General features: G+C 39.0%; 3 protein-coding genes and 1 pseudogene across 3 annotated transcripts; 1 reads left to right on the top strand and 3 right to left on the bottom strand.

Annotated features, from left to right (window-relative positions):
* Positions 1 to 46,030: 46,030 nt before the first annotated feature.
* B4GALT6 (beta-1,4-galactosyltransferase 6) lies at positions 46,031 to 69,911 on the top strand. The gene is made up of 9 exons (XM_035553220.2): positions 46,031 to 46,297; positions 57,259 to 57,375; positions 57,732 to 57,845; positions 63,589 to 63,713; positions 64,187 to 64,303; positions 65,605 to 65,792; positions 67,022 to 67,144; positions 68,080 to 68,181; positions 69,454 to 69,911. Exons 1-9 carry the CDS (start codon positions 46,183 to 46,185, stop codon positions 69,599 to 69,601), a joined length of 1,149 nt encoding a protein of 382 aa, XP_035409113.1. The 5' UTR covers positions 46,031 to 46,182; the 3' UTR covers positions 69,602 to 69,911.
* A 4,434-nt stretch (positions 69,912 to 74,345) lies between these two features.
* On the bottom strand, positions 74,346 to 80,808 carry LOC118251276 (transthyretin-like; annotated as a pseudogene).
* Positions 80,809 to 82,754: 1,946 nt separating this feature from the next.
* On the bottom strand, positions 82,755 to 90,530 carry LOC118251274 (transthyretin). The gene is made up of 4 exons (XM_035553250.2): positions 90,433 to 90,530; positions 89,511 to 89,650; positions 85,045 to 85,180; positions 82,755 to 83,146 (listed from the first exon to the last, which is right to left on the bottom strand). Exons 1-4 carry the CDS (start codon positions 90,499 to 90,501, stop codon positions 83,039 to 83,041), a joined length of 453 nt encoding a protein of 150 aa, XP_035409143.1. The 5' UTR covers positions 90,502 to 90,530; the 3' UTR covers positions 82,755 to 83,038.
* A 21,787-nt stretch (positions 90,531 to 112,317) lies between these two features.
* Positions 112,318 to 137,382, bottom strand: DSG2 (desmoglein 2). The gene is made up of 15 exons (XM_035553236.1): positions 137,338 to 137,382; positions 130,537 to 130,572; positions 129,433 to 129,567; positions 127,977 to 128,135; positions 125,279 to 125,423; positions 123,333 to 123,493; positions 122,384 to 122,518; positions 122,055 to 122,240; positions 120,932 to 121,191; positions 119,899 to 120,041; positions 118,845 to 119,072; positions 118,135 to 118,365; positions 116,999 to 117,123; positions 115,512 to 115,892; positions 112,318 to 113,325 (listed from the first exon to the last, which is right to left on the bottom strand). Exons 1-15 carry the CDS (start codon positions 137,380 to 137,382, stop codon positions 112,318 to 112,320), a joined length of 3,378 nt encoding a protein of 1,125 aa, XP_035409129.1.
* Positions 137,383 to 144,179: the final 6,797 nt, after the last annotated feature.

Here is a 144,179-nt window from a genome sequence, read left to right as displayed (position 1 = left end):
CATATAATTAATTTATTTATGAATTTTATGCATGATTATTAAAGTTTCTGATATCTTGTATTGTAATGTCCCTGTAAAAAGGAATCGCATTTTTAGTTTGAAAAATTTATTTTTCCTCCATATATAAACACATACACACAGAAACAGATGTAGATGTATACCCATGCTCCTCTTTTAGTGGAACAAGTTTTAAACATCAGTTGTAATGAGCTTTGAGCAATCTCTTTTCAGATCTGAGAAGACCCATCTGACTTGTTTTCTCCAAACATTAATTACATAGACTAATATATATTTATTTATTTATGTGTCCCTTTTTCCTTGCCATTGTTATGTGCAAGTCTGTTAGTATTTTAGTGCGGAACATGTGGCCTGCACCAACATACTCATGAAAAAGAGCCGGAGACTCATGCAGAAGGTGAACAGAAGGCAAAGAAAGAGAGTTGTCAAATTCTGCCTTTTAAATTTAATCTTCCTGTAAAACTTCTAATTTAGATCCAATTTAATGAAGAAAATTTTTGTTTTCTATGTTTGGAGGCAACAATATGTGTTTTGTGCAGTGTAGAATTCATGCAGCTAGCTCCAAGAGCTTGAGTGTGCTGGAATAACCACACTGTGCAAGACCATATGGATATAATATCACAGGTCCTGAGAGAGGTATATTTAGGCTAATTAACTCATGACTGTACTTGTGCTACAACTGGTGCTATTTGCCTTGTGCTCAGATGGAAAGCAAACACCATCAAGAGGTTGCATCTTATCCAAAGGGTCACAGATGAAAATTATTTAACTATGTTTGTCTTTAGCCAATAGCAAAATATATAATGAGAACAGGGCTCAAACCACAAATCAGTATGTTCTTCAGTTTCATCTAAAGCCAAGGATTAGTCTGAGTCTGCTATTCTGTTATCAATAAGATAAAGGCCTTTTATCCAAAACTCTGTTATGTTAAAATGAACAAATTTATTAAGATTTCAGACAGACCTTATCTAAAGGTCAGTATGACTATTTACATTGATTTCAGTGGACTTTTCACAAAGTCAGCCAAGAAACATTTATCTAATAGTCTTATGAGTCTTCATCTGAAATAGCCTTCTTTTTCCTGCCAGCTTAACTGATCGTTATCAGTAAAATGTCAGACATTGAGCACAATAAAGACAATTGGAGCAGAGCTACATTAATTTCTAAGTAACTTTTTTTTTCTTGCTAACTTTTCATGCAAAATGTTTTCTTTTTAAGATGTTTGTCATTTACAACGCATATTTTATAAACTGCATTAGATGCTGTTGGCTTGCCTTGTAAGAAATCTTATTCAGTTACATAAGGGCAGTGAGGAGGGAGGTAGTTGTAAAAGGGAAATGAAGAGAAGCAGCAGTAGATCCCAGTGATAATAAAATTTGGATATGTGATTGTATAAGTTCCTGTTCCACTATAAACCACAAAATTACAGTCTGTAGTGGTAAACTGAAATTCCCAGAGAGGTTACTGATCTTGTTAGAGACTTCATTCTTTTCCCAGGCTGGGCACTTGGAGTTGGCTTGGATCTGATCCAAGCAAGCATCTTGCCTCTGTGTTTCTGAGTGGTTTATGTCTCTACCCAGTGGTTGTGCTGTGCTATTACATGACGTTATATTAAGCAAGCGACGCATTTCAAAATCTGCATCTTTCAGTGGGCTTTTATAATTTTTACATGCACTTTTTAATATGACAGGATTGTAACTAGCACTCTGTGTGGATGTAAAATAGATTAATCCACAGTAATCTGACAAGCATATTTTAAAAGGATTTTGAGACACTGCATTTTACATACATTATGTTGTATTGAATTGTAATTTGGTGTGGAAAGTGAAGAGAAAACCATTAACTTTCTGCCTTCTCTTATTCACAGTGAAATGCAAGTTAAGAACTGTAGTAGGTTCTCCCAAATTGGTTTAAGAGAACTGAAGAAGTTACTGTTCACCACTCTCAGCTCTTTCTTTGGTTACCACTTGTAACCTGATGTTGCCCTAATGTAATTTAATGCATTCTCTTAACCTGCTGGGATTTTCAGAATTTGTTAGATTGTAGAGGCTTCTGGAATGAGTAGAACAATTATGCAAGTCTCAGATCACTTATACTTTAGAGAAATGCTTGAACTCAGCAGCATATGGCTGAATAGGCATTAGTTTTAATAGACTTTCTATTGACAGAAGGTGATATTAATTCTTTATACTACCATTCTTTCATGAAATTGGCTTCCAAACTGTGGACCATTTCTGTTCTCCTTTTGAGTCTGTACTCCACTCTAATAGACTGAAATGGTCACTACTAACTCTAAAAATTCCCCTGTGCCTCCAAGAACATGAGATCATTTTTCTAAACATGCTTTTAAACTACTACTCAGTTTCTTGTCTCAGTCTTTGTGTATGGCTGCAACACAATCATGTTATGACATCTTATGGCTATATAGGACCAGGTCAGTGCTTGTACACACTGCATTCCTTCTGAATTTAATAAGAATGCTTGCATTACAACTCATCTCAGTGAAGTAATTATGTGTAATTGCATAATTACCTGTTACAGTTGTTTGAATTACTGGAGTTTATGTTAATTAATTTAATGTGATGCACAACTGCAGCTTAATTTAAAACAAGGAAACCATAGAGCACTATCTCTTGTGGGTATGTACGCAGGCAGTGATACTATGGTTGAACAGATAGTGAAATGTTGATCCTACGTTTTTTCTTGGACCTCTTACATAGTTCACTTTTAACAGGTGAAAAGATACAAAATTAGATAATAAACTGTGTAATAATTCTAAACAAAACAAGATCCAAGGCTCTGGAATGAAAATAAACTCTTTTGTTCAAGAACACTTGCCATACTCTGACTAGTTGGAAGTAACATTTCTTGCAGACATATAATCATACATTGATTGCTTACAAATATTTCTCAGTGGTGGCCAAAGCTAAACTTGGATTTTGCCCAGTCCCTGCTTGTATGTTTTATGTTCCTCTAGATTAAAAATCAGTATTTGAGTTTTGCACACAGTCTACAATTCTGATATGCAAAAAACTTTAATCAATTGTATTTTTACTTATACAGTGAACACCCAAATAATGCTGACAGGAATAAGATTCCGAATATGAACTTAAATAAAGAAAACTGAAGGATTAACATAATTAATAGCAAACAGAGTTCTGTCTTTAAATCTGTGTTTTTGGAGACATCCATAATCCTACAATTACTTTCCTGAAAAGAATGCGCTACTTAGATTTGACTTAGAAGAACACAATTTATGTACTTACCTTCTTCATTTGAAATTTGGCCTATGTAATTCTTCAAAGAAAAAAATGTCAAAAGTCATTCCAGTTGCCTTCATTACGTTTTTTCCCTCAGTATTTGCATACTATTGAATTTTATGACTATAAATAGAGGCTTTGGTTGCTGTGATGAATTTTACTCGTAATAGGGATAAGCAGACAGCGAGATGTCTGATGTTCACTCTGAAAATACGCAGAGAACTATTCTGGAAGTCTAAATCTTCATCTAAGTTCTGAGTGAGTTCTTACAAATCTATAGAGTCTGGTGTACATTATCACTTTATAATTGTCAGGGTAGAAGACAGTTCTTTTGAGATACCTGTGCAATAGAAGCAGAAGCACTTGATACTGTGATACTATGATACATAGAAACTCTATGACCTCTAGCAATATTGTCTGTGCTTTACAAGCCACACTTCACTTGAAAATAAGTAAATACATTTTGAAGTTCTTGAGAGTGAAGTCTGTGGCACAGCCACTTATGCAAACTGCGAGTTGCTTGGAGAAGATGCCAGACAGAAAATAGAGGAAAGGTTTTCTATTTTATAATTCTTATGTCTTAGTTTATCTTGATTTATGTTCTTTTATATCTTACAGCTTCTTTGAACAGAGTTAACTGTTAACAACCTGACAGCCTAGTAATCTGTTAAGATATGACAAATTTGCAGCGTTTTTCTCCCAAGATTTTAGATATTTTCCAAATATTCTTTTATGAACAGTCTTTTGGAGACCTCCTGCTGCACATCCAACCCTGGATGACTAGAAGGTTTCAGCGTTCCCTTTTGGTAGCAGAAAGCAAAAATTTTAATAAACCACTTCAATTTGCTGTTTAAAGCTGAGAAGTTGGAAGATGCATACCGATGTCTTTTGACAGCTGGCAAATGCTCTGTTGATAAGACTTTTTATTAACTAAATGCTGAAGGTACTGATTTTTTCTTTTTTTTTTTTTTTTTCAGCTTATTTGAAAAAAATGAATGACAATGGTCCTGATAGAATCATAGTTAATGGTTACCGAGATAGCAAAAAGAGTCAGCACTGCTGACCTCTGAAAAAGAGATCGGTAAATGAGAATAGCAAAAACATTCTACCTTAAGCAACAATAGAAACCAGAGGAACAAGAATCAAAAGTCATTCAATGACTTAAATTTGGATGAGTCTAACATTTTTTAATTTCCTTGATGAGGCATTTAGATATTTGGATATTACGTGTGCTCTGTAAGAGATGTTCTTTGTAGACTGTGAATAGAAAGATGGTTATTAATATAATATTTTTTACTCTGAGTTTCTGCCAAAGAAACTCTCCAGCAAGTTAACCAGTAACTTCAAATTAACCAGAAAATTGTGATTTATTTACCTGGAAGATAAGGGTTCATCTGATAGTAAGCGGGTAAGATAGTTCTAGGTTAGTGCATGGAAATGCCTAAAACTCATTTAGATATTTGCCTAAAACTCATTCAGAATTTTCTCTTCAGATCAAGGTTTTCTACTGCCAAAATAACTGAATTGATTAGATTTGTTTATAAAATTTTGGACTTTGTAAAGTGTTATTTCAAAAACTATTTCATAAGCGTGGTTTTCAAATATCTTGAACTGTTTTTAAACCACCACATCATAGAGCTTTAAAAAAAAATTATAGTATATCTGGAACTCAGATGTTCATCACTGGCAGATTTTCCTTGAAAAGCAATATTTGAACTCTTATTATCCTGACTTTTACAGTGGATAAAGCATACCTTGCCAGCATCATAGTCTGCTGGGGTAATTTAGAAGATGCTCAGGTCTAGTCATGGGATTGCTGGGGAATCTAACCTCACCAAAAGCACAGTACAGATACTTTATAGTAACTGTACAAATCCTCTCCGGACTGCACTGCAGTGTTTCCTCATAGTTGAAGGATGGATCTGTGAAACAACTTATAAGGACCATCTTAAAAAGCCCTCCAGGAACATGACTCTGGCTGCTTCCATACTGGGAAGTCCTCTCTAACTGCAGTTAAATGACCTTCCTGTATTGTGCAGATGACCTCTTTGTCTTGATGATAAGTAGACAGCTCAGAGAGTTCACAACAGGAACAGTCTTGCTCTTCCTGTCAAAAAAAAAAAAAAAAAAAAAAAAAAAAGGGCTTTAAACCTAGAAATTGCTTGAAGATGAAAGGAAGAACTTCAGACAAAGGATGAGGGAGTTTCCCTGGTCAAAGAGATTCTTTTGCTGCAAAGCTGCTCTTACTTCTGGATTTAAACACCACACAAGGCCCTAACCCACTTCTGTACTGATGAGTGGAAATGAAGGAGCCCAGAGAAGACAGTATGTTATGCTTTAAACAGTGTCAGAGGACAAACAATTTCTGTGACTTCAAATCTTGAGTAGGCATAGCTGGATCCCTTTCATCTTCTTGTGCCTGTAAGAGGAAGCACATATTAGCATTTACTGAATGGGTAATGTTTTCTCATATGATTGCAACCAACCTGCAAGTTAGGAACCTATGTCCAAGGAGGAGAGTTCAGCCACTTCCAACCGTAGTGGAAAGGATTATTCTATTTACAGAATATCCTTCTGAAATTTCATCCCAAAGGCATTTGACGACAAGTACTGAATGCTCACCAAAGAAAGGCAATTGGTCTTTTCAGCAAATTAACTCAGAAAATAGCTACGGATTTTGTGTTTGGTATCAAACCTTTTAGGTTACTGTGAGTGACCAGTGTAGGCTGCAGACTTCTACTGCAATGCATAGTGCTTGCTAGGTGGAACAAATGGCTGCATTTGATATTGCTCCTGCTCTCTGCTCAACAAAATACTCTTGAGATGGCAAAGTGTAACCAGAGGGAAGGCACTAGTCACATCTGAGACAAAAATAAATGTTTTTGTCTACAGGAGTATCAAAAGCAGCTAAATTTCCTACCTAACGCAGTAAATTGTCAGGTTATATCTTTGACCAACGGAGTATGTGTCTCTCAATACCTTCATTGATTATTCCAGATTGTCAATATGATTTAATTTTAATCTGGACTTTATTTTAATTCTAACTCAATCTTCAGTGTCTTCCAAATGCTGGGATTTTTATCTGAGCTGACAGGTATGAAAAAAATAAATTGATCGGTATTTGGGAACGGCATTAATCTCATCTTTCCGTGAGATTTCCTCCTGTCTCTTTCACAAAGAGAAATGATGGAAGACCAGAATGCTGCTTAAACTGCCACACAAAGGACAGGTTTAGCCCTTCTGAACAGTGCTTTACTGCTTGTGCTGGAGGGAATAGAGCAATAAAGAACACCAATGGTCAACAAGAGGCATGATCCAGATCCCGAACATGGCTGTAAACCCATAGGTTGGGGAATACTGCATGTCCAGAAAAGTCAGTCATCAACTGGAAAATATGGTGCTCATATAGCAGACAGCCCTCTGGTAGGGAAGGGAAAATTGATTGAAGAATAAGATTGTCATATAGTCTGAGTTGTAACAGTGAATGTTGCATTTCTCTCCGAGGGAAGCTGGCTTGTTTTGTCAGTGGAATTACAGATAGGCACCTAGATTAATGTTATTCATTTATAATATGCTTCTACCAGCTGACCACAGGAGGCGGGGGTGTGTATTATTTACTTGTCCCTTGCTTCATGCAGTCACTAGATGAATATCACAGACTGTAATAAAATGGCATAGATTTGACCTCCTCTTCCTGCTACAGTCATTTTTCGGACAAGGAGTTATTTTAACCAGCTTCTCTCTTCCTTTTTGTTGAAAACTTATGTGCAGGCCACAATCACCACTGTCTGAAGCAGAGGCAGGGGAGCTCTTGGGGAAAATCTGTCACTTGTGAGTCCTTCAGGATCAGTTCTTTAGCTTCCTCTTTTAAGCAACTTTGGGTTGCCTGGTGAAACCCAAAGATCTTGTGATGCTACAGGGAAAGGGAAATTTGTAGGCCAGAGACTTCTCCAGAGACAAGCCCAAAAAAGATCTGCCTTGCCACAGTGTGCAAATCAGACTGTGTTTGAACAGTAGGCAGAGGGTAGGAGAGGAGGGTGTTCTGGGTCTTTTGTCTTTCTCCCTCTGTTTTTTTTTTTTTTGTTTTTTTTTTTTTACCCTCCTTATTCCCATGACTATAGATCCAGAGCAAATTTGGATGAGGACCAGTAACAGCTTACTGATGCTGAAATGCGGATCTTTTGTACAACAAAAAATCCTCTTCATACCCACTCTGAAACTCAGCTGGCCATGTCTTGAACAGACTAAACTCACTGAACTGGAAGAAAACTATTTATTCCTCCCCTTGAAGACAGTTTTCTATCTATCTGTATGTACCCCCTGGTTATATTAGCAGAGATTATCCAATATTTTACCAGTGCACAGAATGCTCTTGGAGCAGTGAAGACAGAGCACAAGGCATGAACTGGCAGCCTGCCAGTGAAAGCATTCAGTGTAATCTGCAGTCCCAATTGCAGGCATGACTTCTGGGTGTCTGCTCCTAGAAAAGCACCCCATCAGTGAGAATGGGGCACATCCTACATGTTACACACATTTCATCTTCTTCCGTCTCCCTCTAACTAATTGATTTTTGTGTAAAAATATATTTTTCAACATTGCAAGGTTTAATTTAGATTTTTTTTTTTTTTGTGGTGGTAACTTATCTATGGTTTGTTACAGTATGAGTGCAAACTACCACCTTAATCCTCAGGGAAATAAATTGGGGAGGAAAAAATGACCTTGATCCTCCTGCTACATCACAGCATTTTGAGCTGGACAGCAAAATAATAAATGGGACTGCTTTGTTGTACCTAGGGCATAGAATAAGGAGGACTTGAAGCTAGTACAAAGAGAGACTGCTTCACAGCAGATCTTCCTCTTCTCACTATGCTAATAGCTGTTCAGGCATTAGGTTCCCTGTGCAAAAATATAACTGTTTTCTTTGGCTATAATCAAGATGAAGGGTTGGTCCCCACAGCTGGGAGGTTTTTGTCTTTCCCTGATAGGATTGTATGGTTTCTTTTCTTCATTATGTGTGGTAGATAAACCAGTTACATTCTTTGGATCTTCCCTCTTCCACCTAATGCAAGTTATATAGATGCAGTTTCAGCTATGCTAACAGGACTAGAGCTACCTGCTAACAGGACTGGAGAAGCACTAGAGTAGCACAGCAGACAGCTGAGTCCCAGACTTCTCCCAGAAAAATGTTTGTTCATCCAGTACATGTAAAAAGAGGAATTACAAAAAAGAGTTGTGCCAGCTCTGGAACTCCCGTATATAAAACTGGCTTTGAGACATTTGCTAACACTCACAAATCTTTCTGTTCTTGCTGCTTCAGGTCTGGATGTAATAGAGTGGTTTAGGGTGTCGGCATTTGCTCAGCAGACCACTATTTGTTCCCTAGGCTGCACTAATTTTTTGCAACAAGGACACAGCAGGAGGATGATAATTTTGGACTAATGTGCCATTGGGACAACTCTTTTCTATCTTTAATCTTCTGAGATTTCCTTATATTTTCCTAATACAGGGGTTGTACACAGCATAAAATAACCTGAATTAGTGGTGGAACTGGAAGCTGGCAGTTGCCTAGGAAGCAGCAATTGCATTTAGTGTGACCAAGCTGAGGTGAATCCATTTAGATAACATGGTGTGAAGCAAGCACTGGGCTGTTTCAGAGGAGTTAATTCATCAAAGCTGATGGAAACTTTTCACAGAATCACAGAATCACAGAATCGTCTAGGTTGGAAGAGACCTCCAAGATCATCTAGTCCAACCTCTGACCTAACACTAACAAGACCTCCACTAAACCATATCACTAAGGACTACCTCTAAACGTCTTTTAAAGACCTCCAGGGATGGCGACTCAACCACTTCCCTGGGCAGCCCATTCCAATGCCTAACAGCCCTTTCAGTAAAGAAGTTCTTCCTAATATCCAACCTAAACCTCCCCCGGCGCAACTTTAGCCCATTCCCCCTCGTCCTGCCACCAGGCACGTGGGAGAACAGACCAACCCCCACCTCTCTACAGCCTCCTTTAAGGTACCTGTAGAGAGCAATGAGGTCTCCCCTGAGCCTCCTCTTCTCCAGGCTAAACAACCCCAGCTCCCTCAGCCGCTCCTCGTAAGACTTGTTCTCCAGACCCCTCACCAGCTTCGTTGCCCTTCTCTGGACTCTCTTGAGCACCTCGATGTCCTTCTTGTAGCGAGGGGCCCAAAACTGAACACAGTACTCGAGGTGCGGCCTCACCAGAGCTGAGTACAGGGGGACAATCACCTCCCTAGACCTGCTGGCCATGCTGCTTCTTATACAGGCCAGGATGCTGTTGGCCTTCTTGGCCACCTGAGCACACTGCTGGCTCATATTCAGCTGCCTATCAACCAGTATTCCCAGGTCCTTCTCAGCCAGGCAGCTTTCCAACCACTCATCTCCCAGCCTGTAGCGCTGCTTGGGGTTGTTGCGCCCCAGGTGCAGGACCCGGCACTTGGCCTTGTTGAACTTCATACAGTTGACCTCAGCCCATCGCTCCAGCCTATCCAGATCCTCCTGCAGAGCCTTCCTTCCCTCGAGCAGATCGACACACGCACCTAACTTGGTGTCATCTGCAAACTTACTGAGGGTGCACTTGATCCCCTCGTCCAGGTCATCGATAAAGATATTAAAGAGGACCGGCCCCAGCACTGAGCCCTGGGGGACTCCACTAGTAACCGGCCTCCAACTGGATTTGGCTCCATTCACCACAACTCTTTGGGCCCGGCCATCCAGCCAGTTTTTAACCCAACAAAGTGTATGCCAGTCCAAGCCGCGAGCAGCCAGTTTCTTGAGGAGAATGTTGTGGGAAACAGTGTCAAAAGCCTTACTGAAGTCAAGGTAGATCACATCCGCAGCCTTCCCCTCATCCACCAGGCGCGTCACTTGGTCATAGAAGGAGATCAGGTTCGTCAAGCAGGACCTACCTTTCATAAACCCATGCTGACTGGGCCTGATCGCCTGGTTGCCCTTCAAGTGTCGCGTGATGACACTCAAGATAATCTGCTCCATGAGCTTCCCTGGCACTGAGGTCAAACTAACAGGCCTATAGTTCCCCGGGTCTACCCTCCGGCCCTTCTTGTAGATGGGCGTCACATTTGCTAGCTGCCAGTTGACTGGGACTTTTCTTCCGTAGTTATCATGGTCACATATTCAAACACAATGTGATTGCAAATTGAGTTATTTTTAAAGTATTACAAATTATTATGAAAACGTGACTTTTTGAATAAGAAAAAATAACTGCAATCTTATTCTTTTTCTGTAGTGAGGGAGTGCAGCAATTAGAACTAAACATGCTTAAAATAAATAGTGAAGAAAAGGGAAATACAAAGTAGCCAATAGAACCAGAAAGTATGGAGTGTAGGAAACTTATTCTTGAATCTAAGAAAAGCAGGGGAGAGACCATGAACTCTTGGGTCAGCATGGATCACATGGGCTTTTTTGTTTGGTGATTTATATATTAAGTATACTAGGAGTAAAAGAAAATCCCGAAATGGTACGTTATCAGCTGAAGAAGGTAAAATGTCTTTTCTCATTATTACTAACTGAGGCACTCAAGTATTTCACTTTCTTTCGGGAAAGGAGCAGGATGATATAACACACAAGACAGGCACTATGGGTTATTGGCAGTTGAGAGAGATATTAAATGTCCTTACGTCAAAAGACAGCTTCAGCATCAAAGAGTCCTCAGATTTGACTTAATACAGTGCAAGAATTATGACAATGTGGACAAAAGTGCTGTAAATACAGCCACATTTATATGCCTATTTATGTGTATACTGGACAGAAGATGCCAAAAATCCAGTCTGTTTTACTTACGGTGAAAGAGATGGGTCAAGACCATTCATGATCTCATCACAATACGCATACAGCAATGAAGAAATCAACCAAAGCAGAATAAGAAAAAACAGAGATTTCAGCCTCACAATGTCTGTGTTCCTCATTTGCTTCCCTCTACACTTGTGTGGCTCTGTCAGGTTCAAGCAGGGAGTCAGTTTTACACAGTTAAGTCCACAGAATAAATCTTTCCCATAATTTATGTCTTTATGTCCTTTTGTGGATTGTACAGCTAACATGGTCAAAACAACACAAAAATGATAGCAAGTCCATCTACTTACATTGTTTTTAATAATAACTATACAGTTTGTTCCATGATACAATATCAAAATATTTTACACAGGTGGGTCATGATTTCATCTAGGCAGTGTGTTGCAATTTGCAGACTACTGTTCAAAGGTCAGTACATTTTTAGTTCTAATTGTTCACTTTCACACAGTTAGGTTTAACCCTACACATTGTGATGAAATAATTAGCATTAAGCAGTCAATTTATTCACATTAAAACCCTTATTACAGCCAGGTATTAGCAACTCATTCTCATGTAAGACAGGAATTTCCTTCTTGTCATTAAATTTCATGTTACTAGTATCCTTTTATATTTTTCCTTAAATGATGTGGAACATAGTTTTAACAGAACTATAATTAGCCATTCTTACATGGCTTGAATTTAGTTATACATACTGAGAATGAATCTGTTCTATGGATGTATAACTGCATAGTTTGACCAACACAGAAATCTATTTTCCTTGAGCAACTAATAGCCACCGACTTTTTAACATCACTTCATACTTTTTTGAGTGTTAGATTTACTTCTCAAAGTGCTTCATTACGAATATAATGTTTAAGCATGAGAATCATTCTATTAAAGTCATCACCTAAATTAGCATGTGCTCAAGTGTTTATCTGAATGACATTTTAATTAGGAGCGTGGTATATACAAGAGTTGGGTGACAGATGTAGTTTTCCTTGCTGCTAGCTCCTTGTTTCTTCCTCATTTCCACACTAACGGCAGGACATTGAATTAGTGTATTGATCTTTAAAAAATCTGACATTGCCTGAGTGAAATAGTGACAACATTGATGCAGAGGGGAGAGGAGGGGAGGGAAGAGGAGGATAGGGAAGGGGAGAATTGGAAGGGACCTACAAAGATCATCTAGTCTAGCTGTCTAGCCACTTCAGGGTTAACCAAAAGTTAAAGCATATCGTTAAAGTAATCATCCAAAAGCCTCTTGAACACTGACAGGCATGAGCATCAACCACCTCTCTAGAAAGCCAGTGTTTGACCACGCTCATGATAAGGATGTTTTCCCTGATCCTCCTCCGGCACAGGTTTGTGCTGTTCCCACATGTCCTGTCATTGCCTACCAGGAGAAGAAGCCGGCACCTCCCTCTCCACTTCTCCTCCTCAGGAAGCTGCAGAGAGCAGTGGAGTCTCCTCTCGACCTTCTTTTCTCCAAACCAGACAACACAAGTGTCCTCAGCCTCTCCTCACAAGACATGCCTTCTGGTCCCTTTTACCAGCTTTGTTGCCCTCCTCTGGACACTCTCAAGGACCTTAGCAACTTTTTTTTTTTTTGTGGAGCCCAGAACTGCACACAATATTCAAGGGGAGGCCACACCAACACTAAATATACCAGAAGAATCACCTCATTTGAGCATCTGGCCATGTTGTGTTTAATGCACCTCAAAACGTGGTTTGCCCTCTTGGCTGCCAGGGGCACTGCTGCCTCGTGCTGAGCCTGCAGCCACCAGCACCCCTAGGGCCCTTTCTGCTGAGCTGCTCCCCAGCCACTCAGCTCCCAGGCTGTACCTGTGTCTGGCATTGCTCTGTCCCAGGTGCAGGACCCAGATTTTTTCTTTGTTGATCTTCATGCCATCAATGATTGTCCAGTTCTCCAAGGTATCTAGATCCCTCTGCAAGACCCTCTGGACTCATGATCCAGAAGAGCACCTCCCAGTATAATATAATCAGTGAACTTGCTAAAGATGCAGTCATCTTCTGCATCCAGATCACTGATAAACATGTTGAACCAAACTGGCTCTAGAATTGAGGCCTGGGGAACCTACTTTTCCTTTTTCAGATGTGAAACTTCACTCATTTCTTGGAAATTAGACACCTTTAAGTGTTGCAGAGTAAATTCTTCTTACATCTATCCCTTCTAGGTTTAACAAGAACCTGAGTATACATATGTATTATCACATTCTGGTCTCCCTACAAGTAGTGGAAGATAGGTTAATGTCTTCAAAGCTGCTACGATCTCACCTGTTCTACATACAGTTCTGTTTAAACAGGAAGATTTCTGTGCTTGAATATTCCAACTATTGAAAACAGATTGCAGTATTAGCACTTTAAAATAAAAAATAATAAATTATTACCTCCATTTTACTCCTCTCTGTAGAAAGAATTCACTTAAAGAATCAGAAAAACATAAGTTTTTATTTTTTAATATTTAATGTCATGTTAATGGGAATAATAAAAATAGATTTCTCCATATTTGCAGATGCCCTCTGAGCATGTGCTTTTCACAAAGGTCTACACTGGTTATGAATTTTTTAGTGGATACATTTTTGTGTGGGACTTAGTCATGAAGTTTTAATGTATTACCAAACATACTTTTCCTCATAAAAATGTCTTCAAGCTCCAGATGTCATGTGTGCCTATTGGCAAGCATTTCTTTTGTTATGCCCACCAACTGTAACAGACACATTTGTGGATTAGCTGTCTCAGCTGTAAAATTAATTCAGGAGCACAGCCTGCTGTTCCAAATGAAATTGCAACAGAAGGAAATGTTGTTTCCCTGAGTTTGTCTTTTGGAGATTTGTGTAATTGGCTAATGTTATTTTGTCTTTTTGTTTTTTGGAGACAATTAATCAATACTTTGTCATGTGTAACTTTTATTTTCTATTTTCAGTACATTGCGGTGTATAAGCAGCAAATTCAGACGATCGTGTCCTCTAGTGCTCATGGAACCAGAGAGCCCTAATTAACTGATCTTATTGTAGTAGCAGTTTTAGCAATTAATTTTGAGCTACAGACCCCTGAACCAAAGCCTTTAGTTTTCAGCTTTCTGGATTTTTAAAAATGCAAATCAGTTTTTACAGAATAAATGTATATTTTCACTCTTCTTCCACTCAGTTAAAGAGAAGACAAATGGCTCAATGTTTAAAGCATGGCATTTGCACGCAGGTACCTTGCTCCAGGCCTAGTTCTTTAATCATCCTTTCCACGTGACTGTAAGGAGACCCCACAAGATTTGGGGAGACAGTTGAGACTTCATTTAGATGTAGCCTCTTAACGCACCACATAAGGCTTTTTGGACATGGGAAGTCTGCCTCTGGCTAGGTATTGCTCTTAGCTGGGAAACTGTAGTCCTTTGGCAAAAGATAGTGTGGAACCATTCAGCCGTATCTGACTGTGTAAGTTCCCTGAGTCAATTTCAGTGCAAAATTTGAGGGATGAGTTTAAAAAACTTTCAGCTGATGTAGCTGAACAATTTGGTGCTCTGTGGACACTAACAGACTGAAAAAAAAATCATTATAGTTGCCGTGTTGATAGCCTGTGCAGCCTGGAAGCCAACGCAGTGAGTTAGGCTGTGTGCATGCAGAGGTTTGCCTTCAGCTGGGTGAGGTCGAGCTGCTCAGCTGTGCCTCAAGGTGTGGAGACAGACAGCAAATCCTCTCCTCCAGCTGCAACAGTGGAAAGCTATGCTTTTAAGATGAACAGGACTGATTTTTGTCTCTGGTGTCAGAGCCGATTTAGTGCTGGGTAAGAGCAACTGAAGTTGTCTTTACATGACCAAAGACTGCCATAGGGTAAACTGCATCCATCCTTTTACTTCTGCCAGTGGACAAACAGGTTCCACGTGGAAGTTTCTAGGAAAATACAAGACAAGTACTTTTCAAAGGAATGTACTTGCACTATAAAGGCTCTTAATTTCTATTTGTTATGACAGGGATATTTTTACATACTCAGAAGCCAAGTGTATGATAATTGGTTTAAAGGGTACCAGCTATCAAGTAATTTTTTCTTTGCCTTCTTAATAAGTGTTGCAATTTTTCCTATGACTCTTCCTCTAGCTTGTACTATGACAGAAGACCCGTACCAGCACGCTCCTGGAGGGAATTTCACCATCTAACCGCTGCCCTGTTGTGATGTGACAAGGTTTTTCCTAACATATTCAGTGTTTAGCTTAAGCCAAAGAACTATCATTTTTGGGAAAAGCTGCTTGCATGTCTAAGCAAACCAGCCTGAAAACTTGTATGTCTGCATAACCTTGCACAGTAACCATAGCTCAGTTAGGAATAATTTATAGTGTTTTTTCCTGATATTACATGAAAAGGAAAAGACACTGCATAGCCATTCTATACTTTATTTCTCTGAGTTGCTACAAATCTCTTGCAAATGAGCAGATGAATTTATAGATTGCCTTCCAGAAACAGCCGGAAACATATGCAAGTAAAGCATGGAACTGTGGAAGGAAGAGTGGGAGACAGGGTATATGGACAGCTTCTGTCTAATGTGTACATGTGTGGAGAATACCCATCAGGTGGAGCTGAGGAGGTGGAGGATTATTAAAGACATGGGACACTCAAAGCTCCTCACATGAGGAATAAATTGAGGTAGGATGCAGGTGAGTGGTGGAAGGATAGGATAAGGGACTTCCAGGAAGGTGCAAAAGAGTGGAATGAACTGCAGGATTTAGTTTTCTATAAATAGAAGAAAAAAAAAAGTGCATGTCTGTTCAGATAGTTCAGGGAAACTAGCAAATTCATGAAAATATCTTAGCGGCCAAGCCAAAGTATGAGCTAAACTTCCTCCCTGTCCTTGGCATTTTGTGCCATCTTGCAATTTCCTCTTAGATGTGTATATTTCAGTCTCCTCATGTTGAATCAGGTTGCCTTTACCACTGTAAATCAATGAAATGAAGACATGCTCAGCGTGGTTCAGGTTCCTGATGCTCAAGCATACCCCAGTCCCTTCGGCTGCAGCAATTATATAATGATTATTATCAACAAGGCTCAAGGTAATTTAGCAACAGAACAAGATACTCTAAGGTGAGCTATTAGAACCAGCTATCTTTTCATGTGCTCATTAATGAGAAGTAGAAATAATTTTGGCAATTATACATGTAACCCAAGAGGCTGACTAGGTCCCTTGTGCATAGGAGGAACCTCAGAAGTCCTAAAGCTTTCATGTACGTGCATTGATACACACTTTATGAAAAAATAAATGAGTTAAAATTGAGTTATAATTTAATGAAATCTCCCTAAAGCCTTGTCCAAGCCTTCAAATCACCTTGCACAAATAAATCTGTCTTTATCTAACACTGATAATTTGGGAAATTCTTGCTTATGTTAAAGGCTGGAAATTTTGTTCTCAGGATGAGGTTTCTGGTGACGCGAATATGTCTGCGTGGAAAGAAAATTCACTTCTTTCTACAGCTCTCAAACTGGGTGGTGTTGGTCTAAAGCTTAGACTGGCTAGCTGGCCAGCAAAATAATGTCATTACCTGCTGTGTTTATAGCAAGGCTGAGCTGCTTATAGACCTCGGGAAGGTAGAAGAGCTAAATGGGTGAAAAATATTTATTTATTTATTTATTTATTTTATTTTCACAATTGCATCTCCCGAACACAATTGTGTCAGTGCAGCTACTCCAGAAGCGTCTCTGTAAAAGGATTTAAGAATGGCTTAGAGCAGAGAAACCTGAACATGTTGAAGAATCCCACGTGTATGCCATAAATTCAGTTAAAACCTTAGTTAGCTTTAACTGTGTGTAGGTGTAACAAGAAAAAATATCTTCTACACTTCTACAATTGCTAGCTGAAGCCCTTAATTACATTAACAGAGAGTTTCTCTTCCACAAAGAATGAAGCTTTTGTCTTCCAGTTGGTCCCGATTATTGCTTAAAATGATGATCGTCTTTTTAAATAGCTCCACACTGGTGTCTTTTGTCAGTTATACGACATGATATTTCTGCAATACTTTTTATAAATTGCTGAGATTGAGGTGTCCAGGGTGTAATCATGTTGCTGCCAACATTAAATTGACAAAGGATGACAGATAAAAATGTAAAATGATGCAACAATTCTACTACCTTTCATAGAAAAATTATGTAATTAATCTCTTTGATTCCTGTTTAGCTCCTGATAACTGCTGTTAGGAGGATAATTTCATCCCAGGAATCTTTCAATAATGCTATCAATGTTTTACAAAAGAAAAGCTATGACTTTAAAAAGAATAATTTAAGATATTTAAATTTGCTGGTTTCAGATTATATTGCTGTGAGTCAACCAGGCTCGGACAATGGCTCTATACTTTCTTACTGAGAGGTGTGAGATAAAAACATTTCACTGTATTTGAAGGACATAGATCTCTTCTTTGTAGTTCTTGCATTCAGGCTTTCTGTTCCTCTGTCCCCTTTACAAACAGCATGAGAAATGTGTTTATGTAAAGGTATGTCACTTCTGTAATTTTGAGGCCCTCTTCCAGCTGCAACCCTGAAATATTTCAGTGGCTCAACTGAGAATATTGCATGCAGCACTGGATGTGGACTATTCCTTGCCAGTTTGCTTTCTGACATGCGCAGCAAAAATCACAATGAAGCTTTTAAGATAATTCTACACTTCCCGCACACAGAAGACTGTTCCACTTTTTCTTTGCCCCTCTCTGGTTTGAGACATTTCTACAAGCTCTAAAAAAGTTGCACATATGAGTCATCTGACATTAAAAAAAAAATTGAAAAAAATCCTATAATACTGTTTTCACAGACTTGAGCTCATTTATCAACACTAAATTTGTACTAATTTCAATTGCAAAAATAATTGAAGTACAAGTAGTGAGTTTCTGTTTGAAATATGAGTAGCTTAGAAGTTCACCTTCCATTTCTGTAACAGAATTTTCCCCTTCCCCACCTTTATTTTGCATATCCTTGTTAACAACATAGTTCTCATTTGGAAAAGGGTGGTAACACAAATTAAGAACTGGATAGAAATGCAAAGCTTTTAGGTTTCTGCTATATCTTCCATTTAAAAATAAATAAATTAATTAAAAGTAACTTGCAGTGTAGAAATTGTCGTACAGCAAACTGACTTCATGGATATTCTAGGCGGCTGTAAGTCTTTGGGTGTCACGCTGTAGATTTGCAATGTTTTACAACAGTGTGTTTACGTGTATATATATGGACCTACCTAAGTTGTCTATTAAAAGTCAGACTGTTTTTGAGATTTTATATAGACCAATATAAGCTTAATTTCCTTTATTAGGCACTCTTTTAAATTGCTGTTGTCATCAATTGGTATGAATTGTGTTCTCTTGTACAACAACGTGCAATGCATTTGGAAATTCATTTTATGGTCATGATCATTTATGGGACTCTATCCACAATTTTCTACCACTCTTTCTTGCCACAGTAGGTCATGAATTGCCAGAAGGAATATTTAATCTTTCATAAGATTGGCCAGAAACTAAATATGAAGGGAAAAGCAAGCGGTCAATATCTGAAAATTTCACTTTGCTTCATTATGTTCACTTTTGGTTTATGTTATGACATTGGGTTTTTCTCTGAAATTGTATTTTATAAACTTTCTTTTTTTTTAACATTAATATTTCCTCTAAAAGTATTTTTTTTTTGCTTCAGATTTGCTATGGTCACCTGTTTCTTTCTTGTTCTATATCAGACAGAGCCTTGACTGCCCTCGGCTGCTCTTCACTTTTCCATGCTCTACTAAGAGCTCCTGGGATTCCAGCCTAGTTCAATCAAAGTCAGCTGGGTGAGCACAGACTTTTTTCATTGGTTGGTTGACTTTAACTAACTGATTTTGATCATTATGGATTGAGGATTCACATGTTTCCTTCTACTGAATGGGGTAATAGGGAACAATTTCCAGTAAGGAGTCAAGAATATACAAGGGTGGGAATTTCTTCAGCAAATTCTCCAGCTACTGTTCTGTAAAGAGAGTATCTAGTTACATGCAGGAGCTTAAGGTAACGTTTCAACAGAAGGAAAATCTCAGGAATTTAATAACTGCATTATTGTATATATCTAACCGGAAAATAGATGTATTATATCATGGACACTTGAAATGGAAATGAATGAAGAATTAATGTATGGGGAAGAAGAAACAGAAAAAAAAAATAAGGGAAAAGATGATAACAGCGGGCTGACTGTTCTTGTCTCTGTCTTTTGGTTCTTGAGTTGGGGTACATGCTGACCTACTAATATTGGGTGGATGTTTTAGGCCATTGTACCCAAATCAAAATATCAGCAAGCACAGGAAGAACCCTAGAGATCAAAATGCACAAGGAGACAGCAAGAAGGGAATCCTCCTCAAGTGAGTTAAAACTCCAGTTTGAGTTAAATTCTCTGGAAATCCCCACTACTATGTTCCTGGCACTGCCTAATCCCCCTCTGTCTGCAGAGGGGTAGCAGCACATAATGGTATTTACTTCCTCTGACAGCATAATTTGAAAAGAGAATGAATTACTTTTTCTACAAAAAAAAAAAAAAAAGATTCTGTAAGAGGGTTGTTTTCTGTGACTACTCTTTACATAATGGTTACCAAAGTTGCGTAATACTGATCCTGTGATTTTCTGGGATGGCTGACATAATAAAATAATAATGAATAATATATGTTTCAGTATGAACTTCCAGACAATATTCAAACGTGCTAGAATTCATGAAATCCTTGAAATTGGAAATGATTTTGTGAACTCACAGTGGCAGAATACTTAATGAGACTCGGCAGACAACTCAATTTAATATATGACTTGCTTTTCCTATTAATCACTCAGCTTCTAAAATTTCATGGTAGAACTATTTTTTTTGTTGTTGTTGTCGGAATATTGGAACACAGAATTAGCGGCAGCTACAATGAATACAGACTGTAGTAGAGTAAGTATTTATATTTAAATGGAAACTCAAACAACAGATGAGTAGTATTTATGGTAGAAAACTGCCTAATTTCAAAGAAAATATTTGGTGTGTTAGAATGACATCTAGTGACTAGTTCAGGTTCTAACACTGAGTTATAATAATAGGGGGAAAAAACAAACAACAGCTGTGAAACAAAAACTTTCTTTCTTCTTTGCTCCCCCTAAATAATGACATAATATAAAGGAAGACATATATGTAAAGAACAGCAAGCCAAATAACAATGAAACTGGAAGGAAAATCACTGAATTAGGGCTAAAGGCAAACATTGCATGAGTGGCAGGGGAAAAAGCAGTAAAATACCTCATGTTTCTGAGACTCTGCAAGTTCAGAATTAGGGTTGTGTCCCTAATTCCTTAATTCTAACTCTTTAATATGGTTTTATTTTTCAGGAAATAACTTATCATTTTTCTTTTATATGGAATATGCCAAAGGAAAAAATGTTAAAAGTCTTTTGAAATAGGTTACTGATCAGAAACTCACCTATGTTGTGAAAACATGGTTTGACTGAGGCACAAAGCTTCACATTTGAATGACAACCAGGGATCCTCTCCTATGCAACATAATCATTATATCGATTCACAGGACAGGGTGCAACAGGGAAAGAGTTCATAAGGTATCTCACATGTTTAACATTAACAGGAAAATATTTGTAGTTTGTTAACAATGTGCAAACACTTTTTTACGTGTCTAATACTGGAGACAGAGCTACAAGCTGTTGAGAATGGAAATTTGAGAGAGAAATAGGATGATACAGAGATAAAAAGTCATTTTTATGTCTGAAAGTAGAAACAAATTTTATTTTAATCCGATTGAAGATTCATATTATTTCCATTAAGTACATATATAATTGAAAAAGTTCTAACTGTGCTTTTCTCACTGAAAACTGCAAGAACTTTCATTGCATTAAATATTTTTTTCCGATCACATTTCTTCCTCTGAACATACACCAGTTCCTAAACAAGAATACTTCCCTTATAGGATAGGATGCCCACACAGAGGTGAAAATGATTCCCCTGAAGCTCAGCTTCATTTCAAAAGAAAATCTAACTCTCTAATTGCAGTGTTTAAATGCACTTGTGAGAATTCAGAGAATATTTAGTCATTACTAGTACATCTGCTTGAATCTGTAGAGACCTAAAACAGTAGTGACAAAGTACAAATGTCAGTCATGATACTTTTGAGATCACTGTTAAACATTTTAGCACTCCTTAATATATGGGGAAAAAGAATCTGTCAGGAAGGTGGCGTTTCCTAATACCTATGCATGGAGTACTTGTGTCAAGGTGAAAATAAAGGATAAATTTAGAGATAAATGTGTAAAGCGTAAGAAAATGAGATTATGAGAGTTAATTTTGTGTTCCCCAAGCAGTGTCTCATAACTTTAGGTGATGCTATACTACCCCTCAAAATTTGAAGCACTCAGCTATACAGCTACACCAGATTATTTCACAGGCCTGAAGACTGAAATGTAAGTGATCTGATGAAATTATGAAAGTTTATGGTTTAGTGCTTTGCTCTGAAATTGGTAATCTCTGGCAAACCTCTGACGTTCAGAATGTAGTTGTGGCATCAAGATTATATATGGTATCTTTCCAAGTAGATAAAATATGTTTTCTGTTTTGGATTTCCAAAGTGTTTTGATAATACATCAAAATATATCTTCTCCTGTGTTAAATCTCACTATTTCCTGTTATTTGTTTAACATGTGGAGATATTAATCACTCACAGTGGCACTGCTACTGGCATTCCTATGGCTTGAGGTCTGGGATGGCTTAGTGATCAAAGACTACCATCACTGTCTGATCTGCTCAGCACTTTCTGGTTAGATTTATCTAGGAACACTTTGTGAAAACCAGTCATATCAAATACTTGGAAAAGTATTCAGATCCTGAATTTCGGGGATATTGAGGATAAATATGTTCAATATGATTCACTTTCATACAGCAAGGTTAGAGAAACAGTATGTTCTTCAGATAGGAGACATTTTGCATAGTCAGTGCACACAAAACATATTTTCATCCTCATTCATTTCCTAAGTGACAGCAATGAACACTGCAATGTACAAGAGACAAAGAATTTACAAATGAATAGGCAGGAACAGAGAAAATGAGATGTGAACTGAAAGTCTGGAAGGAATATATTGGGATTGTCTGTATCTTAATGTTTGGTTTGATTCACTCTGTGTGGGCATTGCTTACAAGAGAACCAGTCACATAAAAGTCAGAAAATGTCGGTGTCAGATAGTATGGGTCCGATCTGACAGGCTTTTGGAGAAAAAATAGTGTTCTGTGTTAAGGGTGAGGGCAGAAAAATCCCTTAAATTTTCATTAAAACATTCTGGGATAAGTTTCTGTTCTGCAGGCCTAAAGCTGAACTTCACTGAAACAGGTATGGAAACGGTTTCCCACGGCATATTAAAACTTGATTATATGCATACTGACAGAGAATCAGAGAATGACAGAGTTTTCTTAAAGCTCTTTCTAATGATTACTACATGCTGATTACCAAACTTTTTTCTCTACTTATACCTAATTTGTCTACACAAATTTTAAAATGCATGTTCAGATGGGTATTTGCATGCACTGGACGACTTCTCTAAGGGGCATTTGGGTAACAAAGCACAAAGAAGTGATGTAGAGTAAGGCTATGAAAACAGAGGCAAACCAACATGGAACTGCAACTGAACATGACATTTTGTTCATTTACCTACCTAACTGCTGGATAGGCTGGCACTTCATTTCATTGCAGTGCTCAGCATTGTGCTGTTAACCAAACTGACATTGTAGTAAACTATTTTACAGTAATAAATATTTTAAGTAAAAGTTAAATTTGGAAATATGTGCAATCTGTGTAATGCCTTTTGAAGAATTAATTTCTGGCTAATTGTCTATGATAAGTGCAGTGACAAAAATGTTTTATGTTGTTACTTTTTCTGGAATAACTCCGTGAGTTTTTCTGGTTCCTTATCTAATTTGTCTGAACTATAGAGAAGAGCATATGAAGAAACTCTCATAAGCATGCAAACCTTATTTCCAAGCCTCCAAATACTTCCAGATTTCTTAACATATTTGTCTCCCAAAATGTAAGCCTCGTCATACTGGCTCATCTTATGTTTTATACCCAATTTGAATCATGTGATGAGGGCATTGAAATGAGAGGAGGAAACATCTGTGGTAGAGGTCGCACTACAGGGATTGTGCATGGTAGTAAGGCCTCTTTGAGTGAAAAACTTTTCTGCAATGCAATGGCTGTGTATATCCTATAGTTACAACAGAGCAATGACCTCTTCACTACAGCAGGCACAATTGTATGGATAGATAACAGATCTGCTGCTGTATTAGGCTTATATGGCAAGGTCTGGGGAGGGGAAGGGCTGCAGGGGTGGCCTCAGTGAGAAGAGTCCAGAAGCTGTCCCATGTTAGGCAACAGCAGGTTCCAGCAGCTCCAAAAGGGAGCCGGCATCTTGCTGTGTGAGAGCAGCAGACGGGAGGCAACCCTGATTTGTGCTTACCCCTTGGTACCCCAGCACAAAGGGGGAAGAGGCAGACGTGGCGGAAAAATGTAAGAATGTAGAGAGACTAGAGAATCTCTCTTTAAATGTGTGAAACCTGACAGGTCTTTGGCACTCAGACAGAAGTGACTCTTGCTCTTTATTTCAGTTATGATCCTGTATTTAGGAAATAATGATGAAATTATTAAATGTTTATAAAAAAAAAAAAAATAAAAAACATTTTTGATACTAGTTACTAGCACACACGAGAATGTAACTCATATTTTAGGAGATAATCTTGCAGGCTATTTTCCTTAATTATTCTGAATCGACCAGTTTTATTTTTATGTTTGTTTATTTGCTTTCCTCAGACTGACACACATCTCTGAGTTACTGAGGTCTGCAGAGAACAGAGTATGTCCAGAAGCTTCATGTTAATAAATACTAACTTGATAGTATAGTGCTGACATGATGGTGGGTCAGTCACTGTTCTTTGCAGTGCCCCACTGAAATCAGCTAGACTGCATGTGAGTGTATAAACATAAAATTACATTTTTTGACTGCTACAAAGAGCAAATGTGTGAGTGGCTTTTTCTGAGTTACTTCTGGGTAGTTGTTGGTGTGTGTTTATTTAATTTATTCAGAATCCAGGGTAAGCCTAATGTCCTATCTGAATACTTTCTGACAGTTCAGGTCAAGAATTGTTTTATTGCGTATTTTGATCTTGCATTTCCAGCTACTTTTTATTAACCTGAAAAGAAATTAATGGCCCGGACCATTTTTATTCACTGGCTGTGGAACATGCTTGTTACAAGAACTTTATGCTATAGTAAAAGATTGCTAATATGCTGTGCTTATCATATATATTAAAAGCATTTACATATTGTTCATCTTTTGAAATTGAGAACATCTTTTTGAAATCGAGATCGGTTCCTTACCACTGCAGTACTGCAAACCTATTCTGCCTGATAGGCAGGCAAACTGCCTAGATGCAGTTGTTTTAAATCATGACTTCCCATCTTCTTAACTCATGTGGGAGCCATCTGAAAAAATTCACAGATATTACAGGATTTTGTTCTCTTGCAAGTATAATGCTGCGGCATTTCTTAACTGAAATACAAATGAAGAACACGTCAATCCCTACGAATAGAGTTCAGTTCTCCATATCAGATTTTTAAGTCAGATTGGTTTTATTGAAAAATAGTGGGGTCCAGAGTGACTGAGAATGAACATGTTGTATTCCAGTATAATGATTAAAAGCAATCCTTGTGCAAAATTGCAACACTCAGATGTAATCAAGATCAGTAAGCCAACTACCTGAAGACAAACATGGGAGCTGGTTGGCTTCTAGTAGTGAATTAGCTTTTGTACTGCCTTTTACTGGGGATGGGGATCAAATGAGTGAACTCAAACTGAGGAGTATTGATTCTCTTGTGTACTATGGATGCAAGAGAGAGAAAGTTAGATCTCTCTGCTCTGGTAATTGGGCTGAACTGTTCTTCATGTGATGCTCCTGCCTTCCCTGACAAAGAGGAGTCTACAGTTACTAAAACAAACTATACCTTGCAAAGATGTATATTTTTAATAGTGTTGTGATTCCTATTTAAACTGAGTAACAATATTGCTGTTATCTCACAACTATCTCACTATGTCAGTCAGAATTAGAAGGTGTTTCCCTAAGAGCCCACAAAACATGAGCAGCTGCACAGCTGCTGCCCACTCTCTGCTCTAATGGAGAGGGAATGAAAGGAGGACGCATACTTCTTTCATTTGAAATTGGGAGTAATTTCACAGAAATTAATGGAGCTCCCCAGCACAAGATGAATGTGAAAGAAAAAGCCTGGCCCACAGGTTATAAATTAAATGTAAATGAAATTTAGAGAGACAGAGAGAAATTTGTGCAGTAAGAAGCTATATAAAAATAAAATGTATTCTACTTGACTGGCTGAGAACAAAAATGAATCAAAATATTAATGAATACTGCAGACTAAGAAATAGCTTCTGCTTCAGTGCTTCTTTCTGTCTCTCCTTCTTCTACTATTTTCACAATGGTAGAGGTTATTGACAAAACTAACTGATATGATCTCCTTCATGCAAGTGATTGAGAGACCCTTCAGTCATATATTATAATATCCCTGAACCTGGAAGGAAAGAATTTACTTAATACTTATTTAAAATAAATTCTGAATCATAAATCTAACTTATGAAAAGGAAACATTGCAACTAAATATCTTTTGTTTGTTTTGTCAAATTCCTAAGGTAATTTCAGGTGATGCTCTGATTGTGTTGTGGTGTATGACAGATGTTGCAGTCAACTAACGACTCAGCACTCATCTCAGCCTTACAGGAATAGGGAAGCATAAAAGGCTGTGAATCAGTGCCTGTAAAAATAGCATAAGCCACTCCTTTCCTTCTTAACAAAAATAAAAAGTTGAAAAGGGTGAGGCTGATGAGAACAAAAGAAGCAGATGAATGGAGAAAAGGGACATTTGTAAAAAAAATACCACTTTTTCTTGAAAGTGGTTCTTTCTTGCCTGCTTCTCTTGTCTGCTTTAAAATAAGTGTACTGGGCTGATTTAATTGCTGGAGCAGTGTTGAGATGGCAAGGGGTTGTATAAACCTCGAAAGATGAAGAAAAATACAGATAATTAGAAAACTTCTTTAGCTGGAACTGAATTTTGCTAAAAATTGTCTCTGACAGTGAACTACTGCTATCCTCCAAAAGTGAGGAGTGGCTCATGTTTCAGTTGGGTATCTGTAGTTGAGGTTCATCTTTTCTCCTGTACACTAATATTGCGAGTTGATTGCTAGAAGATATACTGTTCCTCTGAAATGAGCCGAATGGCTGCTCATAAGAATGGTATGCTCAGGAGACACTGAAATTTCAAATTCCCTATAAACAGATGTGCATATATCATCACTACTAAGAGCTTGTGATATGTGACTCTTTTAAAATATAGGATATAGCCTTTGTCAGGCAAAGACAGCAACAACAACAACCAACCAACCAAACAAACAAACAAAAAAACCACCCCATTTATTTCCTTTTTTTATTTCAAGGTTACAGTTGAATAGTCTTTGACTTGACTTGATTTTCTTCTTCATAATACATGATCATATGCTTGTTCGTATAGTAGTCAGCTTGTGCAATACTTCCACTTCTCTGTGCCTGTGGCTCAGTTGCTCACTGGTTATAAACCTAAGTGAAACACAGTTTTGCACAAGCAGGGTAGCAGAACCTTATTCCCTTTCCAAAGTCAGCTGAAAGGGACTTTGCTGCAGATGTTATATATATCCACTACACGTGGGGGAAGTATTTATTGCTCCTCTGTAGTTCCTTTTGTTGATTTAAATTTGGAAATGAGGAAGGCCCTAAGAAAAGAATAGGAATACATCTTTTAGCAGAGCCTAATTTTATGCCTATTTCAGTAGTTCTGAAAATATATTCAAGCAAACATATTGAACAAAACCTAATTTTCCTGTTATTCCAGTTATGTAACCAGTGCATCGTCATTTATTATGTACAATAACTTTGTCAAAATATTTTGAAATCCTAGCTGACAAGGTCCCTTATGAATAACAATCTTAGTAGACAAAATGATTTTTGTTCTGTATTAATTTCCAGAAAGGGTAACAAAATTAAACTCAACGTGATTAAGAAATGGTCTTTTCAGAGTTTTCATAGATGACTAGAGAAAAGTTAGCTGATCTTTTTGTTTGGGAAATACTCGTCCTATCTTTTCTTTACAGAGATAACCTGGTTTAACTGAGTGAGAAACAGGTCTGTTGACCTCAGAAATCTTATGAACCATTCACATATTTATCCACACTATTGTTTGGAGCAATTTTGTGGAACTTGAATATGGAAGAATTTACTGGATTGTTGGCTCTGGACAAATTCTTCACCATCCATATAAGCAACACACAAAATTATAAACCTGGGGAACACAGGTTGTTTAAATCAGGAGTTTTTCAGTGCCCAATAACAAAGTTATGGACAACACACAAGCAGAATCACAGATAAACTTTCTAGACAAAAACACATTAGCACATTTGACACTATGCCTAAAAAACACAGAGGGATTTCCTTAATTGCTAGAATTGTTCTGTGCCATTGGAACATTAATTGCATCTTCTACTTTCATATAATAACCAGTGTCTGTTCATTAACTTGGCTATCAAAGTTTATGTGCCAATTCCTCTTTATGCAGTCCTCTATTATACCCATTTGGTTATACTTTTCAGAAGTGCTAGGGCTTAGGTTAAGCATTGTTCCCTAACTACCTTTCATAAACTTCATTTAACAAAGTCCACAAAAATATTGCAGTTACCTGGATCATTGTTTTGCTCCATTTCTAGACCCAAGGCAACACTTTAAATATTTCCCCTGAAATAATTTGCCAGTGAACATGTTCAGAGTTTTTCACCAAAAGTTTATTCACTTTTGAATTAACAAATTACCTCTGTACTCTTTGCAGTATAAGTAAACCCATCCTTGTCAAACCCAATCTCACAGCATATTTTTCCAGGAAAAAAGGTCTTCTCTTGAAGAGAAATATAACAAACATGGGAGAAGTAGGGGGTTAATTTTCAATGTTAGTAACTTTACTTTAAGTAACTCAGACACAACGTGGAATAATTAAATCCAGAAATAGATCAACAGATAATCATGTTACCTGCGTTTTGAGAATTTGTTTCAATTTATTTGGAAAAACCAAAACCAAACCCACCACCTTTTAAAATAAATAAATAAATGTGTTTGTATCTGTGTTGAAAACAATCTAATTTGTCAGCAGATAGCACTTATTTAAACTTAAAAATAAAATAAAATAATAATAATAATAACAATAATAATAATAATAATAAAGAAGAACAAATGAACTAACTTATGGTTTTTCTGGTTTTGGAATATTTGTATACTTTTTAATCCTGCTCTGATCTTTCTTTCTGTGAAATAGTGATAATAGTCCTTTGCCTGCTTTTCAGATTTTTACTATTGTATTTTCTTTGTTATGTGACTTTGCTGAAAAAAAAAAAAAGACTTTTTTTCCCTCTGAATGATGTGGAAAAGTTTATCAAAAAAATCAAAAGATAGACATGAGAAAATGCAGTACAATTTTTTTTTTTTTTTTAAGGGTAAAAGGGAGGTCTAGAATATTTGGCATTTGATTCATTCTTTTTTTAGATTTGAAGGCAGCAATAAGGTCCTTCCTATTAAACACACACACACACAAAAAAAACTCAAGTCAAGTTCTATATCCTATATCCCTATGAAAATGACTATTGCAAAGAGATTTCAATTTCTGCTTGATATTTATGTAATGAATACGATAAACCTGAGAAATCTGTCATTTACCTCCTTAACACCATGCAGCAGAAAAAACAACCTTGTAGATTTATGGCTAATCTAGTGAATTTAACTACTTGCTTCCTCCTCAGTATCTCTAGCTACTTGTTATTTACTAAAAGCAAACATACATGTGGATATATGTATGAACATATTTAAACATAATATCTAAATGACAAATCCGTGAAGTGTTCCAAGAGTGTCATACAGACTCATGGAGTTAGGATTGTAAACAGGATTCTAATAAATGCTGATAAGAGTTAATATCTTGCTCAGTTTATGAGAAAATCTACATTATTCCTTTCTAATTCAGTTCAGATAGCCTCTTGTCTTATTGTCTTATTATATTATAATAATTCAAAGGACTCTAGTCTGCTAAATCATGTATGTGAGATTTTTAAAGAAATAATCAGACATAACACACATTTAAAAAAACAAAAAACCTTCCATTTTTAATGATGATGTATCCATGTATCTTTTAATATTTTCATTTTGGGAGTTTTATTTTAATGGGAAAAAAATAGTATAATAAGAAAAGATTATAGATTTGACAGACACCTACAGTAGGTGCTCCAAATTTTCAGGTCAGTTGTCTGTTGTTGAAGTTTATAGGTAATTGTTAGGCTGCTTTATTGCTAAGAAGAATACCTTTCTGGTTCATTTTAAAGAGATGACATTTCTGTTCTTGCAGATGTAATTAAAATGAGTTACCTAGGTTACAAGAGATCATTAATATGTGGAATCTAAATGACATTTTGTATTGGGTCATTAACAACTGGCGCTTGCTGCAAATAACTCCCATAAAGTGCTTTTAGAAGGTCTTTTATGCTTTAGTCACCTTGCAGTCTATTAGAGTATCTTGAGGTTATGAAGTGTGACCTGTGACCATGAATTCAAAGTACTTTCACAGGAAATCTGCAACACAGAAATTAAACGCAACAAAATATATGTAGCAAATAAAATACAGTTACAGAAATTGTAGTGCATTATGCTAATGGCAGGTGAGAAAGGCTGACTTAAAGCAATTGATGTATATGATAAGATCAGATAAAGATGCTGTGATCATCAGGAAGTCCTCATTCTATTGATAGGAATGGCCCCAGAATATGCTTCAGTCAACATATAGTGATCAGATGTACAATATATTTTGGCCTGTTTTCACTTCTCATTCTCATCTCAGTCTTTTCAAAGAGTATGATATTCCCTGGAAATCTATTAGAAAAATCCAAGAATGACATGTATAAATCCTAAACTATCAAGATGGGATTAAGTTGGTAAAATTGTCCAGGCTCTAAAGTGAGTTTAGGAAAAAACAGAAAGACAGAAATAAAGTGTGTATTGCCTGAAGACTGGTTATCTTATTCTAAGTTAGGTGTTTAAGTTATTTCAGGTTTCTAAAACCAGAAATGTGAAATTTCATTGCCTTGCTCCTGAAAGAGGCAAGTCACATACTTATGATTTGAATTTATTCCAGCTGAATGAAAATAATCTTTAAAATAAAGACTTGTCTCAGTGTCTCTGTCCCTCCCGTTGACCTAGATGGCATAAGACAATAGAGTAAAAATGCTGGTTTCACATTGATTATTCAACACTAAATCACTTCTAGCTTTTAGCATTGTGGAGAAATAAAGTGATTTTCTATTTCAGCCATCTCTTCAGCTCTCCAGTAACCAAGCCTTTTTTTTTTTTTTTTTTTTTTTTACTAGTTATACTGCTATTCATGCAATATTTAATATAAGAACTTAGTCTATTTCCATAGATTGAGAGACAGATGTCTTCTTTATCCTAATGCTTTGCAGAAAAACATATTTATCTCTGCTGGAAACTACAACAGTATGTACACAATGATGCTATTTAGGAATCCATTCTCCATTTGCCATACAGCATATATTTTTTCTTCCTAAGTTTGCATATCCTCTCTATCACAGGTGTTTTCTTTCCTGCTGGGAAGCCTTCCAAGATGATCAGTTTTGCTACTTCTCTCTTTTTATTTTTAAAGGCTATTCCCTTCTATTCAGACAATGACATTTTATTGTTTTATAAACTGAGGAAACAGCAAACACTGACCCTTGCTGTGGATATCTGTTTGTCTTCTATAACATACTGACGAGGCTGATCAACCTTTGGCTTACTGGAGTTGTGACTCTTTATAGCAGCTGAGAGAGTCTTGAGTATTTCTGGTATCCTTTCAGAAAAGCTAACACCGTATGTCTAGGAAATGTCCCAAAATACGGTATTTTGCAGAAAGTAACTCAAGACATACTTTTAATTTAGGGAGTAACAGCTAACCATCATCCAATAAAACATTTAGAAATATAAGTTAATAACATGCCTTTCCATTTGAAGATCTCCATTATAGAAGTGCCATGATGTCCATGTTTCAGGCCAGAAGGTGACAGACCCCACCAAAGGAACCACTGAAGGCTTAAGTACTGACCCAAGGATTAATTAATTAATTAGCAATTAATTACAATTAGAGTCTATGGAACATATTTAAAGGTTTATTGGATTATGAATATATGACAGTTGTAACTCAGTTTGATGTGAATTTCCAGAACACTTGCTTATGATGAACACAAGTCCAGATTTATTTATTTTTTTTAGTTTTGGGGAGTGGGGTTATGGTGAAATTAGTAAAAGGAAATCCTTAAGCTTTTATTAGTTTTGCAAGTTTTTATGAATAAGTACTCTGTGCTAACACTAGCTGAAGGTAGTGCCACAGATAAGTTTACATTAAATTCCATTGCTGGAATAAGCAAGTTTATTAGGTAGGATTTAATATATATATATATATATATGGATATGATAGATTAAAATTTGAGATCAATGTTTCATTTTTTTCCCTTCTCACATGTTCCTCTTTGTGACTGGAATATAACTTTACCAGAGAACAACGACAACAAAGAATCTGAGAGACTGTTACAGACATTTCAGCTGTTGTTTGAGACCTAAAGTCTGTCCATTACAAGGGCAATGGCCTAAAAGAACTCTTATTGTCACCTAATTGGTCTTGCAGCAACAAAGATTGTTTTAGGGAGAAAAACAACAACAACAACAACAACAAAAACCTATATCAGGAAAGTAAAGCACAAGCAAGAGAAAATCTGCTCCCCTGTTAGTTCCTACCATCAAAACATCTGAAGCTATCTGTCCTTGCCTGGACAGGCCATCTGGAACAGAGGAAATGAGACTTGAATCACCAGCAAGTCTGACATGCTCAGTTTCCACCCTGATAAGAAAATCTGAATGCGTTGCAAGTGAGACTTGAGAGCTGACAGTTCCAAAATAATAAAAAAGCCTTTATTGTCACTTTGTTTCAATGACAACACTTTTACTTTTCATTTGTCCATTAGTGTAGTGCAAGGCTGATTTAATAGATATGTATAGCAATATATAATAGTTGTTTATAGCAGTCAGTTTTTATGGCAGTAGACACCTGAATAAAGGTTTAGAAACACAGTCATGACTAATGAACAAGCAGAAAGGGGAGTGAAGGGGAAAAGGTGAGGAAAATGCTAGTATGCCAGTGTCTTTCCTTGTCTGTTTCTGGTCTGATATGCTGGTGCAGCTTATCACCTTAGAGCACACTATTCTAACCATAGATCCTAAGAGCAAACAAAAAAAATATTCTCAGAAGGGTCAGTAAATCCTTCTGGAATAGAAAGCAAGTATTTAAAAGCTGTTATTCTATATTGTGCAGCCATCATTTCTGTGCTCAGGTATGGGAAGCTTCTGTCTTATTTCACGAGAGTTTGGAAAAACAATTACAGTAGTGTTTGAAAAGTGTCACGTCAGTTATTTTGCTTTCTCATCTTAAACGATAATTGTAACCTTGTCAGCTTAGCTAAAAAAGGGTCTAAGAACAGAATGGATACTCAGATGCTACGGATACTTGTATCCTATTTCTGTGTGCAGCCTTCAGCAAGGTGGTGGAGCAGGCCTCCAAGCCTAGAGGAAAGAACAACCAGAGTGTGGACCTACTGCCTTCAGCGAATGGATGAGACAAGTCTAAACACCTTTTTCTATAGGAGACAAAAGGAGACAATTGAAAGTGGAGAGGTACAAACTCTTCTGTGATAGGAACTTGAAGGTCTTTCTTCTTCTGATCCCTGTTCTCCAACAAAAGGAGAGGCCACCTTCCTTTCTCCTGTCATCGTCATTTGGGCATACACATTCATGTATACCAATAGACTTGTAGACAGAGCTGCCTACAAGTCTAAGTATACAAGACACAAAGATCACCCAGAAGTAAGGAGAATCTAAGAATGCATGAATCTAAGCTAATAAGATTTCTGAACAACAAAATGACACTGACATTGCTGTTTCTAATCAGCTGCAGAGAACACAGAGCAAGAACAGGCAACTCCAAGTTACTGTGCCTTGGCTTAGCATTCCCTATCATATTGCATTTGCTGGGACTAGGACTGCATATGTATTCAGTTACAGTAAGCCATCCTAATGTCCAGACAGTTACAAATTCAGTAATGTGGATTATAAAGCAGAACTTTAGATCTACATCATCTTTTTAAGCTGTTTTTTAAAAAGTACTCTCATCATTTAAAGTGATTACTTTTTGTATTTTTTTTCCATGTGCATGCCGAACATAATGCTTGGATATGAACTGTAATCTTTAATCACTGTTATATTAAGTAAAGCTATAATAGTTTTGTTTTTCCAGATTTCTGTGGCTCAGCAACTTCTTAATGTGTCTCTTGTATGTGTGAAATAACTCTACTGTGTTAAAAGCAGTAAATAGTTCACAAATTTAGGTCCAGAGTTAAAATGCTGTTTTACGTGTTCCATTAACAGAATGTTTATTTGCTTTATTAACCTGCTGTGATTGTTTATACAGCAAATTTTTTAAATGCCTGTAATGGTTGGGATTCATTTAGCTCATGCTGCTGTCCAAGACTGAAGGACTATTTCAAAAAAAGCATGGCTACGTTTGCTTCTCCATGACACAGAAACCTCTCATCTTCTGGGGTCAGCAGGTTGGCGATTGCTGTAAACAGAAATTCAGACAGCACCATTGAGTCCAACAGTAATTATTAGACTTATCTCCTATGAGTTTGACTCAATTTTTCTTTATACCACATTTGCCCCTATGACCCACTGTGGCAGTGACCTCTGAAATTTAGTTTTGCATTATACGAAAATACACAGTTTTTGTATGCTTCAAACTTGTAACCTGGTCATTTAGTTGGAGGATTCCGTTTCTGTGTTCAGAGGAAAAAAAAATAAAAATAATAATCATTCACTTATTAACTTATTCTAGCTGTCTAATGTTACGGACTGAAGAGTCCTGACCCATTCAGTTTCTCTTGTATGAAAGCCATCCACAGCTCTACCTGTCTTTTTTAACTTAATCCTTTCACCCCTTAAATTATTTTTGGAGGTGCAATGATCAGAACCGCAACCATGAATTTACCCATTAAAAATTAGAAGTTTTTTATACTACACATAAAACTATATATTTCCTACTTAATTCCCAAACTGTCAACTAAACCTGTGCATATGCAAACACCACAAAGTTCACTGTAGGACTGCAAGAGCATATTTTCTGGATGTTTTCATCTCCACCTTTCTGCAAATCCCCTACGCATCTAGTATAATGGGAACAGCCCTGGAAATTTGACAGGGTGTCCCCTCTTAGAGCATTTGGGTCATCTAAACTCTGTCTAAACTTAGCTGAACATAAGGAGCTCTAAAATCATCAGCTAAGGATTTTGAACTAAGCCATTCTGAATACAGAAATAACTAAGATGAAAGCATGATTTTCAGGAAATTAAAGCTAGAAACTATTTTCTGCTTAACCACAAATATTATAAACTATTAATTTTCTGTTGTGTTATGGGATTATTTATTTTCAAATGCCTCTTTTGTTCCCATAAATATTTATTTGCTATCTTTTGTGGTTATTGAAGACAACAGAGGAAAAAGAAACGGAAAATGAAGAAAACAGAACTTGGAAGAAAGTAAGGCAAGACAATTACTGAAAGCACGAGTATCATATCAAGCCCACTGAAAAACATCTAAATAACAAAAAGGAAAAGAAATAACTAGAAATTTTAATTAACGGACCATATGGCTGTTGGGTAACCATTTCAGTATTGGCTGGTTGCTTTGTGGATAGTTTCTCCAAAGTTGTTCCTATGACTTTTTGTGTGCTTTCACCAGAAGTTGCATTTTTTTTTTTTCATTTTGGAATACTTTATTGGATCTTTCTTTGGGGCAGTCATCTGGAAACAACGGGGAGAGTACTCAGTAGTATAAAAAGTGTAGCTGCAGAAAACCTCATGACAAACAGAGAAAGTGCTAACTTCAAAGTAAATCAAATGCCTAAGTTATCCTAAGGAAATATCTCCCGCACCCCGGGAAGAAAAAAAAAAAGGGGGGGAAAAAAAAGGTAGAACAGAAGGGTGTTAGCCTTTCAAAACAGTGTATGATAACTTAATTAGGTAATCCCTGCCTTCTTATAATGTCATGTCTTAATCCCTACCAGCACTAAATCTCAAAATTCTCTTCAAAAAGGTGTGTTAGCCATGTAAACTAGATGATAAATAAACTAGAAAACACATCTACATTCCTATCATGAATGAAAATATCTTCCCTCTGTATAACAAAACATTCCAGATTATATTTGATTGTATGTGTGCTCGGATTTGCAGATCTTGGTGCTATGTCACTAGTTCTCAAATTCAAACAATTTCATCCTCACGCTTTGGTCTGTTTGATTATCTCTAATAATGTTCTGAAATGCAGAACCTTTTTTCCCTTGTACCCTTTCCTTTTCTCTTCTTTGCAGTTTATATTTAAGTTCTTGTAATGTCGTTCTGCCATAAGATCTTAGGAAAAAGAGAATATAGTGGCTCAATAGATGCTCAGATTCAAAAATGTCTCTAAGATACTGTTTAGTTCTTGCTTTATTGTTGTTTTCTTTTAATCTTTATTCCTTAATAAAAAAAAATAACAATTTTAAATACATTTAAGACCTTATTGTTGTTGGTTATATCTGAGAACATAAAAATAACTTCAGTCCATAAAAGACAAAAGTAGGTATTTCTTACTGCTCTTACTACAGGACCTTGGGAAAGTTCATCTCACTAAGCTTTCACTTGTGAAAAAACTCTCTGAACTTCTATAGACAACTACAAAATCTAATCAGCTTTTGGCAGACTGATATGCACAATGGTTTGCGGTTGCTCTTAAGCATATGGAGTTCCATGAACTTCCATTTTATCATTTCATTTCAGATCAAGTTAAATTACTGGCTTTAAGAAGTATATGAAAGATCTATTTTTACAAGTTGTAAATGTGAGTGTGTATGTGGATATGTGTAATGGAAGAACCAGATGCTGAACATAGGACAGGAGTAAATTCCTGATGTTGGGCTTATTTTCATTTTATGTTTATACAGACCACAGGAGAATCCTAGGGTTCTCTTCTGTGACTGAGACTTTCAGGCACCATTGCAAGACCAATAAATAAAGGGAATAGACAGCTCTCTTAAGATTGCCTTAGAGTTGTGTAGGATACTTTTTCTTCTCTGTCTTTGGAATGGGAAGCATACCACATGTAGAAGAATATTGAGGTAAGTCTTAGAGATCCTCAGATAGTAGTAGAGTCCTGGATCAGTTCTCTATTTGCTGCAGGCAATGCCAAAAGCTATTTTAGACTTCTTTAGCCTTATTTCTTTTACTGATACTATGGCCTACAGCCTGGAAAGTTCTCATAGCAGCAGATCTCCACTATTCTATAAGCCATCAGACACACTTAGAAACCAACTGCAAGGAAAGTTGTCTGCAGAGGCAAGGAGTTTTAGCTAACTCTAGCAAAGATATGCCAGAATTGTGGTTCAAAATCTATTCCAAATCTAGATTTAAGTAGGATTAAAAAAAAAAAAAAAAAAAAAAAGGCTCTTCCAGTTTGTTTTTCTTCTGAAAGTGTCTGCAACATTCACTGGAATTTGCAGCTACTTAAGCCACTTGTAGAAGTTCAATGACTGTGTTTGTTTTATCAGGTATAATATATTAAGTATTCTTTCCTCTTAGAATGTCTCATTTCACCAAGGAGTAACTGTAATACTGTTAGAATTGTTGATATTTTTGTGAAGAATATGTTTATGATCAGTTCTTGAAACTCTGAGAGGCTGGCATGCTCTAAGGGTGTAGAATCTTTCTAATTTCACTTGTTCTAAGAAATTGACTGCATTTTTTCAAATGCTTACTATTTGGCAACATTTGGGAAGATGTTCGTGAACAAAACTGAACAAAAAGACAATATAAAACATCACTATTTCTCTTTCAGAATATAGATCGTTTAAATTATGATCAAATGGTGTCTTTGTTTTTCTCTTGGGGAGTGAGAGAGGTGAAGAGCTGAGGGGGGGCTTCTGTCTTTTGCTTCCTAGTTTGTCTGTTGTTTTTTTTTACATAAATAATTTTCACTTTTTTTTTTTTTTTAATTTTGACAGATTAATGGTTACTTAAACTATAAGCAAATAAATGGAGATTTTGTAGTGGGAAGAATAAGCAACAACGATAATGGTCATCATCATCATCTCTATACAACTGTCAATAAGTGACCCTCTATGTAAATGAGACTGTATTAGTAAGAATTCATTTTTAGCACTTCCTTTTTGCATAGTAGAATCAGAAAAGTTGCAAGATGACATTTAAGGAAAACTTTAGACTCTATTATTTAGGTTTGAAGAATACCCAAAAGTTTTTCTGTGGACAAAAGCATTATTTCAGCTCTTAAGAGGGTGCAAACTATTTAAACACTATCCCACAAACTAGATAAAGCTGGTATTAAGAGCTGAAAAAAGCAGTAAAATTGCACCAACTGTAAACTTTGCTAAAGTTATCTGTGACTTGTGCAATTTCTAAATGAGACTGCAATAGAAAGCTTAATCACAAAACATCTGTCTTCTAAGATGTAAGACTCTGTTGTCCCTGAAGTCTGTTTAACAAATTCTGATTGCTTTTTTCCTAATCGCAATGGAAAGAGTGGGACCAGATTGTTTCTATTTATATATGCCAAGGAATTGCATCTCTGAGGATAGGATTTTAGTCATGAAAAACAAAGCAAAGTCCTCAAGTCTTCCACAAAATCTATTATTTCACCACTGCAGTGATTAACAGCCTAACTGCATGATGCAGTTTTGTACTCTGACTTTTAAGACTTAAATGACATCTTTAAAAGTGAGGTTAGGGAAGCAGTCCAAGAGTGTAAGCTTAGCCTGCAATCTGCTCTTGGGATTCCTTAGTCACACACCTTTTTCAAAATATTTCAAGGAACATTACTCCAAAGGTACCCAACCAAAGTTTCAAACTAATTCAGATCTCAGTAATTCAGGCCATTTATAAATTCTAATCTCTGTAAAAATAGATGTTGTTTAGTGGTGATTATGTCTCCTTTTTTATATATATTTTATTTTTATTTTTTATTTATTTTTTATTTTTATTTTTTACCTCAGTAGGTTACGGTGAAATAATTCACAACACCCGAATATCAAGCCTACTCTTTTATCCATCTCTCTTCATAATGTCCTTTTACAGCAATAAAAATAATTTTACTTACACATTACCTATGAAGATTTCAAACAACTATGCATGCACCATCAATACATGATCTAATGCAAGATACTATATTTGCTGCATAAGCAACTTTTTGCATCCATAGCACTGAAAAGTTTATAAATTGCTTAATCTCATGATTATAATCCTTATACTAAGTATTAAATTAACTTTTTAATGTACAATGACAACATTGGTTAAGACAATGAACATTTTGCCAGAGTAATGATTTATTATTTGTGGTTCTGTATATTTCATAGACTGTCATAACAAAACCTAGTTAACTGAGGTTCCTTAAACATATAGTAGCTAGATTATGCACTTCTTTCTCTCTGTGGTTAGGTGAGAAAGCCTAAAATTATATGGTGGAATTATCCCCTTTATATAATTGCACAAGTCTCTAATATCAATAAAGGGCTGCACAAGATTATATGTTCTGTGGCTCCTAGGCCTGTACAGCCACAGAGTTAGCTGATATGTAAAGATATGATAATTACTTATTTGATCATATGCTACCCTGAAATGTCTATCTACTTGTTCCTACTGATTTTGGTAAAAGACTTGTCTGTAAATCCAAAGGCGACAATTAATTCTTTTCTTTACCTTGTCTCCATTTATTTGGCCCTTTCAATACCACAAAAGTTTGTTAGTGATAAAAACTACCAGCTCCAAAAAGACTCTGAGAAATTGAACACAACTACTCTATCATTGGAAAGATAAGACAGGGGAGACTTCCTTATCATCATCAAAATACAAACATTACAAAAGTTAGAGGACACCAAACTTCAGCCCTGCAGAAAAAAGAGTCTGCAAAACACTTCTGTTCTGTAGTGGAATAGATGCACATCCATGCAAACAGATGTATATTCCTGAAATTCTACAACTGCCAAATTGTTGCCAGAAGTTTACTGTTGGACACTCACCTGCAAAATTAGGGAAATAAGAACTGAAATCCTCTGCAATGACATTCTCAACTTCAGACACATTTTCCAATAAAAGTTTACCAAAGCTAGTATGTTCCCATACTTTTCTGTTAATCAGCTGGTCTTGTTGATAGAAAATTCTTTACGAATTCTAAAATAGGAATATTTTAACTTCATTTTTAGCTATTCTTAACTGTTACTGAAATGATTTTAGTTTGGGTTACCAGCAATGTTAAAACAGCATGCGATCCTAGAGTGAACATATTAATGAAAATTAACAGCTGTCATGCCACGTCTGTATGTAGTTGTGTAAGGAGTTGAACAGGTTAGCTCTAGAATGGACAATGCATGTGACCTATAGATGCAAGATTAATAATATTAGAAAAAGTTGCCTTTCATACTCTTTCCTGAACTAGTAACTGAGGCTTTTCATAGGAAATAGCATCTGGATCTACTTCAAACCAAAAAAAAGCAATATTAACCAAAAAAGCTAAATATGAGTGAAATATGAACTTAATTGTTATCTAATACTATAACTGAAGATAAAAGAGGAAGGAATGTTGGAAGTAAAGAATACAAGGCTATACCCGATGTTTCATTTTTTCATTGCATCTGTCAGAGAAAATAGGTTCGTTCATAAGCCCTTCTTGCTGGGTAATACTTTCTTATGGTATCAGCTACAACATACTTAAAATTAATTTTTAAATAGAGAACTCAGAGATGGTAATTAATAAAAAAATAAGTTTTGTGTCCAAAGTTATACTATTAGAAAAAAATCCAACACATTCTCATAGTATTTCCAATTTGACATTTGATTTAATAATGGGATTATAACTGATGTAAAAAGGTTAGGTCACATGACCCCTAATGAGTACATTACTCTAGTTCTCAGTATGTATTGGTGTGAGATTAATGTGTTCGTGTGCCACAAAGGGGTACACTAACTTTCCTTGCTAGGTCACCCTGAAACAATTTGATTTAATCTTTAAAAATCTTAATTACCATAACCTCACACAGCCTGTGAATTTTCTTCAAACTGTCTGACGGGTTCTTGTACTTCTTACTCTGAGCTTTTAACCCAACATATTTTAACTATTTGTTGACCTTGCAATAAGGATTACATATCAATTATTGCACAAGATCTTGAAATACTGCTGCCCTACACATCAAAAATGTTATTAAAAATTCAAGCTTCTAAGTAAATAAAAAAAATAATAAAAATAAAAATAAAAAACGTCATTATGAACAATACTAACAAAGCAACTATTAGTATTAATAATGAAACCATGTTATGCTCCATTTACCAATTTTTATTTTTACCGTTTAGGAAAGCAGAAAAGGCAAGGAATAAAACCAAAGATGTGATGGCAAAAGGTTTAAGAAGCCAAGCCATAGGGAAGATTTAATGGAATTCTCATTGGTGAGGTGATAGCTGACTGTGTGTTTACGCATGTGGATCAAGGGGGTGTTTGGATCTTGTGGCTTGGCAGCAATACATCTGGCTTGTTTGGGGGATCACTGTTGAGTGGGAGAGGAATCTTACAAATGTGTGAGAAAGCACCATTTTTCTTGATGGGTTATTAACTACAACCTAAACAAGTCAGTTGGACTGGCTCAGCTGAAAATGGAGAGAAAGTGTCAGTCACCAGAGAGCAAATAAACATGGTTATTAGAATTTAAAGGTAGGGTATAAAGAAGAGACAATGGTGTTGGTGTTAATGACTAAATTTGCAGAAACAAAGAAGGCAATACAAAAGCTGCAAGATTTATGTAGTACTTTAGTATTCTATTGTTAATAAAAAAGGTTCTTTAAATGGATAAATGACAAGAAAAAAATGTGGCAGAGTCACACGATCTTTCTGTCTCAACAATATACAACATGGAATTGGCCAGGTAAAAAAGAAATTAGCAATGTGTATAGGAGTCGAAAGACAGATTAAAGACAGGATCATTACATTGGAAAATAAAAATAGCTAGTTAATAGCTCATAACAGGACTACAGCTGATTCAAAGACAGATATGAGCAGTAAGAAATAACATAAACATACAGCCGTAAATGACCTGGAGAAAAAAAAAAAAAGAAAAAAAATTAAATTAGCACTGCAGAATGTAAAACTGGATGTTATATGGACAGCACATTTATACATGCATTGTCTGAACCCCCAACTCTAACAAATTATTTAAGCAGAATACTACTTTCTTCCTCCTCAACCAGCAGCGGGTCACTGAGATAAGGCACAGGGCTACGAGGGAAAGCTATTTAAAATAAACCAGCCATACTTTAGGATATAGAGTCTTAGAATCATTTAGGTTGAAGAAGACCTCCAAGATCATCAAGTCCAACTGTTAACGTAGCACTGCCAAATCTATCACTAAACCATGTCCCTAAGAACCACACCTACATGTCATTTGAAGACCTCCAGGGATGGTGACTCAACCAGTTCCCTGGGTAGTCTGTTACGATGCTTCAGAACGCTTTCAGTGAAGAAATGTTTCCTAATATCCAACCTAAACCTCCGCTGGTGCAACTTGAAGCCATTTCCTCTTGTCCTATCGCTTGTTGCTTGGGAGAAGAGGCTGTCCCCCACCCCACTACAATCTCCCTTGAGGAAGTTGTAGAGAGCAATAAGGTCTCCCCTGAGCCTCCTCTTCTCCAGACTAAACAATCCCAGCTCCCTCAGTTGCTCCTCATAAGACTTGTTCTCTAGACCCTTTCCCAGCTTTGTTGCCATCCTCAATGTCCTTCTTGTAGTGAGGGGCCCCAAACTGAACATGTATGACAAATACAGAGCAATCTCCAACCTACACAATGCAATTTCTTGAGTTTGGCCTGGTTTTACTAACCAATTAGAACAAAAAGGTAAAAGGGTTGATAGCTAAAAACAAAACAAACAAACAAACAAACAAACACACAAACAAACAAACAAAAACAGAAAAAGGTGTGAGCCTTAACATGTAATGCAAGTTCTGAGTTGTTATTTTTTGCCATGGTTTTGCACTTGGAATTTGAAAGTACTTTGTATCCTCCTCCATAGGAAAGGGGCTGAAATATTTGACATAAAGGATATTCTTTCCAAGAGAACTGAGCATTGATATCTTTTTTTAATAGTGTGAGTCCATTCTACTGTACATTGGTTAGTTCAGTTTCACTCGTACTTCCTGTGCCATCACTTGTTGGATTGGATAAAATATAAAATATGATCTTTTGGAATGATTGATAGATGTGTTGAGGAGGGCATTGATTATTGTGTCTTTGGTGTTGTTGATGGTATTGCAGTTATTGCCATAGTAAGATCTTGTTTGATTTCATGTTTGCCGATCCGTAGAAAATTCACTTTTAGATTGTTAGATTGAAAACAGGAATGAGGAAGAAGGTTTATTTATGTATTCATTTTGAAATATCTTCTTCCAGAGTAAGCTAAAATTCTTTAAGAACTTTTCTGTGCAGGGTGACATATGGCAAAGACCAATATATATTCAATGGAATTTCTCCTTCTTACTGTAAGTAAATTCCAATATTGTAGCTTATTCAAAGAAGTGGTCAAATTATTGGAGAGTAATTTCTTCAGTGAAGAAATTAAAATTCAAAGAAGATGGAGAGTGTTGTAAGTATTCTTTTCAGAGCTGGTACCTGGGCCTAGCCACCTCCTATGACCATGTATGAGTCATGCTGCTGCTTCTGCAATGTCCTGCTGCTGGAGATTCAATTAAATGTGATACATCCATCTCCTAAACTTCCATTTTGACATTCTTCCACATACGTCTCTACACATTTAAGTTATTATTCCACCAGTTTTCTCAAGCTCATTACACTAGCATTTAAAGTCTTGCAAAATGTTCCTAGTGGTCTAAACAGTTAAAACACTATTAATACTGTTGAGCTGAAGACATGCCACTTGCTTTTAGTTATGCAGAGCCAGTGATTTGTACAGCATCACTTATTGTTCCTCCACACAAAAGTTAGGGCTAATCTTAAAATTTCAAGTAGTATAAAACTCACTCTTGTCTCTGACAAGTTTCGGGATTCTGCAAGTTGTCATTGTACTGATATTCTACTGCCGTTCTCTATGTTTACAGCATATTAAAAAATCTTCTAAAACAATATATATATATAAACACAAATAAAAGTACAATAACAGAGAAGCATGACAATTAATAATGCATCTAAAATAGATTCTACTTTAATGTGAGACAGTAACAAGACATAAAGATACAGTATGTTTTCTCATCATAAAACTAAGTTCATGCCCACAGGGACCCTCTATATTACAGCTAGCTGAAGCTTCAAATTTAAACCATGTATATATAGTCCAGTGTTGTATTTTATACTCTGCTCAATAAAACAATGACATAAATCAATTGCACAGCTGCTACTGGCATTTCAGAAACAATTTAGTGACAAAATGAATCACCCAATCTATCCATCTATCCGATACCCATTGCAATAACATTCATCAGAATATTACCGACAAATCCGTTTCAGGGCTGATGGAGCAGATTTCTCTCTCTCTCTTACGGAAACACTTACTGGGAAATTCCTGTGTCTCTGCTCTGCATCAGAGGGACAATCAGGAAATTCCCCTGTGGCTACAAATAGTTACTGTGTATGCTGTATTTTACTGCACAGAGAAATGTCCCTTTTCAACATCTAGCGATACTGGAGTATAGAGTAGTGTCTTTTGGCTGTATAACAAAGGTGTTTTAAATCAATATTTGGTTTCTTATTACTATCACTTATCTGCATCATTATTTCACTGATTAATCAATAACTCCATATTTCTAGCGGTGATGTTCATATCTTGATCAACTTAGGCTTTTTATACATATGATACAAAAATACTCATATGGAAGCCTGCAAAGTGTTTGGAAGCAGTTTGCTTGTGACTGAAGTGGAGGAAGTGATAAGGTTGTCCCTACAGTCTGAAGGATAAAATCTATCTGGCCATGAGATGTAGTGGGTGAACAAAATAATTGTCTTGATTTCTCTGAAACAAAATGAAGTAAGGCCTATTGCATAAAAACCATAGCGCAAGTACAGTGACTGAGGCAAAATTGTACTTGGAAGGGGGTTAATTCCTTATTTCCATGCTTTTTACCTTACGCTTGAATAAACTGAACATATTTTAACGATACAGAGACGGATTCTCGTGAAACCCGCTGCTGCTGCTGTCTCAGGTACACTCAGGCACGTCCTGGCTGCCTGCCAAGCCCTTGGCACCCAGCTTCCCGTCACCGAGAGTGGGCTGGGGAGGAACAGGGAGATCCCTGGACAGACCCTGAACGGACCCAACTCGTGGTGGCCAGCGTCAGTTGATGCTGCAGGACCCATTACTTGATGTAAGGAATGGTCCAGCAATTCGTGCCACTAAGGGATTTGAAGGGTTAACATTGAGGCCTGGATTTAGGTGATAAGAGAACAAAGGGATTTCTTCAGAGAAAAACTGCTGACTCTGCATGGACGTGCAGTAACTTCTGACATCCAGCCAAGAGACCACCAGATAAGGAGGAAGAATATGAGCCTCCTGTCCGACTACCAGAGACTGATAAGCAGGCACCCCTGGGAGGACTTCGGATTCAGGAAACCAATTATAATAACCCTGCCTCTTTTAGAAGTAGTAATAAATATGTATTAGCCTAGGAGTATAAAAAATCAGCCGTTTTACGTAACGGGTGTGCATCCTGGAGGAGCAGAGACTCCCGGCGCACCCAGCGCCGTTTGCTTGCCTCTATTCGTTTAATAAATTGTAAACTTTGATTGTAATCCTATTTGGGACTCAGTCATTTATAACACTTGACATGGAGCTGGCCTCACACTTTTTAACACACATTTACTATTAAATTGGCTGCACGGTAAGCTGCTCATGTTTTCGGAGTATGAATTATCACATACGACGATACCCCCTACCCCTCAGGCCGAGGCGGAGGGGCAGGGCGGTACCGCCCGCCTCGCCGGGCACCTGGGGACGGAGCCGCCCCCGCCGCCGGCCCCTCACAGCCCCCCCCAAGCCCCAACGGCTTTTCCCGCCGCGCCATCACGTGACGCCGGTGTGTGTGGGAGGGGGTACCCTGGCGGCCCCCGTCCGGCCCCATGCAGGCCGCCCCGCGCCCCGCTCTCTCCCCAGCCAATGGGGAGGGCGGGTTTAGCATCTCCCTGCCTTCCCATTGGGCCGCAGCAAGCAGCAGCAGCGGCGGCGGCGGCAGCAGCAGCAGCATCACGGCGGCACCGCCGGCGCCCTCCCGGCCCCCCTCCGCTGGAGCGCGGGGCGGGCGGGCGCGCGCTTCCCGCCGCCGCAGCTCTGCAGTCTGCTGCCGCCGCCGCGCCGGGGCTCGCGCACGCTCCAACCGCCGCAGTAGCCGTGTCTCGGCGGGGCGGGGCGCGGAGGCGGGGCGGTGCCCGCCCGCAGCGGGGATGCTGCCGCCGCTGCCCGTGAGGGGACAGCGGGCGGCCGCGGCGCCCGGCGGGGTGAGCGGCCCCCGAGGAGCCCCTTGGCAGCGCTAGGGCCGGGCGGGGGGGGTGGGGTGGGCGGCTCCGGCCGCCACCTGCTCGGCAGCGGAGGCGCAGCGCCAAGGCGGGGGCGGCCGGGCCAGCCGCAAAGGGCCGCTGCCCTTCCTCCTCCTCCTCTTCCTCCTCCTCCGGGCCAGGCGCTGGGCACCGGCCCCCGCTGGCGGGGAGGCGGCGGCAGGGAGGGGGAGCGCGGAGCCCCCCCCGCCCCCGTCCTCGCCCGAGCCCCTGCGAGGCGCCGCCGGCATCGCGAAGGGGGCGGCCGGCTCTGCCCCACGGAGGGAGGATGCCCGTGCTCCGCAAGGCGCTGCGGGTCTCCAATCGCTCCATGCTCGCCTTCATCTTCTTCTTCTCCTTCTCCTCCTCCTGCCTCTACTTCATCTATGTGGCCCCCGGCATAGGTGAGTCCGCGGGGCTGGTCCCCTCTGAGGGGACGAGGCAAGGGGCGGGGGGGGGTGGTCCGCGGCCCCTCAGCAGCCCCTGGGCACCCCCGGGCATCCCCAGCCGCCTCCCCCGTCCCTCCCGTGCCCACCCCGCGGCTGTCGGGGCGAAGCGCGGCCCCCTGCGGCTGCTGAGGGGGGCTCCGGGGCGGGGGAAGGCTGCGAGCAGCCAGCGCGGCGCTGCCGGCCGGTGTTAACCTTGCATCTTTGTTCTGTCGGTTTCCAACGCTCTAGAAGATTCAGCTGCCGGCGAGAGGTAGGTTGGTGCTGCTCTTGCCCTCCCCCAGGCCGGAAAAGTGAGGCGTAAAAAAGCTGCTCGCCGTTTCACCGTGTTAGGAATTAATGGCAGAAGCCAGGGAAGAGCTGCAGAATTGCCTGCTGGAGCCGCGTGAATGCGTCTTTTAAGTCATGAGTGACTGTGTTCATAATAAAGCACACGTGAATGGAAATTGGGAATCAATTAGAATACTTGTCATTTTCGTCTGTCAGTGGGATCTCTCTTCACAGGCTTTACAGTTGCTTAGCTTCCACTTCTGAAAGCACTGCTGCAGTGGGGAGACAAGCTGTGTAAGAAATGCTACATAAAATAACTGGAAGTCTGGGTCAGATTTAAAAAAAACCACACATCACAAAGCACTAGTCAATGTGCTGTTTTCTTAGGTCACTCTTATGTTGTTTCTGGGAGGGCATCGGGCTTTTTCTCACTGAATGAGCCTTTCAGAACAAGTTAGTGTTAGCCCTGAGATTATCTCAAGTATTCTGTGTGGTGCTCCATGTTTCACTGTGTTGTGTGTCTGTTGGCTAGGCTGTGTTTCCCCTTTTTCGCAGGGAATGTTGACACTTTCTCATGCACGTCTGACTCCCAAAGTATCTGTATAGCCATCTCACTGTATTTCCTCAGTGCTTAAAACTCCTCTCTGCAGTCACTGCAACGAAATGTCCACACTAATTAGGTGGCTGAATCCCTGCAGTAGTTGTTTCCTGCTGACTGCTGTTTAGCTTCCTCACGTTCATAATCTGTGTAGGTTGTAAACCACTTCAGGGTGCAGCTACTTTACCCATACTTACCTAATTCATTCCTGTGATGGAATGATGCTGCCAGGGTCCATTTAGACATATTAGTTCTCTGAGACACTTGCATAATATCATAATAGACTGTAAATACAAGCACTTGGCTTATGATTTAGAAAGCAAAGTGCCATTTCCACATTTTTGTAATAAAACTATTAACACATAATAGGTGTAGCTGGCGTTTTACTGCAGAATCATTTTAATGTTTCTTCTTCACTGGATATTGTCTTAGCAGCATGTGTACAGTACCTTGTTCAGAATCAGAGCCTCTAATAACAAGACTCTTAACTGACTTCATCTTGCTATTGTATTAGATGTTTATTTAGTTTTCGTTGTACCAGCAGTGAAATGAAATCAACAGAATGCACCAACGGAATTCTTGGGGTCGGATACTTGGGCCTGATCAACATTTAAAAACAAAATACACCATACTCACTTAAAATGGTCTCTCTTGCTCTCTGAGATGTGTATACAGTGGTCAGCCCTTACAAGCTGTAGTTTTACAATACAAAAATCTTCAGTAGTTAGATGCGTTTATGAGATTACAACTCTTTCCAGCTACTGTTCAATGGTGTGCTGCCTTGTGTATGCAGTTGTGTTGTGAACTCATCCAGCTTAAACAAATAAAAACCCTACAACATTTTGTCTCTGATACTTCTCAAGTACAGTTCAGAATGCTGCTGTCCTGAGCTGTTCTTACTGGGGTAGTGGATGTATAAAATGGCAAAGGAAAGGGCAATAGGAAATTCTTACGCTGGTAATCTAAGCGTGTCAGTTTGCAGATGTGATGATTTCCCCGGAATTTGCTCCTTGAAATTGTACAATAGAGGGAAACAACATCAAATACTGTCTTAAAACCAACAGCCATCCTGGCAATATTCTCGGAGGGGAATTGTGTGGGTCAGCAGTGTGCTGGAAAGTGGGAGAAGTATAGGTGGGTTATGGAGCAGAATGGCTTCCTGAAATGACAAAACTGAGTGAAAATTTGAATTCTTACTGGGCTGATGGAGTGGAATTCCCTCCTAGCATGCAGTTCATGGCTTTTCAAAGGGAGAAGATGTCTGCAGAAGGAAGTCCTTAGCACTAGGAGAGTTTTCAAAGAGGCTAGCACATTGTCTCTGTCCTTCATGCTCATTAGAAGATAGTATTGCTGCATTTTATAATGAAACTGCAGGTTTTGTGAATTTGAAATACTGCTAATTTCTTTAGAGGGAAAAATCTCAACTGCTTATTTTAATGTTTTTAATTATTTTAAGTTGTAAATATTTGCACAGTAATTATATATATATATATATTTTTTTTTTTAGATGGTTCGCAGAACATTAGTTCTTTGGGAAATAGAAACGTTTGTTATCCTGTATATTTCAGACTATGGGGCGAGGAAAAGCATTCAAAGTTCAGGTTTTCAGATGCTGTTGTTGGTTTTGAGACTAAGACATATAATATACCACATAATATAATACATGGCTTACATGGTTGAGAAGAATTCATGTGCTATGTTGTTCCTGCACCTTCCTTCCCCTCTTCCCCAAGAACAGAAGATGGGGTGGGGTAGAGATGGCTGCAACCTTATCTCAGCACCGCCTCTCTTGTTTTGGTAGTCAGAGGAGCTTGAACACTAAAGCAGATTGATCTGTGAGTGCTGATTAGAGAAGAAAACTACTTTTTCCGAATGAATGTTTAAAAAAAAAAAGAAGCATTAGATAGCAAAATGAAATGGTAGAAAAAAAATGATTAAAAATTAAAAATTTCATTTTAATGTGTAAATGAGACTTCTGTGTGTTAGTCTCATGTATCTGATGAAAGGAAGCATTGCTTCTCCAGAAGGACCATTTTTCTGACAGTGTTTCATCTGGTACTCCTTCTCCAGTACTTGAAATAGAAGATACAAGCTGAAGAGCTGAAGTCACTGATTTTGAATTAATTAATGAAGATGGCAGGTGATTCTGAAACTTCCTTGGAAGTTCCAATTATCTCTACATATTGCAAGTAGTCTGAGGAACCTAGCTGAGAGCAGGAATCTTTGGCAGCAATCAATTCTTATTCAGTGCTGCAGATACCGGTACTGATAAAAGCATCTTGAATAGTCAATGTGTGGTGCTGACAGCTATTCAAAACACATTTAGCTTCACATTTACATCATGGAATGTCCCCAAAGATGAGGAGAATTGGACAATGTTGGAAGGCCATGGTGAGAGCATTAAGAGAGAGCATTTACTGATCTTATTTCACTGCCAAGGCAATCTGAGAATTCCCAGAGATTTTTTTTTTCTTACTATGCTTTTCAACATTTCTATCAACATCATAACTGAAATCACACTGGACAATATAATTGGTTTCAGAAAATAATCTCTCGTTACTGGGTTGGTTTTTTTCCATCTGACTCCAGCAGAGGACTTTTACCAGCACCTTACAGCTCTCAGTGTTGTAGTGAACTGCAGTTTTGCTTGGCCAAGTGCACACGGTAGTGCGTGTGAGGACTAGTTAGGAAGCAGTGCAGGGATCAGGGAAGATGCAGTCTGGTTTTGGCATCAGTAACCAGAAATCCTGAACAGTAGAATGAGACTGAGGATGAAAAAACAGCTACTGTTTTCTCTTTCTTGGTCTTCTGCTTCTCTTACTGAAACCTTACTCCTTCTCTGGCAATCTTAACCAAGGGGCAGCTGTGCTGGCTAGGTGGAACTTTGAAACATCTCCATCAGTTTCAGCTCACAAATTGATACATTTGATGTCAATTTTTTCTTCTATTCTGTATTAGGAAATCATTTTTCTAGTAGAAAATGTGATATCACTCCTTTTGAACTTAAGCAGAAATGGAGGAAAGCTGAAAATGCTTTCTGCAAGATAATTGGTAGCCAGTGCTTCCAGGTGCACAGCCCATAGATATGGGCACAGCCTCTGTGCTAATGTACTTTTTCCTGGCATCCGTGATTTTTTTTTTTTTTGATGTTTCCGAAGGCTTTCTGTTTGATCATGGAACAATTTAGATCGGCAGGGACCTCTGGAAGTGATCTGATCCAGCCTCCTGCTGAAAGCAGATCCTATTATATCAGGTTGCTCAGGACCACATCCAGTTGAGTTTTGCATATCTCTAGGAATGGAGATTCTGCACTACCTCTGAGCAACTTGTTCCAGTGTTTGACAACTCAGAGAAAATTGTAACACGTAACTGGAATTTCCCATCTTGTATCTTGTGTTCATTGCTTTGTCTCTTTTCTCTGTGTAGCTTCAAGAAGTGTTTAGTTTCATCTTCTGTATGCGTTTCCACCACAGAGCTGAAGACACCAAAAAATTCACCCTCCCCATAGCCATTTCTACTTACGACTGAACAAACCCAGTTCTTTCAGTTTCTACTTGTATATCACGTGCTTTCCTCTGGGCTTGCTCTGGTGTGTTAATGTCTTTCTTTTACTGGAATCCCCAGAGTAGCTGGAATGCCTAAATATGGCTTCACAAGTAGCCGAATAGAGGAGAATTGCTGCTCTTGAACTCGGGGCTATGCTGTTGTTTCTAATACGGGGCAGCACGCTGTTGACTGTGTTTGCTACAATCATTCACAGATGATTCTGACTCTTTTTTTTTAATAGAGCATGTGTCTTCAAGGCAATAAGTTTAATACAGCTCAAGGGCTGCACTGAAACAGGAATAATACAGCTAGTGTGTTTAAAACAGAATAAATCCTTTGTTTGTCTTCTCTGTTTATGCTGTGTGAAAGTGTCATCTGATAAACGGATGATGGGTGTTGCAGGATATGGTAGATGTTCAGATTTCCTTTTCTTTGCTGCTGGCTCCTTTTACTGCTTTCTAGGAAATCCTTCTCATGGGTCTCTTACAAGTTTCTTACAAGTTTCTCTTACAAGTGAGTGAAACTTGTCTATTCCTTTTCTTCATAGTTTCTGCAGGAAAATGTCTGTGCTACAAACCTGATTGTTTGGAAGCTATTTTTGGCTTTATGTAGGTTCATCTGTTATCAAAGGCTTCATTTGGAAGAAATTATTTCAGAATTAGCTATTGAATTATTTTTGACGTGCTGTATAATCGACTAATAGTATCAGATTGAAGAGTAGAACAACGACAGAACAAAGTATCCTGAGTTGGAAGGGAACCACGAGGATCATCGAGTCCAACTCTATAGCAAATATGTTAGAAGTGTTAGAAGTTGTGTTGAAGATTGTATCAGGTGTCACACTTAAAATATTGCTAGAGAAAGCTTAATTATTGTTTGTTCTTCACCCATAAGTGGCAACTTGACCAATGAGATTTCCTCGTACTGGCTCTAATAAGCGGTTAAACTGACAGCTATTCAATCCCTCGCAGCCAGAGGACTCATCCATTAGGCATATTCTTCATGGCAGTGGGCAGTGAGTATACAGACATTGTCTAGAGTATTAAAAAACCACTGCCACTAAAAACAATTTTGAAGTCCCTCTGTTGTAGTTGATACAGATTTGTTCATCTGCACCATCTGAATGATCCCTATTAACCTCCAGAAACATCTGCAGTTGTTCATATTTCCAACAGATTGGGGTGATCTGCACCTTTCTAATACGTGTTCGCTACAAGGAGGTATACATACGCAGACTCAAAAGCAGTCTCCCCATACCCATGAAATAAGTTTGGATGTATTGTTAAACTACAAATAATGCAAAATTCATTTTAAAGATTCAGCAATAAATCAAGTCAAAAATTGGTTTCAAGACATACACATTTTTGCATTTTTCTGATTGTTTCATGTGCTTTAAAAACTTCTGATTAGCAACAAATATGTAACAATAAATAAAATCTTACGAATTATTTAGTCTAAGTTGAACACTTCTATAGAATTTACCTATGCTCTCTGTAGATTTCAGTTTGTGAACAGGAACTAGTTTCCATCAGTCTTAGCTTACTTTGGTTATCCTCCTTTACTGCAAAGTTATTTATTAAATCTGCTTTAAAATCTCTACTTTGTAGTTGTAAAAAATAATCCTAGAACCTAAATTCTTGACTGTGATGTTTTAGAAGCCATCTTAAGTTCAATTCTCCTTACTATATATTTAGATTAGTGTTTAGAATTTAATCTGAACCTTGAGATGAGAAGAGATCCACATGAGACTTGTTCTAGAAAAGTTGCCATGAAATGATTTCCCATTTACTGTTACTAGTTGAGATCTTTCTGTTAACCAGTTTGAATCCATCTCATTTTTTTTTGCAGTGTGTTGAATGTGCTTTTTGGAAGCCCTATGAAAACAGGTGTTGACTAGCAGATGTGTAACTTTGCAGGAAATGGTCATTTGGCAAGATCTGTTTCCCTAAAGCAGTGTTTATAACATTTTAATTTTTGCAGTGTTCCTGGATTCTCTATAAAGTATCCCCATCTGAGCTTATCAGTATTTTTTTTTCTGAAGATCAGGGTATAATGTTGCTGGGTTTGCTCTGATCATCTTGTATCATGAGAAGAACATGATCTTCTTGTATTTTAAGTATTGAGTGTTAACTTTTTTTTTTTCTAATTACTGTGGAATTGTACTTGAAATAAGGCTTTTTTATTATTTTAAATGAATGATCAATTTATGATCAAGTTTATGATTTCAAAATGAAACGTGTAATCTCCAAATCTGTTCATCTTTTCTTCTTTGGTATCTCGAAAGTCATAGTTTGTGGTCTCATTAATGCTTTTCTGACTGTCTTGTTGAAATAATCACAACTCTATCTTCCTCCGTCTCTTCTTCAGAATGTCAGTCATTTGTCCAGAACTTTTGATGACTGACCTGTGAAGGTGCATCACTGATCACTGATGTAGATCTGGATCAATTGTCACTGAAATCTTTATCTGAACTAGGTATGAGTTCATGCTCAGACTGCAGTTGGATTAGGTGGAGCATTTTGTACAGTATTTGTTCCAAGGTATCCTGTATGGGCACTGCACTTCTGCTTACCTTGTACATTATGTGACAGTCTGGATTCTATACATTTCTTGAGTTAGGAGTGCTGTTTCTTGTTTACTATGGACCATGTGCAGTGAAATAAGGAGAATACGAAGAAAACTAGTTGTGAGTGGTTACATTGTGAAGTGTTTTGTTTGATTAAAACTGAGAATTTTACTTCCCGTTTTGTGCATTGTATTTCATTGTAACAGGCGTGGTGATTGGTACAAATGCAACAAGACAATAGCAGAAGGAAATCTTCATGACAGCAAAGGCAGTGTTTCTGGAAGCCTGTGCCAAGCTCAGTGAGATAACCCATATTCAAGTACTACTGGCAATTGAAGAGGATTGCCGTGGAAGTTCTCAAACTGTAGTCCTCGGTATTCTGCTCTCAGTCTTATTCCCTTAACATTCTTGCAGGAAAGACTTATTTTTCTCTGACATTTCTTGCTGTTGCAGTTTATCTGGAATGCTTTGCTGTCACAGCTGGGTGATCTGACATGTAAGCTATGCTCTTTTACGCAGGTCTTTGCTGACAAACCTGTGCTAATAGATCAGATTTATTTTTATGACTAAGTTAATATCTTTGATTTCACATGATGCTCTTAGCTTCTAAAGTAATTAATTGGCAACTCAAGCATCTGCTATCACTTGAGCAGCTGTTGAACAGCAATAGAATATAAAGTCAGTCAGGCAGTGGCAAGGTGCAGTGCTTTATCAGTTATGAGGCTGGATACTGCGTGAGTTTTCTTTTCCCTGCTCTGTGCTCCAGTGCATCTATGAATAGATTAGCATAAAAGAGAGACAGCTGGGATATTATGCTAAGATAAGTTGTTGCTGTCTAATGCAGACCAGCTATGCCATTCAGGAAGACTGAATTATGAAAGGTACACTGACACACAACTTTATTTTTCAATAGAAGAACCTCCTGTCACATGAGGATGTGAGAGAGAGGTTACAGTTGTGGAAGGCTAAGTGTGATCATAAATTTGATAGTGGAAACTATGGGCCCTGCCCAGATTTGTTGCAAGGAATTCTCTGGTATAAAGCACAACTGCTGGAGTACTATCTTTCAAGTAGTGTTATCTTTATTATTCGTGGTAGAGTCCCAGGTAGCTGCTACAAAAGGTGTAGAGTAAGTGCATAGAAAGGAAGATATTGCATTGTGTTTATATATTTGGGTAGAAGTTTATGGTGGTTTGGCAAACAGATCGGCCAGGAAGATGAGGTGTTGAATTGGCACAGACTCCAAGAACAGCTTGATTCAAACATGGCAAGGTTAGATCTTCCGATTAGCAAGTGCAGCTTAGGCCAAGGTGGCAGCAGGCTTTGCCTGGTTATTTTTTGGATTCTGTCTTTTTGTGATGCCTATTTTTTAGAGAAATGTCGTTTCTAGCTTTGTCTGTCACAAAGGTCTGATGTGTTTGTTCTCATTTATCTCCTTTTCCTCAGAAGCAGCAAATTTTCCTTCAAAAAGCAGCTTTCAAAAAGGGGAGCTGTAGGTGATTTTGCAGAAAATCTATTCTATCAAGGTTTATGTCTGCCTTCTCATCTGGTCTAGAATAAAATGTCTATAGGAATTGAGGGCAGTTATTATGGCCCTCTTGACTATTCTGTGGACTTGTTTCAACGTCTTAGTCTTAGTTCTGTCCTTAGTACTGTGTCAGGTTCCTAAAACTACAGCAGTAGTCTGTTAGGATAATATTCCTTCCAGTGATTTCTGGAGTAAATGTTTCCTTTCAAACAGGAGCAATGCTGGAGAATATGCTTGCTGACTACACAGTATCCATAATTTCTGTCACTGTGTCTATAATAAGTGACATCCATCTGTATAACAGCTGAAGTGCATGCAGTCAATAGGTTTGGTAGCAGCCAGAAAAAAAATTCCTAAGGCTAATGAACATGTAAGTAGAAGGAAAAGCACCAAGCATTCCTATTAGGAAAGGTAATATCATTCTTAGGAAGCTTGAAGGTAGAGACTTGTAGTGTTGCTAATGAAAAAAGGAACAAGAAGAAGCTAGTGAAATGACTTATGGGCTGTCTGAAAGAGGTCTAAGCTTAGAACTCCGGGGACACGCAATACTGAGTCTAATATAGACCTATAAAAAGGCTCTTCATTTCGTCACAGCTTAGTAAATGGATGTCGCAGTTAATGCTACGTTGCCATGCTGCTTATGTTCAGACAGTGGTCATAGGTGTATGAAAATACTTTTTCTCTTGTAAAATCATAATCTGTGTTTCATTGTATAAAGATGTATAAGGTTGCACAATAACTGCTGTGGAGAAAAACACTAGTTTGACTTTGGGGAATAATTCTGGGAATGGACACTTCTGAAGGCAGAACTCACCAAAAGTTTGAATGTCTTGAACTCTTGAAGAGTATTGAGTTGTCTATTCTTGTATCTTTCAGAGGTGTAGATCTAGCTTATATATATATATTTTTTTCCTGTTGCCCAAAATACATTTAAGTGAACAGTTTCCTACTTGCAACAAAAAATGTTTTGTCTAGAAGAAGTGTTTGTGTCTTAATAGCAGAAATACACCCTGATGTGGGTCAGGTCGTACTCTAATTCAGGTTAAAATTGTGCAAAGAACAAAGTTAGATGTATCCTGATGTTCTGGGTCCAGCTTGGGTGGAGTTAATTTGTTTCCTAGCAGCTCATATGGTGCTATCTTTTGGATTTGTGACCAAAACAATGTTGCTGAACACCAGTGTGTTTTAGCTGTTGCTGAACAGCATTTGTACAGCATCTAGGCCTTTTCTGATTCCCATGCTGTCCTACCCCCAGCCAATTAAGTTTGGGGTGGGTAAGAAGTTGGGAGGGAATGTAGCTGGGACAGAGAACCCAGAGTGACCAAAGAGAGATTCCATACTATACAATGTCATGCTCAGCAAACAAAATTGTGTCATCCCCCCCCCCCCCCCCCGAAGTAGTGGTTGCTGACAGGACATTGGTGAGTTACTGTTTTTGCATCACTTTTTTTTTTTTTTAAATCCCTTCACTTTATTAAACTATCTTAATCTTAGCCCATGAGGTTTTGTTTCACACCTTCCTTGCTTTTGTCCTTCCATTTTTTTCCCCATCCCACTGAGGGTTAGTGAGCGAGCCGCTGGTGGGGGCTTACCTGCCAGCCAAGGTCAACACACTACACCTGATAAATGGGAGTTAATGTTATGTCTCTGTAAACCTGCTATTCTGTAGTGTTAGAAAGTCTTCCAACTTTCTCTCTGTTTAGGGCTGAGAGTTGTATTGAGATCAGATTTGGAGCTTTGAATAAAGGGCTGAGACAGAGGAATATTTCGTAATGTCGCTATGAGTATCGTAGTTACTCAGAATGTTGATTTACTCACGCTTGATGCCTATAATAAATATTTCACATATAATTATCAAGCATTAATACTTTAAGATTGGCAGTGATTTGTAGCAGTTGTATACTGAAACAGCTGTTGGGGGGTGAATAAATAGCAGTGCATTTTGATTGAAATTTATGTTAACTAGTGAGTAAAAGGGGGACAGTTCTCTGGGACTAAAGAATTTCTGGATATTTTTTTTTTCTATCCAGTATTTCTCTGATGTGTATGTTTATGCATGTATGAGAGATGGATGGATAAGCGTCTCCACATGAAAACATTTTTATTGGTAAATTCAGTTGATTCCCTGCACTGGTAGTTGCTTTTGGTAAGCTAAAGAGAAATGAAGGTGTCATATAAGTTTATATTGACTTTTTATAATTTTATTTTTTATATAGACCTGTGACTGAGTTTATTGTATTCTCATTTTGTTGCTGTTACATTTCACTCTTTGAGAATCTTGGAGGACTAATGTTCACTAGCCATGAATTCAGACTGAGTAGTAAATACTGAACATGTTATGAATGGATGTTAGAATAATTTGGAAATACCTTATTTTAATTCAAATTCAAAATTGCTTTTTGTTTTATCAGCAAACACGTATCTCTTTATGGTGCAAGCTCGTGGTATCATGTTGAGAGAAAATGTAAAAACAATAGGACACATGATCAGATTGTACACTAACAAAAACACTACATTGAATGGAACAGGTAAGAATATTTCTTCTTTAATTTCATTTTAGAAGAGCTTTTTGGGGTGCAGGGTGGAAACCTACACAAAACAAACCTTAAAGGCATAGCTTGATCATGAAAGCCTAGACCCAAGCACTACTTTTCAGTAACTGGAGAGAAGACCAAAGAGTTACTGTGTTTCAGTTCACTTTAGTAAGAAAAATGTCATAGCTGTAACAACGATAATTGAATTACTGTTAATGTGGTAAAAAGTTATTTAATCATGCTGCCTGGAATTGGCTACTTACAAAGTCAGCGCTGTCACCTGCCTGATGATATGTTACAAAATCAGTGGATACCTTAGGTTTTTACAAAAATCAATTCTTCTTTTTAAGATTATCCTGAAGGAAACAATTCTAGTGACTGTGTCGCTCAAACAACAATGTATCTTCCAGAAAACTTCACTTACTCTCCTTACCAGGCTTGTCCAGAGAAGCTGCCTTACATGAGTAAGTTTTAAATTGACCTTAATGTTTATCTGGTAAAGTGGATTGTACTTAAAACAAAATGTAATTACTTAAAATAATAAAAGTATGTAACAAAACTAAATTATTTCAATAGTAAGTATTTTAGTTACTCAACTTTGGGAATCAAATAAAAAGTTCTGACAATATCAACTGAGTAACCAAAGAAACAGGATGGTGATTGTACCAGTTGAAAAATGCGTATAAATTAGTATTTCTAGGGACACTTTCAAGGAATCTGGCAGATGAATTCTGCCAAATTAGTTAATTCAAAATTGTACCGGCTTCTGCTAAACTGTTCCTCTTGTGTGTTAGTTTGCTGTCCAGAAGTGGAGGGATAAGGCAAGTCAGGTGTTGATGAGTCTCATTTTATCACATAATCTTAAACATAATCACATAATCTTAAATCTTAATCTTAAATCTTAAATCACTAATGCAAATGTGTTTGCAAAAGTGTATTTGGAATTGCCAGAATAGGGACTTGCATTCTACTTTGGCATCCTTCCTATCAACCTCATTGGCTGTATGTAATTCTACCAGAATTTGCTTTTAGGTGTTCTTATTACTGCTCACTTTTCCATCTTTTTTGATAGTGATCTCTTCATTTGTACTTACTGTGTTGTGCTGAATTTAATGAAAAATCATACTTTTAATAGAAAGTAATTCACTGGATAAGTTACCATTCAGCAAGGAGATATATATCCCACCCTTTGGTTTTCATGCATCCCTTTTTAATATGTATCTGTGTATTTATAAATAGAACTGTGTATTTATAAATAGAACTTCTTTCAAGATTATGTAATACAATGAAATGTTGCAGGTGGTCCTGAGATGGTCAAAGAAAAGAGCTTCTTGAATCACATATATTTTGACCTACTCAGTAGTCTGTGGTTGTTACAGAAGTCAACTATATTTTACAGAAGTCAACTATATTTCTTCACATGACTAAATTCAATTTGCAAAATTGTATCCTGGAATGAGTATGGTAAAATCATATTTTGTCCCAACTACATGTGCTCTTAAAATATGAGCAGCTAGTGGCTTCTTTATGACTCAGTCTTTAAGGTTACCATGCACTGGTTGAGCACTGCTATGCTGCTTCATAACTGCAACAAGATACCTCTACTTCAAGATAAAAGCAGTATGAAAGAATTTTTCATGTCTTCCGTAATTCAGAACCAGCATAATTTGAATACTGGCTTGACATGTAAATGGAATGCAGATGAGTTGTTTCAGTTATATGAAATAAAACTCTTATGTTAAGGTCATCTCAACTTTATACTAGTTTGCAAAAATCACTGCAAGTAGAAGTGGCTCTTAGTGAGCTATAAGAAATATACAGATCTTTAATATGATCACTTCAGTACTCTGGGATTAAATGTACCTTAACGGTTATAATAAATATTAGAAAAATCTATTAGTATTTAAAAAATAATCTTCAGTGGAAGTTCTCCAGAACTTATAGTTTCTAGCGTTCCATCAAGTGAATGGTTGAGCTTTTCCTAATATTCAACCAGCATTTACTCCCCTCTGACTCCTTCCACCTGCCCACCCCCACCCCCCCTCAAAAAAAAAAAAAAAAGTTGGATTTCTCCTTGTGCTTCTCCTTGATGCTTGGAAAAGAGTTGGTTGCCATTTGTATAACAAAATACTGTGTTTTGGAAAAGACAAAATTTTTGTCTGTCTTCTCATTGGTAGATAAACCAATTCTTTCAGCCTTTCTAGAGTGTGTAGTTTTAAAACTCTTGTCATTCTTGATTTTGTAGCATAGACTTTCTCTAATTTGATTTCCTTTTAAAATATCATACCCAGCTAAAGCCCTGGTAGGACTAAGGAAACAAAACAAACCAGTAATTACCTTCTCTGTCTTTCATACAACAGCTGTTAATGTATTCCAGAATGAGATTTGCCATTTTTGTGCAACTGCATTACAGTTTGTTGTCTCATATTAATATGCAACCTATTATAAACCATCAAAATCTCTTTATGCATACTGTAGTGTGGCCAAGTATTTCCTGTTTTGTGTGTGCATATTTCATTTCTCCTAAAGTAACAATCCATATATACATGTATATATTTAATTTCACTCTGTTGATTACAATATGTATCTCTAATTTGTTGAAATTATTTTTGTTTTCTGCTTCTGTTCTTCAAAATGGTTTCTGCGTCCTTTGCTTTCTCTTTTTATTTCTTTTTAGGTTTTATAAATAAATCTGTTTTTTATTGTAGCTTGACAGTAATGGAAGTAGTGAATATTAAATGCAGATATTTCCTTCTTCTGCCTCCCCTACCAACGACAGTGAAAAACTACAGATACCTATTCACCCTTTTCCTGCGTACTTTGATAGTACCAATGTTTCAGGACCTATTATAGTTTACTATACTTTTTAAGCAATCTGGAGGGAATTTCGTCATCTTCCATCAAATTAGGAGTGTCTGCCATATCTAAATATTGTTTAACTGGTCCTGGCCCTGGCTCCTACTTTTTTTTTTTTTTTACATTTAAATATTTGTAAGCATCTAGTCACGTCTAAGACTAAGATCTTAGTACTTCACATCTTAGTACTTCACATTGCGTATTTTGTGTATTCTTTGATTCCTTTTGTGGTGTAACAATTAATATTTATTTATCTTTATTTTTTCTGTTAGATTCTTTAAATCAATTGCATGGTTCTTGATGCTTCTCTGTCTCTTGGTAGTTGAAATTGATCTGTTTTTTTTTTTTTATTTAATTTGTACATGTTTATATTCTGTGTATCGGTCCCCTGTTACTTGCTCGTGTTTCTACATCCTGTATGATTTCTTTTCCAGGTTATTGAAGAGTGTCAGTTACAACCATAATGATTATCTAGGTTTTTTTTTTCTTTAGACTGTAGGTTTAGCTTGTTCTGCAGTATTTTTATACCCAGAGGATCAGAGGTCAGCTGAAGAGCACCTGAAGAACAGTACAAAGGAATTCCAACCATGTCATCCAATAAAACACTTTCATTAGGGTCCCAACTTAAGTGCCTCTACATGAATTCAGGCAGCATGGGAAATAAACAAGGGGAACTGGAAGTTCTGGTTAAATCTCAGGGCTGTGATATCATTGGCCTTAGTGAGACATGGTGAGATGACCTGCATGCCTGGAGTGCAGGGATAGATGGTTACAGGCTCTACAGGAGACACAGGCAGGGAAGGAGAGGAGTGGTATAGGCTTGGGAAGGAGTGGCTGGAGAGTTGCCCAACAGCAAAGGACCTTGGGGGGGCTGCTGACTGAACATGAGCTGACAGTGTGCCCAGCGAGCCAGGAAGGCCAATGGCATCCTGGCCTGCATCAGAAATAGCCTGGCCACCAGGAAGTGATTGTCCGCTTGTTCGTGGCACTGATGAGAATATGCCTTGGATAGTGTGTTCAGTTTTGGGCCTCTCACTACAAGAAGTATGTTGAGTTGCTCCAGTGTGTGCAGAGAAGAGCTATGAAGCAGGTGAAGGGACTAGAAAACAAGAATTTTGAAGAGTGACTGAGGGAATTGGGGTTATTTAGTCTGGAGAAGAGGAGGCTGAGGGGAGACCCCATTGCTCTCTCCAACTACCTGAAAGGAAGTTGCAGCAAGGAGGGTGCAAAGAGGGGTCTCTTTTCTCAGGTGACAGGTGATATGATGCAAGGAAATGGTCTCAAATTGCACTGGGGAGGTTTAGGGTTCGATATTAGGAAGAATTTCTTCATAGAGGAGGTGGTCAACCATTGAAATGGACTGTCCAGGGAAGTGGTGGATTCCCCATCCCAGGAGGTATTTAAGAGATGTGTGGACGTGGCCCTAAGGGACGTGGTTTAGTGATAGTACTCAGTAGGTCAGGTTGATGGGTGAACTTGATGATCTTGCTGGTATTTTCCAACCCAGATGATTGTATGAATCCACACAGTTATTTTGAGGAACTGCCAGCTTGCCTTTTTCCTTAAAAAAAAAAAAGAAAAAAAAAAGAAAAAGATTTGTTTTAGATCTGCTTTTAAAAGATTTCCTTATTGTGCTGTTCTTGATTCCTTTTTTCTTTCTATCCTTTCTGTTTTTATTTTATTTTTTTTCAGTTCTGTGTTATCATATCAAAAACTAAAATGGCTCTTGCAGTATCTTCTGCTTTTTGTGACGGTTTCACACTGATGGCTAGCTAAGTTCTACCATGCTGCTCTCTCACTCACCCTCCTCAAAAGGACAGAGAGAGAAAATATGGGAAATGGGGGCTGCGGTCAGTCCATAACACTTTGTCTCTGCTGCTCCTTCACGGTCACTCCCATGGGGTCCCTCCCACAGGATACTGTCCTTCAAGAACTGATCCTGAGGGAGCTTCCCACAGGCAGCAGCTCTTCAAGAACTGCTCCCACATGGCTCCGTACCACGGGGTCCATTCCCCAGGAGCAAACTGCTCCAGCACGGGCCCCCCACGGGCGGCAGCTCCCCCCAGACCCCCTGCTCCTGCGTGGGCTCCTCTCCACAGGCTGCAGCTCCGGCCCGGGGCCTGCTCCTGCGGGGGCTCTCCATGGGCCGCAGCCTCCTCCAGGCCACATCCACCTGCTCCAGCGGGGGCTCCTTCACGGGTTGCAGCATGGAGATCTGCTCCATGTGGGACCCATGTGCTGCAGGGGGACAGCCTGCTCCACCAGGGGCCTCTCCACAGGCCGCAGGGGAACTTATGTCGCGGTTCCTGGAGCACCTCGTGCCCTCCTTCTGCACTGACCTCAGCATCTGCAGGGCCGTTTCTGCTTTTTCTCACCCCTCTCTCCCAGCCTCTGTTGTGCAGTTGCACTGTTGTATGTTTTGTTTTTTTCCCCTTTCTTTAATCTGCTCTCCTAGAAGCCCAACCAGCGTCTCTCCCTGGCCTGGCTCTGGCCAGCAGCGGGTCCCTTTTGGAGCCAGCTGGAGCTGGCTCTGATCTGCCGTGGGGCAGCTGCTGGGCTCTGCTCACAGAGGTCCCCCCTGCATCCCCTGCCACAATGAAAACCTTGCCACATAAGCCCAGTCCACTTCTACTGAAACAAACAGTTATTTCTGGTATTCTCCAAATATTTCAATCTTTCAAGAAGGTCTAGGTAGCTAGTCAATTCAGTGTCACAACATCAAGCAATTACAAAACGCTTTCATTCTGGACACAAAAAGATCTCTTGCATGTGGTTACAGGGGAGAAAATGGTAGCAATTTCTTTCATTGTCTTTAAAATTTCAACCTTTACCAAAGACTTGAGTTTAAAGACAAAAAATAAAGAATGTTTTATGGTGTCTGTCAGATAGTTACTGTAAAATCTTTATTGGATGATCCAGTATTTTCTTGTAATAAGTACTAACTGTTTTTTTTTTTGCTACCATATTGTAGTCTGTATTTAATATCTTGCTTAATTCTTCTCTGATCAGTATCCATTTGCAAATACTTTCCCTGTTGGGCTAATCAGTTCTATCAGTGGTAGCTCAAGTCTGTCCATTTGCTATAAATTGGTCTGATACAGTCAATGGTGAATTAATGGGTGAAGTCTGCATATGAAATAAATTTCTAGAATTTAAATTGCTGGATTTAGAGTGTAGCGAAGGTGTAAAAGCTGAACATTAAGAGGACTCTATGAATTGTTTTTTTTTTCCTTTTATCTATATTGTAATGTAAATCAAATTTCCTGATTCTATTTGCCTGTGATATATCTTTTAAAGTTAGATCTATTGTCTTAATTGAAATTAGTAAATATAAATTTTTCCTCTATTTAGGAGGCCTTATTGACGTCAATATGAGTGAAATTAGTTTTGATGAAATTCAGCAGCTATTTTCAAAAGACTTAGACATTAAACCAGGAGGACACTGGAAACCAAAAGACTGTAAGCCACGATGGAAGGTGAGATGTTTCTTTGCTTTTTTTTTTTTTCCTGTTTGTATTCAACAATAGTTTACCATTGTAGGCACTCAACCTTTTACTGCTACAATTTTATATAACATGTAGTATACTACAGTGTATCTATTGTGCTGTGCTCAAGAAGACACTAGAGCTTGTAGAAAAACATGAAATGGATTGCCTTGTAGATATAAACTTTTCCAATGTTTGTATTGCTTAAAATGTAATTAGAAGCAAATGATCATAAAAGGAAAATCATATTTAACTTTTACTTAAGAACTTTTTCTGCTTTTTTTAATTGCTTGAGCAAAATTCCAACCTGCTTTCTTAGTGGAAATGACATGTTGTAGAACACTGAGACAATTTTAAAGTAAAAATTGAAAAGCTTGTGTAAGCCACTGAAGACTTAATTTGTATTAAAACATTACAATTTAAAAATGTTAATATAATAGCTTACTATAAATAATTTTTTGAAGGTGGCAATCCTCATTCCTTTTCGGAATCGCCATGAGCATCTTCCAATTTTTTTCCGGCATCTGATACCTATGTTGCAGAAGCAGCGGCTGGAATTTGCCTTCTATGTTGTTGAACAGGTAACAACACTTATTTGAAAAGTGACTCTTTGGAATTCCTTACTGAAGGGGATTTGATATGCTTACTAAGATTTGGATAAATCCAGAATTTAAGAATTGTTTCACTGCCGTTCTAATCCTTTGAGTGAAAAAGCAAAGTTCAGCTCCATTCCCAGGATTAGCCTATGGCCTTTTTTCAAGTACAGTCTGGTATTTTATGGGCGATAACATGGCCTCTTTGAATCTGTTGTCTTTGTAAGTTTTCAAGGTAAAACAACAACAACAACAAATACACATTTTAAGGATAAGAATTGGGAATGGTTGTTTAGAGAAAGCCATTTTACAGTATGTGCTCGCTGGAATCCAATCAAAAACAATAACTTTAAAGTCTATGCTATCCAGTTAATATATGTGAAATATAGTGGTGGTGTTGATCCTAAAAAATTACCAACTAGTACCAGCTAGAGACTAAGAGACTCTTCATAAACAGAGAGGAATGATTATGTAGGGAAAAAAAAAGAAAGAAAAAAAAAAAGAAAAAAACACCACAAAAACAGCCAACTAGAAGTGTTTGCAAGTCACAGTGAAGGAACAAAATAGTTCAGATTAATAGAGGAATTTGCACTGTTGTTGGCTGTAGTAGATAGATAATCTCCCAAAGAAATTGCTGGACTTAGTTTTCGTGGTTTATCTTATGTGATATTTTCAGGTGACAAAGTGAAACATAGCAGAAAACAAATAAAAAGATCCACTAAATTGTCACGAAAAAGTCATTTAAAATGCATTTGCTATATCAAAAGGTCTTGTAAATTATACTGTCTTGTTAGTTCAAAATTGAAATGTGGAGATTTAAATTGTGCTAGAAATAAAAATAATTTGAATTTAACTTCATAAAAGTTTCTAAGAAATTGGAAGTTCTAATATAAGGTTGTCAATTAATGTATATATGTAAATGTTAAGAAAACATAACAATTACAGCTTGACTGAAGAGTCAAATGTTTTAAGAAACAAAACAATATTTCTTTTTAGTTTGTATCAGTATTTCTTTAACTGGTAATATCATGCAGTATTGATCTAGTGCTGTAAGTTACTAGTGCTGTTAAGTTTTGTGCAAGGTAGAAGGTTGTCTAGACTTTTAAATCACAAAATAAGAATTGATGTAGTTGATGTTAGCCAGAACTATTGCTCTGCTTAACTAGAGGAATAACAGACATCTTTGTCAGTACTTTTTTAGAGTGGAAGATGGTGTATTTCTCATAGTATTGAAATTATGTCTCTTTCTTCTTGACTCTTACAATTTCTTTTTTGTTTTCTGTTTGAAGACAGGTACACAACCTTTTAATCGTGCAATGCTCTTTAATGTTGGCTTCAAGGAGGCTATGAAGGATGTTGTCTGGGACTGCATTATATTTCATGATGTGGATCACTTACCTGAAAATGACCGTAATTATTATGGGTGTGGAGAAATGCCACGTCATTTTGCAGCAAAGCTGGACAAATACATGTACATGTAAGTAATTAACTTTATCCACATTGTTTCTTAAGGACCCGGAAACATTCTTGAATAGTGTATAATTTTCTGACAGTATATCCAGCAGATGAAACCAATAAAACAGCCTCTTACCATGCTATTTGTATAAATGAAAAATAATCATTTGTGATTATTAAAAAAAGGATTTAACTTTACTGGTTACATTTGATATGTTGTCATAGTAAAGATATTATTTATAATTTTCAGTATTGTACTCGTGGTGAGGTTGATATTAAAAAACAAACAAACAAAAACACTATGTGAGCCAAGGGAAAAAAACTTACCTTGTCATATTAGAAAGCTTTTTTGGTTACATAAGCCTTTGTGGTGGCTGTTAACAAAGACAAATAGATAATCTGCAACAAAACACCACAGGAAAAATGTCTTAATTTTCTCATAAATGTACAACATAAATCTGTTTTGTATTGCTTCTTAAACAGAAGATTTTCTTACTGCTAGACCATTTCATATCTTGCTTTCAATCTTTACTGAAATTTGATAAATGCAAAGCATCCTACAGTTTTGTTACCTTTTTGCCTTCTGTGATTTTACATTAATGATTTTTCAGTACTCTGTGAATGCTATCGTATGACACTGTCTTAATCACTTCACAGAAAACTGTATTTGCCATCCTTAAAATTTATGGCAGGAAGTCAGCCAACTTGACAACCTGCTCAGTTGGACAGATCAAAAGCAATGCATTGAAAGCACAGCTGTGTGTTTGTACTTCAGGTTGGCAACCAATTAGGTGTCAAAATTTTCAGGATTTTAGATGTCTTAAAAAATATATAAATAAATTGATGCATTACTGATTGATTTTTTTTTTTTTTACAAATGGATAAAGAGGGATTTTTCCAGTTGAATAGTGTCAAAGTGCAACAGTTTGAAGGCTTTGCTTCACAGTTCTTTCAGCTTTGAGTCTAAATCAGCCATCTGAAATATGTGATAGGCATGTTTCGTGTGATGATACTAACATGAGCTACAGTCTAAGAATACCTTTCATGCAAATCAAACACTACTGCAAATATTTTATTCAACTTCCATTTGTATTACTTAATGCCTGTTATCTGTGAACCAGTTTCCCTTAATGGATACGTTCCACATCTGTCCTTAATTTAGAGTTCTTGTTTTATTGAAAGGTATTGCTCAAAGAGAGGGCTACTTACCTAAGTCCAGATAATAATACAAAATTTGTCTTTCATTTTCAGTCTTCCATACAATGAGTTCTTTGGTGGGGTAAGTGGACTGACAGTGGAGCAATTCAAGAAGATCAATGGATTTCCTAATGCCTTTTGGGGATGGGGTGGAGAAGATGATGATCTTTGGAACAGGTGAGTGTTCGATGCTTATTATGTCTTTCTTATTGTCCTCTTATATCCACCATTTGAGAGCAATTAGGTGTTTTTTTGTTTTAAATGAACAAATTCTGTCATTTCTAAAGAATTCACTTTAGGAATATCAGAAAATACTGTGTAAAACAGTAAGTACGACATTCATTCTTCCTTCACCTCTTTTGGCCTGAGGACAGTTAACAGTCTTTTAAGAGAGAGGTCTCTTAAAACATAACAGATATTAAAAGAGATAACAGTATTAAGCATATTTAGTCTCATTCTTCTAGTCCTCTGTATGTTGCTTTTTGATTTTAATTTATATTTCTGTTGCTGTTAGCATTACAGAATAACATTTTACAGATTGTAGGGCAAGCATGTATTTATTTAATCTTTAATATCACAGGAGGAGTGTCTGAGTGATAGTTTAATTTGTAGCTATATTGATAGTCACAAATTGGATAACGGACAGCAATGTTTGTTGTATTACTAACTGCACACAGTAAACAATTGTAAAACATTCCAGTAGAGTTCTTAGAACGGGTGTCTGCATGAGTTCAAAATAAAGAGAGAGGTTTTAAAGTAGGAGTTTGTATGTTTTTATGTTTTCCTTGGTATTTTCATTTTTTTTTTCATCCTGTTGTGCAATAAAGCAGGAAATACTGAATATATAATGATTTATATTTCCCATTTTATTGTTTTTTTCAGCTTTATTAGTTATTAGGCTAGAAGTTTTGTTTTTGTTTTTAATGGAGATAATGTCAGTAAATGCAAAGACTTAGCTTTAAGAGATCTACTGTGTAATTTTCATTTTTGTTGTAACTTATAAAAACATCTTTTAACAGTTGGGCTTGATGATCTTGGAGGTCTTTTCCAACCTAAGTGATTCTATAGTTTTATGATGTTCTTTATAAAAATGTTTGTTTATTGTACTGTAGGGTTCATTATGCTGGATACAACGTAACAAGACCAGAGGGAGATTTAGGGAAGTACAAATCCATTCCTCATCATCACAGAGGTGAAGTCCAGTTTTTAGGACGGTAAGAAAAATTGAAAACTAATCAAACACTACAGCTAAAGACGTAAAGATTTTTCGTATATATATATCTTCTGCACATAAAACGAGCAGTTAGTGCTTGTGTTACTCCCTCTTTAGGGCTAAACTCTGTATTTTCTTAAACATACTTTTTTTTTATTATTATTATTATTTTTTTTAAACCATGAAAGTGATAGAGTTTGTATGTCAAAAGATATTATCGTCATTCTCTTTGGTCTCTGGTGAAGAAAGTTACCATTCTTTAATAGCTTGGGCATTAGCACTGGGAGGGCTCCACTAGTCTGTTAAATTAAATATTCTGCAAAAGGAAGCAGTACAGCTGGGGAAAATGACTCCTGTGTGAAAACAAACTTTAGAACTTCTCAAGGATTGGTTCTTCCATCATATTTCATTGTTTTCTGAGATAACAGGTCTGACTTGTTTCCTAATTGTTTTGAGCTGAATTTTTTATTTTATGGTGCCTTTCTTTTGCTACAAAAATGCAAAACACTTTGACTGCCCTAGAGTAGGATAGCAACCAGAATGCAGCAGATGGGCTACTGTTGTAATGTAATGTGAAGAACAAAATAGAGGGTTTGTGTAAGTTGTGTAGTTTCAAGTAACTAGAAATACTGTTCAATTGTTCTATAAATGTGCATCTCTTTTTCTGGGAACGTCATTATTTAACAGTTAAGAATAAAGCAGAAAATTGATGTGTATGGTAGACTAGAGTAAATACGTGATATGAAACTAATATATATATATATATATTAGTAATCCGTGAGGGAAAACTGCTTTTTAGTCACCTCCAATTTGGATGTTTGCAAATGCGGTTGTCTCAAGGATGAAATGAAGAGAAGTTCAGACATTTTGCATGTGTGGTGATACACTGCAAAAGCACCTGAATCTTCTCTTATCTCTATAGTGAGTTTTATAGGAAAAAAAAAAAGGAAGAAATTGAATATTCTTTAAAAATTATTTTAATTTGGGTCCACAAGAAGAATATATATAAATTGCCCAACTTGTTATCTAGTCTTGAGATGAACTTAGGTACATGAACATGCAATGTAATTGTATCAAAAAAAATGGTGAAAGTGGCTGGCTTTTAAAGTTAAGGTAAGTAATTTAGTAATTTCAAATGACTGAGAGGTACTTTCAGGGTTTAAAGAATGTACCATTTCAAAATGAACTAACTGATACAGTGTCATGCCTAACATCAATGGAATGGTTTCTTGCAAATCTTTCTCATGTTTTCTTCTTCCAACTCCCTCTACAGATATAAACTTCTGAGGTATTCCAGAGAACGTCAGTATATTGATGGGTTGAACAATTTAATATATACTCCTAAAATACTTGTCAGTAGATTGTATAAAAATATAACTGTTAATCTCATACCAGAACTCGCTCCTGTTAGAGACTATTGATGGAAATGGAATGACAAAGCAACCCTACTGGAGCAAACTTTTAACACTGGAAGATACTAATAGACAGTATAGACACTGTAAAACAAAACGAAACAAAAACAAGAACAATAAAAAAACTCTCACAATAAACAGCAGCTTAGAATTAGGGATTTTGACCATTGGATGATATGATGCATATTTGGGATGAGAAATAAAATTATTGTATGCACCATGCATTTTGTTCTGAAAGAAAAGCCAGCAGCTACTACTCAGATGTTTACAGCATGAGACAACTGTTCAAGCCTTCTTCCTTCATATTCTCTATAATAACCACACAACTAAATAAATTGCAGAAAACAGACTTCTAGCTTCACTGGAAGTAGAGACAGATCCTTCTTCCAACATTTTATTTTATACTAAATTACTCCCTTCCCCCCCCCCCCCATATTTAAATGAATGCTTTTGTTCCTTTTTAAAATGTGTTTTGTAAATATGTGATGTAAATTAATGTGTGTACATTGCTTTTAAATTGCTCAGTATGCTTCAGTATGTATTTGAGGGTGTTCTCATTTGAATTCTATAGGAATGTTTTTATTAGCATGAAAGAACAAGTGTAAAATGTAAGTATGCTTAAAAAAAGGTTATACCTTATGTGAAATGAAGGAAATATTAATTGTTGGCCAGCTATGACTGTAAACTGTTATACTAGTTTTGAGCTCTAGGCCTCCTGCGTATCTATATAGAAGAATCAATTTCATATATGAACTTGCTTGAAAGAAAGCTTTTAATTTTATTTATTGCCAGCAAAACTATATGATACCCTGCCTGCCATCTAAATCATATTTATATACGTATTGCATGTGTATTATGAAAAATCTTGCGATTGTTGCGTATTATGATCTACACGAACTCTAACTGTTTCCACGTGTGCCACTAGTGTCAATGTCAGGGATTTTAATGCCTAAAACAATGTGTCTGGGTGCATACAGTATTTTGGTATTGTTCTTTTTTTTTTTCTTTTTAAATCCTAGTAAACAGCACTTTTATTCCTCCAAAATCAGAAGAGCCAAAAATGTGTCTTCATTGGAAGAATATTAAAGTTAGATTTTTAAGAAAATAATAAAACATAGTTCTAATGCTTGCAGTGTGGGATTTTCAGAAGCACAGTGTGGGCCAAATTGTTCCACTTACAAAGGCATAAGTGGAACTGAAAATAGGCCAGTCCCAAGTGCTTTTTAAAATTCCACCCATAATATATCAATATAGCTATTTAAGGGCCTATTCTGGTAGAGTGCTGAATGCTTTTATGATGCACTAAGTATCCTCAAGTCTATGACTTTGAATGAGATTGAGGTTGCACAGTCCCAGTAAGGATTGGTCCTGTCTGTTTCTCTATTTTTGTGGTGTTAAATGTATGAGTAACTAGCCTCTCTCCTTAGCTTAGAACAAAAAACATATCTTCTTATTTTCTGTTTGCTTGTAATGTTAAGCTACCTAATACTATCTCACTTCTAAGTATTATCTTTTCCTGTTTTTTTTTTTACATCCCTTGTTATTACTAAGGAAAAGGACTGAATCATTTATTTTCTATGTCAATGCAAAGAATACTGACCAGGATCTCCTAAACTGTTTTGTTTGTCACAGTTATTCAACTCTTTAGGAACCAAAGACTGACTTCTGCTCCCATGAAGAATGGAAAGCAGTATATAATAAGGATTGTTTATCCATAGAGTGTTCTGTAATAGTGTTGACAAAGAATACTAACTCATTTCTATGTGTTGCTGCCACAGATAGTGTGGTGCTGTGTATATTTGAGTTTGTTTGCCATAAACACCTTTTATCTCTTTGACATCCCAGCAGCAAATTTTACCCTTAGTCATTTTTAAGTAAAGTTACAATCTTAGTTGTAGACATCCCAAATATTTTGTAGAAATATAAGATATAATGGAAGTAGTTGAGAACAATTGTAAAGGGATATTTTAAACCTTATGAGAATTACCCTAAAATCTGCCAGTTAATATAGTATCCTTTAGCAATGATGCAATGAAAATAATAAAAAAAAAAAAGTATAAAGTGAACAGAACATCCTTAAAAAGCATGCTTAAGTGGTTTGATCGCCTCCTGGTGTATTTTTCTATAACTGGGTATATAGAATATTCTGAAGAATATGGATAAGGGTAGATAATATAATGTATGAACAACTACATCTTCAAAATAAAACCAGTCTTATTTCATAACAATAACACAATTCTTCAAGAACTGTTGAATAAATTTTTAAATCCTTCATATAATTTTGAAGTGATATCTGGTTTTCAGTACAAGTTCACTTACGGTTTAACACTTACGATTATTAAACATCCTTCGGTACTGTAGGTCGTTACCATTTTCTGCAGCGTGCTTTGGTGCCCATTTGTTAGGCATTCTGTGAAATTAATGTGCAATTTTTTTTAAAAAAATCTAATGCATATATATGTATAGATGCATATATATATATATACATACTATATTACACATATGCTGTGGCTAAACTAATATAACTTTACAGCTGCAAGTGATTAATCATGTCTGGTCTTAGGAAAAATTTGATTTTAAACCAGGATGTGAATGGATTATGAAATATAGCTGAGTTCTTAAAAAGTTTACATTTTGATGCCCCAAAGTGATGGATGTTATATTATGAAATATTAATACTAAAACTCCTCTCTAAATAACTTTGATCACTTTGTTGGGAAACTTTAAAAGTCACTATCTTAAATTATATCAAAACAGTGTTTGTATGCTACCTGCTTGAACTCAGTATTATTCTTTAGTGAATTTTAACATAGACAGTGCCTTCAAACAAAATAAAAGTGGTGCAGAACTAAGAGTTGTGCACATTCCTTTTGATATTTTCATAATTCTTGTAAAACATAGAGAGAAGCTGGTCACATTGGCTTTTTCTAATGGTTTTGCTGACCAGGCAAATTAAGGACGTATTCTCTTAGAGGAGTTGGAGGGAGAAGAAAGAGAAAGTATTTTTACAAGATTCTGAAAGTTTTGCAAATTAAAAAGTAAAAATATTACAGAAATATTAACACTGGAATCTGGTCAATATACTATGATACTCTTAAGCCCATTTCTGTATTTTAAATTTAAATAGGAGAATATAAAATATAAAATCCATTTCAAACTAGAGAATATATTGAAAAGAAAGTGCAAAATGTCCTTTTTCTTGGATCTTGCCAGTCTATTTTTCTATTATGTTTACTAATGACTATGTTGTAATGAGTTACTAATGAGCCAGTTACTTAAAAATATTAAAAGCACCCATTGCTTATCAGCAAGAGGAAGTGTACTTAAGATTATTTTATTTGTAGAGGTATGTAAGCTAGGCTTAATGAAAAATGCACTGAAACAAATGCTGGGAATTTCCTGTGTACTATCATAATTTTTTTGTTGTTGTTCATGAAAATGTTTGTACTTTTTTATCATTGTCTTTTATGAAATATAATGTTCTAAAGATTGTGTTGGCTTGTTTATTCTGAGGTTCCGTGGAGAGGTATCTTTTGTGTTTTTTTTTGCAGACAAAGGGCTCATTTTTCTAGTGCATAATTCCTCAAAAGGACAACAAAATGAAAGAGAGTTTGGCCATCAAATAAATCAGGCTAAGCCGTGGTGGGATCGAGCCCTAGCCCTAGAAAACCCATTGTTTTCCCATAAAGGGAAATTTATATTCCATGGTATTTAATGTAATTCCGTGGTAATTTAATGGTATTTATATGCTTTCAGCTTTTGTTTTTGTTTTCCTGGGCTAAATGACTCAGCATTTTTACATACTTTTCCAAGAAAGCATTGCTATTTTGTTCAATTTCATAATGGCTTTTCTCTTGTTTAGAAATAATTTTCCTTATATATGGATTTCAGGCATATGAAATAGGATTCATCAATATTTCTCTTGGCATTAAGTGTAGAGATGGTTTTCTCAGGAACTAGCAATTTTCATTCATACCTTTTCTTTTTTATCTTACAGTTATTAGAAAAGTGTCTGAAGGTTAAATGTATGCAAGTCTTTTGGGAGGAATACTTAAACTGAGGACAACGTTATTTGCAGAACTTTGAGTTTTATGAGAACACATATATCTTCAAGTATGTTTTATAGATACACTTTTCTGCAGCACTGGATATGGGCTGTCCCTGGAAGTTTTACTGGTTATACTGTATTTAGAAGTAGGAAAGGAGACTTTTTAAGTACACATAGCATCCTTACATGTTATTCTACCCTGCTGTCACTCAAATGCTGCTTTTGCTTCCGTATTTTCAAAAGCAAAATTGGGAGGTGAGATTATTTGATTAATATGTGGGACCTTGAGTTCCATGTGACCTCATCCATTGTGGGCTTCAGGAATACATAGATGGCAGGTGGTGGTTTGCATTTCCTGTGCACTTAATTACCATGAGACATCTTTCATGTGTATTTTGTTCACTTTGTTGTCAAGGAATGTAGTTTATTAACTTCATGGAAGACTTCAGTCAATATGTTTTTTACTAAACTGAATGTGTTTCTTTGAATAGTTTTATTCAGCAGAGTAATTGAAAACAAAGTCAGTACATCTTCCTAAAGTTAACAAAGGGAATAAACAACTTGATGGTTATCGTTAGTGATTTACTATGAAAGGTGCTATGCAAATTCTAAAATTGTTACTACGGTCAGAAACTACGTTTTTACTCTTACCGTTTATGGAAAATTTAATTTACATATCTAAATTTTCATGCTTAATATCAATTTCTATTCCACTGGCTCACTAACTACTGCTGTAGTTGAGTAAGACAAGGGACTGAGGAGAGTAGCAATGGAGTAATATCGATAACCAGCATTATTAGCTGTGAACACCACCTGGAAAAAGAAGAAACAAACACAAGACAAATAAGAATTGATCTCTAGTTATAAACCTACACCTAGATGGAAACATTGTGATTGTTTAATTTGACCTCCCCAAAAAATTTGGAAATATCTTCTCTTGTAGTGATGTGGCCAGTGATCTGTCACACACATATCACTGGTCAAATGTCCTTTGTTAAAAGCATACATGCTACTTAAAGTATATTATTTATGATTTTATCACACATTTATTATCCAAATAATAATTCTTATTATTAAAATAGTAATTTATTTGTTGGTATTGATAAATGACTACAATATTAATCTTTTTTTTCCGTGAACACTCTGATTCTTTTTTAAGCTACACTTTCAAGTATTTTATTAGTTTTTGTTGTTCTAATAAAGTCCTAAATGTTGAGGAACAGGAAACAGTGTTACAGCAACTATCTTTACTCCAAAATATGAAGCAATGCATTTCTTTAATCCTACTTGAGTATCTAGTAGGTACAGAAGTGCTGCATTTGGCCACGACTCAATAATGACCTTCCATAGGACAGTTATTTACAACAGCCCTTTTAGGATTTGCTCCATCAGCTCATGTCCCTTCAATTCCTCCCTATAGATTAGTAGATTATTTTTTATTGAGAGAGGAAAGATGATAGTCGGGAATATAGACATGAACATTCTCTTGAGGTATAATCAATTCTCTTGAACATTATGAATCTTGCATCTTATCTCTTGTTTCAGTTATCACAGAAAGCAAGATTGTCCAGTGTTAACCTTCATTGTCATCTAGAATAAGAATTGTCATCTCTAACCCATTTCAGGGAGGCCAAAGCAAAATTTAGCCCAGGTGCTTGCCACTTTTTCTCTAAGGAGATGAGGAATGGCAGCAGTTGCAAACTGTACAGCTGTGTTGGTGCTCACTGATCTGTCACAGTCCAGCAAACAACTAATACAGGACTGCTGTTGTTACTGAAAGTTCACATGAAGGATCTGATACTGTGAAGGGGAAGAACACAGTTCCCAATGAGTTCTAAACCCTGGAGCTTGCCTCAGCTGATACCTGGTTTGGACCACCATTATCTAACCAGTTTGTCTGTCCCATGCAAATTAAAAAAAAAAACTTGTTATATTTCATTCTGTTGTGAATTGAGGATCCAGGTATCCAGAAAACAATTCACACACTTCCATTTATTTAGAAATCTAAATTATAAACTTTGTATGCACCTAAAGAAATATTAGATCCAAAAGGCAGAAAAATTATTTTCCCAGGAAACTTAATAGAGTAGTCTACCTGTTCTCTCAAGTCTAGTCTCAGAATCATAGGTAACTATAGCCAGAAGGATGGAAAACTTCTTCATCAGTAATGCATCAAAGAGCTCATTGAGAGTTATGGGAAAGCTAGTAGATAGATTCTGTCATGAGTGCATTGTCACAGTGCTTTGAGACTGTGGATTTGAAGTGTTGATACTAAAATATTTTAAAGTGAAAAGTAAGTTCAATATGTGAAATTATTAATTGAATCCCACATATCTAATATATCCTTTGCAACTAATGTACAGAGTAAAATGAATACTCGCATCAGCATATTGATGGAAGGGGTTCAAGCCCAGTTTCTTCCAGTAAGAGGCTGTATCAAGCTCGATCTTGTATGTCCCTGTTACAAATTGTTCTTTAGTTGTGAGCTCTCAGAGCTCTCCATTTTCATTGGTTTGTCTGTACAGTGGGAGAAGAATGCACTTTTATATTTTGGTTAAAAGCCCTATAAAAATGTAGTTCTTAACAATTGAACTCAAGTGCATAGCTTAAGTAATGTGATGAATACCTCTACTGATCTGGAATGGTTTATGTCCATCTGTATTACGGATGCCTCACAGAGCTTATCTTGGCATTTACTACTCCCATGATCACCACAGTGGATGGCTGCCTGCCATGTCACTACTAGGCATGGTTTGGGGGTGAGCCAAATGTTGACATTATTGTTTGTGGGCTCTTGGCAGTCTTAGAGTTAATTAAATGAACTCACATGGAAAACTTCACCATTGCTGTAAGCAACGTGAAAGCTGTATGATGTGCTTAACTATGTAAGTAAATAGGGTCAACTCAACTTTTCCATAGCTTGCTTTCTTTTTTAAATATGTTGAGTTGTTTTATCAGTAGGAATATTTTTTACAGTCAGCTGTTTGAAATCTACTGTTTGAAGTGATTGTAGGTCAGCCAACAGTGTAGCCTTATGGAATTCCTTGGTATATGTACTAACTAGTTGGTTTTGCATCCTCAAAAAATAGATGCTTTCATTTGACTTAAAAGTGTTATCAATGCTATCCAAGGGTATAGTACTGGCTTGAAACAATAGACTTTTGAACACAAACCAAAATATGGGGCTCTAGATACAATATTGCATACTGTCTCTCCAACACATCTCTTGGTTGAAACCTATTTTTGTGGAATAAGTTATATAAAATTAGGTATTTAGTTGGGTAGGTTATTCACAAATAACTGCTGCTTGTATCTGCATTTAGTAGTCACAAACCACTATTTTGTGTTCCAGCTGCCAAATCCTTTTCTGAACATACTTTGTATTCAACTTACATGCAGAGAAAAATAAAGATTAGAATGTTATTTATGTCTTTGTCCAGTACACTATTTAGGATTTGTGCTTTAATGTCGCGTAGAACTATGAAGTCATTTACATCTTGCAAGATACTGTCAGTTAGCAGGTTCTTTTGTTTGTTTGTTTGTGTTTTATTTATTTATTTATTTATTTATTTATTTATTTTTATCCATTCAAATGTCTCTACTTTTCCTTTGTCATGCCTTGATTATTTTTAGATAACTGTTTCTCTAATAAGACTTCTCAGCTAAAACCAAACATACTTTTAATTAAGAAGAGCTATTTTAGAATCCCTTCCTAACCTTCCATTATTTATAAATTAATAAGACTGGAGAGGTTGATTTAGTATTATCACATCTTTCATATACCTCATCTTAAGGTTACTTTGTTCTTTGATTCAAACCCAAAGTATGTTTTAAGGCTATGATCAACATCCAGTTGTTCAGCCCAGTATCCTAGTATCTCTATAGAAAGCCTCTAAGCTCAAATTTCAAGATATCTAATCTGAACACCCTCTTAATGGAAAATTACATACATTTCTAGTGACAGAGTATTTGTGAAGCAATCTTATTTGTGGAGCAGGAGGCAAATTGTTTAAGTAGGACAACATGAATACATCATTCTTTTTTAGTTTGATTTGCTTATGCAGAAATGTGCAGCCTTCACTGTAGCTGTGTTTTTCAAGGACACATATGAAATCCCTGTTGCTTCTGCCAGTGCACTGCCCTACTACACCAAAGAGCCAGTTATGTACAATTTTTCATGGACTTTCTACAAATGCATCTGAGTCTGGAATCATGCTAGAGAAATTCCTGCAGTATACCAGCTTTAACTCTTATGAGCCCTATCTCCCCATCTCACTTTTAGATAGAATATAGTGTTACCAGAATCCTGGAAATAAGGTCTTGGGTGAGACTCTGCAAATATCTTGCAGAGAGAATTGTGGAAGAGAGATATTGCTTGTTTAATAGAGAAGGAATGTTAATTTTGTGTACCCCCTAATAATTGTTTTCAATTTCATATTATATACTTCTAAGAAAAAAATGCTTTTGAATTGTTAAAGTGTTAGCATATACTAAAAATTGATCAATTACCCCCCCCCAAAAAAAAAAAAAAGCTATCTATATTTTAAATTATGCAATGATATTTTTTAAAAGACATAGCAAGTTTAAATATCTGAGTTTTTTTTTTTTCCTGTTAGATATAAATGCTTGTTTGTGGGAAAGATGGTAAGAAAGCTTTATATCATAAAGCTTCTCATTTTGGCTAATTCCTTTTCCTCGAAAAAAAAAAAAAAAGAGGCTATCAATTATGACGTAGTATATGTTCTGAACAATTCCACATTTTCTTTTTAAAGCTGTAGTGTTGTAGAAAATGAAAATCCTTTTTGAAAGAAGAAAAACAGTCAATAAAGGTGGAATTCTCAACCAGAGTCAGTTTCAAACAAACTAGAGTCCGCCTGACTCCTCTGGTAATAACGCAGCAGTTCATTGGTGGGTATTAAAACGAATAATGACCTTTTGTAATGAATTAACATTATAAAGCTATTTTGGTAGTTGAAACTGTAGTAAAGTTAGAAGACAACCTGCAGCAAGTAAAATGCTGTTCATTCAGTAGTGTATCTTTTCTCTGACTAAAAAAGACATTCATTAGAGAACATGAAGTTTTTTCAACTCTGGCTTTCCCATTACCTTTCTCTTCTCCCACTCATTACTTTGGTATGACTTACTTTGAATTTAACAGTTCCTAAGATCCATCTGCAGCTGCTTTATATAATTTAACCGGAACATTTGGTGCTGGACTTCCTCGGACTGAATCCAGAATTTTTACAAGAGGATGCATGGAATCAGAAGAGTCCTTCAGGTAGGAAGAGAGGATTTTTATGTTGTAAGAAAGGTAAGTCATTGGTCATAATAAAGCAGTAAGGGACCTTATTCTTTAGCTTTACTGAATATACCATCTCCTCAATAAGATCACTGTGCACTGCAGAAATATAGCCTGAAGGTTTCAGGGGGGCTAGAGTCAATGGAACCATGGAGGAAGATGTCAGGGGTTGTAGGGAGGAGAGTAGTCATGTATGCTGTAGAGACACTGCAGCTGTGTGCGAGAATGCCTTTTTGTTTTCCCTTTGGGATGGCTCATCTACACATCATCTACAGCATAAATTTTTAACTAAGTTGTGACCTAAACAGAAAATAATTAAATTAACAGAAGTACTAGAAATGTTTAAAAATCCTATAACTCGTCCTTCATATTTTGGGGTGGCAGTTTGAGCAAAGCCTTCTAAATTTGAGGGCTTCTGATGTAGTCTTCTTGCCTAAAGTTATCTTAATTCTTCTGTGAACTTGGTAAGCACCACATACTGAGTCTTTCCTAACACCATTTTAGATAAGATTTATTATCCCCTGACATCTATGCACAGGAAGAAGAGAAAAACCTTTCTTCAAACATGGGATGGCTGTAGTTTCCCTCCGCACACATTCATTACAAATGGTGTTCATGCCTTGATGTTTTACGTACTCAAAGGTAGAGTTGAATTAAGGCTTTGACTTTCCATTGCCTAATTCTTCAGATGAAAAGTGAGAAAATAGAGCTACGTGGAAGGTGCTAATCAGGGATGAGGTCAAAATAGCAATAATTTAACTCCATTTGATCATTGCAAAATGGATTGTGATGTAGATGGTGAAATTTGCAAGTTCTCTCATACATCCCCTCGTACAGTCTGTGATGTATCAGATATCCCATGGGCCAATCAATAACCCTGCCCTGTTTCAGACAAATATATCAGCATGTATCTATACCATCCATGTGCTCTGAATCTTCAGGCTCACTTTCTGGAATGCACATGCTCCTTGCTACCATTTCTTTTGAGGTAATGGTGATGGGGTATGTAATGCCACCAGCTATTTTCCTGGCTTTTTCACCCTGTGAACTCAATGGAAGTCCTGTTTTTTTCACAAGGTTGGTCAAATATTCACTTTCCCAAAGATCAGAGATTGAGAGGAAGAATGAGTAGGAGGAGAGAGAGACAAGTCCATTCTAGGAGATTTATAGGCTGAAGAAGTCTGGATCTCTAGCTTGCTTTGTTGGAGTAAATGAGTCCTCTGTAAGTGGAGAGAGGAGAAATTAGATCCTGGCTTTGTCTCTGTTCATTGCTTGCATTAATGAGTTCATGGGAGCAGTAAGGGGGAAGACTAGAAAAGACATCACTCCAGCATGGATCTACTCAGCCAATGCAGCTAAAACCAACATGGGAGGAAGTGCTGGGGACCATAAGGAATACTAGGACTACAGGACCTTGCCAGAACTGCCTTGAAATTCCTCACGACCTCATTCATTGTGTTATAAGGGCTTTAGTTGCTTTTTGAGTGGTCCAAGGCTTTTGTGTAGTGACTATGGTATTTTTTCCGTTTTCTTCTCTAGCACCCTTTTTCATGTAGTTGGTGAGTCTGATAGCAAGTGCTGCTTCTCTAACCAGAAAACTCTCAGTTATCACTACAGAAGGAGAAAGAAGGACCAGAAAAAGAGCAGTAGGAGAGAACTACAGTCAATACGTACCACAAAATCAAAATAATTGCAATAAAATGGAATATTCTATTTTTCACTTACACAAATTGTATTAAAGAAAAAAAAAAAAAGCTGGGACTACATCAATATGAAGGGCTTCAATCCTAAGACACTTACCCGTGGCGCAGCTTCAGAGAAAAATACCAGGCCAGCTAAGAAAATAAGAAATACAGAGTGAAAAGCCATTTTGCTTATCACTAGGAAGTCTCAGTGTCAGCAAGTACAAACTGACAGGGTCTGTGATTTTTATATCAAGGCCTCTAAACTGAAGTTACTTATCAAAAAAACAACGTATGACTTTCAACATGCTGCTGATTCTTACTATTTACTTAGTAAATATTGAGAAAATAAGTAACCCATACAAACATGAACCTTGTCTGTGAAAATAAGTCTATTCTATCATTGCTTGTGGGAATATAGTAAATGTTACCTACCTTCAGTGATCTGTTTTCTTGGAAAAAAAGGTCTATTCTGTTTTGTTTTTCTTTTTGTTGAGTAATAGTGCCTTATAGTTGTCATATACTTAAGAGATATAGAAATTTCTTGTCAACTTGGCAATTTCAGTTTCTATGAGAATCTCACTGTGGTTACAGTGGGGCATAATTGACTCATCCATGTTTATCTGTTAAGGGATTTCTCCCTGTGGTAAGCGTATAATGTGTGAACTATCTAGTTTTCTTATGTATTCCCCTGGAGGGAAAATACCATCTTTGGTTTCCAGCATGTTAATTAGGTACCTACATACCCATTTCTGAAAGTACAGCTAAATAGCATTTTAAATCCTGTCACTTTAGTTGTTCCTTAGATTCAGTACAACTTCGGGACTTTACCTTTACAGCCGCAAGTCAGCCCCCACCAGAAGCCTCTATTTCATTTTTGGAAAATGTTATTTCCTTAAATGAAACTCTTTCTGATCTTTGGCTAGGCCCATGCAAATACACTCTTACTATATTTACCCTGTCCTCAAGTGGATGACTACATGCAGAGTAGGGATGTTAGCCTCTTTTTTCTTTTTCCTTTTTCTTTTTTTTCTTTTTTCCTTGTTATTGTTTTTATTTTTTATTATTATTTTTTATTTTTGATGACAACACATGACTTTAGGAACATATTTACATTCTAACTAAATGGCTAGGCATAGCCTTCTGCAAATCAAACCTACTGATTTTCAAGCTTTAGGAATAGCAGGTTCACATGAAATGGCATGCATGCTTCAACATGGGTGCTATTTTGAAACTATCTGCACTGTTTACTAGAATTGTGTAACTTTGTTGGAGTCCAGAAATCAGGGAGAAAATTAATTAAATAGCTTGTGAATTCTCTTGGTATGCAGTCATCCCAGTAGGCTCTCAGTGTAGAGATCAGCTTCAAGGTCAGTGCAGATGAGTACTGATAGTTTCTGAATGGCATGAGTTCAGTAATGACCTCTGTCATTTCCATAATCCCATTAAACAATAATTCCTCTGCTTCAGGATATTTTTAAATACAATAGGCCATAAGTCTACAGAAATCACTGCTAAAGCCCTCACACTCTTGTGCCCATTTATCAACAATGTTATTTGAATCACAGTTACTCTAAAGTTTGCCTTGTTCTGCTTCTAAAATTTTGAAGAGCATATTCAGGTGATGGCTAGAGATTTGACTTATTAGAGATTTAATTGGAATGCGCCTGAATATGGTAGCCAGCTTGGTTAAAGATCAGAGTTGTTAAAAATGGTGGTAATTGAAATTACTTCAGAACTTCCTAGATTCAGTGAGTAGCAACTCTTCCTCTTGAAATCAACAAAGTATGCCTTAAAGTTTCAAGTAAAGCTACATAGATTTCATCCAGCTCTCTACATCTATATATTTTAACAATCTTTCTACATCGTTTGCTGCTAGATATTCAGAATTTCTCGTGTTTACCCTGTGACCTAGTTGATTGTGGGACTGTCTCTTCTGTGTGTAAACTATGAATAGCATAGATGATTTTATTATTTTGAGTACATTTGGTCTTTTTTTTTTTTTTTTTGAAGTAGCAGAACTCTAACTTTCTTATTCTAATCCAGTTCATTTGGTGAGATTTTGTTTAAGGTACTGGAGGAAGATAACAGAACCAAATCAAGTGTTAGTTTACTTCCATATGCCACACACAGTTTCCAGATGCCCTTTGCACTTGAACACAAATTACAGCACTTTATAACACAATAAAACTTCACCAACAGAGTAGAAATTGTTTTAAAGAAGTAACATTTTATTGACTTGTTTGAATTTTTGCCAGGTTACAAAATGAAAAAAAAAAAAAACAAAACAAAAAAAAACCACAAACACAAAAACGAATATAGCAAAAAGATATGCATTAGCAATAGAAAAACCCTTCCTTCTAAAAGCCTACAATAGTCCTAGCAGAGGAAGGTGTTTGTGTAATGACAGTACATGTTTATTCCTGGGGATCACTGACAACAGCAGTGGTTGAATAAGAGAAAGGACTGAGGAGAGCGGCAATGGTATAATGGCGGTGACCAGAATCATTAGCAGTGAACACCACCTGGAAAAGAGAAAACTTGTGATCACGATGAACAGCACACGTTCAAAACTACCTTAATGTTTAAAATCAGGAAGCATGCTCTAGTTCCTGTGTAGACTATTCTGATAGTTCTTTTCAGTCAATGGTCAAACTCCTTTGCAAAGGGTAATGCTCCCCATTAATTTATTACACCTGCTGAAGACAGAGAAATTAGTGTGATTTGGACCAATGTCCACAAAAGCCTCACCTGTGGTGACGTGCGGTGACGACACTGAACACCTGAGTCAGGCATGCCTATTTCTAGTCTGTGATGTGGAGTGGGAGGAGGAGAGGGAGGTATCTCAAACAACCAATAAGAAAGACAGAGAGGTGAAATCCTCTGTTAACTTCAATACAACATCTGTGTGAGGTGTCCTAGCTCTAAGCAAGGCAGGCAGTTGGAGCCCAAAGCTGGTTTCAATACTTCGGTGCCTCAGTGCTGTTTTTAACACAGCTGATGATGAGTCAGTTCTTAATGGGAGAGCTGAATTACTAGACTTGCAAGAAAAGGAAAAAACCCTTGTTCTAAAAGAATTCACATTTGCTGCTCTCCAAATCAGTTCTTGGAAGGTGAGACGCAGCTCCCAGGAAAAGTGCCTTCAATCGAGCCCCTTTCTATGGCTCTCTTTAGTCTAATACTTGAACTGTTTTCTGAACTGTCAGGACTAGAGAGTTCCATCTTCCACCCTAGTCCTGCCAAAGTCTAAGCTGCCAAGACATGAGAACTGTAGGCTAGAATTACCTTGTACACAGACGGTCACTGAACTTTGCCCACTTCCTAGGGTAATGGGGTGACTTGTAGACCATTACGTCAAAGGAAGGCATCCTAACAGCCTAGCTGGAACAGTCTCAACTATGTGCTTTTAAACACCTTTTGAGGTGAAATTCTTAGGTTCCAGCATTTTTCAGACATCCAAATGGTTAGGGAATATTTATGAGGGTTGTCTATTTGGCCTAAATCACTCAAGTTGCACCTCAGGCTTTTATGGATCTGGACCTTAGTCATTTGTTTTAGTCTTCCACAGGTCTCCATAAATTAACAATTTAAAATGTTCTACAGAATAATTCCATAGTCATTCCAGACCACTGAACAGAATGTTTAGAGAAACTTAAGTTAAATGGCAGTGTAAGCCTCAAGAATGTAAACAAAATTTTTGGAAGTACTAAGTAAATGTCATAGAAAAGAGCACACTATAAATCAATGTTGGACAGAAAGCAAAGAGGAGCATGTGACATGAAAAAAACCCTGACTATGGAATTTGGGTATCGATGAAACAGCCTATTTTTATTTTCCCACTATGGTTATTTCTTTATCTTTTTATGCTTCTTTTTTTCTTTTATCTATTTTTTTTTCTATTGTATATATCAGTACTGAGCATCATAAAAAATGCACACCAAAAAGAACATGTTTTTTTTCCTGTGATTACCTATCATACAAGAATTCAGGTGACTGGCATGAAGGATATCCCCCTGACTAAATAAGAGCTAATGTTCTATAAAATTAAGGCTTCCAAATCTGTATATTCCTTCAGCAAATTAAATTAAAGGAGACTATGTTCATTTTGTGTGTTTTTGTTTTGGTTTGTTTGTTTAGTTTTAAAATGCTGCATGGTTTTGAATAACGTAGCTCTTTTTGGACAAAAGTCTCTACTAAACTAAATGGGCACAGCTCCTCTTTGAAGAGCTGTGCCAATTTGTACTTGCAGGGAATTTGGCTACTTCCTCTGGCTTAGCTGACTGTTTACTGTCTTTATTTGCACAATGTTAGGTGGCAGTGAACCATTTTATTGCATTTTCAGTATCAAAGGACTACATTTATTCTGTCCAGCTCATGCTGCTGCATGGTATATAGGTTATTAGGTATATTTGCAAATACTTACATCAGCATATTCATGGAATGGGGAAAGGCCAAGTCCTTTCCAGTAAGAGCTGGTGTCAAACTCAACCCTGTATGTTCCTTCTACAAACTGTTCTTCTGTTGTGAGCTCATGGATTTCACCATACTCTGTGGTTTTCCTGTAATGATAAAATACGTACATAAATATTTTATACTGTCATTTAAATGTTAAACGGAAACAGCCAATATGGAGTGTTAAATAGCACAGGTGCTGTATAGCCAAATTCAACATTGAATGATTTCTAATAATCTGAAATAATTCTCTCCTGTGTAGTGTATGCTTCCATATTGCAGAACCTGTCCCTGCTACCAGCTTATCCACGTACATCACAAATTAAAGCTGACTGGCTTTCTTTGGTCATTTTTGTTGCTATGGCAGGGATTATAGTTAAGACCCCTGTTTTAATATCATGTTAAACTTGTACCAAGTGCCCTCTGGAACCAAATGTTAGTGGCCTAGGAAAAGGATTGTCATGATGAAAGGCAAGATGCCAATTCTCAAATTATAATTAGAGAAAAGAGATTTTAGTGGCAAATGATTTTATTCAGTAGTTATTAGCACTGAGACTATAGGTTTTACATCTAAACACTGAAGTGTTTTTATATAACCCTGAATGGTAGTGTCTTGGAACAGCAATTTAGCCTCACAAGATTTTATTAATTCAAATTGCCATGTCTTGGTCAAAGAGCAGGGTCCTCTTCCACTGGGTGCCATGTAAATGAGCAATAGGAATTGCCAGCTCAAAGAGATTATATATTCAGCTTGTAACAAAATACTGGGTGAATGGAATCCAGAAGCAAGGAGGAAATATAGCTGGCATTGCACCCTATTAGTCTGAAAAAGACCAAGCTTTGTTTGACAACTGTTTAAATATTTACATATTTGGCTCCTAACTCCTTTACATGCCCTTTCCCTCACTGTTTTATTTTATTTTTATTTCAATCTTTTTATCTGATTTTATTTTTTTCTACTGAAAATATTTATATAGCATTTCATAACCATTTGATGTATCTGAAGGAAAAATAAAGAAAACTTTGACTTCAAGAACTAGTAGGACTTGCCCAGCCTATGAGAAGGATAGCTGCCTATGCAGAAAATAGAAAAGCATGAGGAGAAATAGAGGGAGGAGAGGATGCAATGATCTACGGCTTCTTATCAGAGAAAGAATCAATTGTGCTATTACAGCTTTTCTTTTCCAGCCTCCTCCTACTACTCCACCTTGCTTGTCTTCTTTGGTTAACGATAGTGAATGACAAAAGTCTGAATGATGATCTTTTGCTTAAATTAAGAAGTTACAAAATCAAAAATGCTGTGGTAGTGTTCAGATTTTCTTACATTTCAACTCTAGCACTTTGAAGACTAACAAAAGTCTCACAGGTCTAGTATAGGTGAAATCAGCTATATCCAGTTATTCTTTCCATACCTGTAGAGAATCCAAGCCATGACTGAAACATGTCTCACAGGCAGTCTTTGAAGAAGTGTTAGTATTTCCTTGTTTAACCTATCTTGCCTTTAGAAAAGGCAATAGGCAAAAGGCTGAAGATCTCATTGACAAGTGCTCATGTGTCCTTGAAAACGTGAGGCAATTGCTGAGATTCTGCAGAACTGTTCAGGCTGCAAGTTAGCAATTCACATATATCTGCTTAGAAGCTAGATGGTTTTGACACAATCCATTTAAAAGGAAAAAATGGTGTGTGACCTAAAATCTTTGTTCACATAAAGAAATTTTAGTTTAAGAAAGATGTGGATGCAGCTTGAATGGTGCTTTCTGTAATTAGCTGATCCAGAGTTGCAGATGTTAACCATCCAGAACAGCTGGGAAACTGGAAACAAGGGTTCACTTGAAGTCTTCTGTTCACCACCAAGAGTTAATGGCACTTTCTCCACTTTAACTATTAAGTGATAGCCATTCAGTGTTAGTGGTTTGCTCATAAGCAAACCCTTAAGTACCACTGTTGTGGTGACATCCAACAAGACAGTGTGTGATTCATATTCTGGATAGAATTAGCACAAGGCAGAGGATTTCCTGCATTCAGCCCTGGTAGCAAAATGGTACAAGTGATTCTTTCTGAGCAGTACTTGCATTTCTGTATGAGCACTTGTATTTCTATCAAATGTGCTGTGACTTTTTATTTTTCTTTGATGATGATTCACACCCAAGGTCACAATGTTTAGTGAATACAACTCTTGAACTATGAGGCCTAGATTTCCAAAAACATGTGAGCAGTGAGAAGGTCAAAGCTAGTCATGGGAAGAGCTCATAGAGAACCCATATCATGGGCTTCCTAGCCCTAGGGCCTTCCTCAGAGTGCATCTCAGCTGTAGTTAAGCTTTCCTTGCATACTTTTGGCCAGATTTATTTTGAAATAAGCCTCTTAATAAAATCAGCTGTTATTATGCTAACTTCTTCTCTGCCTTTTAAATATTAATATTTGAAATTCTACAGTTACAAGGTGTGTTTGCTAAGTTCCCTAGAATGTGTTAGCAAGGCTAAACAACAACTACCATCTAACTAAACTAAAACAGCCAAACAAAACGAAAAGCTTTTATAGACATCTGTACAAAATGACACGTTTACAGTACATAGCAGAGGCATATGGAAATTCAAAATATTAACATGCTGGGTGTAGTTACAGATTGTGTTCCTTGATTGCATTCAGATTTTCAACAGATTTATCACGGATAAACTCTGGTTTTCCCAAAGGAAGAAAATTGCAATCATGTGTGAAAAACTATTTTAAACAAGTGTGCTCAACCTAAGTCAGTGTTGTCACTGAAGGCAGCCTTGGTTAAGATGCAAGCCAAAGGAAAGGTCATAATCTTTACCTGCAGTAAAAATGGTGGTTTAATGTTCCCCCAGCAAAATACTTCTCCTTTGCCTAAGGCTATTTTCCTCATTTATTTATTCAAATAATTTAAATAAATGATTTTCTCAGACTTTCTCTGTGGTATAAAGTGTCAAAAGAACTTGGCTAAGAAGAACCACAAGATTTGTTTCCTTGGGCTTGTTAAGAGCAGTGTTGCTGCTGAACAAGAACAAGAAAACACTAGTATGCTCAAAAGGTGACATTAAACACTTATGTTATATTTATCTTATTCCAGTGTAAGTTGTACTTTATATTACACATTCAAGACCAATTGATGAAACATTTAAAATAACGTGGATTTCCTGATCATGGCACAAATACTTGTTAACAACAAGACATTACCATTGTCTCCACTTCTCTTGAAAGCAGCCTGTCAATTTTTAAAGAGGTACTTTGTTGCTTGAAGGATGTAAATCCATGCCAAGAGTCATTTTTTTCCTAGACTGACACTCACCCTTTGGGAATGGAGGTGTCTGTTTTTATCTCTTAACCTCCTTGTTCCTTTTCAATGGGGAAAGGTTTTGTTTTTCGTTTGTTTGTTTTGAGTTTTATAAAAAGAAACCCTTCAGATAAAGAAAGCTATGTCTCTGCTTGTAGTGTTCTCCTCTTTTTCTCCCTACAGCTTTTATATAAATCATGCTATAAAAGTTCGAGTAAAAAACAGTTGGATGCTGTAGTAGTTCCTGTCCATGCTTATGCTTGTTGTTCTGTACTTGAATATCCTCCTGCTGCTAGAGATTTCTCTTAGTTAAAAATCTGAATCAGTGAGTTGTTACAATGAAACTTAAATGCCTGAATACCTCACCTATTTACATTTTAGAAAACTGTATCCCTCTGTTCCACATATTTTTCCTGCAGGCTGAAGATAATAGTATTTGCCTACTTCTCAGTGATGTTCTGAGGATGCTTTGTAAGTGTTAAGCTGTCATAATAGCAAAAGCCACACAAATCTGTAGATATGACAACAAAAAAATACTGTGGCCATGATTCTGTGTTATGTTACAGTGGGACTTTTAAAATCCTTCATGTTAAGGAGTTTCATAAAACAAGCAAGTTTATTGCACAGAAGAGAACTAATACACTTGTTATTTGTATGTGCACACATAGAGCTTACAGGAAGGATTTTGTATGTGACTGTTGAAAATAAAGATCTATATCCATTTCATATGAAGATAATAGGTTAGTCTGGATTGCCTGCAAAATTCTGGCAAATAGGCTTTATTTTTTTTCCTTTTATAGAAAGGACAGGTATTATTGGAATTAGGAGAAAAACAATATGTATTTATTAAACCTACTTAGACAAGTAGGTTTAGTAGGTAAGGCAAAAATCTTATTTTTTTTTTTTTAATTAATATGTGTTTCATTTTAAGTAGCAGGTATGTTCCACTTGAATCTGATGGATTCTAGAACAAAAGCCATGTGCTGTTATAGTGTGGTTATAGTGTGTATAATGCTGGTTATAGTGTGACATGTGAAAGAAAAAAAGTTTTTTTTTTTTTCCATCAGAGCTCCATTCCCTTTATTTCTCATTTGTTTGCCCAAGGCGCCTTGAAAATGTCTCAGTAAGACCACATAACTTACCCAGTGGCAAAGTCCTGCCAGCTTCCATCTGCAGCCTTTTTAAAGACTTTAACAGCTACGTTAGCTGCAGGACTTCCTCTGACTGCATCCAGCACTTTCACCATGAGAGGGCATTTGGAATCAACAGAGCCATGGGAGACCTTGGGGAAAGCAGGAGAGGTTATACAGGAGCTGTTCACTAGCCCTGCAAAAGCTTTCCTTCAAAGAGAAGATTGCAGAATTAACATTGGCTTAAAAGCAAGTCCTTTGCAAAATGGTATTCAAAGCTAGTTCACAAACATTTATGGCTTACAGCAGAATCTTTGATCTTTATACAGATCACTTTATTTTACATACATACATATACACAGTTTGACAAATATTTAGAGTTGCATGTGTCCCTGGGAAGATGTTATAAAATATACCTTTTTAGTGAGATCAAAAATAAGAAAATAGTAAATTATTTTAATCGGGAATGTTAGCCTGGGCAACCAACAAAGAAATACCTACAACATCACTAGGGGTGAAAGAATGAAAGAATATTGTTTTTTTTTGTTGTTGTTGTTGTTATTTTTTATTTATATATTTATTTTTCTTTTTTCCCCTTTTAGTGCTTTAGAGAAGCACTTGTTTGGTGAAAGAAGCAAAGCTATCTCTATATTGAAGGTATGGGATGTGAGTCACAAACTGACAGAAACAGAGAAAAATAAAAGGTCACATCTATATCCCATACCCTTTCATAGTGCCCTGAAATAGATGGGTAAATGGTGAAAGAAAAATTTAAAGAATTATGATGAAGATACATCAAAAAATGGTAGTAAAATAACATTTTAGGGAAGTCTAATAGTTTCAGCATTTCATGGTTGAGGAAGATGCTAGTTGTCTAGAAAATATAGATTGTCATTCCTGTAATGATTGAGGTTGAATAAAAAAAAAGACTCACCAGTGGTGCAGCTTCAGCAAGAAATACCAGTCCAGCAAAGAAAACAAAAAGAGCAGAGTGAAAGGCCATTCTGCTTGCTGTTAGTGAGTCCTGGTGCCAACAGCTAGGAGCTGATGAGATTTGGGATTTTATACCCAATCCTACAACAAAACAGGCTGCTTATTGGGTGCCCATATGACTCCAAATCTGCTGATTCTGATTATTTGCTTAGTAAACAGTCCAATCCTAGAGTCAGTCCATGAATAGCACAGCCATTGCAGTCAATGGAAGGCAGGATCACTAGAGTAAAGAGAATAAGTAATGGACACAAACATGACCCTTGCCTGGGGAGATTAGACTCGTAGAAAGCCCTCCACAGAGTAATGTAAACGACCTTTCTTTGCCCAGAATTCCAACCAGTTCTAGATCTTCATTCCCTTGGCCTCAGGTTGTGCATGATAATGCCCCAATGTTTTCTCTACATGTGCTCCATGTTTCATCTTGATGGATTTAATGCTCTCTGAAGACTAATTCCCAAATATAGAGGTGGACTCCATATAAGTGATGGAGTTTGTTCATTTTCTGTCTGAGGCAGCACTAATGGTCCATGCTTAGAGACAGATTCCCATGTCTGCAGCTGCTTTTTTAAGAAGAGCAATGTTTCTTTTTGAAACCTAATTTAGATAGGATCTGACAACATGCTGACCCTCACCAGAAGTTCCCAAGACTTCCCAAGAAGTTCCCAAGACCAAGGCATTCATCATGCCTAACTTCCAGCTAGACACTGAGTCTTCCTCTTAGTCACTGGAAAGACACCTAGTAAGTTCTGTCCCCTTGGGAAGGCAGAGGTCTAAGAGAAGTGAAATGAGTCCTCTCTTGCTCTATGGACACCAGCAGAAGCCAAATCAACAGATTGGTAGCTTAAGATAAGATCTGGCTAACAGTCTTGTTGTCAAACTCTTATCATCCTGGTAGAGTTATTGTTATGCTCTGAAATGTACATTTACATATAAGTAATTTCAGGGGTGAATCCAGCCCTAACCTAAGTTGGAAGGGAGAAGATGTCTCTTGGAGGAGTGGCATGTTATAGCTGGGTTTCTCCAGCTGCATCACATAAAAATTGTACTGCACCCTGTGCTAGTTGAGTGAGAAAGAAACAGTCCTTTGGCATTTCTTTCTTCCCATGTCCTGAATAACCCTGACTTTATACTTCTGTTCTTTGAAGGTGGTAAACTTAGTTTTTACTGTTTTCACAGTATTTAAAAAAAATGCAATTTTGCCTCTTGGGTGGAATTATGGTGAAGGTCTTAGAGGTTACAGACAGTATTCTCCAGAAGCTTTTATGTCTTCAGACTGATCTATGTAATCTGTTCTCTTTTGCAAAGTTGTGGGTTGGAAAAAATCTATATTACAGTAATCTCTTGAACTGGGATCACAGTGCCCTTTGAACTTACAGCAAAGCAGGCTAATACGTAAGTAGCATTCTATGCTCATTTTGCATGCACGAAAAAGTCAATTTGAGGTGCCCAGCAGTAACAATTCGTGCTGCAATGTAGTGCTTGTGGGTTCTATTCAGATCTTGGAGAGGTAAACACTGCTTTTAGATCAGTGCATCAATGTTTTACTTCCTTATTTTGCTCTCATTGTTTATAAATATTTCTCTGAAGCAGTAAGGCTTTGTATGCCAGGAAAAGAAATTATCTGCATTTTAGTGCAAGTAGACTGTCCTCTCATTTTCTGTCAGCTGGTCTGCAAGGAAATAATGCTAAGGAGCTAATGAGTCTGCCTGCACATGGAATTGCCCTCATATGGGAGCAAGACTTCAAAAAAAAATATTTTTTTTTCCCTAGGTTTTCTGCAAGATAAGTGTTTCTGAAAAATCAAGTCTACAGTGACAGTATGTTTCATCTGTCTGTATTACCTAGTTTACTCTCCTCTTTTATAACATTGATCTTTTGGTAGCTGGCTTCCAAAGTGAATAAGAAGAATGGAAAATTCTACCCCCAAACGTGATTATTTTTTTTTCTCTTCCTTCCTTTACAATTTTTTTGGACTCTCCCCCTCCCAAACATAATCTAAATAGGGATTCTTTGACTATTAGCAGGGTAACCATTTTGGAAAGAAAATAGACTCTGTGTTTTTGTGAATCTTTTTTCACACATTTTGCAGGTAACTAGATTATTGCTGTAAATTATAAGATATGAATGGACTTCATTATTTCTCCAGTCTGGGAGGCCATAGAATATCTAGAATTTATACTGAATTCTATTAAAATCCCATGGAAATCTAATTTAGAATTATTATAGCCTAATGAAATTAATGATAGTTAGACCATTCCCCTTCCATTGTCAGTCTCAACTTACTATCACAAATATTGCCAGTGAAATGCTTTTGTTAAAATACATAAGAGGGTCCAGGAATTTGGAATAGCTGGCTGAGGAGAACAAGGAGTGGAATTTTAGCTGAAAGAAAAAGGCATCTGCTTGGGGTCAGAAGAAATGGTGGCACCAAAGAGAAGGTAGAAGCTCCTATTTGGCTGGCTTTAAATAGAGAAGGATGCGGTGGTTCTAGAAGGGCATGGCTATCATCTGGATTGTGTGTGTTTGTACTGTGAGAGTTTTTGACATTTGCATCCAACTAAACTCTAAAATTTTACAGAATGTACCAGCCTCAGTGAATGAAATCTTACTATTTTGAGCAAGAATCAAAACACGTGACTGTAGGACGAAGAAGGAGACAGGAGATGAGTAACTGCAGAGCATGTAGCAAGTGATGATTGATTGACTGTTGTCTGTCACTTTCTGTGTAATGGGAGTCTGAAGTTTTTAAACTACATAATTTATCCCAGGTGAAAAAATAAAATAAAATATGGGAAAGGTAAATGAAAAGGGGCTGAGCAGTGAAGAGCAAATGGAGTTGGGGAACTCAGCCTTCTGAAGCAGTAAGGAAGCTGCCATGAAGAGCAGGGAACTGGGCAGTTCCCAGAGAGTCTGCTAGGAGGGTACATGCTACAAGGAAAGTAATGCAACACAGAGCATCAGGCACAGGGTAGTACCATAAAAGCCCTAATGTAAAGAAATAGTTAACAGGATCACCGCAAACACCTCAAAAAAAAAAAAAAAAAGATATTTAGGAATCCTGGCGTGGAAGAAAAGGCAGAGTTATACCGCTAACACAGAAATAGAAAGAGGCCATTTGGGCCTGGGGAACATGCAAAACCCAGAAGAAGGGAGTAGCATCCAGGGGGGGTTAGAGGGCTGGAGAACAGAAAGGCAAAGAGTCCCTGGTGTGAACAGTAACCACAGCCTTATGGAAGCCAAGAAATATGAGACCCCCCAGGTATGGAAAAAATTAGATAATCCTCAAATATGTAAATACTTTAAGGCTTATCTGAATTCCAAATCAGTTCAAGTTCATAGCTGAAGAATTAGAATTAAAGCTTATTTTTACTGAAAGCATATTCTTTGCTTGGAAGCATTACAGTGTTCAGGTCAAGAATAAACATGTCCCACTAATACTCTTGTTTATGTCGAGTTTTTTTCCAACTGCTTTACAGTGTATCTTTCTTTCTCTTCCATATAGTCTCAAACACTTAAGTTTATTTTACATAGATAAGCTCTTTACTCTCTCCCCTCTTCTCTTCTATTTGATTTTATGTAGAAAGCCAACCATTTCACATGGCAAAATGCTCAGACATGCTGGAATATATGACTTTGACCATAAAACCCTGTAAGCTATTCATTTGACATCAGCAGGAAAGAGGCTGATCGATGATAAGCCATTCAGTTATTTGAATAAATTTCCCTACACTTCTAAAGAATTAATGAATTTCTGAGAAAACAAACAAAACCATAACTTTCTTATAGTATATAGATCGCAATGTGAATTTTTTTTTTTTTTTTTTTTTTTTTTTACTTTTCTGGAGTTACATTCCATTAGGACTTACAGGGAAAGACCTGAGATTTCCTCTTGACAAAGTTTGCCTGAACTTTCTGAACTAGAGTCAAGAACTCTGAGTTTTAGTCCAGGCATCTGCCACTGAATTGCTGTGGCAGACCTCTGGCACATTAGGGCACTGCTGAAGTCAGTGAGAGGTTTTCTGTTGATTCAGCAATTTGCTGATTATGTACCATTTTCCCTCTCTGCACAGCTGGAGATAATACTTTTCTAATTAAAAATGTGCTCAGGGAAATGCATGTCTGAGCTTGAATTTCAGATTGCAAAGAATCGCCTTAAAAAATAGTGGCATTTCAGAGGTGTGTGCTGAGTGCATGTTTGTCAGTCAGCCGTGCACTTTGATTTTGTATAGAGAGTATGTCTGCATTTAGAGTTTTAATCACCATTCTCAAATTGCCTTGTTCATAGGACTAACACTGGGTATTTTAATGGGAAATAAGGAAACACTACTGTTCTGACATAGAAAAATAAGAGAATCATCCTTATCTTGTACACTATATCAAGAACAGTTAATCTGATAAAGAGGAAGTGTAAACTGTTAACAAACAATTTAGAAGACAGGTGGGTTGGGCTGGGCTTCAGGTACAAAATTGCAGTTTTTGATCATTTCAAGGCCATGTTCAAGGAGCATCCTGAGACATAGCCTAAATTGCAAAAGAATGAAACATCTAAATAAATGATTGTTACTTTGGACTTTTTGTAATCTATGAATTCACCTGGCACCTTCTCATCTTTGCAGACTTTCATGTTGAAGTGTTTCAACTCTACTTCATTAGCTATCCCTGTAGTCCCTGTCATCCCTCTAAAACAAACTTCTGTTCTTCAACTTCAGTATGTATTCATGTCTACATACTAATCCATCAGTCTAGACAAGCGAATGCACAAATAAATACATGTATACACAAAGCTAACTGAATAACCCCTGTGGCAGTCCTGGTGTCTTAACTTTTCATATTGCTGAAAAATGCTTTGAACTTCCCAGGTAATCAATGTTTTTTAAAGGTCAATTTCCTTGTTAGCAAAATGACGAGGTAGTGAAGGTTATCGATCTAATTTTGTACCCTTCTTACAGTAAGAGGTACACAGTAAATCCACAATGTGATGCAAATATTTATATTAAATATAACAGAATATAACATATAATATAATATATTTATAAAAATATAATAGAAAACAATTTTCAGGGGCTTTGTCTAGGCAAAGTTTTTAAGGCAATCTCCACATATGCTTGATGTATTCTCAGTGGACCGCAGATGTCAAATGAATAATTAGATCAGACACTGTTGACATTGAAAATCTTCCCCCAGCTGTTATGACCATTAAAAAGGTTCTGTAGGGTTAAATTATAATCTTTTCTTAAGTTACATATGTATTTGCTGAAGGTCCTGTGTCAGCTAATGCAGCTATGTACTTTGCTCAGCATCTTGCTGTTTAAGATTGTAAAATGCTGACTCTAAGGCTTTGTTTCCAGACACTTAATTTTGGTACCTAATACAAATAGGTGTGTGGAAATGCCTGTTTTTCCAGCATGCAGGTCCACCTGGGTAGTCTTTTCAAAAGCTTCTTCAAATTTACACAGTGCCAAATTATCCATTGGTTAATGACTAATCATCCTATAATGTTATTTAAATGACCCAGTTCTTTCTTCAGTGGAGGTCAATATAGGGAGATCTCCACATGGACTCATCTGGATGCAGCTTTGAAGTGAACTGTAGCTGGAAAGCCTGTGTTTGCATTTATGCTCTATCATGTGTCCAGGGCTGCCCAGCCCCTTTAGATCATCCGCAGAGCTGCCCCATCTTGGCATAAGATCATCATCTGCCCTGGACTAAAATCCACTTGGCATACTGTTGAGCAGGGAGCTACCAAGTTACAGAGATTGTCACGTGCATGCCCATCACACATCCATACCTTTCGTTTTAGTAATTGAACCAGTGTCTGCTTCCTGCCAAAAGCTTTGGGGAAATGCTGTACTAATCATTTTATCTCACAAAATGTGTGTCTATATCTTTCATGGGCTTCACTGATTATTTACATCAGCTTCCAAGTACGTTTACCAGATTTACTGGTCTGGCAAAAGCAGATGTACATCACATTGAAATGGGTCTGAGAGGAAGCAACCCTGTATCTCTTTTTTTTTTTTTTTAGGGGGTGGGGGGGGAGGGTGGCGGGGAATGAAAAAAGGTTCTCAGAAGGGCAGTAACGGGGCAGATTAGGAACCTTATGTTTGGGACAGTAAAAACTACTGGATTTTCCTTTTTTTTTTTTCCTTTTTTTTTTCTTTTGTTTTGCTCTTACTCAACTTTTAAGAACAAGAATTTACTATAACATTTCAAGGAGAAAAACTCCTGGAGAAGGACTAGATACTATTCTGTGCTGTAGAACCAGCAACATCTGATGCATAAGCAGAAGAAAAGCAAAGGAAAAGAGCTAATAGCTGTTGTAGACCAGCCACCGCTCCTAGACAAGGTTACCTGAGCCAAAATCTGTCACTCTTTATGTCCATAGCAAATGGGCAAGCTAAGTCTGTGAGCAAAGTAGGAAATATGGGGTGAAGGAATACTACAAAAATGTTGAGTAGCTCTGGGATTCCTAATGCTTCTCGCCACATTGCCAGTAAATAGAGCTAGTTTTGTATTATGTGGGACAAAATTCATTTGTACACTTTGAAATATCATGGGTTACATGAGTTAGCTGGAGGTTGAGCGAAAAGCATGGCATAGTATATTGTAAGGGAAAATATAGCGTGTGTATGTTTTCATGTTCGTAAACACAACATTTTTCCCATATGCATTCTGTATGAAATGCTGCCTGCCTTACATAATTGCAAACACAGACTGCTGCTTTAAATGGACAAACAGAAGCTACATGTAAACATTTTTTCTGATTAAGTCCCTGTGCTTATAACCCCTTTACCTACTGCCAGCCAAGCTGGGAGACTGAATTCTAATCAGGTAACAGGTACATGCTCAGGTTTATAGAGTGCAAACTTGTCAATAGTTCAGTGCAACACTTGCTAAGGACAAAAATAAGTGTAATTGTTTACCATCTCTAAACTATGTTCAGAACATATCTTGTAGCACATGAATAAAGTATACAGCTGCTGAGGCTGCAACTTAGCTGTAGGTATGGCTGTTGCATCACTGCTCTAGACCCACAATCACAGTGACTATAAATATGTTTTTTGCACTTGGAATATTCATTTTATCCGTGGGGTAAGATGGGGATTATTTTGCGGGGTGTATACCTTCTCTTTCTTGGTCTGCACAGGGCACAGGCCTGCCACATACCATTGCTGAGAAACTGTTCAATCATTAGACTTGTGTTACATCCAGGCATGCTTTATCAATAACAATAATGAAGCAGAGGCATGATCTGTGTTCAGCATGACTCAAACAGAACTGCAGCCACCTTATTTACCAGACCCTTTATGTGTCATGCAGTATGTAGTGCCCAGGGGGTAAAATAGTAGTTGGTGTAAAGCAGCTCGTCCAATCTCCACTTGAGGTGTGAAAAGAGAGAATGGCCTGTAGTCAAGTCAGAGAGGCAGGCAGTTTTAGTTCCTGGCTCCAACAGCTTGTTTTAGAAACCCAGAGTCTACATGGTGATATTAAATATTGTGTAAAAAAGCACAGTGCAAGCAGAGTGATCCACAGCACTGGATGAGCATGGGGAATGTCTCAGGGAGTTATTCCCACTGACCACTCTCATGGGACATGTAGATCTCAAGTAATTTTCTGTGAAGGCTCCTTTCCCTTGCTTGCAGCAATTCAAGCTAGTAGGTGAGCCGTCCAAGAGATCATTTGATGTTGGATGTTTGTGCACTGAATGCTATATGCCAATGACTTGACTTCAGTATAAGGCCACATGTCTCTCACATTCAGGCAATTAGCGTAAGCACTCACTGCTTGGATCTAAAATTGATAAAGTTCTATAATGCAGGGTATGTTGTGGAACCTACCAGTGAAACATGCCTAGGTTTTCCTGTTTTCCTGTTTGGGACATTTTTTCCTTCAGAGGTTGGCTTTATTCTTTTAAAATCTCTGAGGAATTCAGTGTTGCTTGAATAAAGTCATCCAGGAAAATCTGGAAGTCCTTCTAGTACGTACTGTGGTTGTTGTTCTGGCCTGTCTAACAGCACAGACCAGAGCACTGCTCGTGGACCACTCCTGGTCAGGATCTCCCCAGTGTTCCTGCAGAGCTGCTCTTGGGGCAGTACTAGGCCACCTGCCCAAAGCCATCTATCTGCCAGGTGCTGCCCCTCTCTTTGTCCCTTTGCTATGATGTGACAGTGTACAGCACCCCATGCCTTTCTGAACCTGCATCACAAGCCCACAGCATTGCAGCCACTGGAAACTAGCTCTGAGAGATACATACTGGTAAAATAAGTTTGTTTAATCCCCTTCATCCCTGTGATTTTCCTCTCTGAGCATATTTCAAAGGAATTTTAATCTTCTTTCATGTAGGCTGGAGAAAACATGGGGGCTGGAAGCTTGTGCGCACCAAGCAGAGTAGTTACCAGGCTTGGCGTTCACATACTGCCCTAAGTAACTGTCAAGCGTAGCCAAAGAGACAAGTCCTCTGGATCACTTGGGTCCCTCAAAAAGTGTTGAAATATCAGATTGAAATCCTTAGCCACCCTTGCTAGTTAGCATTCTCCTTCAACAGAGGGCAAAAGGCTTATTCAATTCTGGATGATTTCTTTACTTTACTTTTCCTCACGCAATCCAAAAGATTCCCGCTGACCTCAGCATTAGACTTCTCTTCACTCTTGCCTATTGCTTTACACTGATGATTTCCTCTGAGCTTGACATCATTAGATATTGGGCTCCTGTGAAGGGGAAGAAGCAAATTTGAGATTCTTCATTAAAGATGATAATCTGCAGTAGGTACTTTTTTTTTTTTTTTTTAAATGATGAAAGTAGCATAGCCTAAGATGGGAAAAAAACAAACAAACAAAAAAAAAACCAGCAAATAACACCAGCCCACGAGTATTATCTGGGGAATATTTGACTACAGACAGAATTGTAGATCTTTTCTTTATTAGCATCATCTTGATGAGTCTATTGAAGTTCCTCCGCAAAGTACAAAGAGTCACATAAAAAGAACACATGCTATTTTTACTCCTTCTTTGTACCATTATGTGAGGAAGGCTGTAAATAGCAGAAGTGTGTAATCGCTAGTCACACTCCTTTCTGTTGCACTTTTTTTTTTTTTAACCCAGTGTTGGCATGCAGAAATTGGGAAAAAACTCAACTTGTGAAAGCCCAGAGCTATCCATGCATCATTAGACACACACACTTTTATAAGCCAGATTTCCTTTGGCTGTCCCTTTTGGCCAACTTCCCAGTCCCCCCCAAAAAACTGTAGAGGCAAAGGAGCAGAGGGCCTGTTTCTGCCCTTCACATTCACCGGCCCCTCATCTCCTTCCCAAGGGGACCCTGCCCCAATGGCCAGACACATACCACCACGGTTAGTTTGGCCTAGGAATAAACAGCTCCAGAAATCTGGAGCAGAGTCATGTTTTGTGTTAAACAAGGTTCATGCATCTGGCATGGACAGGTCTTGGCTGCTCAGTTTTGGAACAAAACTTCACTGTAAAAATTTGAAAAAAAAAAAAAAAAAAGCATGTCCTTGACTGAAGATAAACAAACCTGGCAAAACAAATTTAATCCTTTTAAAATGTAAATATTAAACGAAACTTTCATTTTAACTGCACTGTTGATTCTGTTGCCCTTTGACTGGGATACCTCCGCTCTCTCCTCTGCTGTTGGGCAGCACTGCTGGGGTGGAAGCCCATCCCCCCCAGAGCACAGGGAGCACAATGCTCGAGGTGGGAAGAAGCTGACATTGCTGGAGTCTTCTCTATGAGTACCAGGACACATGCTAAGAGAAAGGCGTCCAAACCAGACTGTGAGGGAGAATCTGCTTCTGTTTGAATGTCAAGCAGAGGCTGCAGCCTTACCAGATGTTCTGAAATGCAGCTGAGCCTGGCTGCCAGGCAGATCTTACCATGTCTTTTAACCATCTCTTTGGCTCCAGATTCATAGCAACATTACAAAAGATGTCAACTTGTCTGGCTGCTCTAGAATCATTAGTAAAAAAGCAAAAGAGAAAGAAAAAAAAAAGTAAGAGGAAGGAAAAAATGGTAAGAAAAAGGGAAAAAAAAACAGACTGAGATGTAAAGAGGTAGGCACCTCTTTACACTTATCTATCAATTTTTGTGGCATTGAAGGAGATAGCTGAAGCTAGGAGAGGGCTGAGGTGGGCTAGTACTCTCTGTTGGATGTAGGGTGCCTCTCAAAGACAGGACGATGAAGGCTAGTGGCTGTGGGTAGGGACTGCTGCTGCAGGATAATGCTTTTCTGCTCCTTTCTCCTGGCATCGCTGTGACACGATGCATCCCCCAGAAGGTGAGAGAAGTGTTGTTTGTATCCTCCAGTTAAGTGTAATTTCTGGTACAGCAATTTTAGCCCACAGGTCTCTTTGCCCACCTTCCTCCTGCTTACAGTGTATATGACCTTAACACTAGTCCATGGATATATTTGTTTGGATAAATCCTGTGTTTCCTGATTTTTATAAACAATTTTATTTGCCCAGCAGAGCTGGACTTTGGGCACATTGAAAGTCAGGTGTCTGCATAACAGTGCTGAAAGGCACAATATAACCTGCACCTGGGAAACCTGCTCTGCCTGCTGAGGGACCTTTTCTCCTCTCTGCCAAAGAGAGGAATTTTAAGTCACCCTGGCTTTCTGTCCTCAATGTGCAATTCTGTTGCTAAGTGGCAACCAAAGCAGATTATCGGATCACAGATTAACAGAAACCTCTATTCAGTTCTCTTGTGTAATTATACATTTCATTTACTCACTTGAGAAATGATTTTTAGGTTCTGCACTCCTACCCCACCCTCATCCCTACAGAAATCTGTTGTTCTTGGAGACTGGCCCAGATCCTAAGCAGCCTCAGAGCCCAAGCATGGCTCAGCCTGCTGGGCTATATGGAGGATCTCTGCTCCTGTCAGGTCTCAGAAACTAAGGTCCTACCCTAGTCCTTCTGAATGGTTTATTTCAGGAGAAAACGGGAATGAGTGAGTAAAATGGTTTAGAGAGCTCAGGTCTTTCAGAGGTCTCCCACTTTCTTCCATTGTCTAGAGATTCCCCATTTCTATTTCATTTTTCCCAGCCAATGCAGTTCCACTCTCTCAAGCAAATGTGGTCAAGCAACTTCAGAGTGTGGAGGAGGAAACAAAGCCAAGTGACCAAGCTATTTACTTAATGTTATGGGTGAACCTCTGGCAGAAATTGCTTAGAGGGGACTTTGAGAGAGAACCAGTGAAAGGTGAATGGAAAATTCAGGAAACAATGCAGCTGGACAGTATTAGTGATGCAGAGAGAAAGAGAGGCTGGGGAGGACATTTAATTTGTCAGGTGGGAGGGTGGGGTCATGCACAGCACTTGCATTCACAGAAGCTTGAGGAGCAAAGGCCTCTTCATGTAGGAGAGAGTCAAAAATTGGTTTAGATTATTTAAGTAGAAAAGCTGCAAAGAGGAGAACAGTGTGAGGAAGAGGAGAGAAAGATGGGCAAAGCTGTGCACAGACCCATCCTTGGGACTAAGGAGGAGGAAAAAACAGGAGCCAAACATTTAATGAAAGCAGGGGAGAAGGAGAATGGCTTGGCTAAAATGGAAGTAAAATGTAGGATTGGCACGGACGAATGGTGAGAAACAGGAGCTGCAAAAACAATGGAAGGGAAGGACGAAAAATGGGCGGAAGGAGAAAGGTAAAGAAGATACCCTTTCAGGAGGTGGTGTAGGTAGTGTCACGCAAATAAACAGAGAAACAGGATGTAGCAGTGTATAAAAAAGCAGTTCTGAGGGCAGTCCAATATACATGTTTTCCAGGGAGATAGGCATTTTCTGTGTCTTTATGCTCAAGCCTCCCAGGGAAATGGGAACTCAAGAAATACCAAAGCTGATGAAATCTTTTCCAAGGCAGTCTCTGTGTTTTAAGCTGTAGCTGACATTCAGCATGTGTGCTGCTCATGTGCCTGCTCAAGGCCTAGTCCTTTATAGACATCCTGCTTTATGGTGCACCTTGCAAAGGAGGCATTGTGTGTGTGAAATTTTAGAGTGAGTGAAAACACCTTTCCTGTCCATCCTTCCGTCCTTCTGTCCTTCCTCAGCAGCTTGTGTAATTCTGCCATCCCACTCTACCTTAGCTTCGCACGTAATTTCTCTTTGGTGGTAATTCAGCTGATCAAGCACAACACAAACATTCACTTTGCAGTTCCTACCCCAGAACAGTTTTTTTTCCATGTATGTTATGGGCCTCCTTCAGACTTGAAGAATCAGTTCTCATTTCTCTTATCAGCAAGCTACAGAAGATGTTGCAGACTCCTAGTAGCTCTCCGCACAGCACCCTGAATGAGGACAGGAGGTACCTCCCTGTCTTCCCTTCTGGTCAGTGTCCCTTCTTGATGTCCACCTCTGATACAGTTTTTTGGGGGGGCTTTCAGTCTTAATGGATAGAATTGACCTCAGCACAGCAGTGCTAAGGGAACACTCCAGAAGCAGTGGTCTGGGACAGCTTGCAACATGGAGATGCTGGAAAGCAAGGAGGAGAGCAGGTAGTGGGACCGGTGAGGTAAGTACTTCTGAGTGGTATACAGCCTCTGCTTTTAGCTGCTGCCCATGTGAACAGTCTGGTTTGGGGAGAAAAAAAAAAAAAAAAAAAAAACCTTTTGCCTATTATCAGGTAGGGCCCTTTATCTCAAGTCATTCTGGAATGAGGAAAAATACCCTGCAAAAAATAGTGCCTTCTCTTTTCACTCTTAGAGACATCCTGCAGTCTTTGTGATTAGTCATCTGCAGTCTGAACTCTGTCTTTGACCAGAGCAGTCAAAATCTAAATTTTTTGGACCCAAGAAATCTAAATGACTAGGACCACTGCAGCCTCGCTGTTTGTCAGCATATCCAGTTCTGACAGGGTGAGCAGTCTGTCCCTGACCTTGTAGTGACACTTCCTTATACTAGATGCTGAGGGAAATACCAAGTGAACCCTGATGAAGCAAAACTAATAGTACCTCTGTGGCATATATTCTGGTCTCCTCATGCAACACTTCCAGTGCCAGCGGGGTGGAAGTGATTGGTCACAAAAGAAATAAGCGCTGACAGGAGAAAAGCAGCTTTGTGTGGAAAACCTACAGAGAAAGGAGAGAGAAAAGGGATGAAAAAAGTACTGTGTTGCATAGCACATAACAGACCATTCAGGTTCTGAGGAGGGGACTTCCCGTGCTGCTCTGTGTAACTTTTTGCTCTGACCCCTTCTTATTTTTTGCTGTAAAAAGAAAAGCCTGACCACGATAGGTCTCTTGTAAAGGTGTCACTGATAGGTTGTTGCCTTTAAGTCAGGGTGAGAGTTGCACAGAAACCATCATGCAATGACTCCAGATGCTGGGATGTCTCTTTTTTTCCCTCTGTAGCTTTGCTCATCACCTGTATAAACCCATCATGCTTGTAGTTCTGCCTCAGTATAAAACCATGAAAAGTCAAGAGGAAGAAGAGTGAAGGTAAGGGGGATGGAGAGCTGTTGGAAGAGACTTGCCTCCAGAATTATTTGATGACAAGATTGATAAGAAAACTTACTGCTCCCCCAGAGCATTTGTTAGCTGCACTTCTATTAATCAGGTTGATTTTTTTTTTCACTAGAGAAAATCTCAGAATTTTTGAAAGAAAAATGCTGTAAATTCATCCTAAGAGATTTGTCCTTTGAGAATAAAAAAAGACTGGTGTGTTGTTGGAGAATGTTTAAGAGATCAATGACAAAGCTTGAGAAGTCATTCTTCTCTGTTACCAACACGAAACAATAAAACAGAGAGGCTGTATCGCAGTCCAGGACCTTGGTTTTTGGTTTTCCAGCATCACTTTGTGACCAGGGCCATAGCTCTGGTTTGGCTGCTCCTCTCAACCCCTGTAATGGCACAAAGTACTGCGGGCCGACAAGCACAGCAGCAGGCTGCCACCTGGTGGTCTGAGCCACCCTGCTGCCTCAGGTTCCTGCTGCTATTTTTGCTCAGGGAAATAAATGCCTTTTCTCCAAAATTTCTGCCGGGGCAGGCCAGAGCTCGGAAGCATGCTGGGCTCTGAGCCTGCCTGCAGGCTCCCGAGGGAGCTCGGGGATGCCAGGGAGCTCCCGGCTGCTGGGGGCTGATGCTGGGTCTGGTGGGCAAAAGCCACGGAAAAATGCTCTGCGCCCTGGTTTCACAGGGGCAGAAAACAGAGCCTGGGGTTCCTTTACAGGTAGTGGCATCTGGAGAACTGCTGAGAGCAGCCGCTCATGTCTTGTGGCTACAGTGGATGTGTGTGGTGAGTCTTACGTCAGAAAATGCATTTTAACGTATTGGGAAATATTGGCTTCGGGCTTCATAATTCTATTGTCTTCAGGCTTCTTGCGTTTCTGTACAGAAGGAAAGATGTTAATGGTTCTGTTTCAAGAAATATAATAAACTGTTTGTGTCTCTAAGGAAGCAGCTGGTCATCCATTGGTAATAAATACAATAAACCAATTCTCTTTCCAATTACACCAGGGAACAGGCCTGGCATTCCTTTATTACCATGATTCAGAAGCTTATCTGTTGTGTCATCAAGCCAGCCATAAAAACTAGCAATCACTCTGTCACCAAGGTGAAAAAAAAAGAAAAATAAATGCTGAAGGCATTTTCCCCTTCCCTCTGAAGGCCTGGATTTCTTTCCTAACGCTCCACAAACAAGGGTAATGCACTCAGATAGGTCAGGCTGTCAAACTCCTCTAAACAAAACTGCACAGAGCCTGCTGGACAAGTGGGTGGCACAGGGGAGTACTTCAATTCCTGCTGATCCCTTAATCTGGCTGGAGCACAGCAGGAAAAGGTATATGTGAGAAAGAAACAAAGAGGCTATCTGAGCCGCAAGGCTTTCCAGAGGAGGCTCTCTCTGAAATGAGCCCTAGTGGCGCTAAGTGCTATTATTTGTGGTAGAAATTCCTCCCAGGGCAGCACACATTCCTCACAGGTTCTCTCTAACATGCAGCAGATGATAACTTCATAAACTCATATTTAGAGGTACACTGAGCACTTTCTCTTCCAGAAATGATTTTTAAAAGAACAGATTCTGTCCTTCTGTGCAATCACAAGTTATGTCATATTGTCCTTTTCCACAACTCCCAAACTTCAGCTGATACAGTAAATCAACTTTTAAGAGCATAAAATCATGTTTACAGCAGAACATCACTACTCTGGAGCTTTCTATTCCAAATTATTATCTTGGCTAAGGTTGCAATTTACTCCTAACACCAAATTCACCTCAAGAATATTTCTATTCCAGTCACATCCTTCAAAGGTATTCTGTTTTGTCATATAGCAAAATACTCCTTCTCAGTGAAAAACTTGAACACTATACCAGGAAAATGTTTAAAGACACGGTAGGACAGCACCATGTTCTGCCTTTCCTTTAGTATTTGGCACTCTGGCATTGCCAGACTGCACTAGGAAATTTCCAGTGAGATTTGAAGGGAGGGAATCACAATAAAATGGCGAGATTTTTGGTAGGTTATACACTGAAACATCCCTTATAGGTGTGTTAGTGGGGGCATTTCATGCTTTATCTATTTAGTTGGGTTTTTATTTATTTTAGCAGAATGTTTACTTAAAAAACTCCTTTAAAAGACTTCCTTAATCACTGGAGAACTAACTATTTCTCTGATGTCCTGGAAAAAATTGAGGTCAGTATTTCTGTGGCTGCCTTCTCAGCACCTAATATCATGGATTTTATGCTCAACAGGTGCAAGGTACTTGCATCTTCTTTTAATTTTAAACCATTTTGCAAGATTTTTATTGGATTTAAAAGGAGGAGGAGGACACAACTGGAGAGAGTGAGGATTTAAAGGCATATGAGAGGTTTTTAAAAAGATTCTGAATGTCTCACCAGTCTTACCATTAGTATTTGAACTAATTATTTTATGGAGTAACATGAACAGAGTGAGCCAGAAAATTTAGCAGTGTATATAATGCTGGTTGCTTCTATTCAAATCATAAGGGAAATTTTCATGTGAGGGAAGAAGACCTGTGTTCAGTTCAACTCCATCTTCCCTTTCTTTGACAAGAACCTCCTAAGAGCTTTAAGGTTGCTGTAAGGTCACTCTGCTTGGATGCTAGTGTGTGAAATACACTTGTTTCATGTAGCATCAAATATTTAAGTGCTCATTAATTCAAAGAACAGGAGTGTGAGAACAATCCTCTGCCCCTTGGTTAGGACACGTCCTTGAGATCTGCTCCAGCTTTTTGCCTGCATTAGTCTCTGTTTTATGTGCCCCAGCTGACAGCTGTTTGAGCACAGTGAGCTCAGTGAGAGATTCCACTAGCACTAGCTATTAGCATGGTTTCTAAGCTGGAAAGAGGTGGGTAGAGGGGACAACCAGAATCCTAGCCGCCTGACACAGATTAATTTGCATGTTTGCTTTAAGAGATGCCTGAAAAAGTACAAACAGAACTCTGAATGGATATAGTTTTGTTTGTGTCAGAGAAAAGTATTTTATTCCTCCTAGACAGAATATGAGGAGAAGTAGTTCCTCTCTAGTTTACCAGGAATACATAAAATCAAATATTTGTATGGATCCGTAATTCAGCTCGCCCACATCTTGTTCACAGGAACAAGACAAAGGCAGGATGGATTACAAGAAAGCTCTTCTTTAATGGCACTATTGTTTTGGCTGTACCTGTCTGGGGCCCAGATCTGAGAGTGAAGAAGCTTTCTGTACTTCTTGTAGTTGCAAAAGTCAAGCTTGTCACCTACAGGACAAAATGTTAGGTGTATCACAGGATGACAAATGGCAAAGGGTGAGCACCCTTGCACACAGAGCAGATCTCCCCCTGCCAGCATGAGCTGTGCTGTCGATGTGGGTTACACCAGGCGCAATGAATCATCTGGGAGACGTGGTCTGGCACAACCTAAAAACGGAAACCGTAAGTACCGTGTTCCTTCTACTTGGAAGCTCTGCCTTTAGTTTTTGTCTCAAGAAAAGAAGAAAGGAGTAGTTGGCAATGCTCGCAGTTTACAAAATATAACCTGGCTCCTGTTAGAGAGGCAACACTTGGAGTTTTTTTCAGGGAGGGCAGAAGTCAAGGGAAGCGAGGAAGGCCCCGATCCGACCTGTGTGGGCGACAGGAGAAGGCAGTGAAGGCCGGAGGTCACCCAGGGAGGCCGTCACCACCCTGCCCAGGCAGGTAGCCCCACCATGGCATGGCTCGGTGCCCAGCACCACCTCACTGGCACCCATGCTGGCCTGCAGCCCAGCTGGCCTGCCCCAGCAGCAGAAGCCAGGTGCCTGGGGAGGCCGAACTCAAGGCCTGCGGGAGACCGAAGATAATCATTAGCCAGAAAATCAGTCGAGTTCATTGCTTAATCACCAGGAGGAGATAGCTCGTCTCTGAGTTTTATTTGCTAGAGATAACAGATCTAAGAGAAATAATCTGATGAAACATTTGAATCGTAGGTCAGGAACCAGCGTGGCGCTGAGGTAGGAGGGGTTATAAACCAGCCCCCAGCACCCTGCACAAACTGTTTGCCAGGCACTTTTTTTTCCCTCAGAGCAGTCCCAGCACCTTCTGGAGACATTCCCACTGTTCAGCTGGATGCTTTCTGTTATATATTCCAAAGAAATGAATTCCAGGGGAATTTTAATACCAGTGCTATGTCTTTGTACACATAGTACAGTAACTGTAAGTTTCCTTCAGTCTGTGGCAAGTCAAAAAACTTGCTTAGTATTAAATACTAATTATACTATTAAATGCTATTAAATAAAAATACACTTTTTCTGCTTTGGCCCCTATCCTCATGACCCTTTCATTACAGCCTCAGTGACTGAGTGAATGGGGAGTTGTAAAAAGGAGGCTAACCTCCCCACAGACTACACCCATGCAGTAGGTGAGCAGACACCCAGTGCTGCTCTGCTTCAAAATCACATTTGCAGCCTTGCCTACTTTGGTCTTTTCTTCAGGCCGCAGAAATAAAGACAGAGCACAGCGTGGGGGATGGCATGGGCCACTGCTACCAAACACTGGTACAATTTGTTTTTGTCCAAATCCTCTTGGAGTGCAAAACCCACTGCACCATTCATAGTAGCTTTTTTAACATTGCTTGTGCTTCAGCTGGAGGTGAGGACCTCAGCAGAAGCAGTGCCATGGAGCACCCCAGGCTGGCGAAGCAGGGAATTCAAATCCCTCGAGGAAAGGCCAAAGATTGCCATGCCATCCCATGCTCCGGCTGAGGTCAGGGTAGGAAGAGCAAGGCAAGGCAGCTCACAACCAGGCCCAGGTAAAAAGGGTTTTCATCCAAGTTGGTTCAGCTGGAGGAGCAGGCACAGGACCTCTTTTATTATCCACCAGGCAGGAAGAGCAGATGTTTGTGAATGTGTTTTGAGCTCAGGGTGACCACAAAGGCCACCAGGAAGCCAAAGGGGCCAGAGAAGGAGATAGCCAGTATCTGTAGCTCAGCTACCAAAGTGCAAGCAGAGGGAATGATGTATTGTTGGGATTCTTCAAGGCCATAAGCACTTCCCTGCATGGCCAGCCTCCTGGGGAGAGTAGCTGTTTTCTGTTTTTTAAACTGATTTACTGCTGATAACCCCACCAAGCTTTAAGCTTTTGATGGTGGATGATGGTCAACACTCAGGAAAGAATGGAGGCTGGAAGAAAACGCCCCATCTTGCAAAACTCCAGGATGGCTCCACACACATGTTGAGGCACGGCCCAGGAAATGCTTTCTCCTGGGTGCTGGGGACCTGCACTCCACATGCCCTCCTTGGCAATCCTGCTGGGGATGGCCACGTCCTGCTTGCAGCCTGCTGGGTCATGCTTGTCAAGTCTTGTGTACTCAGGGAGGATTTGAAGGAACCATAACTCACTGCAGAGCAGTGTGGATACAGTCCCTGTCACTCTGGTATTTCAGCCCTACCATAACCATGCTCTGTTATTTTTAGATAAGAAAATTACAGACTTCAATTTTCCTTTTGAAGCCAGAAGATAAGTGTCTAGGGCCAGTCCCAGTCCCAGGGTTACCTAGTGGTTGGATGCTAACCAGGCACTTCCATTAGTTTGGGTCTGTGCATTCCTCCCACGACCATTTTCAAAACACAGCTTCGCTAGAAGCGATGCATTTAATCTGATGGATGTTTTGCCAGCAATAGCACATGCTGATAACATCTAAGTGTTGATAAAAGGTAGGGATTTTGTGTGTTTTCCCTCAAAAGGCATCAGATGTGGCAGGCATGATGCCACTGCTCTCTGCGCTCATGGCAGTGACAGCGAAAACTCAGATTTCTTTTATGAAGTCACTCAAAATCCTTGGTTGAAATGTTGAATAAGTGCTAAATATTAGTGTCTTCACTATGTGATACTAATTCACCTGCAATTACCACTCTTCTGTACCATCTGTTCCACATACTGATTTTTTTTTTATGAAAAGGTAGAAGTCTGAACAAATGAAAAAGTGATAGGAGAATGCTGTAACCTAGCCCCAAGGTAACACTGAAAATTAACTATTAGTAACAAAAGTCTATTTGTTTTTAATCAATAATCTGTTGTCAATGGAGATTCACTGTTTAATGACTCTACTCCAATAGATTTATTACAGCACTAGCAAATCTGTGATGATTACTGAGCAAGAGAAGTTGTGAATAAACAATGCTTAGCAAAGGCAAGACTTGTGATGCAGTCATGACTGTTAAAGCCTCTTCTGGGCCTGAGTTTTAACAACTATAAAACAGAGACACTGTCTTCTGCCATGTGGTTTGTAACATGCTTTGGAAGCGTAAAAGAGTTTGACTCAAAAGCCCAGTAAATTGGTGCATGAGCTGTTGTTATCTTGCTTGAAGACTTAAAGAATTTAGTGCTTTTAATCAGCAGGCAGAATTCATGTGTGGTTTGTTTTTCTTTCTTTCTTTCTTTTTTTTTTTTCTTTTTTTTTTTTTTCTCAGAAGTTAGCAAGAAAGAAACATTTATTGTATCTGTATCTTTAAAGTAGTCCTTCAGGCTATTTGTGAAATTCCAAACTTAGTTATATCTTTAAACTTTTAATTTGCAGTGGAAAAGTCATTGTTTTCACCTGGGTAGCTGTCTTAACACTGAATGAAGAATAGAAAAAATGCAGTAGAGTTCTTTATTTCAGATTGCATAAAAATACAGAAGTTCACTTCCTCTAATTGTAGGAAAAAATGGTCACCACTTAAAACTGCATGCTTGCTTAAAAGTAAAGACATATACTTTAAAAATGAAGTTTGAGAGAGAAATAAGCAACAGGTCTAAGCAAGCTCATCATTTGATTTGCTTGTAAGTACTCCTCCATGTACTGTAACAGCCCATGCTTATGTGCACCCTGCTGAGCCATGTTTCTTACTTTTTATGTTTGTGTGTTTGAATCACCTTACCCCTCAAACAAAACACCCTCAAACAAAATACACTGAAAGTGTTTCTAATCAAAGGCAAAACGTATCAGTGGAAAATGTAGCCTGCAGCTACGTGAAAACTGCAGCAGAGATGGAGACAACCAGGAAGCTCCGCAGGTCCATGGGCTTTGCATTGCCGTATGACTAGCTTGCTGATTTTACAGGTATGAGATACACACAGTACTAATATCTGATGTAATACACTTCTTTCCACTCTGACAAAACATGAACTTGTGTATGCTCGTTTTTTTTCCTATAAAAGTCACTTTAAAATGTTTCAAACTGCATAAAAATAAATATTTACATGTGCATATATACATAGTGCCAAACAGTACAGTACTCTCTTTCCATTTCACCACACAGACTTCATGGAAAGAGAATTAACATTAAGTGTTGCAGAACTATATAAAGATTTTTATTTTCTTGTTGGAGCTAATGAAAGCTACCATTACATGGCACTGCAAAGGCCACAGGAGTTCTGATGCTGGAGTCAGCACAACTGCAGAAACATGCATTAGGCTGCATTCCTCTGCTTCTATCTGGGAGTCCACAGATAGAATTAAAATCAATTAATTGCACTTGTAAATCAGATCCAACAGATTCCTAAGGCCCATAAACTCTGCTAGCAGAAGCCACTGAATCTGTCTGTAAAGCCAAAATAAGTTTTGGCCATTTCTCATGCATTATTAAATGACTAAATTAAAGTCGGTGAAAAATATGTATGATAAGAATGCTTACTTTTCCATGTCAGTCTACATCTACACCACGTAATGGAATTTTTACAGAGGTACCAAAAAAAAGAAAAGGACAGTTCTCAGCTCTTTTTGCTACTTGCATGTTAGCACAGAGGTTAAAGACAGCAAGAACTGATTGCTTAAGGTACAGATGCTGATAACCTGAAGTTTGGACAACCCTCCAGGAGATAATACACCACTGCTGTAAGGACTTCGGTGATTTGGGCTTGTCAGGAATGAGAAATTTCTTAAATTTCCTATGAATTCACGAGGGTGCAGAGACCCGCAGCTGCAGCTTAGGGGAGGTGCCCTGCCCCACAAGGTAACAGATGGAAAACATGGTGAAAAACATAGTGAGAAATTGGTGCCCCTCTGGGGGGGACTTCAGCATAGCCTAAACGACATCTTAGAAACCTAACTTGTGCTTTGCTAGATTTTAGACTTTTTCTGCTTTCCCATAATATGCAGCTTTGTTCTGTGGTATTATTACACTAACTGCATAATAAAAATAGCATATATATAGCAAAATAGTTACAAAAATAGCAAACAAGAAAAAGAAACATTTCCTGCACCTTTGCACTTCAAAAGCTTCGTCACCAATGTTCCATGCTAACAGCAGATTTCTTTGCTATCTTGGTTGCCACCACACCCAAGTCCATGCCATTCTTAAAGCACCAACAAATCCAGGTCTCAAGATAAAGCCGGAAGTGAGATGCATGCTGAAATACGGGCACCGCACTTAGGAGCGGGTGTACTGCACCGTGCTGTACTTGGTGACCCTGGAGGACTTGCTCAGCGTGGAGCTGGCAGGAGGTGCCCCGTCCACAGCTGAGCCTACCTGGTTCATCAGGGAGTCCGTGATCAACACGTGCTCTTGCCTTCCTGCGCCGGCACCGTTTGCCTGCTCAGCTCTGCCTGTCCCCCCCGAAGCTGTGAGGACTTTCTCGTTCACCACTATACTCTGCCCCTCAGACAAGGTGGGGTAGCTCAACGAGCCCTGCTCAGCAGCAGGCACAAGCACTCTCTCCCGCTCCCTCACCACCACGTACTTCGAGTCGGTGAGGTCCTGAACCGTCACGGTTCCTGCCCTAGCGCCCTCCGACTTCACCATCCTTTCCGTAACCACCACGTTGCTTCCAGAGGGCAGGTCGGGGATTTCCACCATTCCCTGCAAGCTCGATGCAGGCGCCAGCACCCTCTCTGTCACTACCACATTCTCTGAAAACTGGGGATCTAGAAAAACGGCAGCCGAGTGGGCAGGGCCCCCCGCAGAATAGGACGTTTCCGTCATGGTGACATTGGTCTCCGCGTAGGATGTGGGATGGGGACGGGCATCACGCTGCTGTGACGAGAAGGTTGTCTCCGTGACCACCTCCTGGGACACGGCCTCTTGTCCCATGCCACCGCCTGCCTGTGCCGGTGGGGCGGACGAGAAGTGGCTGCCCGAGGTGAATGCTTGTTTGGAGCTGAAAGCTTTTTGCTGATTTAAGCTTGCGTCATGAACGCCGAAACCAGATTCGTTCCTGGAGCTACCATCTTTCATGTCGATGTGTCTACCTATGCATATTTCTGCTAGAGTCTTAAATTTATCTCCTAGATCATCAAGAAAGTGGTCATCAAAGTCACCCTCAATGAAGCTACAGCAGCCGATGGAGCCATGGGGGGAGCCAGACTCCCCCTGGGAATAAACCAGGAGACAGTCCCTTGCAGCTTGGGCTTCATCTTCTTCCGCAAACGAGACAGCTTTCTATAGACAGGAAGCAAAAGATCATTAATGGCACTTTTAGAAAGTAAATTTGAAAAAAATCAGGCATGTTTGGTCAAAAGGATCATAATAAAATTTAACTGAACCCACAGCAACTGTCAACAAACTAAAGACAGTACTAGAACTGCTTTTTGCTTTTTTGAAGTTTGCCTGAACTTACTAGTAACTTAATGAGAAAAACAAAAAACAAAACAAAGAAACAAACACAGAGCACTTTGGAATTAAATGGAAAGCCTCAGGTGTATCACTATCTGTTACTATTTCCTCCCAGACCACCGTTTATGATACTACTCCATCCTCACAAACAGACGATGAGATTATATGTATTTTGGTTCAGTGAATGAACTTCATCTGTAACTAGGTCTTTGTATGAGAGTACCAAAACCATGCCTGAGAGTATCCTCACATTTAAACACACATTTACTAAGTACATGCTGACATGTCATCACCTGCCATGGCTCTTTTCACTTGTGTAGCCTGCAGGATCACACCCAAGGAGTCAAACAGCAAACAAATCACCAAGTTAAATGGTTTGACATGCATGGAAACATAGTCCAGCATATAAACTGGCTCTACGCAGACCATTTTGGAACAAGGAGGGCTTTGGGGTTCAGACTTTATTGCTTCCAGGGCCAGCTCAGTCTGAGAGCAGTGTCTGCAATAGGGCTGCTGCTGGTGCTAGCACAATTATCTTCATATGCTCTTGCACCAGCTGCAGTTCCAGGAGTGAAGACAGCCAAATCCTCTGGGCCTGCTGAACCAGCTTTACGTAATATGGTTACTGGCTTGTGCTCAGAACCACTCTTCTGCCACATTTGAAATTCTGGAGTGCATATCAGCTCAGGCATCTGTGTAATGGAGTACATATCCAGGCCCAAATTGATTCAGTATGTTTATCTGCATTTGATCCTAGAAGTAGGCACATAACCAGAGATGCTTTGACAGAAATCAGCACACACCTGGAACTACATGGTTTGGATATTTGTCTAGTTGTTTTTTTTGTTTTTTTTTTCTTTTCCTTCTGAGGTACTTTAGCCTCACCATCTTTAGACGGTACTTTATAGAGGAGTATAATCTCAACTAACCTTTTAGCCTTTCATAGTACAACCATTACTAAGCCCTCCTACAGGAACTCAGCAGGCAGATATGCTCAAAGTAAGCCTTAATATTCAGAAGCAACAAGAGCAGAAGGAAAGCAGAATTGCTACTGCTGTGTCTGTTCACCCAGAAGACCAGACCAGTAGTCGGAGCACTCAGGAGATGCACAAGTCCTTCCCAAGACTAACCACCTAGATGCGATTTGAACCTGTACAGCTACTCCCCTGCACAGCCCCATTGTCAGCCAGCTGTAGAGAGTGAAGGTGTTTTATTTGTAGAGGTGATGAATGATCTGTACACTCTCTGGCATATGGAAGCGGAGCTTTCCCTATAGGGAGCTCACCAGCCTAAGGACTAACGATGGGTGTTACGAAAGAAGCATAGCTGCATCGAGTAGGATTATCCTATTGTTCAATGATTAGATAACAAAAAAATAATTCAGAAAAGGTATTGCAACATGTGCTCATACGCTTCTGATGAAGCTGATGAAGCTTCTTTCACCCAAGCTACTGTGCAGACAAATCCAGCACCGCTTCATCAACTATTTTGAATACGCAGACCCGCCCTCTACCATTTGACTTTTGTGGCTTATCTTTCAAAAACTTGCTCCATGATAAGATCCGCAGCTGTGACTCATGAAGAGTCATCGGTGCCTCCCTACAGGACAGTTTCATCTGCTCAAGTCCCTGAGGTTTCTATCACATTATCTGCCTCACGGCTTCTTCCTGGACAAGGAGCTCCTCGGTCACTGCTGAATATTCTGGATCTCAAACCTTGAGAGAAGGGTCTTGTCATCGGAGATCTGGTGAACAACCTAAGATGCTACAAAACCGAGCATTGTCAAGGTCTATATCCTATGTCCTATATCCAAGGTCTGTATCTATATCCTACATGTGAGCCTAACCCTCAAATCCTTTATGCCCCCACCCACATGCACGCAACATTGACCATTACTGGGATTGTTTGCACATACGCAAACCTATTTGTCTGTGTTTGCAATAACACAAATGGCATTTCACAATGCTAAGTGTACATCTCAATATACTGTTATTCTCAGGTCATATGCTTACGTCATTGAAGTAGTCTCTTAAAAATTCTTCATTCATGGCTCCTGCAGTTCCCACCGCCACACCTCTTCCAGCTGCTACCACGTTGCCTTCTCCAGCTGCCATGCCTTCAACACCTCCAGCTGCTGCAGCTCTGGCATGGTAATCAGCACCAGAAAGGAGATGTCTTTGCTCTTCCCATCCTTCCCTGGTAACGATGCTGCAATGCCCTCTTACGTTAGAGGCAGAGCTGCCTCCACATGCTGCAGCTTCCTCTGCACTCATTCCTCCTGCTGCTGCTGCTGCTGTTGCTGCTCCTGCTGCTGCTGCTGCTGCTGCTGCTGCTCCAGCAGTCACTCCTCTAGAGTTCCCCAGTGCAGTGGGTGTGATGATGCTTTGCAATGGCTGCAGGAACAACACAAATTAGGATGTGACATGAAAGCTGGGCTGTCTAACACACGGAACTCACCAAACCAGCAGCGGGGCTGGGTGGGACCTGGGAGGGTGCTGTCTTACAACATGTTTGAATTTGCACTTATACATGTTGCTGCAAAGAGTAAAGGGCCTCCTGAAAGAGGGTGCAGCTTCCATGACTGTGTTCCCAAGGAGGATCACAGAAGTGTTTCTATAGGTCGTTGTTTTCTTAAAACTTAAAGGGTTGGGAGTGAAAAGGGGTGGGGGGGAAGGTTGCAAAACTCCAGGGCACTCAGCTGTTCCAAAAGACTATGTCCAGTTTTGGCGGAGTGTGCGTTGCCTGCTTCATCTATGGAGCTACCTGGCCCTTTCTTCTTTTCCAGCAGTTTGGCTTCCCTGTTAAGTTTGTCATTTTTCATCATGAATTTTATGTGCCTAAATCAAAGTCTTTTGCCGTACTTGTTTCTTCATTATTGTGCAAAAGCAGGACAGTGTCATGCCCTTTTTGGGGGTTGTGTAGGATAATAAGAAAGAGCAAACATCTTTTGCATTCACTGTTCTCTCTGTATATTTGAAGTTTTTTCTGTCCGTCCCCTCCCCCCCCCCCCCCCGCTTTTTTCAGTAAGAGTTCTGCCTTGTTTAAGAAGAGAAACATGCAAGGAAGTAATTTAAAATGCAACGTGCAACCTTAAACTAGTGATGGGAAGCTAAGCTTTACAACCTGTTCTTTCACTGCTTTACTCCCAAATAGGCACAAAACATTCCAGGCTTGCAGATGCAAATACTTTACTCTTTATAGCATGGATGCTTTTCCCACACTTCGATCTTATGCTCAGATACTATCAGCACTTACTTGATTGCTTTGCCTTTACTTTGGAATTTAAACACTACAGTTGGTGTTTCTAGAGCTGCTGCGGGAATTCACCTTCCAAGCATCCTTCATCGAGCCTAATAGGGTTAACTTTAATTAATGTTCACGTGTAGTTAAAATCTGCTGTGCAGGTTTGAAACATCAGCCCGTAATGTGGAGGAGATGCCAAGTGCAAAACTGAACATTTGGATGGAAATCAAAGAGAAATGCTATTAGGGAAACATGCCTTCTCTTCGGGAGCTGCTCCTTCGCTGTTCCATTTACGCAACATCTCTTCGCTGCAGTCTGGTATTGCAGCAAATCCCTTTGCTCCCGAGCCACATGGACACAACAGCAGTAACAGTGGAAGAACTGCAGGGAAACATCAGTTTGCCATTACTTATGGGAAGATTAGGGTCAAAGCACAGTAACAGCCAATGCTAAAGTCTGGCCAGCTCCTATATAGAAGTCTATCTTTAATAAGTCAATGATCATGAGGGCTAATAAAGACTGCAGACAAGTTCCTAAACATTCAAGGTTATTTCCTAGAAACATGTGCCAGGATGTTTTCCTAAACAGTAAACTGTTAATTAACCTGTCACTCCCGCAGATAACCAGGTGCAGGTATTTATCTATACTTCTATTGAAGATCTCATATAGCAAAACCAGCCCCTAAATATCATTGTACAACCTCAGCGTTTTCAACTCCTCCTGTTCTGATACTGTTAGATTGAGACAAAACTTCATACGGATTTCACCTCACCAATCCTATGACATGTCTTCAGCATACCTGAAGGGCTCAAAACAATCCAATTTCAAGAGGAAAACATCCTCCTGTGGAATTAGCTTTGTCTTACTACAGCTAGATTGCTGCTACTACAAGCAACGAACTATTGCCATTTCAAGTGCAGCACTGGTATATATGGCCGTAACCTGACTACAAGTATTTCTCTCTTATTTTTGAGCTTCTCTGTTTTTCTTACCAAAGAACAACTTCAATTGCTACTCAGGGTAAGGAACCAGATCTGGGTCTGTAATGAGGGCGATGAGCATTGAGAGAGTGCTTGGGTTTGAGTGGGAAGTTAGGGTTCACAGAGGGAAGTGTGGGAAACACTGAAAGGATTCCTTAGGGCTTCCCCCCTTGTTATTTATGGCATCATAAACAAATATTAGAGTTGTACATATTCATTTCAAAATGCACAGCTTGAAATGCTTTGAGTGTGAAATGCTGACGTTACCAAAATTAACTGGAGATTTGCCATGACTTCACATAGACTAGGAGTTTACAAAAGATGATAAATCTGGGAGCAGGACAGTTTCTTCCTTGGTGCCTTGCACAATATACTCATAGTTCTTCTGAGATAACATGAAACAATTACTTACGTAGCAAAAGTAAAAACGCCAAGATGATTAGTGCAATCGCTCCTGGTCCCAGGCCCACTGACGGATTGGCAATAAGTTTCTCTTTGCATCCGCCATCAGCTGCACACGTACAAACAGTCAACTGCAGGGACTGCGACTGAGCACAGCTGAACCCTTGCAAATCCTGTATTAAGAGGGGAACTTCAGATCTGCCCACCTTCAGGTTTTGGGGGACCAGCTGCACGCTGGTGTCTGAGGCAGAATGGCGTGGTTAAAGAAAAAAAACAACAAGAAAAAAGTGGACAGAAAGTTAAGTCCTGTAAACATTCTCAAAATCCCAGTAAGTCCCCGCCAGTTAGGACTAGCCAATGCAATCACCTTAAATTCAGAGCTGCTGCTACAGCATGTGTGCTCTTATCAAGTAATTCATGATGGTAACAAAGCAGCTCTGCTCACTTGCAGTCTCAGATAACTATGGAAGAGCTTCACACCAGCAGACCTATCACACAGATGAGGCCCCAGAACACGACTGCTTTTATAGATATTAAAGAAAAGGGAGCAGAACATAAGCAGTGAATCTTCTCATCTGGCTCCATATGTGTTTTTTTTTTTTTTTTTAATTGTGTGTGTGTCTGGATCAGGCAAAGTGTCAGTTTGATTGTAATTAGCAAAGTGCAACATTCCTATGCAACTCCAGAGAACTGAAAGTAATTCAAAACACATTTTCTTACCATTTCTGTATGCAATTATCCAATTTTTTGCTGTCCCTTCTGGCTCATCAATGATAGTGAAGGTGAAGGGAGCACTGTTGGGGTAACTATCCAAATCACTAGCTGTTACATCAATTAGTTTTGCATCTGAACACACAGTCTGCACAGGGTTTTTGATAATTGGGCAGTTATCATTCTCATCTTTAACTTGAATAACAACTGTGCCAGTGACTGTTTTTGCAGGAAGATCTAAGATTAGAAAATATGAAAAATGAAATCAATATTTGACAAGTACAGAAATTTCATCTTAAAATTAAAAAAAAAAAAAGTATTTTCCAAAACACAAACACTTCTGAAATAAGTTTAAGAAACAAGCAACAAGCTGGAAGTGCTCTCACTGGATTTTATGGGAGCAATATTTCATTCCTAATGTCAAGAAACATGTTGACAAAATTCTTCTGAAGGCAAGTTGTTTTACTATCTTAAAAAATGTATTATTTTTTTTTGTATAGTTACAGAATCACAGAATTATTTAGGTTGGAAGAGACCTCCTCTGACCTAACACTAACAAGTCCTCCACTAAACCACATCACTAAGCTCTACATCTAAATAACATCAGCACAATAACATGCAGATTATAAAGAGAATTCTTATTAGATGTACAAGAAGTTCGAAGAGTCTTTCTCGCTTGGCTTTCCAGAAAATTTAGGACTCTGAAATCTGCCCATTATCATAGCGAGAAGCAGGTATTTTCCATCTTAACAGGGGATTTTCCTGTCAAACTAGGTCTTCACAGAACTTCTTGTAACAGTTCACCTCCATACAGCCAAAGAAGAGAAATGGACATCCCAAGAACCCAGTCCAGGGTTCATCCCATTTCACAGAGTTGCCCATGTCTCTCCTCCAAATATAGAGCCTATGGCAAACTGCACTAGGTGCCTAACTTTTAGGCAATTAAAGATAGGGAGGTTAAGCCAACCGTAGTTATAGAAAGACAAACTAAGCCCTAGATGAACAGGAAATTAACAAAATACATCTGACCAGGCAGCACAAAAACAAAACCCTCTAAACTTACCAGTGGTTACACCCAACATGGTGAAAGTGTAGGTGCCGTTTACTACATATTGTGATTCGTAATCAAGGCTTTTGGCAAGTTGGATTTCACCTGTAACTGGATTTATCTTGATCCAGTTTGCTGCGTCTCTTCCTTTGATGTATCTGATTAAAATCACATATAAAGATGTACACATTTATAAAGATCAAAACGACCATCAGCAGAAAAAGCAGCTTCACAGTATGCTCGTTCTTCATTTAGAGCAGCGACCAACCTCCTAGGCTGAGGCCTAATGCTCCTGCCACTGTAATTGGTTTGAACTATTAACCTAAGATTATAAACCTCCCCTGAATGTTGAAACCTGCTTTTCCCTCTCAAAGGAGCCAGGATGTAGGTGTGGCAGTGTTATAAAAGGTAGGTTCAGGGAGCGAGAACCGAGCAGGAGAGGGATCCCTGCTGCTGGCCATGGTGGTCCCCTTCCCCCAACCTTGCTCCCAGCACTGGAAGAGCAGCAGCCACCCCAGAAAGGCAGCATTAGAGGCATGGGGGAAAGTGACTCAGGGCTAGGTATGCACCTCTGCCAGTCCACACCATTTCTAAATGCCACCACAGTGGCAGTTCAACAAGATTTTAGCTGAAGAGCTGTGATTCAAAAATCTAAACACAGCCGCATGCATGTGCATGTGGACTTATCTACCCTAACACCCTTTTTGTCCAATTTCTGTGTGTTTCTGCCTATTCCTTCCTAATGTTTCTGCAGATGATGAAGTCAAATGAGCAAACCTGCTCTCAAAAACAGAAAGGCATGACAAATGGCAAGCAAGCACAGATAATTTCAGTACGAACTCTTGTCTCGCCATATATGACAAAACAAATAGGATTTTCAAGCCAACCATTTTCTGCATAATAGAATACTCATGGTGAAGGTGTTATTTGAGGTGTAAATTGTGCATAGTAGAAAACAGATTGCCTTGGAAATTATCTCAGTTCAGTACCCAGCTTTTTCAGTAAGATGTGACATGCTCAGTTATGATAGTTATAAAAAGATTCTTACTTTATGTTCGTTGCTACTTTTCCTGTGTCTTCATCAAGTGCTTGATACTGTCCAATAACCTGGGTTACACGCAGGCTCTCACTTCCTGTAATAATTTTTGTGCCACCGGGGAATACAGGGCCTTCCCGCACATTAATCACTTTAATTTTGATTGGAATTGTTTGTGCTTTATAACTGTTTTTAATTGACTTGTGGAATTCTGCTTTGTTTGTAACAACAACACCCAAGTTTAAGCTTTGCATTTCTTCGTAGTTTAGTTCCTAGAGCAATCAAAAAAAAAAAACAACAAAAAACCTCAGAATTTGATGGTATTTGATACCCAGAAAACATTCAGACATTTAATATTTAAATAATACTGGTGAAGGATGCTACAGTGAAAAGAACTGTTGTTTAACATGTTACTGTCAATATACAAAGCTTTAACTCTTGAAGAGTGCATATCTTATTTTTCACGGATGGCACCATAGTTATGACTTGATGTTATTCAATTTTAACTAACTTAGGGAAGGTGCAACGAGTCCTACATGTATATCATGTCTTTGCCTTCAGTGAATCAGTACTCAGAATTACTCTGCTCTTCCATTTTCTTTCAACCAATGCAGTTACTTTAGTAATGTTCTTATATATATATTTCATATACACATTTAAAATAATTATCAATTTTCAGGTAACAAAACCAGAACAGCAAAAAAGAAAACATAGGGCACTATGCATCTTCAGTCCCTGTGGATTAAAGGGCAGTGAAAAATTCCCTGGAAATCCATAAAATAAATAGTCTATCTGTGGCCATGGGAAATAAAGAAAATTAAACTGAGACCAGCAAGGATAGCAAGAACGTGAGAAAGCTTACAGAGTATGTGCAAGCACTGCTACCCAACAAGGGAAGTTTGGGGACTTCTGTCTCACTGGATATATCTGCCATCTCACAGAAAATTAATGGCAAAGCTGTACAAAATCATTATTTTGTACAGAATTATCGAATACAGCACCAAAAGATATGACAAAGGAAGAATATCCACCATGTAAATTTACAGTTTACTTACTGAATATAAATTGTGTGTCAATTTATACTAAAGAATCATTTATTCTAACATGTAGAAAACTTTCTGAAGAATATACTAACCTTTACAAGAGTCAAAATTCCTTCATTTGTTTTGGTATCTGTTACTATACGAAAAAAGCCTCCTTCATTACCAGAAACAAACGAAAAATTTGCCAGCCAGTTATCAGAAAACTCTTCATCTTTGTCAAACACTTTTATTCGCATAATTTCCACATTTGCTCTGTTTTCTTCAATGCTTCCTTCAAACTGCAATCAAAAAAATGCTCCTCTTTAAAAAGATGTCACAATTTACCTCATTTCATCAATGCAAAAATGTTTGCATAACATCTTAAGTAATGAGATACCAGCAGGTGTAGGAACAATACAAGTATCGTGATAAATGTACTTACTGTTTGACCTTCAACTACAGGCAGGTTGTCATTGACATCCAAAATCTTGACTTCTAAAGAACATGTTGCACCATTTCCATCAGATGCACCACCGCGATCTTTTGCTTCTACCATCAAAGAATAGCTACTTTGTGTCTGTCATAAAAAAAAAAAGAAACTAAAAAGTGCTTAAACTAGGCTTTTTTTCTTTGATGTATTATTTTCATCATATTTTGGTCATCCCTCTCATGCAATAGCCAGTTATAATATCTCTCTAGCCAGTATTAAATCTCACGTACAACTATCTCTATTGGAGAGGAGCTGAGGCTTAGAAAAGGATTTGTGAGTTCTGCATTTTCCTCAAAGAATTAGACTGTGCTCAAATGGAGAATGAAAAATTTCAGCGGCCATGAACAGGGGCAGGAACAGTGATATCTGCATGTTAGGACTGGGCTAGATTCAGAGATGTTGTCCTCAGACACCCAATGCTAGCATAAACATCACCATCTGCTGGCCAGTGAAAATACATGCGAGCATAAGGAAAACTGCTGGTAATATGTGGCTTTCAACACTGTTTCACAGCAGCACACATCCTTAATCTTTGTGCCAAAATTTGCATAGCAGGCTACAGAAGTCTACATGCAATCAGCAGCTCTGCAGGTGGTGATCTGGACTGTCCTTGCCACACATTCACCAGCAACAAAATGATCCCTTGTTTCATTTAACTGCTGCCTAGATACACAGGAGGGACAGAAAGCAACAGCCATTGGACTGGAACTGTGCTAGGGAGGTGACAAGGTGAATGCAAGCTTTCTCTCATCCAGCTCCCACAGTCCCTGGAAAATACGCATCAGCCAGGCAAGAAATGGTCCTTTAATCCCAAGTAGGGGGGAAAGAAGGTTAAAAAAAAAAAAAGTGACAACAGATAGCAGAAGAATGCTGTTAACTGATACATTTTTATTTTTTTTACCTCTCTGTCAAGGTTTATTGCGGCTACTCGAACCTCTCCAGTATCTTTATTCATGCTGAATGCGGAACTAGGGCTTTGGGATATGATCCTGAAAGCAATTTTGGAATTCAGGTTATTTGGTTCATCTGCATCTGTTGCATTTATCTTCAATACAATTGTACCTGAAAAAAAGCAAACAAAGTACATTATTTGGTTATGCTGCACTGCACTGGAAGTATTTAACTATAATGTCACAGATAAGAGAGCGCTGTCAGATGTCCTGCACAATTTTCTAATGCCCCTACCTTTACTTATTTAATTAATAGAGCTGAAGAAGCATTCTTGAAATCCAATGTGTTTAAAGTATTTCACTCAGGAAACAAAAGCACACTATCAACACATACCTGCAAACCACAGAATTCAATGCACCACAACTATTTAGTAAGTTGAACTCTGATAGAGTTCTGATTAAGAAATGTGACAGAAAACTGTAAATACTGTACAGAGAAGAGAGAAACGTTTTAGACAGTAAGTTGCATTTCCCCTCACATCATTCTAAAGGGAGCAGTACTGACTTTTGCACCTCAACACCAATAAAAACAATTGCTCTGTATTGACTGATGTTCTCCAATAGCTTCACTCAAAATACATGGTGGCCACCATGCTGCAACCCCCTTATAAGTCATGGCACAGGATACTGTCCTCTTGGAAGGAGTCTACTTCAGTGTCCAGTGCCAGTACTTGGGTTTGAATGTTAACTAGAATTCAGGCAGAGAGATGATTACCATATGGCTACTACTGACTTGAAAGAGAGCCAAGGATACTCAATACCTCACATAAATGGATGGTCAGTAATTTCTGTCTTCAGATTACCATGGCATTGAAATGGACACAATGTCAGGTATTTATGAGGATGTTTTACTCTGGGAAACAGTCTGTTGCTTCAAGATCTGCTCTTATGTTTACTGTCATTAACAGGAAAATTGCCATTAACTTGTTCTCTGAGGTTTGGGTCACTGTCATATGCTCTGAACAGCAATGTACTTCTCCAGCCCATAGATAAAGGGGGGCTTCTTTTTAAGCACAGCAGAGCTGAGTCATAGAAACATAGATTCATTGGATTGGAAGAGACCTTAAAGATCATCTAATTCCAACACCCTTGTCATGGACAGGGACACCTCCCACCAGACCAGGTTGCTCAAAGCCCCATCCAGCCTGACCTTGAACACTTCCAGGGATGGCGTATCCACAGCTTCTCTGGGCAACCTGTGCCAGTGCCTCACCACCCTTACAGTGAAGAATTACTTCCATATATCTCATCTAAATCTACCCTTCTTTAGTTTAAACCCATTACTCCTTGTCTCATCACTACACACCCTGTCAAAGAGTCCCTCCCCAGTATTTCTGTAGGCCTCCTTTAGGTACTGGAAGGCCGCTATAAGGTCTCCCCAAAGCCTTCTCTTCTTCAGGCTGAACAATCCCAACTCCCTCAGCCTGTCTTCATAGAAGAGGTCCTCCAGCCCTCTGATCATCTTTGTGGCCTAATAGGTCTAATATTTCTAATAGGTCTATATCCTTCTTGTGCTGGGCCCCCCTAGAGCTGAAGCTAGCATCCTATCCCAAATAGGCTAGAATTGCCAGGCCAGATGGCATTTCTCATGCAGTTTCTGCTTAAGGATTCAGGTCCCTGGTTAGTGGTAGCTTTGATACAAAACCAAAGTTGCCATAAGAGGAAGTCTTGTTCTCTGTTGCCTTCATGCATACACTTCCCCTTCATCACACCACAAAGCTTAGCCCTGAATAAAAGCTCGCATTCACACTTGGATAAGCTGTCCTACACAAGCCACAGAACGCATTGTTGTTACTGCAGATATGCTGCTGCAAAAATTACATTCACTTGTGTCCTTGTGTATGTTGGGAAAAAATAAGTAATTAGAAAAAAAACATTTTCATGTTTATCATGTTACCTGTTTCACTTAATTCTTCAACTGAACCAACAAAAACTTCCTGTGAAAACACTGGAGGATTGTCATTTATATCCAAAATTTTAATTGGGAGGTCTATTGGATCTTCCAGTTTTGCTCCATTCTTATCTAATGCATGACCTCTGAGCTGAAATAATACAGAGATAAACAATAAGAAAATATAAGTGACTGTATTTTTATCTATCTATCTATATATATATATATTTCAGAATGTCTCGGGTTGAAAGGGACCTCAAAAGATATCTAGTTCCAACCCCCCTGACATAGGCAGGGACACCACCCACTAGATCAGGTTGCTCAGAGCCTCATCTAACCTGGTCTTGAACACCTCCAGGGATGAGGCATCCACAACCTCTCTGGGCAACCTGTTCCAGTGCCCCACAACCCTCAGAGTGAAGAATTTCCTCCTAACCTCTAATCTAAACCTCCCCTCTTTTAGTTTAAAACAATTCCCTCTTGTCCTGTCATTATCTGATTGAGCAAAAAGTCACTCTCCATCTTTTTTATAAGCCCCCTTTTAAGTACTGAAAAGCCACAATGAGGTCACCCCGAAGCCTTCTCTTCCCCAGGCTAAACAGCCCCAGCTCTCTCAGCCTTTCTCAGCTGGAGAGGTGCTCCAGCGCTCTGATCATCTTTGTAGCTCTCCTCTGAGCCTGCTCTTACACGTCCACATCCTTCTTGTGCTGGGGGCCCCAGACCTGGACACAACACTCCAGGTGGGGCCTCATAAGGGCAGAGCAGAGGGGCACAATCACCTTCCTCGCCCTGCTGGCCACTCCTCTGGTGAGGCAGCCCAGGATGCAGTTGGCCTTCTGGGCTGCAAGTGCACACTGCTGGCTCATGTCAAGCTTTTCATCCACCAGAACCCCCAAGTCCTTCTCTGCAGGGCTGCTCTCAATGAGTTCTTCTACCAGTCTGTGCTCATGTCTGGGATTGCCCTCACCCAAGTGCAGCACCCTGCACTTGGACTTGTTGAGCCTCATGAGGTTCACATGGGCCCACTTCTCAAGCTTGTCCAGATCCCTTTGGATGGCATCCTTTCCTTCTGTTGTATTGACTGTACTACTCAGCTTGGTGTCATCTACAAACTTGCTGAGGGTGTACTCGATCCCACTGTCTATGTCATTGATGAAGATATTAAACAGCACCAGTCCCAAGACAGATCCCTGAGGTAAACCACTCATTACCGGCCTCCACTTAGACATAGAGCCATTGACCACCACTCTCTGGGTGCAATCTTCAAGCCAACTGCTTAGTCACTGAATGGTCCACCCATCAAACCCTGTCTCTCCAATCTGGAGACCAGGATGTCATGGAGGACCCTGTCAAAGGCGTTACAGAAGTCCAGGTAGATGACATCGGTCAGTCTTCCCTTGTCAACTGATGCAGTCACTCCATCACAGAAGGCCACCAGACTGGTCAGGCACGATTTACCCTTGGTGAAGCCATGCTGGCTGTCTTGGATCACCTCTTTGTCTTGCATGTGCCTTGACATTGCTTCTAGGAGGATCTGTTCCATGATCTTCCCAGGCACAGGGGTGAGGATCACCAGTCTGTAGTTCCCCAGGTCTTCCTTTCTACCCTTTTTAAAAATGGGAGTGATATTTCCCTTTATCTAGTCACCAGGGACTTTGCCTCACTGCCGGGACTTTCCAAATATGATGGAGAGAGGCTTGGAAACCGGATCAGCCAATTCCTTCAGGACACTGGGATGCATGTCATCAGGCCCCATAGACTTGCACTTGTTCAGTTTCGTCAGGTGGTCTCGAACCTGCTCTTTGCTTACAGTGGGTGGGACTTTGCTCCCCCAGCCTCCATCTACGGGTTCAGGGAAACGAAAGACGTGGGAAGCCTGACTGTCAGTGAAGACTAGGGCAAAGAAGTTGTTGAGTACCTCAGCCTTCTCCATGTTTGTCGTTACAAGTTCACCCTTCACATCCATCAGAGGAGGCACACTCTCCTTGGCATTTCTTTTCTGAGCAATGTACCTATAGCATCCCTTCCTGTTATTGGCATCACTTGCCAAGCTCAGTTCCATCTGTGCCTTGGCTTTCCTGATCCCACCCCTGCATATCCACACAGTATCTCTGTGCTCTATCCCAGGCCACATGTCCCTGCTTCCACTGCCTGTGCATTTCCTTCTTGCACCTCCGTCTGTCCAGCAGGTCCTTGCTCAGACACACTGGCTATCTGCCCTCCCTGCCCTCGTTCTTACGCAGGGGGATGGAAAGTTCTTGTGCTCTAAGGAAAACACCCTTAAAGAGTTGCCAACTCTGTTCAGCTCCTTTGTCTCTGAGGACAGTGTAACAGGGGAACTCATCCACTAGGTCTTTAAATAGCTTGAAGTTCATTCTTCAAAAGTTCAGGGTCCTGACTTTGCTCTTTGCCAGGCCCATATTCACCAAGATCACAAACTCAACAAGGGCATTGTCACAGCAGCCCAGACAGCCTCCAATCTTGACCTCTTTAATGAGCTCTTCTGCATTGAATACATATATGGAAGATAAATATAAAGCAATATATACTATATATAACAAAAATATTAGCACTAACATACATATATGCACATATGTAAATGTTCAGAAACGTTAAAACTACTTGAAGTTAACAAAATTAAACAAAATAAATTAAAAAATGGCTAAGAGAGCACTTATAAGGAAAAGGTTACTATTCAACTTACAAACAGCATTGGAGTCTTTTCTCTGTCAACCCTTCCTGTTATGTTCAGGTTCCCAGTCTTCCCATCAATAACAAATAATCCATAAGGAGGTTCTGTTACTCCTTGACCAGATACAGTATAAGTTACCACTATCCCTGTATCTTCTTGATCCGAATGTATCTAGGAGGAATGTAAATAGCCTTTGATAAATAAAACCACATTGGAAAACACAGACAAAATATTTTGACTATTTTCATAACAATCAAAAATTAACATTAAATGCAGTTTTCCTACATTCCTTTGAGGGTGAAAATGTTGAGATGAATGCAGGAAGAGTTAACTGGTCTGTTTGAAGGACTAGTTTGTGGAGATGAGGGGCATGATGGGTGTGGCAACAGCTGGGAACCATGGAGTGGAGAGGTCTGTAGGAGAAAATTGGGACTGCTTGGACAAAAGAGAGCTGGACAGCATACAAGCATAAGGAGGACTCTGACTGGAAAGGCTAGAAAAGCACTGAGTTAAGATGAAGAGCTGGAGTGAGGGAAAAGGAAGGAAACTGGCTGCTTAAATGGATGGGGACAAATAAAACATGGAGAAAGACCACGGAGGAAAAAAAATAAAAAATATTAAGAGTCTGGAACAATTAGTTCAGCAGAGAAGTTTAAAGTTATTTGAGCAAAGCCTGAAAATGAAACATGGCATCTATTTAAGAAGACTAGTCCTAGGCTATTGAGTGGGACCAGGACTGAGAAAGTGATATAACAGAGGAAAGAAGGCCAGATCTGTAGAGGAACAGATGAAAGGGGCTGCATAGACTAGAGATTATACCTTTCCTCTGCTGTCACCAAATATTTGGACTACATGAAACATCTGGAGAAGCACATTTCATTGCACCTGCATCACCATCAACGGTCAGTCCACACAGAGGATAACAGCCTACCATCTGCAGTCAATATATATGCTGAAGTGACTGGTGTGGTGAATTCAGGTTTCAACACTAGTGCTAAACCAAATGCATATCAGTCTGACACTACAGGATTAACACCTCAGCTATTTTTAGCACAGTTTCTTAAAACATTAGGCATATATAATCATGCTCCATGTACAGCTTTCTGTCCAATCGTGTACATGATTTCTATCCAACCATGTACTCTAGCAGTTTTGGGAACCACTTGCCAACTTCAACCTTAGCTGAGTAGGGGTGACAGAGTGAAAAAAAACTCAAAGATTCTGCATTCCCAAAAGTATTATGAAAATTGTTGGCTAGAAAGAGATGAGAGGCTGAGCCAAATCAGGCTTCAGCGTAACTCATCTGAAAGAAGGAAACAGAAGGAAATGTGTCAACATTCTACTGATATTCAATAGCTCATTAAAATTCAAGAAATATTTGGGTCTGTGTTTAGGACAGTCACATCCTTATTTTATATTTTCATCTCTATTTTCATGTGTATTCTGTTTCTCTCTTTTCCAGGCTTACTCTAGCAATTGGATTCCTGTATGAATTGTCTTCCTCTTCCCGTATGAAAGCTGGAGGGACTGTCCATTCTCGCTTCTGTCTAATGAGGCTGTTGGGATGCGACAACATGCCACTCCGGCCACTTCGATCATAAACCTGTGAAAAAACAAGGTCGAATGTCAGCATAGCATCTAGCCATTTATGATGAATGCTTTGTTGCTGCTGTAGCCCAGAGTTATGAATAGCTTTTACATAACCTGGGCATTCTGCCTGCCCAAAACACATGCTGACCTTACCATTCATTTTCTTCCGAGGAGACAATAGACTCTTTCAATAGCTAGTACCTTTGGAATCATGGAGCAAAATTAGCCTCCTGAGCCACAATTTAAAAGATGTATGTTCCTCAAGTTGTTTGAATAGAAAAAGTACAGTAATCTTTTCATCAACACAGATGTATAAAAAAACAGGCTTTAAATACATGAGTATATTCCCATGGCCAGGGTTTAGTGAAAATACACTGTTCTGGTCAATTTAAGTGCTTGTCACCAGATGTAGGAAAAGGTTTGCCATTAAGGCTGCTATAAACCACCACTTCTGCCTTATTATACCTTATTTGACCTTATTATACCTTATTTGACATCCTATCAATACAGACTTAGCCTCCTCTCTAATACAGGATCATACAACATGCAACCCACCCACTGTCTCAGCTATCCTTTCTCAGCTACCCTTCATTGTCACTGAAACCCTTCTTCCTTATGCCCAGCTTAGTCCTGGCTGCGTTTGTTGGTTTCCAGATCCATAGTGAACACCTTCCATACCATAGCAGTTGATTTCATTTATGGAAAGTTTTAAAAAAAAAAAAAAAGGTATCTACAGATGTAACATTTTAGGGAAAGTTTCATGAAGTTGAATGTCACTCAATTTGATGGATGTAGGATTGGTCCTATTCTTACATTTCCGCTTTCATTTCGCTACCCCTCACACAGCTTTCATTTTTCAGAAAATGGTAAAACTTGAGGTACCTATCAACTGAAGTAAAGCACATCTTTGACCCTTGCTCTTCGATCAGAGAATACTTCTTCAGGCACTGATAAAGAAAAGCAGGTTTTCATTATTTCCTACCTTCCAATGGAGTCCACTTCCATAATTCAAACAGATCTGAAAAGAAAGTTACAATAACCATTATTAATTCAATGTCACTTTAGTAGTAGTAAAGCCTAACTTATAACCTAAGCAAAGCCATAAAGAATAAGATATCTGACCTCTGTCAATTACTATTTACTAATAATAGCTTCTGAAAAATGTATCCCTAAGCACTCCCATTAAAAGCATACACTAGAATTATAAAATTCAGCACAAATAAATGTTTTCACTTTTGTCCCAGCAGGAAGCAGATAAGCAGTCAGGCTTTTTCAATAAATGTAGACTTTTTCAAACAACCACTTTTTTAAAAAAAAAAAAAAAAAAAAAAAAAACATTGAATAATCCTTCAGCATTTCAAAACGATGGGAATTTTCCATAAATTGCAGTGAGTGGTGGTTGCCAGCAGTCCAGGCTGTGGTGGGTTACCACCCACATACAAGAACAAAACGGGTTAAATATTTAAAAGCAAGGACATAACAAAATATCTGCTGAATTATCAATGACAGAAGCAGCTCTTTAGTCAGAACTTCTCTTGCTATAACATTGTGCATTATAAAACACATTATACAGTTTGCCAAACACCTATGTCTGTGTAAGGGATCAAGAAACAAATAGATTAATTGAGTTAATGTAGTTTTTATGCAAGTTTTAAAATCCCTTGCTTGCCTAAGATCACTGCAAGTTCTGTGTAAATCATGACAGCAGGACGTATTTTGCAGCTATAGTTAAATTGCCAGCACAGACTTTGCTTTTCTCCTGTTGCATTATCTGCATGCCAGCACTGATATCTTTTGGCTTACTGAGTCTGAGAGACAGAGAACAAAAGAATTTCTGAGAGCCTGTGATCAGATGTCAGATGATAATTTTTCCAGTGGTAATTTTCCTAACAGAGCATGGTCTAGATTCACCCCAATTAGGCTTTAAGCACCTAATTTGGGAGAATAAATGGCATACATACATTTCTTACATAACCAGCACAGAAGTGTGCATGCTAGCAAGCAAATACAAAACATTATGTGACAACATTCAGTACTGGCAGTAACCACCTCTTCATCCACTAAGAGTCCAGGATAGCTACACCCACCCTCAAACACCTCAGTTAGCTGCCTCACGTTAGATGTAAGCAACTAGAGCCTCAGCTGAATTATCAGAGCCCCTGTGCTTACGTCCATTCGTAATGGATGACCCTCTGCATGCTACAAAAATTTTTGAATGGGGCAAAAATGTAGCATTTAGAAACAGCAAGGACAAAAAGTAGGTTATTATGGCAGATGAAACCAACAAACAGCTTTTGAGCTTTGTGTAAGTAGATCACAGCATCACAGAATGGCCAAGGCTGGAAGGGACCTCTGGAAGTCACCTGAACCAACCCCCGCCCCAACCAGGGCCACCCAAGACCAGATGCAGGTTGCCTGGGACCGTATCCAGGTGGATCTCCACAGCTTCTCTGGGCAACCTGTGCCAGTGCTCCATCACCCACGTAGCCCAAAAGTGCTTCTTGATATTTAGACGGAACCGCTTCTGCTCCAGCTGATGCCTACTGTCTCTTGTCCTGGCAGGGAGCACCAGTGAAATGAGCCTGGCACCATCACCATTGCACCCTCCTTTCAAGTATTTACAGACATTGATGAGATCCCCCCCGAGCCTCCTCTTCTCCCGGCTGAAGTCCAGCTCTCTCAGCCTCTCCTTGTAGGAGAAATGCTCGAGTGCCTTCACCATCTTTGTGTCCCTGCACTGGACTCTACCCAGTATGTGTGTCCAGGTCTCTCTCGAACTAAGAAACCCAGAACTGGACGCAGCACTCCAGGTGCAGCCTCACCAGTGCCGAGCAGAAGGGAAGGATCACCTCCTTCAACCCGCTGCCAATGCTTTGCCTGCTGCAGCCAAGAATACTGCTAGCCTTGTTAGCAGCAAGGGCACACTGCTGGCTCACATTCAACTTGGTGTCCACCAGGACTCCCAGGTCCTTCTCTGCAGAGCTGCTTTCCAGCTGGGTGCCCTCAGCATGTCCTGGTGCCTGGGGCTGTTCCTCCCCAGCTGCAGGACTCTGCACTTCTCCTTGCTGAACTGCAGGAGGTTCCCGTCAGCCCACTGCTCCAGCCTGTCGAGGTCCCCCTGGACAGCAGCATGGCTCTCTGCTGAGTCAGCTGCTCCCCCCAGATTTGTCCTCTGCGAATTTACTGAGGGTGTGCTCTACCTCATCATTCAGACTATTACTGAAGATGTTGAACACAACCGGACCCAGTACTGACTCCTGGGGTAGTCCGCTCATTACGGGCCTCCAACTAGACAAGCGACTACTTTTATTGTCCTCAGCACTATTATATCTACCTACTTTTTGCAATTTCTTCAATTGATTGTTATTGATCTTAAGGCCTAAGGAAAAGCAGGCTCATAAAAGGTGACTTTCTACTGAAGTAAGTCAGTGAATATTTCTTTTTCTCTTTGACTGGTTTCCAGACTGCTGACTGTTCATCCCTTCTGACTCACCCTGATCGCTACCTTGATGATAGCCTTGATGCTATCCCGTTCCCACACCATGCAGCACAGCAGTGGACAAAGTGGGAAAAGCAGCAGACTGCTGTTTCAACTTGCACAATAAATCTATTTTTAAAATGGCAATTTTCCCAATGTATATTCCCATATATCCTGAAGACAAAAATCAGCAAGTAGTAAACTCCATAACGAATTGTAAGGATCTCACACCTTCAATCACATTGTTTCCATGAATACTCTTAATCTTGTTTATTAGTCATACGAGTTTTTAAAATTTGTGATTAATGAGAGTATTACCAGCAAGACAATGGGTGACAAGAGAACTTTGTTTTCTAGTCAAGGTTTTCCAACAGGAGCTATAACTCTTTTGGAAGGCTGTCAAGATGTCAACTTGAACATCCTTGTTTGCACTTATAGATGAATTGCAGGAGAGAGGCTGAACAGACAAGAGGCACCAGGCAAGAAGTTTCCTTGTACCAGAAGCTTGAGAATCACAGTGTAAACTGAAGTGTCTGAAGTTTACAAATAAGCAGGTCTTCCACTGAGATAACTTTAAAGCAGAGCATACCAAGAAAGCGGAGAAAATCACATTAGTCATTAGAAACAGAAAGCCTTTCATTAAGATAACTCAAGGTAAAAATCAATATGCTTGCTTAGGAAAAAAACAGTCTCAAAGTATTCTGCTTTATTGTTAAGGGACTAAAAGATACTTTTGCTTTTTTAATTTTCAATCTATGGTCCACAGTCCATGGAGAATTTCCTCAGGAACTTCAAAGAGAGCTACAAAAAGCTTTTATTGAAAATTTGTAAAAGATCCATGAATTTTAAAATGTGGAAAAGCATTTTAAAATGATTTTCTTTTCAAGAAAAATTGAAAAGTCACATAACCAACAGGTGCTGAATTTTGAATTTTCCTTTTTTAATATCCTAGAGCTGCCTTCTATTAAATGGCTTATTAGGAAAACCCTGTCTGTCACTTGGTGTCAATCATAGCCTCAGCACATAAAAAGCAGACATCTACTGATGAAATCTGTTGATGACACAGACCTGAGAAGGTATTGGCAAAAGACAACTGGATTATTAAAAAAAATGAGTCAGAAAACCTGAGGCCTGAAGTAATAAAAATGGAATGAAACACAACAGGAAAGCAGCTGGAATGGGAGAGGGAATAGGGGAAAAAAAGGGAGTGACGAACATGTATAGGGAGCGCAAGGCTGCTCTTGCACAAATGCATGTTCATGTATAGTCAAGGAAGTGACTAACAGGACAGATTTTGAACATGCAGCTTCATTTATAGAGTAAAGGTGCAGACTGAGTAAGCAAGAAGGTATGTACCCGTATTTGCTTTGCTGTGAAGCATGGAGTCCTTAAATGTGGTCCTGTCATGTATGTTGGGTGTTAAGAGATTTGGATCTTGCACATTCTGTCAGTCAGTTTGGTGCTGAAGACCATGGGCAAGTGGAGATCATGAATACTTACAGAAGCAGGCTGAAGGGACATCAGAGGTTATCTCCTGGTCCATCTCCCTGCTCTGGGGCAAAATGAGCTACACCCACCTGCTTCCTGACAACTGTTTAACCTATTCCTAAGAACTAATAATGGAAAGAACTCAACAGTATACAACAGACACTTGGCGGGTTTTACTTCAGACTAGAATTAGCCTGACACCACAGACCAAACACTGATGAAGTACATGGAGGCATCTCCCAGCACAATTTCAACCCAAACGAATCAGATTGACACACTCTGGAGACTTGCTTCAAAAGCACAATTTGATCCAACCAAGTAGGTGCACTCTGCATCCACTGCATGTCCATTTACTGTAACAGAAACTCAAACATCTATACTGAGATTTTGTAACCTCAAACTGAATCTCCCTCTTTGCTGTGTTCTCCCCACTCTGGGAACAATGCAATTCCCCTTTCATCACAATTACCTTTCATATATCGGAAAACTTAACATGCATCTTACTTTCTTTTCCCTAGACTAAAGAATCCCAGTTCTTTGGTCTCACTTCAAGAATCGTAAAGCAGGATTTCTTGAATTTAGGTTACATTTGTTTTGTTTTCCTTCAGTCTCTCTTGGATCATTCAATTTCTGCTGATGGATGGACTCCAAAACAATACACCTCTTTAGCTGAACAGGATGGATAAAATATCAGATCTTTTATATTTCACACCTTGTCATAATTCACCATAGTGCCTTTTTTTTGAACAATGTTATACTGTTTAATCAGTGCACAGATGCTTGCAAATATTTTTGCAATGTTTTAGCATGTTTTTGGGAATAGAAACTATGCCACTTGAAATTACCTCACCTTTGCTCTTTCTAAAACAAAGAATCTCGTGTTTGATTTTTTCTTTATTTAACTTGACTTTTGAAAAGTAATTGCAACTGGCAGTGATATTACAACAGCAATTGCACGTATTCTGGACTGAACTTCATCATATACAGCGTAACGTGAAACATCCCAAATATCATGAGGTACAATCTGAGAAGACATTCAAAGGAAAAAAACACTTGCCCATTAAAACTCACACATCTCTCTCAACTATTCTCTCAAATACAGAAAGCTTTCTAAGATGTCCTGTCTTGAAGACATGATGGTCACCCGCCACCTACCAATCTAATGGCCCTTGATAGCTGTGTCTACACAGCAGGGCCACAGCTCTGGGCGTGTGCCCTGGACATGATCCAAGTTAGTCCCAACCCTATGGGACATCGCCCGGCACACCTGGACTTTCCTGGTAAAGGGTTGGAAGCAAGGACAGGGGGAAAGCTGCTGGGACCTCTGCAAGGCCCCTGGGACCAGCGCTATGGGGACGTAGCCCACAGGCAGGAAGCATGGCCAACCAACAGATGCTTCTAGGAAAAGCAGGGAGAGGAAGAACTTGCAGTTCTCAACACTTCTGATGTGGAAGATGCTATTGGATGACATCGTCTTTCGAATGGTTTTGCTTTTCAAAGATTTCTTAAGGTTTTGAAATTATCGGTGCCTTCTTGGCATGCTTTATGACAAAAGTGACGCTCACACAAGCGGCTACTTTCACCCACATTTATGGCTTTGTCCAGATCAAGGAAAAAAATAAAAAAACAACACACACATGGAAAGGCAAAACCCAACAGTGCCCCCTTCTCCTGACACCAACCGAGCAAGGCAGCTTTATTTGCTGGAATATTCCATCCCGCATTGAGGCACCAAGCAGGACTTTTAGTACACCGCGCCTTGCCTCGGCTTTAGCTGCAATTGAGGATAATGCGGATTAAGAAAAACCTTAAGAAAAACCTTCTTGAAGAAAAACCTTCTTGAAGAAAAACCTTTTCTTCAGGCAAAGCTGACAGGGTCCTGCTGGCTGACCTGCAGCCAATGCTAAGTCTGCATCAAGGTTAGTGGACAACAGGTCTCCCGCCTAGTTTGATTTTGTAGGATCTCGAGCTCAGGGAGCAAGGTCCCGATACACAGCTCTGGCCAGCCTGACCATGCAGCCAGCCTTCCTTGATCCCTGATCCTTGATCCCCTACCCCAGCTCCCAGCTTGGCCCACGGCCTGCTCTCCAGCCTCACCTTCGCCGGGCAGTGGCTGCCCGACTTCCGCAGGCATTTTGCCAGTCTGGGCAGGCGAGTGGCTGAGCAGCAGTGCCTCGGAGGTCAAGAAAGGGAAACAGTTAGAAACCATCAGTCCAAATTAAAATAATCAAGCTTTCTTTGGGCTCAGTTCATTATGAAATGCTCCTTGATTTTAGCCCGCAACGAATGGCAGGTCTACAGGCTGATGGCCAACAAGGAATGAGGGCAGGGGAAAACCTACGTGTCCTGGACTTTTAAGAATTTGCTGTCTTTTCCTCTAAGGAAGTGAAGATTTCCAGTAAGTGATACTTATGATTCCCTCTGGGCATGATCCCTTCATACAAGTAACGCAACTTACAAATGCAGACAGCACGCTGAACGAGAAGACGACAGCAACACGAACTCCTCGCTGCCCTCCTGGAGCCCCGACAAAACCCACCCGCTCCGTTTCCACGGGGTTTCTCTACTTTTCCCTCCTCTGGGGGATCGCCCTCACCCAACAGCACAAGCCGGGCAAGGGAATCCGCGATAGATGGCGGGAGGGCTGCCAAGCCCCGATGGGGGAAGCTCGCCCCAAGCCCGCACCCGAGTCCCCGTGGCACCGGGGTCGGTCTTCGTCGCTCCTTCTTCCCTCCCTTGGTCCCTCCGAGCACCGCGCAGCCCCCAGCCCTGCCCCGGTCGGCAGGGAGGGGACCCCCCGTCGTGGCCCGCACTCACCAGCAGCGCCATCAGCCGCGCCACCGCGCCGCTGCCCCGCGACATGGCCGCCACCTCCACCACCGCCCTCCGCCGCGGGGTCACCTTCTCCGGCCGCCCGGCGGGGTAAAATGGAGGCCGCCCGCGGAGGGGCGCCCGAAGTAGCCGCGGGTGGGTGGAGAGAGGCGGCGGGGAGGGGGCAGGTGGCGCCCGGGCCGCCCCGCCCCGGCACCGCCCGGCCCGGCCCGGCCCGGCCCGGCTTGGCTCGGCCCGGCCCGGCGTCGGGTGGCCCGGGGGGGCGGTCGGGAGGTGGCCCCCGGGGGCTGTGTGGGCATCGGCCGGCCGGGGGGTGCCGGCTGCCCCCTGCGGCCCTCCAAGTCGGGGGTTTGTCCCCCCACCCGGCGAGAGGAGCGAGTCGGGGCGTGTAGGAGGTGTGCGAAGTACCTGTGGCAACAAAACGGTAAATTAATGAGTAATTGGGGGGGGGGGGGGAGGGGGAAGAGACTCGTGGGAAAACAAAGTCGGGAGCTGTTTTAGCATAGCCTTCCAACCTTTTCCTGTAATCGTCTTTTTTTTTTTTTTTTTTAAATTTGCTTCCAGCCACGTCCTTCCTGCTGTTATCTGGCGGAGATCTTTCCTGGATACACCTGATTAACTGATGCTGACAAACACATAACTGATTCTTCACGATGGCGAAACAATTAAATACACTTTCCATACATCCTGTTATATGTGCTACTTACCTAATTAATCTAAGATTGCACTCAATTGTTGTAAAATAATTTCTGAAGAGGCTGGTTGTGATATCGGGAGTGATGCTCCCTGAGGGAACATGTCTTATTGGAGCCTCCCCAGTTATACAGTGTTCCCCAATTACACGCTGTAACAATGTGTGATAAATAATTGCATGTTATCCTCGATGTCAGTTGCAACAATTACAATATACGTGGGGACCACTATATGGAAAACAGCATTACCTCACAATTCATTCTGAAGTTGTGTATGTCTATTTGTAATTACTTTTAAAAAATTGCTATAATGCAGTTTGCTGATATAGTTACATCAAAATCATTTTCTTATTTAACAAAAACAAAAGGCAGAAACAAAGCAGTCAGTAAGCTCAAAATGCATAATATCAAGGATTTCTTTATTCTTTGTTGTTTCTGTCACTGAGCTAGATGGGTTGCTTTGTAACAGCACAGAAATGTGTATGTTTGCACAAGAATGCACCCTGAGGTTCTCTGAGGATCTTCTTCAGGGTGTTGGGGGCAACCGTGTAGTTTTGTGCAGGTTTGACAGCAATAGGTGCAGCTAATGTTGCTCAAAACACTGAAATTCTCTTTCGGTAATTCTTGTTTAAGATAAATAAGGTAGAACATGACTTGGAGAGCCTTCATATTATAGTACTTTTAATTTGGTTGTTTAGAAATAAATTCTGATTCTAGCTGTACATTACATTTCCTAGCCTGATGATGAAGCATAACTGGAAAGTGTTTCTTTACATCAAATGGGTGTAAGAGAACCTTGATTTGCAACATTTATCTTAAGCTGGAAATCAGTTCCATGGTATTCTGAAACAGCTTTTACTTGCCTATCCAATGCACTGCCAGTAAGGTGTTAGCAAATAACGCATATTTACAATAATTTGCCCTTTTTTATGCTGGTATGATGGAGTAAAAAACTAATTTTATTTCCTTTGAAAAATTCTTAGCACTGTTTTAATTTTCAAGAAGCTTATGCTTTCACAGAAAGAAGGAGTAGAATCATCTCTTTTTCAAGGAGCTCAATAACCACAGCAAGACCAGAAGCTTTTCTACAGGCTATTTTGCTGGAACTTAGGCATCTGTTCTTGTGTTGCTTATAACAGTCATATGGGTGAGCTACATGTCCTGCACATTCTCAGGGCTCTCAGTCATCAAAAAAATGTTTGGGGCTTTTTATTTTTTTTGACTTGTTTAACAAGTCAAAGCAGGAATAATTATTGTGGAAGTTCCTCAGTTCCCTTGCATGGGAAACTACTATTATTCATATTTTACAAAAATAGTTTGCCTGATGCTATGAAATAAGTATCAAACTATCAATTTGTTTCTAATACAGCTCCTAGCTATGTCACCATCCCCTGAAGTTGAATTTCTTTCTGCCTTTTCTCTGTTTTAAACTGGCGGCTACAAAACCCTCCTCCTCCCACAACTGTTCTGACCCTAAAACCAGCTTGCATGGGAGGATCCATGGAACGTTAGATCTTTATTTTCCCTCTGGAGATAGCAGCAGTTCAAAATTCACAGGCTCCAGAGAACAAAGAGAAAATTCATCTTTGCTTTTAAAATCTTAAAAGCAGTCCTGCCCTTCTTCAGCTCAGGAAAGGGGCTCTCCACGGTGTGCAGCATGCACCAGGTTGCTGTTTTCTCAAAGTACAAACATCTGTCTACATTCTCTTGATAAGCTTTGAACAGCAAATAAATTATCTTCTAAAACAACATAACTTTCCTGGGGAGGGAGGGTGTTTGGGGAGGGAGGGTGTTTGCTTTCAGCGATGATAATTGTCAGCACAAGTATTCTAGGGAGTTATGGTCTCACCTAGTGGCTTCTGTGAAAGGGGCTCGGTGACTCACGGGAACCCTGCCTTGTCCCCAGCTCTGCTGCCACTCCCTCTTCGAGCTGAGTAATGCTGTACAGCCGTGCAAGGCAACCCCTGGGTTTGCTGGGGTGGAGGACAAGGGCATTTCTTACAAAACCTAAGGTAACCTTACTGTTGCAGTTGAAATGTAGGCTTTTTTTTTTTTTTTCCTAGGAAAGTAGTGTTTTTTCATTTAGTCATGCAATTCAATCAGATGAGTGCTTTGCTTAGCAAGTGGGATTAAGATGGAAATACAGTATATATCCTCAGGAAAGAAATGCTGGAATCTCGTCATGGTTCATATTTAGCTATTATACAAATATTTCTTATTGCTTGAAATTATTTCTTTAGAATTTTCTTCATTGTTTAAAGATGACCTCAACTACCACTCTGCTTTTGGAAAAGAGATACCAGTAGAAAGCAGTGCATCAAGGCTGTGCATAAATATATCGCAGTTATGTTTAGTTACTCAAATTTTGTAATGGATGTTGTAGATTCTGTGAAGAAATGGACGTATTGCAGAGAAGGGTCCTAAAACCCTGGCTGACTCATGGCATCAGAGTAGTTCCATCTGCTACTGCTACCATCTCCTACATGCTTGCAGCCCAGGGCCCTTGGGTGAAGGAAAAAATAAAAAAAGGGACAGAAATATACTACCGCCAGGGTTTGGTGCTTTAAGTAAACATTCACACTCTCAGAATGGAGCCATTGTTTTCTCTGTGTGCGTTAACCCTGTTTCTGATTCCCCATGCATGTTCTTCAAACACATTTATGCTGTTTATTCCCCGGTAGCCACCAGAAATAATCTTTCCCTTTCTCTGGTTTTACCTTTCCTCTCTCCCTCGGCAGCTTTCTCTTTATCTTTCTCTCTTCAGCCCTTTCCCCTGTACTCCCTCTCCTATTTTCTGCCTCCTCTTTTCCATGCAGCCAGGCTGGCCAACCTTTCAGGTGCAGCTGCAGCCGTGGCAATGAGTAAACCCATTGAGCTGTGGGATTGGTGGAGCTGTAAAAGCTCGGACCAGACTCTTGCCTTTATCGCAGGCGTTTTGTTACTGTCTGACAGCAATGAAATACAAGGTCTTTTATGTGTGTGAAACAAGGAGTGGCAGAACAACTCTCATGTTGTTTCTTGCTGCGTAGCAACCCAAGCTGCTCTGAAGTTGCCTATAGACCTTGCTTTCAGGGCAGTGTGACTTACCTTTCTGAGGAAACTTGCGTAACAGAAAGCATTTAGGTAAGTACAAGCTAGCTCACGATCCTCCCATATAGCTCGGAGAAATAATAGCTTTTTTTTTTTTTTTTTTTTTTTTTTTTGACAAGGAAGACTCTTTTGGAAAGTTTCGCTTGAATTGTGGAAGTAATCCCTACCGGTCTTACTGCAATTTGTTAAGTTCAGTATCAGCTGCTGTAGTGCAATAGCACGTAAGATTTCAGGGACTGTAGATATAGGGATGTGGCATTCCCTGATCAGGAAAAAAGAGTATTAGTCTCTTATTTTTTTTCTCATGTCACAATTCAGGTACATGAGCTAATACACTTAAAATTATTGTGTATGCCATTACATTAAATCAACAGGTAACCTTAGAATGGGCTGGCTTAGCAAAAAAAAAAAAAAAAAAGTGTCAATTTTAAAAGAGAAGAACAATACAGGCACAAAACCAAGTGTCAACTGATCTGAAGTTTAGTCTGGAAATCAGAAGAAAAGCAAGCCCTCAAATCGACAGGGTGACTTTCAGTTGGAGGTGTAAGGAAAAGAACTCAACTGTTTTTTTTTTGTGCAGATTATGGTCAGCTAACAGAAGAGATTCTGTAACGTGGGTGCTGGTTGTCAATAGACTGGATGTGGTAATGGAGAAGGTTCCTTTAAATCTTATTTCTTAAAGACTATTTGAAAGTGATGTTGGTGTGCAATAGATCCATCTGAATGCTAACTAGAACTTCACCCTCAGTTGTTTCCCCAGAGTACCTTGTTGGAAAATACAAGCACTCTCTAGCTTGTTGGAGTGTGCAAGTCTGTCCAATCGATAAGCATAGGAGCTGGCTGATGTGTTAGGATATGTTTTCACTACATTTAACAGTTTCTTAGTTTACAGTCACCACAACATCCATCCATGTGTGAAAACCTCTCATTAAGTTATGGTAGTGATGCTATAGCGGAGAAGATAGCTCTGACCTCTGGCTCTACTTTTATTTGTGCTGGTAATTTTTCTGCACTGCAGACTGACCTGTTCAGTGTTGATGCTTTTCTAGTGCCTGCCCTGAATTAGTGACCTGAGTCCACAAGTCACCTCACAACTCTCCAGGAAAAAAGAGCCCTACAGCAACTCAGCTCATGCCAGTTTCGAAGAGCTATGACCACCTGAAAAGCCTTGGAACAAAAGTAACTGCCCTCACCTTGCACATGGACTTTACCTCGCACATACCCGTGATGGTGATCATCACAGTTAATTTAGTGATGTGTTCATTGAAGTGTTTTCCATCTAAGAGGGGGAAATACTAGAGCCTATGCAAGTGGACTGTCTGTACTTCATGATAAGACAGAACTGGCCTTTCATTTTATGTTCCTATTTTAAGACACTCCTTAAACAACACAATCCTCTACAGTTTGGATAAATATTATTCAAAGAGATGAAAGGAGAATGGGCTTGGCCTTTTTATTTCTTTTTGTTCCCTTAGCAGTACAGAAATAGCTGATTATTCTTCGGTGAGAAATAAATTACAAAACTGGTTGATGCCAATATACTGGCATAAGTATTTACATTCAGGACCTAAAAACTGCCTGAGCATTTCCTACTATTTCTACATCAGGAGAAAAACAAGAAAGTGAGGATAACATTACTTAAGTGCATTTGAACACAAGGAAAAGAGTAATAATGTTCAGCGTTGTGCACTAAATTAAAAAACTCCTCCTTCCTCCTCTTTGTATGTTCCTTTGGAGGGTCAGAAAGTTCAGATATGCAAAAGAGTCATTAGGCAGGAGAAATTCAGCCAGGGAAAATGTACCCATAATTAGAATTTTGCCACAGAAAACTATGAGTTAAAAAATCACCCCAAATAATTCATTGTCCAGATTCTGTACTGCAGGTTGTATCTGGTCTTCATTTGGGACTCAGAGCTAGAATAGATAAACTCTTTTCAGTAGTCTCCACTTGCTTTTTCAGTTGGGCAAATGTCCACATTGACCTGAATTAAATCTCCCTACCTCTTCCCAGCCAGAGCATATTAATTTGCCATCAGGGCATTTATTTTAATCCATTTTCTGAATTACTGGAAAATACATGTTTTCCAGTGGAGAATGTGTAGGCCGGAGGAGCACACACATCTCTCCTTCAGCCATATATATACTTCCTGAGAAAGCCCATCTTCCATTTATTTATTTATTTATTTTCAGTTGATGGGCCTTGGGGAACGATCTTTGGTTTCACAGATTGTTTTCTGAAAAAATCTGGTGGCGTTATGTGGCATCACTGGGAGGCACAGTGACAGCACGGAGGAATGGGGTCTGCTTGGTTGTGTTTAGTCCTCCCACAGGTCCTCAAGGGTGCATGCAGCTCCGTGGAAACAGCTGTCTCAGGAAAGCAGGAGGAACACCTTTCCCTGCCAGGAAGGTGTGGGATCTCCGTAGTTTCTTTTAGGAAGGGGAGAATGAGAGGATTCAGCCCTTCCCCTTTCTAAGATAACTAAATTACATTGAAACATGGATAACAAAACCAGCTTGACCAGTAATTTTGCTTACTGTCCTACTAAAAGCTAGGTGCAACAAATTGCTTATCTCTCTAATGGCATGGACACAGTTTTAGCTTTTTTTTTTTTAATTTGTGTCTCTTAGAGAATGAAAATAACAATAATGCCACGATCTAAAGTAGGCATAGATAGAATATGTTAAATGGGATGTCCATTATCTTTTTACAAATGATTTTCTATCACACAGACTTAAGGGAGAATTTAAGCATTGTCTGTCCTTAACTAGCTGTTAAGTTTCATCATTGTTTTCACATTTTATATTGGTACAGATTTTGAAAAAATTAACTTACATTGTTTTTCACCTCTGTGCATAGTCATGAAGTCCAGATCACTCTGCAACACTGCCCTTTCAAAGTCATCTGCCCAACTTGTTTTTTCCTCTGTCATCAAAGCTCTGTTAGAATATTTGGACAAATAGTATAACCAATCTAGAAATATATAGTACGTATAAAAGTAAAATATTTATGAGAGAGAAATCAATTAATATAAAATTAAACCCAAA

This window comes from Cygnus atratus, chromosome 2 (assembly GCF_013377495.2).
Source record: "Cygnus atratus isolate AKBS03 ecotype Queensland, Australia chromosome 2, CAtr_DNAZoo_HiC_assembly, whole genome shotgun sequence".
Taxonomy (NCBI): Eukaryota; Metazoa; Chordata; class Aves; order Anseriformes; family Anatidae; genus Cygnus; species Cygnus atratus.
Note: the sequence above shows the minus strand (reverse complement) of the source record. Positions and strands in the feature narration are given on the sequence as shown.

Coding starts and splice junctions, on each gene's coding strand:
- LOC118251274 (XM_035553250.2), bottom strand. CDS start 90,501: ATGGCCTTTCACTCTGCTCTTTTTGTTTTCTTTGCTGGACTGGTATTT. Junction 85,181..89,510: donor TGGCAGGACTTTGCCACTGG/GTAAGTTATGTG, acceptor TTATCATTACAG/GAAAACCACAGAGTATGGTG. Junction 83,147..85,044: donor CATTCCATGAATATGCTGAT/GTAAGTATTTGC, acceptor TCTCTTTTCCAG/GTGGTGTTCACTGCTAATGA.
- B4GALT6 (XM_035553220.2), top strand. CDS start 46,183: ATGCCCGTGCTCCGCAAGGCGCTGCGGGTCTCCAATCGCTCCATGCTC. Junction 57,376..57,731: donor CACTACATTGAATGGAACAG/GTAAGAATATTT, acceptor CTTCTTTTTAAG/ATTATCCTGAAGGAAACAAT. Junction 67,145..68,079: donor GATGATGATCTTTGGAACAG/GTGAGTGTTCGA, acceptor ATTGTACTGTAG/GGTTCATTATGCTGGATACA.
- DSG2 (XM_035553236.1), bottom strand. CDS start 137,382: ATGTCGCGGGGCAGCGGCGCGGTGGCGCGGCTGATGGCGCTGCTG. Junction 130,573..137,337: donor CGCGGCTGATGGCGCTGCTG/GTGAGTGCGGGC, acceptor CTTTCTTTTCAG/ATCTGTTTGAATTATGGAAG. Junction 115,893..116,998: donor GAGCAGCTCCCGAAGAGAAG/GCATGTTTCCCT, acceptor TTGTTCCTGCAG/CCATTGCAAAGCATCATCAC.